The 124612-nt window shown below is 37.1% G+C and overlaps 3 protein-coding genes across 4 annotated transcripts; all 3 read right to left on the minus strand.

Annotated features, from left to right (window-relative positions):
- Window positions 1-7659: 7659 nt before the first annotated feature.
- Window positions 7660-16346, minus strand: EPCAM (epithelial cell adhesion molecule). Its single transcript, XM_026695994.2, has 9 exons — window positions 16173-16346; window positions 13566-13673; window positions 13217-13460; window positions 12945-13010; window positions 11522-11582; window positions 11120-11221; window positions 10828-11004; window positions 9270-9311; window positions 7660-8067 (listed from the first exon to the last, which is right to left on the minus strand). The coding sequence occupies exons 1-9, from the start codon at window positions 16243-16245 to the stop codon at window positions 8026-8028; spliced, it is 915 nt and encodes a 304-aa protein (XP_026551779.1). The 5' UTR covers window positions 16246-16346; the 3' UTR covers window positions 7660-8025.
- A 17456-nt stretch (window positions 16347-33802) lies between these two features.
- Window positions 33803-55803, minus strand: APMAP (adipocyte plasma membrane associated protein). Its single transcript, XM_026695993.2, has 9 exons — window positions 55544-55803; window positions 48403-48519; window positions 46399-46514; window positions 40515-40607; window positions 39346-39462; window positions 38910-39084; window positions 37843-37977; window positions 37254-37446; window positions 33803-35278 (listed from the first exon to the last, which is right to left on the minus strand). Exons 1-9 carry the CDS (start codon window positions 55633-55635, stop codon window positions 35069-35071), a joined length of 1248 nt encoding a protein of 415 aa, XP_026551778.1. The 5' UTR covers window positions 55636-55803; the 3' UTR covers window positions 33803-35068.
- A 2727-nt stretch (window positions 55804-58530) lies between these two features.
- On the minus strand, window positions 58531-98247 carry ACSS1 (acyl-CoA synthetase short chain family member 1). 2 transcript variants are annotated; one of them, XM_026695990.2, is made up of 14 exons: window positions 97756-98247; window positions 81320-81416; window positions 75864-76063; window positions 75342-75517; window positions 74409-74561; window positions 73259-73406; window positions 70267-70404; window positions 69650-69742; window positions 66645-66757; window positions 65262-65388; window positions 64111-64238; window positions 62762-62825; window positions 61791-61909; window positions 58531-59018 (listed from the first exon to the last, which is right to left on the minus strand). In XM_026695990.2, exons 1-14 carry the CDS (start codon window positions 98081-98083, stop codon window positions 58845-58847), a joined length of 2058 nt encoding a protein of 685 aa, XP_026551775.1. In that variant the 5' UTR covers window positions 98084-98247; the 3' UTR covers window positions 58531-58844. The 2 variants fall into 2 exon arrangements, with proteins under 2 accessions (XP_026551775.1, XP_026551776.1); XM_026695991.2 differs by lacking the exons at window positions 81320-81416; window positions 97756-98247 and adding an exon at window positions 76843-76934.
- Window positions 98248-124612: the final 26365 nt, after the last annotated feature.

The following is a 124612-nucleotide window of genomic DNA, read 5'->3' on the forward strand; positions in this document are numbered from 1 at the left end:
CTGTTGGAAGTTACGATTCACCCCTCTCATAGGAAAAGAAATCTTAAAACATTAGAAGGGGAAGGAAAATTACCCTAAAAGAAAAGAGAGGTGAAAACACAAGCAGAGTCAGCTCCATTAGCCCTCACTTTACATGGGATACAGAAAAAGCCTTTAGAGTAGAGTAGAGTAGAGTAGAGTAGAGTAGAGTAGAGTAGAGTAGAATAGAACACTTTATTGGCCAAGTGTGATTGGAGACACAAGGAATTTGTCTTGGTGTAAATACTCTCAGTATACATAAAGAAAAGGTACATTAGTTAAGAATCAAGAATCATAACCTACAACACTTAATGATAGTCATAGGGTACAAACAACAATCAAATCATACTAGGAAACAGTCAATATAAATAGTAAGGATACAAGCAACAAAGTTACAGTCCTACAATCACAAGTGGGAGGGGATGAGTGATAAGGAGTGATGAGATTAATAGTAATAGTAGTGTACACTTTGTAAATAGTTGAAGAGTGTTGAGGGAAATATTTTGTTTAGGAGAGTGATGGCTTTCAGGGGGAAACTGTTCTTGTATCTAGTTGTTCTGATGTGCAGTGCTCTATAGCATCGTTTTGAGGGAAGGAGTTGAAACAATTTATGTCCGGGATGTGAGGGGTCTGTAAATATTTTCACAGCCCTCTTTTTGACTCATGCAGTATACAGGTCCTCAATTGAAGGCAGGTGGGTAATAATTGTTTTTTTCTGCAGTCCTAATTATCCTCTGAAGTCTGTGTCTGTCCTGTTGGGTTGCAGAACCAAACCAGGCAGTTATAGAGGTGCAGATGACAGACTCAATAATTCCTCTGTAGAACTGTATCAGCAGCTCCTTGGGCAGTTTGAGCTTTCTGAGTTGGCGCAGAAAGAACATTCTTTGTTGTGCTTTTTTTGATGATGTTTTTGATGTTAGGTGTCCATTTTAGGTCATATGATATAATAGAACCTAGAAATTTGAAGGTCTCTACTGTTAATACTGTGTTGTCTAGTATTGTAAGAGGTGGTGGTATGGGAGGGTTTCTTCTAAAGTCTACCACCATTTCTACGGTTTTGAGCGTGTTCAGTTCCAGATTGTTCTGGTTACACCATGAGGCAAGTTGTGTAACCTCCTGTCTGTATGCAGATTCATCGTCTCGAATGAGACCAATCACTGTTGTGTCATCAGCAAACTTCAGTATTTTAACAGATGGATCATTTGAGATTCAGTCATTGGTATAAAGGGAGAAGTGGAGATAGCACACAGCCTTGGGGTGGCCCTGTGCTGATTGTACAGGTATCAGATGTGATTCCACCTAGCTTCACCTGCTGCTTCCTGTCTGTTAGGAAGCTTATGATCAACTTACAAGTGTGTTCAGGTACTGCTAGTTGGTTTAATTTACTTAGAAGAGTGTCTGGAATGGTGGTATTGAATGCTGACCTGAAGTCTACAAAGAGGACCCTTGCATAGGTATTTGGAGATTCAAGATGTTGTAGGATGTAATGCAGAGCCATGTTAATAGCATCATCTGTCGATCTATTTGCTCACTATGCAAACTGCATGGGATCTAACAGTGGATCCGTGGTGGTTTTCAGGTGGGACAGCACAAGCCTTTCAAAGATTTTCATAACTACAGATGTTAGAGCAACTGGTCTGTAGTCATTCAGTTTCTTGATGGAGGGCTTCTTTGGCACTGGAATGATGGTAGAACATTTGAAGCAGGAAGGAACATAGCACATCTCTAGTGATCTATTGAAGATTCGGGTGAAGATGTGGGCCAATTGGTCAGCACAGACTTTTAAGCAAGAAGGAGTTCTCTTGTCTGGCCCTAGTGCTTTTCCTGGCTTCTGTCTGTGTAATAGATCTTGCACTTCTTTTTCTGTGATCACCAGAGGTTGTGAGCCCAATGGATTGGGGCCAGTAGTAGGAGGCTTGGCTGTTGTTGGTGTGTTTGAGATGTGGGTTGTGGAGATAGGTGGCTGTAGTTTTTTTTCAAACCTGCAGTAAAACACATTCAGGTCATCTGCTAGCTGTTGATTTCCTTCTGCCTGGGAAAGAGGTTTGCTGAAGCCGGTGATGTTTTTAAGAGTTTTCCATATGTTTGCTGGTTCATTTGTTGAGAATTGATTCTTTAACTTTTCAGAGTAGCTTCTTTTTGCTGCTCTGATCTCTCTTGTTAATATGTTTCTGGCCTGGTTGTATAGCATTCTGTCACCTTTTCTGTAGGCTTCCTCTTTGGAATGGCGTACCTGCTTAAGTTTAGCTGTGAACCAAGGTTTATTGTTACTATATATTTGCAGGTTCCTTGTTGGTACACATAAGTTTTGCAGAAGCTAACATACGATGTTACAGTATCTGAGCTCATCTAGGTCTGCAGAGGCATCTTCAAAAACATTCCAATCAGTGCAATCAAGGCAGGCCTGGAGTTTCAGCTTTGCCTCATCCGGCCAAGTCTTCACTGATTTAATGGTTGGTTTAATGGTTTTAAGTCTTTGTCTGTAGGCAGGTACAAGGTGAATCATACAGTGGTCAGAGTGTCCCACAGCTGCTCGTGGTAAAGACCTATAAGCATCTTTTACTGTTGTGTAGCAGTGGTCTAAAGTATTTTTGCCTGTGGTGGGACAGTTTACATGCTGGAAATATTTTGGAAGCTCTTTCCTTAAATTAGCTAAGATCCTTTCCCATAGAAATCAAATAGCAAGCTATAAAACTTGTGAAAAGCAGACCAAAAGGCATAACAGGAAACTCAGGATATTACAACCTAATGCAACAAGCAGCTACAAAGTGAACAAGCAGATACTATAAAACAATTACTACTACCAAGATCCCAATCTCAAGAGACAGGAACTCATCTCACACACAGACTTCAAGGGTTCACACAAAATCAAAGGACCTGAAAGGAGATTCCCTACTCACAATATTAGATTAATCTCAAGAATGCTGTAGGACTTCTACTTCCTAATAATAAACTGATTCTGACTTCCAATGCCGCTGACCAATCATTTTGCAGTAAAATCTCCCAGCCGGGAAATTTGAATCCACAAAGGAAAGAACTTTGCCTTTCCACATTACTATCAAGGCATTTCAAAGTAAGACCTGGCATATATTTGGGAGAAAGTCCAATGTAATTCAGTTGCTTAAGTACATATATAACCCCCAAGCCATGGTTTGTTTTGACGATTTTAAAAAACAAGCCACCTTGTGTTGCTTCATCCTTTGCATTAAGTAATCATGTAATTTATTGGTTTTGGGTTAATAAAACGAGTGAACCAAGGTACTGTTTATAAACCATGGCTGGTGGCTTATTGGACATACAACAGGCAATTGCATATGCCATAAATTATTATTAAGCAAATACAGTACTGTAATGTTTTAGTATATTCTGTGAAATCACTCAGTAGTTATTAATACATTATGCTGAGACAAGGGAGCTTACTTCTCTGACTTTACTGTTACAAGATGGGATTTTTTGATACAGTACTGTGCCGGTGCTTGGCAAAGATTTGGAGTGAGGGTTTGGCAAACTCTTACAATGAGCTCATTGTAGGAGCTCTTGTCATTACTATTATTCAATCCATATCAAGTGGATTACTGCAACACTTGCTTCAACCAGCTGCTCTTGAAGGCTATCTAGATACTGCAGGTGTTCCAAAATGCAGTGGCACAGACCGGGTACACCTAAGTACACTAATATATGGTATAGGTAGGATCTGTGATCTGCATTAGCTCCCAAAATACCAAGTTGTTGGTTGTCATCTATAAAATTCTCAGTAGCATGATGCTGGGTTATTTGTAGAACCACCTCCCCAGTTTTTACCCATGCCACTAAGTCCTGCAAGAAACTCCAGATTCCCCCATTGAAGAATGTTATCTAATGGGGTTTAGAAAGCATGCTTTTTCTGCCACAGCACTTGGCCTCTGGACTCACATCCTCCAGGACTAAATTAATCCTGACCCTTCTGTTCTGACCCTTTGTAAAGTATTGAAGACTCGGATGTGTTTTATGGTTTGGGATCTAGAAATGTAGATGACCAGCTTTCATTGTTTTTTTCCAGGTTTATTCTTGGTGACCACTGTGTGATTTGTCTCTGTTAGTATTGTTTTATGGGTGTTCAAAGCTGTATTTCCAAGACAGGCAGCTATATAAATTGATTTAATAATTGTCAACAATTTATTAAAATTTATTGGATATTATAGCCAACTTGATTTGAACTCCATATTAGAGTACATGAGGATGTAAATTTGGCAATAGTTTGTCCTATTACTTATGAATCTTTTAGATATTGACAGGATGTATGAGAGATGCATCTGCTATTGGCTCACTAAAACTGCTAAAAGATGGAACTGTCCTGGGAGTTAAGAAAGGTGATCATGATGTGTTCCATTCTATCTGTGTGTGTATATGCATGTGACTTTGAATCAGCTTTTGACTCCTGACATCAGCATGGAATAGTCTCTGCAATTTTCTTGGCAAAATTCTTCAGCAGAGGTTTAACATTCCTTCTTTCCTAGGGTTGAGAAAGAGTGTCTGCCCCAAGGCCACACAGCTAATTTTGTGTCTAAGGCAGGACCAGAACTCACAGTGTCCCAGTTGCAAGCCTAGCCATTACACCAAACTACCTAAAGGTGGAATGTACACTGCTCAAAAAATAAAGGGAACACTTAAACAACACAATGTAACTCCAAGTCAATCACACTTCTGTGAAATCAACCTGTCTACTCAGGTAGCAACACTGACAATCAATTTCACATGCTGTTGTGCAAATGGAATAGACAACAGGTGGAAAGCATAGGCAGTTAGCAAGACATCCCCATTAAAGGAGTGGTTCTGCATGTGGTGACCACAGACCACTTCTCAGTTCCTATGCTTTCTGTCTGATGGTTTGGTCACTTTTGAATGCTAGCGGTGCTGTCACTCTAGTGGTAGCATGAGACGGAGTCTACAACCCACACAAGTGGCGCAGGTAGTGCAGCTCATCCAGGATTGCACATCAATGCGAGCTGTGGCAAGGTTTGCTGTGTCTGTCAGCGCAGTGTCCAGAGATGGAGGCGCTACCAGGAGACAGGCCAGTACATCAGGAGACGTGGAGGAGGCCATAGGAGGGCAACAACCCAGCATCAGGACTGCTACCTCCGCCTTTGTTGCAAGGAGGGACAGGAGGAGCACTGCCAGAGTCCTGCAAAATGACCTCCAGCAGGCCACAAATGTGCATGTGGCTGCTCAAACGGTCAGAAACAGACTCCATGCGGGTGGTATGAGGGCCTGACGTCCACAGGTGGGGGTTGTGCTTACAGCCCAACACTGTTCAGGACATTTGGCATTTGCCAGAGAACACCAAGATTGGCAAATTCGTCACTGGCACCCTGTGCTCTTCACAGATGAAAGCAGGTTCACACTGAGCACGTGACAGACGTGACAGGTCTGGAGACGCCTTGGAGAACATTCTGCTGCCTGCAACATCCTCCAGCATGACCGGTTTGGCAGTGGGTCAGTAATGGTGTGGGGTGGCATTTCTTTAGGGGGCCTCACAGCCCTCCATGTGCTCACCAGAGGTAGCCTAACTGCCATTAGGTATCGAGATGAGATCCTCAGACCCCTTGTGAGACTATATGCTGATACGGTTGGCCCTGGGTTCCTCCTAATGCACAACAATGCTAGACCTCATGTGGCTGGAGTGTGTCAGCAGTTCCTGCAAGACGAAGGCACTGATGCTATGGACTGGCCCTTCTGTTCCCCAGACCTGAATCCATCTGGGACATCATGTCTCGCTCCATCCACCAATGCCATGTTGCACCACACACTCTCCAGGAGTTGGGGATGCTTTAGTCCAGGTGTGAGAGATGATCCCTCAGGAGACCATCTGCCACCTCATCAGGAGCATGCCCAGGTGTTGTAGGGAGGTCATACAGGCACATGGAGGCCACACTACTACTGAGCCTCATTTTGACTTGTTTTAAGGACATTACATCAAAGTTGGATCAGCCTGTAGTGTTTTTTTCCACTTTAATTTTGAGTGTAACTCCAAATCCAGACCTCCATGGGTTGCTAAATTTGATTTCCATTGATAATTTCTGTGTGATTTTGTTGTCAGCACATTCAACTATGTCATGAACAAAGTAATAAGAATATTTCATTCATTCAGATCTAGGATGTCTTATTTTTGTGTTCCCTTTATTTTTTTGAGCAGTGTATATTGATACATTCTTTTGAGATTCTGTATAATTGTAAGCCAGTCTCAAATATTCAATTACTTATAGAGAAATAACTTTGCAGCTCCAAATTCATCTGAATTATATCTTTTTTTTTACCCGTTTCAGTCAGAGGCTCTGTCTTGACCTCTTCCTTGGTACTTTTAGCAAATGGCCTTTGCCAGAAACTGATGAGACACGAGTGTGGCCCTGGTAGTTTTCATGCATTTCTTGGCAGCTTTTAATAAATACCATCAATCATATCTTTTGGACCACTCCCTAAATTGATCCTTAGGAAGAATGTTTTATAATGGTTCCAATGTTTCCTGCCAGGCTATACCCAAAAAGTGATGTTAAGGAACTTTTGTTCCATATAAAGGTTGTTGATCTATGTCCCAAATGCTTCCATTTTGCTTTTTACCATCTACAAAAATTGGTGGGAGAAAGTCATTCAACACTTGAACTAAGAAATTTTCAATGTGCTAATGACATCCCACTCTACTATTCCTTACTACCCAGTGGTAACAATCAGTACCCTAGAGCTTTACCACTACTATGTAAAACAAACTAAATCTCAACTCTATTTCCAGTTTTTTATATATCAGCAGCACTTTCATTTTACCTTTTTGATTTAAACTTGCTCTCTCATCCAGCTCATGTCAAAAAAAAAAACCCTGTTCACTTAGAAGAGCCATATATTAAAAGTAATCTGGGTACTTTGAACTCTGCAGCACAAGCCCCGACATATGGCTTCATAGAATAGAAAGAATAGTATTCTTATTGTTTAATAATTAACAAAGAATGCTATAGTTGCAGCTTTTGCCACCCCTATATAACATGCTGTTGTTAAACTTTATACTTGCCTAGATACTTATCTACTGAGCAGCACAAAGATAAGGGGCAAAACCACTTTCCATGTAGGCTGGCAAATAAAGGAGACTGCCATTTCTCTTTCTGGTGCATCATTAAAGCTTCCTAGGCATGTTGCATTACCTGCAGGGTGGCTGTTTTTTACTCTGTTTTGTGGATGCTTCCTACGTGTTTGGCACTTCATGAGGTAACTGCTTTGCACTAATGCCATTGGCACCTTCCGGGTATTTGGGCAGGAAGGCCAGGTGCAGCTAGCAGCTGCCTCCCAAAAAATGAGGATGACACTTTTGGTTGGTAATAGGAGCAAGAAGACAGGCAAGCTCAGCTAGGTCAAGAAGGGCTGTGGAGTGCAGAGAACCCAAAAGGCAAAGGGAAGGGATAGGTGAGGACCTGCAATGCCACTGCCATAAGTGCAGGTGGATTGCAAAGTGCCAAATTTTGATGATATAGTCATGAAGTTGCTGCAATGTCTGTAACTACGGAAGCAGATCGTAAGTCCTTTTCATTCAAATCTGTCAAACAGTTGTAAATTGAGAACTCCCTACATTTGGAAGTATCCCATGCAAGCAAATCTTCATACCAAGAAAGAACTGATATATACATTTCAAACTTTATTAAAATTCACTGTATGTAAAAAAATGATTACATGTGAATATATACAAACATACACTCTTGTATTCAAAAGTTTCCTGGCAGCCTAGACATAAAAATGATCAGATACTTCAACAAACTTTAAGACATCCAAAATGACATTACTAAGTTACATCAGAAATCGTGACAAAGGAATAGACTAATTATGACTTAATAGAATCTTTATAGCTTCAAAATGCAATGATATGCCAGTTTAGTAGAAAGATTGCTTAAAGATTCAGACAGACACTTTTACAAAATAGCAGTCCATGATATTATCTTCTGTCAAATTTTATTCATTTACCAGTCTTCATTTCATTTCATGTTAAAGATGTTACGAGTTTAGTTCTCTCTGTATTTCATTCATTTCCTTTATCTGAAGACAAAAAAAGTTATTTCTTAATGAGTTGCCTTTTTAATAATTTCTGCCAGTACAAACAATACTAATCTGTCTCTGATGTGGACAGCTTTTTCTATGCCATAATTGTGCAAACAAATATGAATACATACCACCTTCAGTTTTACATTAAGTATATGCAATTTAACTCATGTTTGCAAGCACAGTATGAATAAAAAACATAGATTTTAAGACTGCTACAGTAACTGTTTCACTACAGAATTATCTCACACTATGTTTGCTTTTCACTACAAAAAAGCTTTCACAAGTTAATATTAAGCATTCTCCCAATATTAAAAAAACTGAATAGTTATACACATGACTGTGAACTTATACAGCAATGAAACACTGGATGTTTATTATGTGAACTGAATCATTCTTACTGAAATATTCTTAACTATTAAAGCTAGTTTATATCTTTACAGTAGTCCACAACTTATGACCATTTATTCAGCGACTGTCAGAAATTACAACACTTGAAATGACTGACGTTATGAACATGACTGAGGTTACAGCTGTTGCAGTGCCCCCGTAGTCACATGATTTTGATCTGCGTGCTTGGCAACTTGTCTGCATTTAACAGGTTGCAAAGCACCCTGTAATAGGGTGATTGTCATATGCAATCCCCCAGGAGAATTTTGCAGGGAAAGTTGCAAATTACTGCTATATGCCAAGAAGACTCCCTCTTTGAAACTGGCTAAAAAAGATCCATGCCAAAATCTAAGCAGTATTTTCAGCCTTCAAGTAGAGACGCGAGTCTGTTCACCTGTGGGCTGAAAATCCCTCACCCTGTTAAAATCCAAATGATATTTTCATCCAACAAGTGAAGACAGTCTCTTCTGTCTCTCCACTCAGTGGCTGAAAATCTTGCCTGAATTTCAGCATGAAGTATTTGCATTGCTTGAGCAAAAGGCAAGTTTCTTCACTCAGGGCCAAAATCCAAGCAAGACTCCCCAACTTGCACGCAGCCTGCACTAGGCCCATTAAGGCCTCCTCCACCTTCTTGAGCCACCTTGTGCTCTTTATCTGGCACTCTGTTCACTTAACCGGTAAGATCACTTAACCATGACTGGGAATGCTAGAATGTCAGTCACTGTGTGAACAACTGGGGTTCCAGGGGTCTTAAGTCAAAAACTATTTGTAATTAAATATAACATTTGTATCACAGTTTAAAAAATTACCTCAGCTTTTTCATACTTGCCCCTGTTTCTTCGGGTAAATATCTGCATGAAGAAAACAAAACAGCTCAGGTATTTTTCTATTCCAACACATTCAACAATCCAATTTAACAGAATACAAATACAATAATCCAGAAACTATTGATGCCTATTATCCATATGACCTTTTGCATAGTCACCTATAAAACCATATTACTCGTGAAACGTAGTCTTCAGCTCTCCTATTCGTGCTATTACAGGTTAATATCATGTGCAACAGATTTTCACTTAAAGTCTCTGCTAATTTTGAAGAGTGGGAACAGATCTGAATCTTTGGAGGTTATTGTACTGCTAGTCAGTGTAGCCTAAGGGATGGATCATCTGGTGATTTCTAGATGTTCTGAACTCCCACTGAGGTAGTTTAAATGTTTCATGGATAAACGTTTAATTCTAGCAGTCAGGAATAATTTTACAAAATATTGAGGACAGCAGATTCCCTGAACCTTTTGTGGAAAGTACTGAACCAAAGAGATTGATGGTAATATAAAATCTGTTAAAATAACTAAAAATATACGAAACTAAAATATAACAAGACTAAAATAAAATTACATATTGCATAATATCCACCCCAATGTTATAAAGAATTGTGACATGAAATGAGTGTTTTTTGCTGGCTTTAAATAGCTGTTCAAATTCCCTGGATAGCTCCTATAGTTTTAGCTTCTATGGCAGGAATGTTCTATCACTAACATAAATAGTAATACCGTAACAGACAGAATTGTAGTGAAAACTTTTTTAAACTTATCATAAATTTATCTTACATCTTTATTTGTCCAGACTGGCTTATTAGTTTCAAACATTACTATCCCATAAGAATGCCATACAGGTAGTCCTTGACTTACAACCATTCATTTAGTGACTGTTAAAAGTTACAATAGCACTGAAAAAAGTGACAATCTTTTTCTCACCTATGACCGTTGCAGCATCCCCGTGGTCATGTGATCAAAATTCGGATGCTTGGCAACTGGTTCATATTTATGACTATTGCAATGTTCCAGGGTTATCTGATCATTTTTTATGACTTCTGACAAGCAAAGTCAATGGACAAGCCAGATTCATTTAACAACCATGTTACTAACTTAACTGCAATGATTCACTTTACTGTGGCAAAGAAGATCATAAAATGGGGGAAACTTCACTTAACAACTGTTTTGCTTAGCAACAAAAATTTTGGGTAATTGTGGTCCTTGAGGACTACCTGTATTTATTTTAGATATAATAAATGATGTCTAATAGCCAACATACCTATCAATAGTTTCTTCCACCAATATCTATAGAGGTGAAAAAGTCAATGACATACCTGGGGTTTTGATATTCAGTTTTACAAAGTCCTAAGTAGCTGTTGATAATCTTCAGTTTTAACAATACAGGATTTATGGTTTATCATGGACTGACTGAATGGCCCAGGGGAGAAATAGAAGGTTCAGGAGTTGTCTAAAACAGTAGTATTTATGTTTATCTACCCTAGGATACTTTTTATTTAAGCATCAGAATTAAAATCTTCTAAATAAGAAAAACATACCAGTACAAGAATACCAGCCACTATTGCCAGGATTACAACCACAATTACAGCAATAACTCCAGGAGTCAAACGTTTCATTGTAAACTCGGGTGCTTTGTCATCAACATAATATATTACTGTGTTCTCCAATTTAAGAGGCTTGTCTACAACAGTAGTAATGATTGGGTCCTCTTTGACCTGAAAGACCAGGAACATGAATTATTCATTTTTTTTAAATACAACTACTGAAATAGAGCACAAATTCATGCCAATAATTCCACTTTCCTTTCCTTTAAAAGCTCCACATACTTACATCTTTCTCAAAATAATATGCTACATCAGCTATATCCACATCAGTATTTCCTTTTTCTGAAGCATTTTGTTTGAGATGGACAATAATTAAAGGCTTCTCATACTGAAAAAAAAAAAAAAACTTCCTTCACATAAAATCATGTTATCAAGTTTAAACATAATTTTTCTGTTTTATTTTCAGTAATCAGGCCTTTTTAACCCTTTCATAAATAGTTCAAAATTTCAATTAAATTAACAAAATATTTTAGATGAGGTCTTGATATAGTACAATTACATATTCAGAATGGACATTGCCCCTTTAATCAGGATAGATTCTAAACCTTCAAAGGTAAAATTTATATGCCCCCATGAAAGAACCCAAAGTAATCTTTCCAGGAAAATATCTAATAATTCTTATACGTACCATAACACTTATGTGCTTTTCATCCAAAAGGTAACGATCCTTAAAGTTTTTTCCAATAGTACTGGGAATTAAGGAAAGAAATTAAGAAACTCTGAAAGATTTTTTTGACACAATTTACTACTGAAACCCATATCAATCCCTCCATCACTTTCCCCCTATGAAAACTAGCTGGATAGTAGTTTTGAGCAACTTGCTGGTTATTTTATACTTCAATACATAAGCCAAGCAGAGGTGGTATTCAGCAGATTCTGACTAGTTCTGAAGAATCGGTAGCAGAAATTTTGAGTAGTTCGGAGAACTGGTAGTAATGTTGTCGTTCACCGGTAGCCAGTGTGGATGGCAGAGGTATCGGACAGTGAGGACGAAATGGAACCAGTCAGGGAGTCTGGCGAGGACTTGGACGAGGGTCCTGCATGGGATGGGGCCAGGACCATCTGAGAGTGGGGTGCTGCCTTTGGAGCCTTCAGAGCAGCAGCGAAGCAGAAGACCCCAGGGAGCCTATTCCCAATGAGCGTGCACACAGAGCTGCTAGAAGGCGAGAGCAGCTCAAGTAGCAGGGACGACTCAGGACTAAGGCTGGGAGGTGACTGCCACTCCCATCAGGAATAAAAGTGATGTGCTCTTTGCAGGAAGCAAAGAAGTTCATTAGATTCTGATTCCTCAGTGAAGCCCTGCGAACTCTGGTTTGTTTTTGTTGGAACTCCTGTCAGTTTATATTCTAAGTAATTGGACTTCTGTTTCTTGGCAGCATTCTGCAGCACTGAAAAGCATGCTCTTATCTGGAGGAACCGTGTCTAATGAGTTTTGGCTGGGAATACAAGTAATTCCCAGCATCGCATTAAAAAAGGTTTTACTTTTAAATTCAGTTGATGTTTTATTAAGTTTGACAAAGCCTGGGTCAGAACAGGTAACCTTCCCCCAGGAGTGGGGAAGGAATGGAGATTTTATAGTATCCTTCCCCTGGAGTGGGGTGGGAATGGAGATTTTGCAATATCCTTCCCTTGCCATGCCCACCAAGCCACACCCACAGAACTGGTAGTAAAAGATGTTGAATCCCACCACTGGAGCTATGGTTTAATAAATCAGAATGTTAACAAAATTAGCATAAGAAGTTATTTGCTCATGTTTTGTCTATTTCTTTGCAAGGTTAGATAAGTGAGCCAGGAAAAAGATAGCCTCCAGGGCTGACATATATAGTATCTGAACCCAGTTTATTCTATGCTTTATTAGGCACAAAAGGTTTGAATAATGACAGATGCCAACTAATTTTATATCTTTTATGATCTCTTGGTTTGGTGTAAGACATCATAATCTTGTATCATGCACAGCACATTGTGTCAAACATTTTATTTTTACCTACATTGTGAAAATCATCTATTAAATTGCTACACTTAAGTAGACATTGATAATTACCAAGACATACCTTTCAATAGCAGCTTTGTCTAACTCTGTATTACTGTCAGGATATTTTGCTTCAATAATAATCCAGCTAAAAATAAAATATAAAACATTAATCACAAGGTTAAGAAATAGGGCACTCAACTTGTGCATTTCTAATTTTTGGTCTTAATTTGTTAATGGTCAACTTGTCAGTATAAACTATTAAAATGTTACTAATAGATGTTTTAACCTTAAAGTAGAATGGTACAACATATAGATCTCAAAATAAAATCAATTTTAAATCAGGTGGTTTACCTTGTCCTTACTACTTCTTGGCATGTAATGTTTTGATCACTCTTGTCAGTTCTTCGCACTCCAGCACTGTTTACACACCAACAGGTCTTTGTTCCATTGCATTGTTTAGGTTTGAAGAAGCCATTTGCATCACATTCTGGATCATAAATGCCATCATTGTCTACATATGCATGTTCTGGTCTTTCTCTTCTACCTGATTTTAAGCCAGTCACTTCTGCTTTCATCAATAGGCATTTTGAAGTCACTAAAAGATAATAAAAACAGTCAAGAGTAACTGGATCATGTTAACCTAAATATTTTTGTCAGAAAGCAGCAGAAATAGTGAAATATGTTCAGTTCTTATACTTACATGTCTGACAGTTCACTGTGATATCAAATCCAATTGATTTACACTGGCATACACCATTAAGAATAGAACAATTTGTTGTCCGTTTGTTCTTCTCACATTTACATCCTTCTGTAATATTCAAACCAAATAATTACAAAATAGCCCTTTGAATTCTGCACCAAATAGATAACTATCCCTATTTTTTGTAGTAGATACCTACAAAATCATCCTACTTCAGGGAAAAATGCCAAAAGAAAATTCAAATTAATTACACTTTGGAATTCTGACTCTGTAATAGCTAATACCATATACCATATCTGAAATTTTCTCTTTATTGCAACTCCATAAAGATTCTTGAGTTGGCTTTAAAGCAGAGCATATATCCGCTATTCTAGATACCATTTTTATGTATCATGTTCATCATTATAGATATCTTTAAATAATAAACTCAGAGGAAAAATCTCAAAAATATTAATTTTGATATTGTTTCGGTTAAAAATATAATTCCAATTCAAATCAAAGGTCTCAGGGATTGCCAAAGCTGCTACTTTTAACATTTATTCTGTAGACCTCTTCTGAAGAGTAACTGTTATCTCTACACACTTTAGATTCGTAGTTCAGAGCCCATAATATCTGGTTCTGCAAAAACTAGCAGTAGGTAACTAGTAGTATATAGGTAAGCCTCTTTCTCAAATGTAGCATACCTTTCTCCCATTAAAGTAGTATTTTAAAAAAATCAGCTGAAAACTCCCAACTCCTAAAAAAATCAGCTTAAAACTCTCCACCCACTTCAGTGAAAAAAAATTACCTGGGAAGGAACAGCAAAGTGTATTTTAGTGTTTAACAGGCATTAGCAGTTTTACTTCCTTTTAAAACCAGAGTTTCATTTTCTGATAATCTGCTCTAGAAAAGTATATTCTTTCTGAACATATACAAAACCAAAACTATCTGTTACAATTTGGTAAGAACATGTGTATGCTTGAATGAAAATGAAAGAAAAAAAATCCCAAGATGTGGGGGGGAGAGAGAAAGCAATGGTGGTTTCTACAGGTTAGCTTCCAATCATTAAAAAAAAAGACTCCATGTTGTACTTGACTGTAACGATGTAGTCACAACCATGCTTTCTCAACTATGCAAAAATGCTTTCTTCTGGGAGATTTTGTGACTTCACAATTGATCCTATAACCCTAATATTCTCTGGTTATCCAAGCATTAACCAGACAATCCCAAGTTGTGACAAGGTTAAGCAGGAACCATCTACTTTTCAGTTATTTATATACTTAAAGATAGCAATAGCACTTAAACTTATATACCACTTTGCAGTGCTTTACAGCCAGCCCTTTCTAAGCGGTTTATAGAATCAGCATATTGCCCCCAACAATCTGGGTTCTCATTTTACGACCCTGGAAGGATGGAAGGCTGAGTCAACCTTGAGCCTGGTGAGATTCGAACTGTCAAACTGCAGGTAGTCAGCAGAAGTAGCCTGCAGCGCTGCACTCTAACCACTGCACCACCACAAGCCCATGGATGTTTTTCACTCTCATTTAAGCATGACACAAGCATGCCCTTCTGAAAACATCCTTATTCTGCTTTGGACTCTGCCTTTATATTCTCCCCAAACCATGAATGAAACAGTGTTGTCTGCTGCACCAGTATTAAAACAATATTTCACCCCTTATTCTGAAACCAAGTTGTATAAAAGCTTCTAGGCTTGTCATCTATTACCTTGGAGAAAAGTCAGATGACTCCAGCAGCTTAAAACAAACACAAACCATGAAAAATGGGGACAGCAAACTACACCAGTATAGCCTTGAACCAACTTAAGATGAATAGCTAGAATTTCAACACAAAAGTAGGGAAACACCTTAAGAAAACTTTAAAAGAGCTCAGATAATGCAAAGCTACTATATTCGAGGCTTTGCAAACCAGTAAACGACAAAGAACCTTCCATTTTAGCTGGGAGTTAAGATGGAGTTGCCACTGATCTACATCTAATACTATTATTGGTACATGGGGCACTTTGTCTATTTACATTGATTTTTAAAAAATCTACCTGGATTTAGTTCAATAAAAATTAAGCATGTTAAGAGTTCTACCAATCTTTTTTTTTTTTTTGGCGAATAAATCCATGAAGGAAGTTTATGGCTAAGTTTATCAAGTTAATTTCTTAAGATGATTCTAAAACGAATCTAATTTTTAAATTATTTAAGATAGAAAGTTTCCATCCCTCGGAGAAAAGTGATACGGAAAGTCTCGTGCCGAAGGAAAGTTTGGGGACTCCAAATGAGCCTCCCCCGCTCCAGGGACGACTGGAATTGCCCGAGCGCCATGGCTCTACGGGGCGTTGGCTCCACGCGTCTGCCTCCGACTCTCCGGGAGTCTCCAGGGACAACCTGTTTCGAACTGGCTCCAACCCGCCCCAGAAGTCGCGGCCAAGAAAGCCCGGCCACCGCTATTCCTGTCCACCGACATGAAAGCAACCTGCCCCTTCCTCCACGTGAAGGACGGGAATCTCGACGAGGTGCCATTTTGTGCGGGGTTCCACTTCCCTAAGGCGTTGCCCTCGCACGCAAGAAAATTAGGAGCTGAAAGAGAAAAGTCAGGAAAACCCGCCAAAGGAAGACAAACCTTGGCTCCACACGGTAGCGGCGAGCGCCAAAAGCGTTCCCAGGAGGAAAGCAGCCCTAGAAGGAAATCCCATCGTCCGCGATGTCAGAAACCAGGTAGACGGCAACACTAATAGGTGCTGGCGACGCTCCGGTCTCTGTGTCTTCTCTTCACCCTTTCCTCCCCTTTTCTCTCAAGCTGCTCAGCAAGTTCCGCAGGAAAACTGAGCTCCTTTCAGCCGGCCGCGCCCGCCTCCTCAGGTTACACCTGGTTTCCCACACACACACACTTCGCCTCAGAACCTGCGCCGCTCGTACCCACACTACTTCCGCTTCTCCGAAGGTGAACCTGCGAATCTCGTTGGCTCCGAGCTCTTATAGCTCACAACGCCACCTGCACGAAACTGGGAGCGGCCGACGGGCGGGCTTTGTGCAACAGAGCGACGAGGACTCACCTGCGTGCCCGACTAGCCATATATAGACTTTTCCGGGTGAAATACATTGCGGGAAGGAGGTGATACAATGTTGGAGTGTTTCGAGGGCAGTATGTGAGGTAACAATAGGCGAGGCGGTTTGAATATTCTAAAACGCCTTATCAACCGTCGGGGAGATTTGTTCCATTGTGGTTTCCTTGGTTTTAAAAAAAAAAAATTTTTTACCAATCTTGAGAGGACCAATTTGTTTAGAATATAAATTTACAGTAGAGATCATAGAAAACAAATTGAAACAGGTGAATCCATTTAGTGAAGAATTGTGTCGTTTTAGATGTGAGAAAGGCTCGGTTGTATACACTTTAGATTTTCACAATGCTGAGTTTAACATTTTGCTCAAATAGTTCATCATACAAATTAATAATAATAAAAGACACAAAACCATCAGTGACCTATCAAGGATTTGTGATGAGCATCCTTGACCAACGAGCTCCCCCATAGCAAGGCTGGCTCTTGGTATTAAAGCATTATTTTTTATCTAAAGTGTTAAATATATCTAGAATTCAAAAATATAAAAATGATGCAAAGTCAAATTAATAATAGGGTAAAGATACTTGAAAACTGCAGGTATTAAGTGCCTTTAAATGTAAGGGTGATTTTTTTTTTTTCTTAAAAATATTTTCTTAAAATTTTTATCCACAAAGATGTTTTTCTTCCTTTCTGTACTTTCACCTGAATAAATTAGGGCTCTTGTTTGTATTTACATGCTGGTTTTTATTATCTTGTACTAGATTTATGAGGACAAACTGAGAAATGTACTCACTTTTCAAAATGTTTGATATTTAATGCTCCATATTTAAGGATGTGACAGAATGATTTGAGACATTTGTATTCAGAGGTAGATATAAATATTTATTGCTTAACATGTAGTTCTTTGTTAAGATGACTCATTTCTTAATAAACATATAATTCAAACATTCAGAGAAATCAGGACTATCTTTATTTGCCTGTTCTGCATTGCACAGCTTTGTGAACTGGAAAGTCAGAATAAATATCTATTAGAATTTTCCCAACTTCCAGATTCCCATAGCATCACAATAATTTAGCATTCCAATAATTTATTTATTTACTGTGTTTCTATTTCACTTTCCTAACAAAAAATTTTTTTTAGATAACTTGCATCCGAAAAAAATGAAAATATAGCACAGGTAATCGATTTAACAACAGTTCATTTAGTGTCTCTTCAAAGTTACGGCATTGAAAAAAATTGTTTATGATTGTTTTTCACACTTATGACTATTGTAGCATTCCCATGGTCACAACGATCAAGATGATTTATGACAGTTGCAGTGTCCTGGGATTAAGAGATCATCTTTTGTAACCTGACAAGCAGAGTCAGTGGGGAAGACAGATTCACTTAACAACCATGTTACTAACTGAACAACTGCAGTAATTCACTTAACTGGCAAGCAAGGTTGTAAAATGGGACAAACTCAACAAAATGTCTCACTTAGCAACAGAAAATTTGTGTTCAATTGTGGGCATAAGTTGACTTTGAAGAGACATTAAATGAACTGTTGTTAAATCGATTACCTGTGCTATATTTTCATTTTTTTCGGATGCAAGTTATCTAAAAAAAATTTTTTGTTAGGAAAGTGAAATAGAAACACAGTAAATAAATAAATTATTGGAATGCTAATGAATGCTATTCATCATCCAATTTACAAACTAAAAAGACCATTTTTAAAAAGTTGACTGAGAGTAAAATGTACATCAAACAAGAAAGTGAAGTTGCAAGAGTTAAACGTAGTATGTGTGTGTGTGTGTGTGTGTGTGTGTGTGTGTGTGTGTATAGTATAGTGTATAGTGTATAGTATAGTGTATAGTGGGTACTAGGTATAGTGCAAATTTTCAGTGACTTATGGTATTCTACTAGATGAGGGCAAATTCTTAAAATCTCATCCTTTCATTTGTACAACCATTATTTTTCCTTCTTAAATTCAGTTTTAATCACCTCAATGATAAAAATAAAATGCTTATATGTGAAAGTTTTACAAATAAATGGCCTTAGTACCACCAAAACGCTGGAATGAGGAATACTAAACTAATCATTCTCCATGAAATAATTTTTCCAATTAAATGCATCTAATACTTCCTATAGCTGTGGAATCACTAATGGTTATGCCAATTGCTTCTCCACTCACAAGTACATAATATGTGGTAGCAGAAAGTTTACCCTATTTCAACATACATTCTCGTTTTACAAAATGTGTGGAAGAATTGGAATGAGAAACAAATATAAATTGGCAAGTAATTTCTGCTTGTCGTCTTTCTTCCTTTTTCTTTCTTTCTTCTCCATTCCTTTCTATTTTTATCTTAATCATATTGTTTCCTATATATAGAAAAATTATAAATGTTTAAACTTGAATGTTTTTTTTAAAGTTTTGACAGTATGCCAAAATTTTTGATTGTTGGCAAGAAAAACCTTTCAAAATTAGTTATACTTTAAAAATGCATTTTTAAAAATACTTTTATAAAACTTTTAAATTATATAATTATGACAACATAAGTATGGTTATGTGGTAGTGAAACTGCATTAAGTAAATTTATTTATAGATTTAAAGATACAAGTTTCTCATTTACAATAAAATACATTGCAGGATCTGATCTTGAGTCGGTCACTGGGACCAAAGTTTATTCTTCCAAACTTTCAGGCTTGTGCTGTGGAGCCCATCATCAGAGAACCTCTCTCTCCAGAATATATTCTCTCTTCTGGAGAGAAAGAAGTTCCCTGATGATGGGCTTCAGCATGAGCCTAAAAGTTTAAAACAATAAACCTTTGGTGACCAATTCAGATCGGATCAGAGATGGTATTCAGCAGGTTCTGACCAATTCTGGAGAACCGGTAGCAGAAATTTTGAGTAGTTTGGAGAACCAGCAAATACCATCTCTGACTGGAGATTTTACAGTATTCTTCCCCTGCCATGCCCACCAAGCCACACCCACAGAACCAGTAGTAAAAAAAATTGAATCCCACCACTGGATCGGATCCTGCAACATTATGCCTGGGATACATGTTTGCCTTCATTCGTAATAAGACATGTTTCATACAATACAACTAAGACAGTCCAAGCAGAGCTGACAGAGATCCCAGGTGTGCCTTAGGACATTTGAACAGGAACAAGAGAGGAGGAGGAACAGGCAAAGATCAGGATGATAATGCGTAATAGAAAAGAAAGCAAAGGGCAAGGGGTGGATACTAGACAGGTAATTCAACATCACTGAAATCCTTTTTCTGCTAGATGGAGGAAACTAATGTGTTTTTTGTTTGTTGTTAATAGAAACAGCCAGTTTTCATAACATGTTTTGTCAAATAGCTTGCAAATCTCTCGCTTACTCATCACACATTGATTATTTTTTAATGATCAAATAGAATTTCAGAAGATTAGTATCATTATCCAAATGATGTAGAAATTGTTTCACACAGTCTGAAGTAAAAATAATTGTATGAAATTTTAAAACACACTTGAACGTTTAAAGTTACAAATCAGATGTCTATTCTAATTTTGGAGAATTCTACTTATTCAATCATGTGACTTGTATAGCTGCCCAATGCATAAAATGAATGGATTTTAAAATGATAAAAAATACTTCCCAAAACCAAACAGAATTGATTGGCATCTAGGAATACCTATACATATAATACAACAACACCCTTTAGAGATGGACTCAACACTCTGGCTTCATACCTATAGGAACAGCCAGGTCTTCAGTACTTTGCAAAAGGATAGGCCTATTCAGGGAAGGTGCTGCAACAAAGAATGCACATTTCCCGGGTCACATCACATAGCAATACTTGATGGACAAGAACCGCCAACTCTGATTGGATGGGACAAGCAAAATTAATGGGAGTTGGGTGGCACCACTAGGAACTCAGCTATTAACCATACATACTTTCTCAATTTAAAATGACATCACACTGGTCTATGCTTACCTGAATGCTGTGCTATCCTGTAATAAGAATTACAAATTATTTAAAAGGTATCTTAGTCAAACACACCCTTGTGTTAAAGGTGAGAACCAGCTGGCTATATTGCATGCTGGGGCTTGGAGACATTGAAATTTCAAGTTGGCAGGTATCAAGAAGTTCTGTTCTTAGGGTCAAAGGTTTACCATATAGCCTATTCCCTCCCCCATATTAGCTTTAGGCAAAGCTATGTCAGTGCAGTCTGTCATCTCAATTGGTGCCTTTATCTAATGCTCAAGTGTGACACATAGTCATTTCCTTCCCTATTCGTCTTCAGTAATATTAGTAACACAGAATAGAAGAATCCTTTTTACCTGACATGTTTTCACCTGATGCCTATTCATCAAGTATCCAGGAAAATTTTCATGTTTAAATCCTTCTAAGATTCTACTTAGGGAAACTTTAATTAAAAAAGACCTGCTTCTTTATCAAAGTGTTTAGGGTGCAGTCCTATAATGAGGATCTAGCTGGTAAGGGAAATATAGTATTTAACTACACTCTGACTACATTAATGGAACTAGAAAGGTGTGGTACAATACAATAGCTAAACTGTTATTGCAAAAAGGTGCCAGTGCAATAGCCAGAAAGAAAAGTGCCATGTAAATCACTTAGTCCATAACCAAGCTTAATGTAAAGAGAAAGCAACATATGATAGAACTGGCTTAAATGAAGAGACAAAAATAGGGGAAAAATCCATCTGGTATCAAACTTTTCAATACATGTTTCAAAAACATAATCCAAGATACGGTATAAATCTATATCCAAATTTGTGGCATGGGATTATATCACTCTGGTGTTGCATTACATATATCTAAAGCTTAACTAAGGGGATGCAGTGACTCTAGCTAAGATGCTGAGCTTGTCGATCAGAAAGGTTGGCAGTTTGGTGGTTCAAATCCCTAGCGCCGCATAATGGAGTGAGCTTCCGTTACCTGTCCCAGCTTCTGCCAACCTAGCAGTTCGAAAGCATGTAAAAATGCAAGTAGAAAAATAGGAACCATCATTGGTGGGAAGGTAATAGCGTCCATGCACCTTCAACATTTTGTCATGCCAGCCATATGACCACGGAGATGTCCTCAGACAGCACTGGCTCTTTGGCTTTGTAACGGAGATGAGCACAGCCCCTTAGAGCTGGAAACGACTAGTATGTATTTTATTTATTTATTTTATTTTATTTATTTGTCAATTGTTTACGAGATAAGTAAAAGTGTATACATAATTATGAATACATGAAATGAGTACATATAAGAAAAATAAAAGAAAAATAAAAGAAACAATAGGACAGGGACGGTAGGCACGTTGGTGCGCTTATGCACGCCCCCTACAGACCTCTTAGGAAAGGGGTGAGGTCAATAGTAGACAGTCTAAGGTTAAAGTTTTTGGGGTTTGGGGAAGAAACTACAGAGTCGGGTAGAGTATTCCAGACATTGACCACTCTGTTGCTGAAGTCGTATTTCCTGCAATCAAGCTTGGTGCGGTTAACCTTGAGTTTGTATCTGTTGTGTGCTCTTGTGTTGTTATGGTTGAAGCTGAAGTATTCATTGACAGGTAGGACATTGCAATGTATGATTTTATATACCATGCTTAAATCAGACCGAAGACGGCGTAATTCAAGGTTTTCTAGTTCTAGAATTTCAAGTCTGGTGGCATAAGGTATTCTACAACGAGTAGAGGAGTGGAGAACTCTTCTTGTGAAATATTTCTGGACTTTCTCAATTGTGCTAATATCAGATACGTAATGTGGGTTCCAGACTGATGAGCTGTATTCGAGTATTGGTCTAGCAAATGTTTTGTATGCTCTAGTTAGTAGTGTGATATTACCAGAGAAAAAGCTACGTAAGATTAGGTTAACAACTCTTAATGCCTTTTTGGCTATGTAGTTGCAGTGGGCACTAGCACTTAGATCATTAGAGGTGAGTATTCCAAGGTCCTTTACAGAGCTTGGATCATCAACAAGATCTTGACTATTCAGCTTGTATTTTATTTTCGGATTTTTTTTGCCAATATGTAAGACAGAGCATTTGCGAGGAAAAAATTTACTAAAGCTTAACTAGATACAAAGATAAGCTAAATATACCAAAATGGCGCTATACTATTAGCTGATCATAAACACACAAGAACATGAATAAATTGTTAATATCTCTATGTTGATATCTCTATAAACACAGAACCTTCTTGATAATTTTTTTTGTGTGTTTTCCCCTCCATACTCTTTATAAGCTTTTCCCACAAAGTTAATAGGATCCATCCATTATCCCATTCTGTCCTAATTTCCTCAATAGGAGAGTTCTCTGCTCAGTCATTTATGTCCTGGTCATCTCCTGTTTGGACTATTGCAATGTGTTCTACACGAGACTACCCTTGAAAAACATCTGAAAGCTTCAGCTGGTACAATATATTATCGTGAGCAATTTTGGATGCATAAAGAAGGATGCATGTAACACTTTTGCTCCATGAACTGCATTGAGTGCTCGTTTGCTTCCAGATACAATTCAAGGTGTTGGTTGTGACTTACAAAGCCCTACATGGTATGGGCCCAGTCTACTTATAGAACCATCTTCATGAAATTATATTGACCTGTCTCACCTCGTCAAGCAGGGAAGGTATGTTGCAGACCCCATCATTTATTTAATATTTAATATTAATATATTAATATTTATATCAATATTTAAGAGCCAGGATGGCCAAGTGGCTAGAATGAAGTATTGCAGGCTAATTCTGTTGATTATGGAGTTCAATCCTGACCAGAGGTGGTATTCAGCAGATTCTGACTAGTTCTGAAGAACCGGTAGAAATTTTGAGTAGTTCGGAGAACCAGTGGTAATGTTGTGGTTCGCTGGCAACCAGTGTGGATGGCAGGGGTATTGGACAGTGAGGACGAAATGGAACCAGTCAGGGAGTCTGGCGAGGACTTGGACAAGGGTCTTGCATGGGATGGGCCAGGACCATCTGAGAGTGGGGTGCTGCCTTCAGAGCAGCAGCGAAGCAGAAGACCCCAGGAAGCCTGTTCCCAGTGCGTGTGCACGCAGAGCTGCAAGAAGGCGAGAGCAGCTGAAGTAGCAGGGGCAACTCAGGACTAAGGCTGGGAGGTGATTGCCACTCCCATCAGGAATAAAAGTCAGCCCTCGGTGATGTGCTCTTTGCAGGAAGCAAAGAAGTTCATTAGATTCTGATTCCTCAGTGAAGCCCTGCGAACTCTGGTTTGTTTTTGTTGGAACTCCTGTCAGTTTATATTCTAAGTAATTGGACTTCTGTTTCTTGGCAGCATTCTGCAGCACTGAAAAGCATGCTCTTATCTGGAGGAACCGTGTCTAATGAGTTTTGGCTGGGAATGCAAGTAATTCCCAGCGTCGCATTAAAAAAGGTTTTACTTTTAAATTCAGTTGATGTTTTATTAAGTTTGACAAAGCCCGGGTCAGAACAGGTAACCTTCCCCCAGGAGTGGGGAAGGAATGGAGATTTTATAGTATCCTTCCCCTGGAGTGGAGTGGGAATGGAGATTTTGCAATATCCTTCCCTTGCCATGCCCACCAAGCCACACCCACAGAACCGGTAATAAAAAATGTTGAATCCCACCACTGATTCTGACTCACTCAAGGTTGACTCAGCCTTCCATCCTTCCGAGGTCAGTAAAATGAGGACTCAGATTATTGGGGACAATATGCGAACTATAAACCACTTAGAGAGGACTGTAAAGCATATGAAGTGGTATATAAGTCTAAGTGCTATATTGCTATTTAAAATTCTCCAACCAGTAGGGTGCAGAAAGAGACTCCTCTGCCCTTACTCTGTTCCAAGGAATATTATCCTCCTGAAGATGAGACATTCTCCTGGCCTTCCTGAAAGGAGTCAGAACATGGTTCTGCAGCCTTGTGTGGGGAACAGAGAGGATCACACAGTTGTGAGGCTGGCCAGAGCCCTGAAAGCCCTCCTTTCACTTTTAAATTTTATCAGCATTTAATCATCCTTGCTTTTTTCTAAATGTTTAACTTTTATATGTGTTTATATTTAATGTTTTCTTGAATACTGCCCAGATTCCTTTTCTGAAGGAGATTGGCAGTTCAAAAATGTGGAAAATAAATAATTGTGAGGGCATCTTATTGAAAGACTACCATATTCTCTGCTTCTATATGTTGGGCTCAGTTCCATTACTTCCAAACTCCCCATTCTGCGTGCAGGTTGCTTGTCTAGAACAGGGGTCCCCAAACTTGGCAACTTTAAGACTTGTGGACTTCAACTCCCAGGATTCTCCAGCCGGAGAATCCACAAGTCTTAAAGTTGCCAAGTTTAGAGACCTCTGGCCATGTTATTTTTATGAAAGTAGTGATATGTCTGACAGGCAATAGATACAGGTCCAATTGGCTTGCTTCATTCTTTAACTTTACATTCCAGTTTTCACAACTTATTTAACTGGCATTAATAAGCTATGAAAAGAATATATAAGCTGTAATGTAGAATAAATGTAGAACCAATTACAAATATAGGCCCTATTCCACTTTGTGACTCCTTTTCTTAGTAGCCCTTACAGATTTGGATTAAAATTTATATATATTAAAAATAATCTGTTTAATTTATTGCTTCAACTGTTCTGGAAAGATTTTTTGATTTGTGACACAACCAGATTCTTATTAGAAGTAAATGGAAGAGAAAGGTTTAAATTGTGGGCTGTGGTCTAGAGAACTGTGACCACAGCGTGAATACCAAAAAAAAAGGGGGTGGGAGTGGTTTCTTTCTGCTCCTAAACATGTAGGGCAGTCTGTATAAATGTAAAGTTTAAACATACAACACAAAATATTTAAACAAAGGAATTTTAAATGTGAATTATCCTCATCAAAGAATTGTTGATTAAAACTGTTCGGATGAAATGCTCTTTGTAGCCTTCATTACCTAATACATCAAGCAAGTTAAGACTTGACTTGGTAAATAATTTCTGTTTCAAAGAGAAAGTAGTTGCAGAGGAAGCGAAGAAAAGCTGAAATACATCGTATCTTTTTATATCAAAAGACAATAAACTCTGTTTCCTGAAACCAGAAGTTCATTAGGGTCAAAGTCTAATTTGTTCCTCAAAGTGTACTAACTCACAGGTTACTGTAAAGCAGTTTGTGTGTGTGTCACATCTTTAGCTTTCTACTACTAACAAGAAAACTAGACTTAAAGAATGGGCAATGGGGCTTATTTCTTCACATAAAGTAGTGTATGAGTGGGTTGCTGAACAAATCAAAATCATAAATAAACATGTTATTCTGTGACCAATCAATCAACCATTTAGTTTGTAATAATTAGTAGCTTCCCAACTTTTTTTAAGTCTTAAAGCAAAATATTAATCTTGAAAATATGGGTGCATATATGGCATAAACATTGTGAGTGCTGTTGTGCTTCAGCCAGATATATCTAGATTCAGATTATGGTTCAGTGATTAAGATAACTCTGAGTCAGACAGTAACTCTACTGATATTGTAAGAAAAATATATAAACGTATGCCACCCTGAGTTTCCCCCAATAGAAAAACAGAATTAATTAAAATGAAAATAAATGGAGCTATTTACTATGGATTGTGTTCAAAAATTTCTCCACGTCATTCATAAATGATTGGAGTGAATAAATTAGAAAATTCCCCCCTTTTGTGATTGTGAAGAAGAGTGCTATATCTAACAATTTACATTTTATTACACCCAAAGTCCCAAGTTCCATTTCTGGCCCAGGGCTATTGAAAAGACATTTGGGGGGAAAAATGAGCATGGGGACATAAGCTTAAACTTACCAGAGGGAAGTTCAAGAGGAATGTTATAAAATGTTACTTCACGTAAATAGTATAAGTTTGGAACCAACTTCCAGCAGAGCTGGCAGGTCAATCATCAGTAACTGAGTTTAAATGTAGTTGGGATAAACTCATGGCCACCACCCAATAAAAAATAAATAAAAATAACAATAAACACCCACCCACTCAAGGGCAGACTCAATGGACCACTAGGTCTTTTTCTGCCATCAGTTTTCTAGGTTTCTATAAAACCATGGATATCAACAATGTTTCAGTGTAGTATAGTCTTTTCAACTTGACACTTTCTAAATATGTTAAATGTCTGGGATGTTGGAATTATAACTCTACTGAGTTGGAAAACATTTGATTGGGAAAGGATTATATAGAAAATGTCAAGCTAAGATATAAAACAGTTTATGATGCTTCCAGTAGTTAGAAGGGTTTACTTTCTGCTCCATTGTCTCTTCAATGTCCTTCAAAAGAGAAGTTTGAACATCTATTGAAAATTGCTTAGTGCTATTTACTCCCATTTATACTTCTGTTCATCCTAGTCATTCTCCCAACTGTGGGATATCTTATGGCCTTTAAGAAATTTATATGCAGTAGAATTAGTTTTCTACAATACAATAGATGTATCCTTGGAATTTCTGATACCCCCAGTACAATAGATGAATCCTTGGAATTTTTGATACCACCGGTATCAAAGAACTTGCCTGTTGAAATGGTTCTTTTAAGCAGTATATGAAACAAATTCTGTAGATCGTGATATATATTTACCAAGAACTGAGTCACCCCTTCTGTGGCTCAAACTGGGGATAGCCTGTAAGATAAGTATGTTTGCTTTCTAAACAGCAAGGCAAATAAAAGGACTGATCTGTTTATACTAGATGACTGATATATTTTATGTAAAATATTAGGCCTTATTAGACAGCAGCATTTAAGCTTTCATTTAAATAGCATTTGAGGTAGAAGAAGAGGGATGAGATCAGGAAAACAATAACAAGAGCAGGTGTTGCCAAAATCAATTCCCATCTCGCTTATGGATATGTTAACAACCACAGCAACAGGAATTCCCTCAAGAAGACAGCAAAAGAAAAAAAAATATGGGAATACAATTCACAGCTCAGTACTTGAAACATGGTACTGAATTATACATTGCTTATAGACTAATAGCAGATTAAAAATTAAAAATCAATTAACCAAAGGAATTCTCATTGAGTTCCAGAATGTTATATAATCTGAAGAATGAGGAATGGGGTTAGAGAAATGCACGCAATATAGAATATTTACCTGTACTTGTATATAGTTAGAAAAGATTCATATAATTCTAAAGAAAAGGAAATATATTTCTTTCTTTTTGATAATATGTACAGGTATTGTCCAATAAAACAAGATAAATTATTTTGCTCTGTGTGGATGGGGTGCTATTTCTTACATGATTCAAGCCTATGTTTGTTTTAGAAACTTGTATTTAAAATGTTTAATATTTAAAATAATGTAGACTTTTGATTGTAAGTTGATTATGCGCCATCGTCAGTGTCAACTCATAGCAACTATATAGATTTTCTCCATTTTCTTTTATCTTCTCCAGAAATTTTGTCTTTTATCTCATCCAAAATAAGTTCTTTTGACCAGTGGTGGGATTCAAATTTTTGTACCACTGGTTCTGTGAGCATGGCTTGGTGGGCGTGGCAGGGGAAGGATACTGTAAAATCTCCAGTTAGAGGTGGTATTTGTCAATTTTCTGAACTACTCAAAATTTCCGCTACCAGTTCTCCGGAACTGGTCAGAACCTGCTGAATATCACCTCTGCTTTTGACTCTTCTTTTCATGTTCACTATTATGTTGAATATATAACCTCTAATAAAAGCTTTACTTGCATTCCAAACTATTTTTAAATTGGTGCCTTTACTAAATTATACTCAAAACATTATTTTAATTTCTTTTTACAATCCATCACTATTGCTTCCTTCCGTAACAAGTTTGTCTTCATTTAAAAGAAATAGATTTTCTTTTATAAATCAAACTCATCAGATTATGATCTGAAAAAGTATTTGGTTATCTCTACTTTAGAAATCTTAGTAGTCATGTTTTTTTTAAATCCAAATCATGTCTATTTTTGAAAAGTACCAATGTATCAATTTAAAAGTATCAAGAGTATCAACAAATATCAATCAAAAGGATCAAAAGAATAAGTCTTTTTAAAAAATAGGTATACTCTCTTCAATTAGCAATTTCTGTGTTGATATATCAGTCAACCCTAAACTGTCCACCAAATCAAAAAATAGAATATGGAATAACAGAACTTGGAAGGGACCTTGGAGATTTTCTAGTCCAACTTCCTGCTCAAGCAGGAAATCCTGACATTTTGAACAAATGGCTATTTAATCTCTTAAGAACTTTCAGTGATGGAGCACCCACAACTTCTGGAGTCAAGTTGTTCCACTGGTTAATTGTTCTGTCACAATGTTTTTTTTTTAGTTCTAGGTTGGATCTCTATGATAAGTTTTCATCTATTACTTCTTGTCTGTTCTCAGGTGCTTTGGACTGAAGAATAGGTTGACTTCCTCTTTTCTGTGACAGTCCCTCAAATAGTGGAAGACTTGTATCATGTCACCCTGTAGTCCTAGACTAGACATACCTAGTTCCTGCAACCATTCATGTTTTAGCCTCCAGCCCCCTAATCATCTGTTGCTCTTCTCCCCACTCTAAAATTTCAACATCTTTTTATTGTATTGTGGTAACTAAAACTGAACACAATATTCCAAATGTGGTCTTATCAAAGCAATGCAAAATGGTACTAACATTTGATACTACACCTCTGTTGATGCAGCCTAGGACTGCATTGGCTTTTTTGGCAGTTGTAGCACACTGCTGGCTCATAATTTAAGTGGTTGTTCACTAGGACTCCCAAGTTCCCTCTCAGTTAACTGCTGTTGAACCATGTACCACCTACTGTAATAATTGTGCATTTCCATGTGGTCTTTATTGCCTGAATGTAAAACCATACTTTTCTCACTACTGAGTTGTGTTTTATTGGGTAGAGCTTGGTGCTTAAATCTTCTAAAGTGTTGACTATTCCCCTACAGCTTGGTGTCACCTGTAAATTTGATGAGTTCTATCCCTTTATCCTCTGGCAATTTACCTTGAGTCACATTAAGGTTTTTCTCAGAAATTCTATCTTGTTATCACTCCATTCCAATCCTCCAACAAATGCAAGTTTTCATAGGGGAAACCTATTAGTCTTTCCACAAGTCCTTGTAAAACAATACTTTATCCTAATTTGAGGCACGAATTCCCAATGTCAAAGTTTTAATGCAAATCAACTTCCATCCTAACAAATCTACTATGTTCATCCGTTAGTATAAGTTCTGGTTTTAACTGGAGATTTATATAAAAAATAACTCATTTTATTTCTGCTGACATTAATTCTGTTTATTTTGTGACTGAATTTTCATATTTTGTCCTCTTCCAAAATGAAAAGAAGTACTTTTACAGACATGTAGAAAGCCAGCTAAGAACCTGGGTGAAAATGTCTGCTGTTTGAAATTAGTTCATTGAGGCTTTTTCCTTTCAGAAAACTGAAATCATATAGAACTATCAGTCTGGTGAAGTGTTAGAAGTAAATCCAACTGGGTTACCTTGAGCCAGTCACATACACTCATCCCTAGAAAGCAGGCAATGGTAAACCACTTCTAAAATTTTGCAAAGGAAACTATAGGGACTAGTCAGCAATGACTCACACCAGCTCATAGAAACTATTTGTAGACTGGTTCATTCTTGCACAACCATTTTCTTTCCTCTATTCATCATTTACAGCACAATTATGTGTTTTGTCAGATTCATCTCTCACTTTTATAAAGGAGCTACCTGCATACATAATACAGGTAGCCAACTTACAGCCACAATTGAGTCCAAAATTTGTTGCTAAGCAAGACATTTGTTAAGTAAGTTTTGCCCTATTTTACAGCCTTTCCTGACAGTTAAGTGAACGACTGCAGTTGATATGTTTGTGACATGGTTACGTAAATCTAGTTTCCCCATTGATTTTACTTGTCAGAAGGTTGCAAAAGGTGATCACATGATCCCGGGACTATGCAACTGTCATAAATATGAATCAGTTGCCAAATGTCTGAATTTTGATGGGATCATGGGGAAGCTGCAATGGTCATTTGAAAAATGGTCATAACTTTTTTCAGTGATGATGTAACTTTGAACAGTCACTAAATGAACTGTTGTAAGTTAAGGACTACTTGTACTTTCTCCACTTTTTTCTCTAGTCAGAAGTATGTCGAGTTAATGGGCAATTCAGATATCTGCACATCAAGTATATTTTTGTAAATTACTGGGTAGCTTGCATAATTGTTTTGGTAGTACAATACTGTCTTTTTCAAACCAATGATCTTTCAATATAATAATTTATGTTATCTGCTACTGGCATTTAGAAGGCATCATGTTGAGGACTGCTGAAATAGATACACCTGAGAAATATATCTACAGGATGCAGACTTTACAGTAACAGATTTTTCAAAGGAGTCACTATGTACTGCTACAATAAATATCTGCTCAACATTTGTTTTGTTTTGGAGTTTGTGTTAAAGTACTATGAAAATGTGTTAAACATCACAAGAGAGAAAAGGCAATGTGCCAAGTCACTTAAGATGCTTCATGCTGTTCAGCAGCTCCAAGATGGATGCTTCTTGCATCCATTGCATTTTCTTTTATTCACGTAGCACTGAATAGTTAAATGCATTAGTTTTGATAACGTAAGTGTTTATGGATATTTTGCACATATACCCACTGCCCAGCAATAAAACGTTCTGTTCTCAGAATTAGCACAGAATATTAAACAGCTTCATCTCACATTTTTGTTTTTGCTACAACTAGATGCAAATCATACACATGTAAAGAAAAATACTGCAGATCCAGATGTAATGGTTAAGGTGATGGTCTAGAAACCAAGAGATTCAATTTTAGGCCTCTCTTAGGTATGAAAGCCAGATGGTGGTTTGGGGACTTCTCATTCTCCTTCAGATCATTCACAGAGTGGTGGTTGTGAGGAAAATAGATGGGAGCATTGTTGTATCTTTGCCCTTGAGTTAACATATAAATGCCCAGTCACCTTATTGGGAGATAGGCAGCACATATAATAAATAAATAATACCTGAAACAACTTTCATGGACTCTCAAAAGTTGATACTAAAAGCCAAGCTCATTTCCTTTCATTAGTGCAACCCATGCTTTTCAGTTTTTCAAAACTGTATTGAAATGGGAATCCCTCTTACCAATTTAAGCATGAGTTAAATCCAAGTAATTGAACTTTTGTTTTTAAATTCTCCATTGGGGAGCACTGTTAATACTTCTTAAAATAGATCATATTTTAAGAAAGTATACATTCTTTTGTGGAGCTTGTTTACACTTTAGTGCCTGATAGTTTAAGATTGCTGTGTGCAAAAACTCTTTAACTTTTCAAACGGTAATGTTTGGTTTTGGGGTGGAGATCTACCATGAGTCACCGAGTCCAGCTGGATTTTCCAAGGACATGAAACAGATAGCTAACTCCTTAGTGCCACACACTGAGTTACTGCTGTTATAACCAGGTAAGATAAACCATTTATTAATTTCAAAAGATACATATACTCAGAAATACTATTTGGGTTTTGATATAAACTAATCAAGATATTTTCATACATTTGATTTCTCCGTCTGTCAATGGGGGAGTCTTTAAATTTTATTCAAATTCTGCTAACATGCCCATCAATTGAAATAGCGGTTTTGGGATTTGCTTCGTAATTTCCCAGGTAAGCTTTTGAAGCCAAATTCTACATTTAAAAAAATCGTAACACATAAGAAAAACCTAAAGAAGAGTACATGTGAATTTCTAAATTAATAAAGCAAAAATGTACAGCGCTTCCTCCAAATATTCCTTAGAGAACATCTTTTGTATCTTGCTTCTGAACAATAACAAATTTATTTCACAATCTTTCTATCACAGTCAAAAATAGATTATGTAGCAATGTGAAAGTGGATATGTGCATTTAGTCCTGGCACCTTTAATAGTTACTTAACTTACTAAAGAAAAATTATCTAGACCAAATCAGATATGTAAACTCTAAATAGGCAGTTTAATGAATAAATTCTGACTAACATTTGCATGTTAGTCAACATGATTCTCAAGCCTGCAGGGTGCATTTGCTAGAAAAAGGTTTTCCCCTGAATTATGGTGTATTAAAACAAAAAAATAACCTTTATAGGGAAAAGAACTAGAAATTGATTTTTTTCCCTTTTTTGCATGAAAACATTATAAATTCAGTTCTGAAACTGGAATACATTCTGTTAGGCTATGTTCTCAGAATTATCCTGTTCCCAAAGAGTGAATTTATAGGTTAAAGCATGAACTGGTTTAAGTTTTGTTTATTGAATGAACAACAGTTGGCTACATTCATACAACATACTAAGTCAAAACTAAATAAACTATATTATGGCTTAGCGTATCTTGTCAACTGATCCTAATTCCACTACCGTAGTTCCAGGAAATAATCAATTAAAGCTCTCTCAAGATTGATGAACTAAAACTCAATAATTATATTAGTTGGGACTATTCAGTATTATAGTCAACATTTGGCAGGGCACACCCTTCCCCAATGGTAGATTTCAGGAACTTTTCGCTTGCTCATCATTACTATAAATAGTGATTTACAAAAGGTGGGACTTAAAAGTCGATCAAGGGGTAGTAGCAAGTGGCTGATCTTGAAATGCTGTAGTTAAGCAAGAATGTCTTGATTAGTATTGGATGAAGACAGAGAGATTATTTTGTCAGGCACTGACATTTTCCCTTAGTGAGATCAAAATTTGTATCTCCTGCTTCCAAATTCCATATTTGTTGAGTTATTGGACATTGCATTTGTTACAATTCCTACTCTTTTCTCTCTTTGTTGCTAGGCAAAACACTGTTTTCTGGAGAATTCTGGAACTCTCACTCCACAAAAACTATATACTGTAGGTGTCTACTAGCTTTCTACCAAGAGAGTGAAATGGATGTTTTGAAACAATTCTTCCTTCCTCTCCCTTGTGTGTTAAGCTCAAATGCAGGACTTTTGATGTGTGTGTGTGTGTGGGGGGGTGTTTGTTCATGTAAGACAGTGATATGGCCTGATGCAGATATTTTCTGCAGATGATACTCCCTCTTTGAAAAGCAGCAGCAGAAAAATATGCATTCTGCCTATGCAGTTTAATTCAACATGCAATTTATTTTTGTTATCTTTGGATTTTGAGTTCCACTTGGGCTGTTTGGAGGATAGGAGGGATGCGTGAGATGGAACTGGTCAAATGAAACAACACAATATACGCATGGCTTTTTTATATTGATTTTTAAATTCTTTATGTCAACATTTTTTGGGGGGAAAAACTGTTCACACACAATGAAAGCACTTAACTTTATAATGCCAAATCTATTTAATAAAATAGGCTTTGGGTAGCCAAGATTAGTTTCTTATGCATCTGAAAAAGAAGTTTCAGTCATAATTAACAAACTTTTGATTAAACCACATATTTAATATTAAATTAATGAAGTTTTGATTAGCTGATAGAGGTATAAAGGCTTCTTTGGAAATTAGTACCAACATGTATCAGTGAAATAGTATGAGAATTTAATGCAAGATGGAGAAATGACAGAATTCTACATGTTACTGGACTGTAATTTTAAATAACATTCACCACATCTGTTAGATTGAGTTATATTCAGCAGCACTAGGAGCAATTACTCATTTAAAAGCTAAGGCTATTAAATGGATTTATGCAATAGACAGGTAAAAAAAAATGTTCCCACATTCATCTGACCAAAGCCCCATCAATTTTTAATATACAAGTGACAAATGTTTAAAAAGCAGTAGAGCTTTTGACTGCATGGTTATGGCTGCCATCCTGACTATTTTTTAACACACACACACACACACACACCATATTAAAACATTCTTCTGCCTTAAGGACTTATGTTGATGATTAAATAGAGGAACAATAAGCAGTCAAACCAGCTTTTCCTAAATTAATTATATTAGCCTTAGATTTAGAGACTCCCATACAAATAATTCCATGTGTTTAAAACTATCCATGCAGAAAATAGCATTGACTAGAAATGGAATTATAGCTGTAGTATGTTCAATTTATTAATACAACTATAAATTGCATTGCTATTATAAAGTGCATGCATTAAAACATGCTTATAAAGAGCGATCCCTATTGGAAATAAGTTCACTGTATTATATCATCTAAGCAACTTCAGAGCAATGATGTATTTACAGGACAAAATTTTGAACTTTGAAAAGCTGACCACATACATATAATGGATTTGAATAGCATCATTTCTAAAATATTAAATGCAACAAATATTGTTTCATGAGGTAATTTTGTATTTTATTTACCTTCTGGAAAGGTAATAAAAGGTGCTATAAAGAGGGTACAGTGCACCAAAAACATCTACACAGCCCACCATTTTGAAAGAGAATTTAAACAAAGTAATTCACAGGTTTTAAGGTATGGCATGCCTAAGTAAGAACTAATTCTGCATCCTGCTAGCTAAACAGTGTTACAGTGCTTATGACTGACTGTGCTTCCATTCTTCTTTTTTGTCCAAAATGTGTCTCATCTTTCTATGTCTTTCTAGAGTAATTCAAGGTGACAGCAGTAATGCTTTCAACTCAGAATTAGACATCCTTGAGGTCCAGCTTACAAATAAAAGGAGATCGGAAAGACCCCAAATAGAGATGTCCATTATATTCATGTGCTTCGCTTACATATGTTGCCACCATTCCATCTGGATCATGGAAGCTTCTTCTGTAGGATCCAGTATTACTTAATTCTATCACAAGGCTGTACTTGGGCACAAATTTTATCACGGTTTCTTGACTGAGCAGCTGCAACACAAACAATAATGTTATAGACAATTTTCTTTTAACCATCAACATTACAACATTTGAGTTGATTGAATCAATTACTATCATCTGTTTCATTATTAGATGTTTTAAATATCCAACTATGCATAATGCAAAACAAAGTTAAGCACTCTGGAATATAAGTGGTAATAATTGTTACTGTTAATCAATGGGCAAAAAACTTCAATACTAGTTGGAATTTTTTTACATTGGGTTTATATTCATACCATTTTCAAACTGGAGAATACCCTAACACAACGTTAATTAGAACTTATATAACTATCAATTGTCTAACTTTTTAAAATTATGGTAGAAATATGAAAAATAGCAAATGATAACATCTCACATATCAAATTATTGACTGTAACTATGATACATAAAAAGAATGTTAGCTATATCACATTAAGTAGGATATTCTTTTTCCTCCATTTCAACATACATGACTCTTACAGTGATTCTTCATATAGTTCAGTTTATGATCAAAATTGAGCTGGAATCTCGATCACTGAGGAATGTGACTGTTAAATGTGATGCCACATGACTGCTCATGTGGACTTTTTGCTCAACAACTGCAATCCCAGCACTAGTCATTAAGCAACTGTGTGGGTTCAGTGATCATATGAGTTTTTAAGTGGATAGAAATCCATGTAGGGAGCACAACTGCTTGGGGTCTAGGTAGGAGAGACCTTGGAACACTTTCAGAAGCTGAAAATCCTCCTGGCTGAAATCTAAGCAGGATTTTCAGCCTCTGAGGGACAGATACTTCTGTGTGGCCTGCCCCAGGCCTCTCCCACCCACTTGAGGGACCTCACACTGTTAACCTTATTGTGCTGGCCCTATGCTTGGGTTTGGCTTCCACTCATCTCCAGGGGATGGCTGAAAAAGCTACTTGCCAAAGGATGTCATCTCTCTGAATGTAGAAAGGAATGCCTTCCACAGGTTAATGGGAAGATGTCATCTCTCCTCTGCACGCAGAAAAGAACTCCTTCTGTAGGTGCATAAACAGAGCTCAAATCATCAGGATCCGACTTCCGTTTCTGCACCCTGTGGGAAGGTGTCATTTCTCCATGCAGAAGAGAATGCCTTCTGCACAGTGCAAAAGTCTCCAATCATCTCCACAACATTGAAGGAGTTCAGTTCCCCTTAGCAGGCAGCTTTTTCAGTCAGCCCACAGAGATGACAGGGAATCCTCTTGGTAAGCAGCAGCAGTTTGCAATCTTCTCTGCCAACTTCTCCACTGCCTTTCTGCTGAAGCAGGCAGAGAGGATTGCAAATAGCAATCACATGGTGGGGGTGGGGGTTTACTTAGGAAGCTGTTTGCATTTGCAATCGATTGCTAAGTACTCAGATCGAGATGTGCAACTGTGCATGTGTAATGGAGGGGGAGGGGGAAGGGCAGCACGATGTTTTCCAACAGCCAGAAGTTGACATTATACATGCAAAATGTCAGTAAAAGCAACAGAACCATTTACTGAACTACAGACTGAAAATATTTATTTGCCAAACTTTCTTTTAACTGCCATATTTAAGGATGGCCAAACAAGGAGCCAAACAATCATTGCTGCTACCAAAATAAACTGGTAGTATGGTTTTCATTTGTTATTCATCCTGAAATTCAGAATTAAAAATACAAAGTCCTACAAGCCCTTTTTTGAGTGCATATGAATCCATACTTTTCAGTGTGCTGACATTGACTCAACTTTAACAACTATTACAATGGTTGTTGCATTCTTTTTATTTCCTCTCTACTTTTTAAAATATTTTATCCTTTTTTTGTTCTAAGTTATTAAACAAATAGAGTACTTTTTTAAAAGTTGCAATGGCTAGAATCTGGAACAGGAGAGGAAGAAGAAATAAATTCTTTCCAACGGGAACCTATTCAAAAACATTTCATTTAGAGAATGCTGAGCTCAGTCTAGTATGTGAATACGTAAGATTTGTTACTGTTGTTTCTTACCTTAAGTATGATTCTTTTAATCCATGGTTTTTCAGATAAGAAATCCATCATAGAAAATCCAGGATTTGCTCTAACAGCTGACGTAGCTACCCAATAACCTCCAGAGCTGCTTAAACGGATGTTGTCTGGAAAACCAGGCATGTTGTCAACAAACAGGTCCTCTCCACCTTGCATTAGACCAGATACATAATACCTAAAAACGCATAACATTTTAAGAGCTATATGAAACAAAGAATGTATTAATATTTTATATTTCTAATTTACTACCCTAATGATCGGAACACTATAAACCATGTATGAAGAACACAGAATACTTTAAAACGATAGCAATACAGAACAAATACAAAGGACAGAATAAAGTTTACTGCTTACTAAAAAATAAAGAACACAAAACCTACATAGCATCTCAGTTAGCCAGTATCGTTGTTTAGAAATTACAGAACACAGTGACCTAGTAAAAAATCCTCCTTGCTTAGCAAGGATAATACATAAATAGGAAACATCTATGAGTATAAACTAAACTAGCATTTAGTTAATTCTTAACAAAATAGCTGGATCTATACAGCACCCTTACAAGTATCTCTTCTACCTTCGTATTCTTGCCATAGTTGTTTCAGCCACCAACACAAAGTCTTCAGCAGGAGACAGCTGAACTCCATTTGGAAATCTGAGTCCTTCCATTAAGACTTTGACTTCCTTTGTGACTGTGTCATATTCAAGTAAACTAAAAACATAACAATTACAGGGTATTACTAATTATTATTAAACCCCTCTCAATTTTAATATGATCTTTGAGAACCATATGTCTATATATCTGTGCTGTTTTTTTAATAGATTCAGCTATAGGCTGTTCTTATACACATACACATATAGGCTGTTCTTATACAAAAACCCCAATATGTATAAGAACAGCCTATAGCTGAATCTATTTAAAAAAAACCCAGCACAGATGGAACAACTGGCCTCTCAGGTTAGGGCGTTTCAGAGCTTATAACTATTAAGAAGGCCTTTTAATTTGCCCAAATCAAAAAAACCTCACCAATCATTAGATTTTAAGGCACCCACAGGTTAATATGGAATATAGTGGTCTCTGAGGTATCTTGAAAATTATATTTATCTTCAATGCTTGAATTGTATAAAGAAACAAAGTGGTATTTAGGTTTATAACAGGACCAGTAGCACCAAACTACCAACTATTAAGCCCCTGCATATACCATGTTATTCTCTTTGGGCAAGGGACCCCAACCCTGGATCCATGAACTGGCACCGGTCTGCAGCATGCCACAAACTGGGCCTCGCAAATAAGCAAAGCCCCTTCTGTGGCAGGCAGGCAGCACACAAAACTATACCCCTCTCTCCACGGAACTGGTCCCTGTTGCCCAAAACGTTGGGGGCTACTGTCCCTGGGGATAAGCAACTATATAGAAAAGAATACAGATTTCATATGCCAGGGAAGAAAGGATAGGGAAAGATATCTCAATTAAAAATGTCAACAGATGAAGTTTAAATGTTACTTCACTATTTTAAGTAAATATTTTAATAATAACCATCAAAAAAGAATATTTGTTTTTAGAAATGCCATCCCCAGAAAATTCTCCATGTGATGCTTGATCACAATTTTATTATATAATTTATAAGCCAGGCTAGTACATTTACCGTCCATCATCTGCAGCCTCCATGATCAATAAGGGATAATCTTTTCTCTGCCATTTACTGCTAGAGTCTGTAAAATAGATTTTCCTTCCATCCCGAGTCATTGTAAGATCGTTCACAAAGGATAAGTTCTTCCCTTCAATAGGAATCTTTGAAGACACCAGTGGCCTGACTGCACCTGGTCACAGAAAAACATTTTTTTAAAACTCTTTTGTACTTGTATGTGTATGGGTTGTAATCATGGGCATATCATTTCTACTTATACCTTTGCTGAATTTATTTAACATTAAAGATTCAAAAAAAAAATTAGCAGATTCTTAAGCAGAATTCAAAATAGGTGTCACTTGTATATCATGGTTTACAGCTTACCATTCAAACCATAATTAAAACAGTTACGGTTTGGCACAATGTGTATGTGGGGAGAAAGAGGTAAACTTGCCTGAGATAGGATTTATTTCAAACAGCCCATAATAAGCATCTACAACAAAAAGAGTATTGTTTGGTCCAATACGGATTCCTAGTGGTCTCCCACATGTAGGCTCATCTTCTCTTGTACCTTTTAGAAAATAAAATAGGTATAAAGTATGCAGCTTCTAAACAAAAGTTTCTATTATGCTTCTAAAATATCAATATTCTTGAATCTGACTAATAAAAGATATAAATTTGATACATTCAAAAATATCTGTTTAGATTCCTATACTTTTTCTTCATATAATTAAATATTGACAAAACCCCTATTATTTTGATGTAGTTCAAACAGAGCATCTTGCAAGACTTGAAGGGATGGACAATACATCAGTTTCCAAATACTGGAATGCAACTCTTATTACCTCTTTTTCCTGATCAAGCTGGTTAAGTCTGAAGGAACTGAGTTCAGTAACACCTGGAGAATCATTTATTGCCCATCTCCCAATAAATAAATATTGTTTTTTTCTTCTGCTCAATTGTGTCCAATTCTCAGAGACTGCCTGGACAAGTCCCTGCAGTTTTCTTGGCAAGGATTTTCTGAAGTGGTTCGCCCTTGCCTCCTTTCTAGAGCTAAGAGTATGTGACTGGCCCAAAATTAATTTAGCTTGACTTTGTGCCAAAGAACAACTAGACCTCACAGTCTCCTGGTTTTTATCCTGATGCTTTAACCACTACACGAACTGGCTCTTGTAAATAAAAACAAATAAATGTCCTCTAAACATAAGGCAAGATAGGCTTTTATAGTCAATACATCTGATTTCATTTTGTCCTAAATTCTGGTGCTCATTTATAATCTGATCCTTTTAAAATAGTTTTTCACTTGCTAAATAAAACTAAGCACATAATGAAGAATATTGTATCATAGTACTTAATGAATGTTAACCAGAAATATCAAGATTTTATTGCAGAGGACCATTCCTATGTGCTTTCACTTTAAAAGAGTTTGTTAATCAAATGTCCATGTTTTTCACAACCACACAACCAAAAATACCACTACAAAATGCACAAGCTACATATGATTAAATAAATTTTCATATATTTAAAAATATTCAGTGGAAGATATGTAACAAGTCTGAAATGCTAGACAAATCAATCAAATCACAATATAAAAGGAATAATAAATAAGTAGTGTTTGTTTACCACAAGGACCATGGCCAAGACGCGCTAAAGTGGAAATTTTCCCATTTTCAATCCTTAGAATTTTTCCATCAGCAGTACCAGTAAACAACACATCTATGAGAGACGAGCAATGACATGAGCTATGCATGTTATTTAACACACAAGACTTATATAAGACTTCAGAACACCAAAAATGCTTTCTAGAGTGATATCACAAAACCCTGAAAGAGCAAAATTTGCCTAAAAATATTGACATATTTTTACAAAAATAGAATATAAGATTATCACTGAAATGCATTTGCCTCCATTAGTAATAAACTTTATTGATTACTTATAGACCACCTTGTTTATAGACCAAAGCGGCAGCAACAATTCAAAATATATTACAATTAAAACAGTAATGTAAGTAACAAATAATATATCATGGTTGCCTGAATACTCAAAAACTCGCTGAAACAGTTTTAACACAACTTGCTTCCAGAAAACAAAGAACATAATCATAGTGTGGGAGGCTGCTACTAAGAAGGCCTATTACCTGGTCCATATCCTATATACCTTCCCAGAAGGGTGGATCGTCAACAGAACCTCCCAAAATGTTTACAATGAATAGAAAATATAACTTGGTGCTGCATTATTAAGGGCTTTATGACCTTAAGCACTATGAATTGGGTTGGAAACCTACCGCAATTACTTCAGATCAATGGAAGTCGACACTGATGGAATTTATTGATATAGTTCTTTTATTTATATATTACAGTCATGGCTGTTTACAATAACAATTAACAGTAAAATCCACATTATATAAAATCATGATTTTATACCAGCTGCAACTTCTGAATTGCTTCTAAAGACTGCCTCACATAGAGGTGATAATGAAAGAATGCGGTCACATATTGTATAAAGTTCTAATACATGAAACAGCAAGTTCCATATATGGAATAGCAGGTCTCAAATGGTTGTTTGGACCAAATTGTGAGCATCTTTAATTTTATCAGATGATTATACGTTGTCACTATGATGGCTATTATCTATCTTAGATTTCTAAAAATAACTTTCTTGGCTCTACTGAAATTGCTGAGAAAACTATTCAGAAACAGCTAGCTTCTCATAAAACACATTAAAAGTATTGTTATAAAAGACAACTACAATTACTTTTTGTTAATTTCATTTTCTCTTACTCCGCCTTATCTAACAATCTTTTTTCAGCAAACCATCAAAAGTGGCATGGGTGAGCCTAGAGGATAGCATGATGAAAGTTTCAAACGTCCTCTTCTGAGAACCCACGTTTTTTCCTGGCACTATTTGCTCTCTTAGAATAGTAACTTGGTAGGTCTTACTACTGCTGCTTATTGTTCAAGGAACGCCTTGTCTAGTATTCCTCTCACCACCATAAGACAAGTGCAATTGTTTAGCAATGGACCAGGTTACTGCTCAATTTGGACTATGATCACTGGGGACCCTTGTTCTGCTTCTTGCCCCTTTCATTCACGCACAGAGGGTAAGCCTCAGCGAGAGGACAAGTCTATAAATGCCTGCCTTTTTAAAAGAACAGTTCCCTTTTCACTAGTCCTTCTCCTTTTTCTTGGCTTTCCCAAGTTTGCAGGCAGGGATGTCTTCACACTTCCTTCTCATATTCTCCCCTTTGACACCAATGCAAATTCTTTCTGCTATCTTTATTGCATAGTCATTACATTGATGCCACAATGATCAAAAGAAAGGGAATAAGGTTTCGTTTGTTTTTCTGTGTTCTACTGTGGCTCTAAAGAAACTTTGTGGCAATGAAGAACTAATGGCTCAGCTTCACAGAAACAAAGGAAAATAGCTTCAAACATTCTAGTACAAGATGCACAGGTTGAAAAACAGTACAGTACCCAGCTTGGGGAAAAATCAAAAAGACAGCCCCCACCGACTTCCGGTTTGAAGGGCTTCGGCGACAGACAGAAATCCGCAATTGTGCACAGTTTCTGTCTGGGCTCGCTGCTGGAGCGCCCCGAGTCGGCTGGTTTCGAGGCTAAGCCACCCCGTAGAGGTGGTGAAGAGGGGGAAGACTGCCAGCAGGGTCGAGGAGAGCCGTATCTCTCCTCCTCAGCTGGCTATTACTCCCTTTCCCAAAGGCGGTTGCAGCGGTGGTCAGAAATGGCCACCACAAAGGAGAACTCGACCAGAAAAGAATGCGCAAGAGGAAGATTAGAAATGAAAGTTTTGGCTGACTGGGTTAAATTGGAAAAGGAACAACCAAGGTACCCTGGAATTTAAACTTACAAAAAATAACATCGCTCCCAAAGAAGAGTCGGAAGCAGCGAAAGAAAGTGAAAAGGGAAAGGTTTGGCTTTTTTTTTTCTTCTCTCTCCTTCCCTATACTGACAACTAAGAGACTTAAATAAGAAATCGGAAAAATCCGCTTTGACATCAATAGGCAATTAAGCTGAAAACAAAACAAAATGCCAAAGGGATAATAAAGATTTGTGGACATTAAAAACTTTCTTTTTCATAAGCAAGAAGGGAGAGAAAAAGAATAAGGGCAGGATCTGGAAGAGGGAGGAGACTGCCTGGAATTAAAAAGAACCTACAGTAAAACTTCAACAAGACTTCTAAAAGATACATTTTAACTGAAACTTTGCAACTAAATAGTAACCCCAGGAAGAGAAAGTGAAAAAAATAGAGCAAAAAAGAAACAGCTTGCGTGTATTTGGATTATTTGGTGATCTTTGGATTTTTGGTTATTATATTTGAATAACTAAAATCAATTGGGTGGTTGTTTAAAAATTTATACAATGGCACCACTTCTGGATGAATTGAAAATGGAACTTAAAAAGTATAAAGAAAATGCACAAGAAGGGAAGGGTTCTTTTGGCTTCGTTTTTCAATTCTTAGAAATGGAGATTTGGAACTATGAGAAACAATAAGAAAAGACTGCAAAACAAGAAGACTGGGACAAAGAAGAAGCCATCTTTAATGAACAAGTAATTTTATGTAGGGAAGAAAAAGGAAAGGGGGGAAAGAGAATGGAGAATTTAAGACTTAAAAAAACAACCAAAGAAAAGAAAAATAATTCGAAAAATAAGTATAATACTGGAAAGCAACAGAAAAGGGGAATACAGAAGAGAGAAATAGAGGTAGAGAGACAAGAGGGTAAAAAGGGGAGGGAGAAGAAGAGAGGGAAGAAGGAAAGGAAAAGAAGTTACAAAGGACCGGAGCAAGATATAGAGAAACAGGACCTATTTAGAGATAATGGGTGAAAATCTAACTGAAAAAGGGATTCTGTAAAGGTACATAAGATTGTATTGTTATATTAGTAATAGAAATAACTTTTAGAAAATTAGAAACAACGTATGATTAAAATGAGGGATAAAATAGTTAGTGTAATTTAGTGAAATGTTTGTGAATAAAATAAGTGAAATAAAATAAATGAGAAAATTGAATTAGGAAGGAACGGGAACATTTTAATTAGTTAATGTTTTATAAAATATAAGTGAAGAGGGGGGTAATTAACTATGGAAAGCTTATAATTGTTCCCATAGAAGTATGATATTTAGTTGAAAAGTAATGTTAAAGTTGTTAAGACTTTAATGAATATTAATATTAATGATAGAATTGAATTGGAATGGAATGTTGTTTTAATTATATACATTTATTTATTTATTTTAAAGAATACAGTGTGTATTTTAAGAATGTACCAAGCAGAATCCGAATGGAAGTTATGTATTATATTGAATGTTACAACTTTAGGGAAAAGATATAAAGGCGTCATACTCCAATCAGTAACTACAGGAGAAATTTTGTTTAATGAGAAAAGATAATAGATAATTGAAACAGGACAGACAAAAAATATAAATACAATGATTTGAATTGAGATGAGATAATTAAAATAAAATTGAGAAAATTAAAAGAGGGGAGAAGCTATACAGAAAATGTAAAATAGTAATAAGATATGGAATAGAATATAAAAATGAGCATGATCCTGAATTTGTGCCTGTACGAAGAAATGTAACCCGGAATTATGCTGCTTTCAAAAAAAAGATGTTTTATTTGTATTTTTTTTTCTCTTTGTAAAAACTCAAATAAAATTTACAAAAAAAAAAAAAAAAAAAGGACAGCCCCCTACCCAACTGGAAGATGAAAGAATGTGATGCAAATGCGTTGTCAAAACAAATAAAGAAAGCTTGGTGACTAAAACACTGTACTGGATTTCATGAGCTTTCCTGAAATCAAATGGAAAGAAAAAAAGTGCTGCTGGCCAGATGAGAACACAGCAGCCCAGGATGAAGTGGGCTTATAGGCAGTGACCAACCACTGGAAAAGAAGGGATATATTGATATTGTGGCCAACTGGATCTCAAGATTTCTCTAGACTGGAATGAAATAAGATAGACTAATTGCTCACAAGCACTTAAGATAACTTATGATAGCAAATACTATTTTTGAATCAGAATTTCAAAACATGAGCAAGGAGTGCATTTGCAATGCTTGGGAATGGATGGAGGATGGTATTGGCCAATCCTGCACTCCAGAAAAGGTGAGCAAAAAACAGAAACTGAGAATCAACTCTTAAGTAAAGTTGAAATTTAATCCCTGTTAATAAACATAATATTTTTTCTATTTGTTCAATTAAAATGTTACGATTTACAAGCAATACAATCAGGAATTCTTTACAAGATGTATTTATATTACTCTCTTGTAAGGTTATAACTTACAATGCATAAATAAGGAGAGAGGAGATATTAATGATAGAAAATTTAAAATATGCTGAATAATCACTGGATTAAATTGGTACATATATACTTGCAAAATATTGTATATTTGAAAGCATAATTTGCATACAAAGATGTTACAATTTGGAAAAGGATCCAAGGATCTGTTTATTTCTCTAATTATCAATTACATTATTATTATATTTATTAATAATTATATCTAATCATTACATACCAATGCTCAAAGTAATTATCAGGAGTGTAAATGTTAAATCATACAGATTCAATAATGCTAAATGTTCTGTAATCTAACTATTTAAAGCTTTTGCCAAATATCTCTCTCACCCAAGCATTCGGCAAGAACTCTTTAAATTATGGGTAAATATTAGCGTCTTGTAAAAGAGCAACCTCAGTTCCTCTTTTGAAATTATAAGTAAGATTTGTCTATGTAAGCCCCTTAACATTCCATGTTATAAGAAAAAGTGATATGAAAATAATTAACATTCATTTTATAATCTAATGAATTAATATGATTTTTAAAACACTTTGGAATAAAGAGCTTGAAGGTTCTATTACAACAAATCAGTGTAAGATACTTTAAAAATGAAATTAAGTCTCTTTTGATCAATAGTTTGTTGATACAAGAGAAACTTGTTCCATATATATTGGTTCATTCAATTGTGTCCTTTAGTAAAAGAAAAAGCTGTTACGATAGTTTTCAGATCTGGTTAATATAAAAATGTAAATACAGAAATATTATTTAATTGTATTTTCCATATTTGATTGATAGAAATGCCATTCTAGAGGTCAAATATTAATTCACATAATTTATGCTTATCCTACTATTACCAGATTTTGGACTGAAATTCAAATTTAACAAATTAACATGATTTTAAATAAAAATGCATACATTCTTGACTGTACCTCAGTATTTAGAATTCATTAAAATTGGTAAAGTCTTTGCATATGAACAATGAAAGGACTTGATTTTGTTTTTGTTAATATCGCATTTATTCACAAACATGTATATGAGTTTTGCTAATTTGTGTGATACAGTAATATTATATCAGCATAAAACTTTATTGGTTAGAAATTATCTTATGTTATTTAGAATTCAGAATTTTTATAGTTTAGAATCTAGAAATTATTTCTGGGGGGAAAAATGTAAGCTTATTAAGCAGATATTAAAAATCTCTATCAAATATTTGTGCTTACCACCAATATTTGCAATAGATTCTGGTCCAACAAGCTGGTTTTCAAATAATTTTTCTGCTTGTCGAAGCTTAACATTTTGCTCTAAAGGACCAGTAAGAAGAGGAGGTTCTTTAAAGCTGTCAAGAAAGAAGATTTTCATAAGCGTAAGGAAGATATTAATACAAAAATACGACATACCAAGTAACTTAGATATATCAGATATTTTTCAAAACAGTATAGTTCAATTTATCTAAAGCAATTTATGCAATTATTCAGTTCATATTTGGCAACAGTTTCCATGAACCTAACAATCAAGCCAATTAAGTGGGTAACAATTTTAACAACATTGAACATTTCAATTAAAAAGATAAAAAGTAAAAATTAAGGAGTTAAAAAAAATAGAAAAGAATTGAAAGAAAAATAAAAAAGGAAAATAAAGAAAAATATGTTAAATATGTTAAGAAATCACTTCTGCCTTCATCACAAGTATAAACAATTTTAGTAACTTATCCATATCTGTTAAAATACAACAAATGATTTCTTTCTTCTTTCTATATTCCATCTCTTATCTATAAACAAATCCTTAAAGCCTCACATTCAGCTCTGGTCAGCAAAAGTCCATTAAGAGTTACTAGAAATAGCAACATATCTAGTTTAATCTTTTCCAAATCATTCTTATCACCTAACTTTTTAAAATACATATTTAAATCCATTCTTGTGTTACTTAACCTCTTAGTGGGTTTTGGTACCATCAACCATGGTATTCTTCTGGATTGATTCAGGGGACTGAGGTTGACAGCATGACATTGTGTTGGCTCACCTCCTTTCTTTGCAGTCAATTCCAACTGTGGTGATTGGGGTCTCACCTATGACCCCTCCTGTGTGGGGCCCAATTTGATGAGTTTCAAAGCAGTTGAATATTGAGGTACCATTGTAAATCTAATTTAAATTTCCACTCGTTACACAGGTATTATATATTTTTTAATCTTTGCAAACAAACTCTGTTTCTAATGTATCTATACAGGTAGTCCTTGACTTATAATAGGTCATTAGTGACTGTTTGAAGTTATAACAGCAATACAAAAGTGACTTATGACAATTTTACACATGATCATCGCAGCATTCCCATTGTCAAGTGATCAAAATTCAGATGCTTGGCAACTGACTCATATTTATGACGGTTGCAGTGTCCTGGAGTCATATGATCACCTTTTGCAACCTTCTGACAAGCAAAGTCAATGGGCAAGCTTGTTACTAACAACTGCAGTGACTCACTTAACTACCGTGGCAAGAAAAGTCATAAAATGGGGCTCACTTAGCAACAGAATTTTTGGCCTCAATTGTGGTCGTAAGTTGAGGACTATCTGTATAGTGCTTCATATATTGCCATTTGTTCTTTAGATTTTTCATTTCTCTTTTTTTCAGCTCTTTTTCTCTTCGTCTAGAAAAATAGGAAGACTAAGAAAATTTATTTGGACACAATTAAACTTTCTTAGTCTTCCTATTTCTCTGGACCAATTCATTCTTTCTTCACATATTTACTTTGTAATTAACTGTTCATTTTTTACAAATGAGCCTTCCATTCTTTCTGTAGGTACAGTTACCACATACTAATTTTAATACAGAAGTAGTAAAATATTATAACCAAGAAAATTCATCTGCACATAGCACACATTAAGACAAAGACTTGAAAGAACATGGTTATGAAAAATGACATTAAATATATTATATATATTTAACTAAATATATTGTACCTATTAAATAAAATGTTTCGGAATCCAGAAGGAGCAAGTAAAAGTAGTATATAATAAGGCACATAAGTTCACAGTTATTTGGAAGATAACTGTTGTTTTTCATTTCTGTACAACTGTAAGTAATGGCACAACAGTTTTTCTACACGGTTGACTACAGCACTGTTCCATTCATTAAAAAGCCCTAATAACTAAAAAGCCCTCATAATAATGTCTCCAATGAAAGTTTAAGTCACATGCAAAATTCTAATATTAAACATGCTTATATACTCACCTAATAGGTTGAGGGTCTATTGGACAATCCAGAAAAATGAGTGCTCCAAATAATGGAATAATTAATGACACAGCTAAAGTCATGAAAGTTACACGAAATATCCTGTTGCTGTAAGTACTGTAAAAATAAACAAAACCATAAATTAGAACATGATTTTACAAGAGCAGCTAACAATGTAGGAGTTCACTATATTAGGCCAGTAACTATTCCAGTATTGTAGTTTGTGTCTTCTAGTAGCTAACAAGATCCACTCTGGATTCTCAAAAAGATGGATAATAGATAGTGTTGCTCATCAATAAAGTATTTAAATTATGCTATATGTAATTCCAAAACCAGGGATCAGCCATCAAGAAAAGTAGCCATTAATAGTTAAAGCTCCCCATCTTTTTCTTAACACTATCACATATATTTCAGTAAATCTCTTTACCAATTTTTGAACAAGATTACTTTGTCGGGAAGTAAATTTCTACTAGGCAAACATGCAATAGAATTTGCAGCTGTGTATGTTTACTTTTCCAGATGACCACAAGAATTATCTCAAAATATGCTAGGAGGGAATATGGGAGATGAAATGTAATCAATTTGGAGAGGTTGGGAAAGGTTGCTTTATAAATTATATGATTTGTGGTTAGACTTCAAACCTCATTAGACACACTGAACAAGAGCTTAAGTGGGAGAAACAGACATCCTGTGGATGAAATCAGTTTAAATCTCACTCTTCTAAACTAAACGTTCCTTCAATAATTTCAAGAAAGATTTTTTTAAATACCAGGCATGGTTAGTAAAAGGAAAAAAGAAGTAAACAAAATATCCTAATCCTACTTGATATGTTATTTTCTGTGCCTCTAAATCAGGGGTGTCAAACTGGCGGTCCATGGGCCGGATGCATCATGCACAGGCCATGCCCACCCCAGCTCCACGAAGGGACAAATACATTGCAAAATGTCATGTGACGGCAACAATGCCATGAGTTTGACACCCATGCTCTAGATACTGTGTGGTCACAAAACTTCCCTCCTTAATTCATACTCCAGTAGTATGTTGTCTTTGCTCAAGCAAAACAAATTTACCCAATATATAACTTCAGTTCTAAGGCATGGAGGTACTAAAAGGATACACTGGGTGCTAGTTTTGTAGCTTATAGACAAAAATGCAGGTCTACTCTGCTTAACAGATAGTAAAACTGTAATGATTTGAAGTACAATTAAACAGTATTGTTGAAATATGTGTAGAATACAAGGTGGAGAATCTGAGGTCTCAGAACCACACCAGTCTCTTTTTGCAGCTGTTGAAGATCACTCTTATCATCGTGATGTCAAACCTATGGCACACGTGTCGAAGTGGCACGCAGAGCCATTACTGTTGGTATGTGAGCCCTCGCCTAGAGCAGGTCTACTGTGCCTGCACGTGTCGACCGCCCAACAGCTGATTGTATCTGTCACACATGTGCAGGGGCACGTGAGAGACGTGTGTGCATGCGCAGAGACGTGAGGTCAGGTGGGGGTTGCTTGCACATGTGCAGAGACACGTGGCATGCATGGGGGTTGCGCACGCATGCGCAGGGGGCATGGCGGGGCTGTGCGCATTGCCTTCTGGGTGCTGGCACGCATGCACAAGTGCACACACAATTATCAGCACAGGAGCCCAAAAAGGTTGGCCATCACTGCTCTATCAAGACTGCTGAAAACTGATAGCTGCCATTTTCAGGTACAAATGTGTGAAAATTTCTTGCAATCCTCGAAGAGGCATCCGTGTTCTAGGACCAACTCTCTTCATACTCAACATAAAAGACCTCTATGATCATATTAACAGCGACTACGTTCTCTTCGCTGATGATGTAAAGCTGTTCAATACCACAGACAGTACTGCTACCCTTCAAAAAGACGCTGACTATGTATCAGAATGGTCAAAAAAATGGCAACTTCAAATCTCAACAATTAAATGCTCTGCCTAACATATTGGCAAAAAAAATCAGAAAATAAAATACAAGCTGAATAGTCAAGACCTTGTTGATGATCCAAACTCTGTAAAGGACCTTGGAATAATCTCTAATGATCTAAGTGCTAGAGCCCGCTGTAACTACATAACCAAAAAGGCATTAAGAGTTGTTAACCTAATTCTACGTAGCTTTTTCTCTGGTAATATCACATTACTAACTAGAGCATACAAAACATTTGCCAGACCAATACTCGAATATAGCTCATCAGTCAGGAACCCACATTACGTATCTGATATTAGCACAGTTGAGAAAGTCCAGAAATATTTCATAAGAAGAGTTCTCCACTTCTCTACTGATTGTACAATACCTTACACTACCAGACTTGAAATTCTAGACCTATAAAACATTGAATTACGCCATGTTCGGTCTGATCTAAGTATGGTATATAAAATCATACATTGCAATGACTTACCTGTCAATGAATACTTCAGCTTCAACCATAACAACACAAGAGAACACAATAGATACAAACTCAAGGTTAACCGCACCAAACTTGATTGCAGGAAATACGACTTCAGCAACAGAGTGGTCAATGTCTGGAAAACTCTACCCGACTCTGTGGTTTCTTCCCCAAACCCCAAAAACTTTAACCTTAGACTGTCTACTATTGACCTCACCCCTTTCCTAAGAGGGCTGTAGGGGGTGTGCATAAGCGCACCAATGTGCCTACCGTCCCTGTCCTATTGTTTCTTTTATTTTTCTTATATGTACCCATTTCATGTATTCATAACTATGTATATACTTATACCTATTATCATGTAAGTGATTGACAAATCAAAATAAAAAAATAAAAATAGATTTACAAATCCTGTTACCATTTTTCCAAATTAATAGGATGTCTTGTTTCACAAACACTTCCAGTTATAGAAAGTTCGGGGTTTTTAAATAGAGGTATACACCTGGACCAGGCACCAAATTTTCATTTTTTTTTAATGTAAAAGATGAAAAAAGTTATATGATACAACAGCTTTAGTATTAGCTAAATACTACAGAAAAAATATGAGGATTTCAGCTCTTAGAGAAGCATGTCTATATATGGTTCTGGGTTGGCTTTGACCAAACTACTGGGCTTTGAATAAAAGCTCAGAAAAGCAAACAACTTAAGCTTTGAACAAAATTGCTTTTAGCTTTTCTCAAGTTTTGTGGCTTGATCAAAATAGTTATAATACAGTATACTGAATCCATTAGATATGACATGTAAATTATTGCTTTCACAATATGGAATCCACAAACAGAATGAAGTGAAAATTGTCTTCATCAAAACAAGCCAAATATAAAATTTCATTCACAAAAAATATGGCTGAAGTTCTATAAACCCTGAATTGGAAATAATCACTTATTTCCACATAAATAATGCAAGATTAGCGTACAACATTATCATGTGGTGCCTGCATTAGTACCCAAGAATAATAGAGAAAAGGGTTTTTTTTAATGTAACACTCATAATGATTATGCTTTTTGAGGATTATGGGAAACTCATACAGGTAGTCCTCAAGTTACAACCACAATTCAGCCCAAAATTTCTGTTGCTAAGCAAGGCAGTTATTAAATGAGACATATCCCATTTTATTAGTTTTGCCATGATTGTAAAACAAATCACTACAGTTAAGTGAATCATGTGGCCATGTAGTGAATGTAGCTTCTCCCATTGCCTTTACTTATCAGAAGCTCCCTAGGAATGTTGCAAGTGATATGTAAATACTTGCCAACTGCCAAGCACCCAAAGTTTGATCATATGACTGTGGGAGAACTGGTCATAAGTCACCTTTTTCAGTGCCATGGTAACTTTGAACGTTCATTAAATGAATGGCTATAAATTGAGGATTACCTGTATATAGCAACAACCTGGAGAATGCTTCCCTAATTCACTTCTCCTCTCTCAAGTTTACAACATAAAAAGGTAGTAATTAGTAAGCTATTTCTTGCAGATCACCAAAAGGCAATGATAATGCAAAACACAAGATCAACAATTTTGCAAGAACATGTTTACTCTTAGAAAAAGAGAATATTCCCTACTATTACTTTCTCATAGTAAATCTTGAAACATGCATTGGGCTGCAAGTGAATGATAGGTTACCCAACCAGCACCTGTGTGTAAAACAGGATTAGGATTTACAACCTCCCACTTTCTAATCCAGCACCTTTACCACTACAACAAAGTGGCTCCTGAAATATATATATATAACTTCTTCCATATATTATTTTAAGTAGAAAAGCCACACATTTCCTCAATTAAACCAGCTGTAATTATATATTAAGGAGCTATCTGTTGTAATATATCCTCTAGACTGACAAAGGAATTAACTAAAAGTAATTTAACTTTAACTTTACTGTAGCACTTATTTATGCACTAAAATACATAGGATATTACGTTCTTTTCTTGAAAACATAGAAACCTGCAAATATCTAATACTGCAATTTTAAACACTGAAATACCCAGAGGTTTTTAATAATGTAGTTGTGTCCTGCATCTTGATGAGTTTGCACCTTTTCCAAAGGTTATTTTTTAATATTGCATAGAAGTATTAAATGTTAACATTCAAGTTATATACTTCTCCAAAGAAAACATTTGCTAGCTTCAGACAATATTCATAGTTCTGCAGGAAGAAGTTAGTTATATTTACTCATGTTTTAGATATAAATTTCCAAATGCTTTTTTAAAAAATCAACTTTTGATCAATGCTGTAGCAAAATAGTTCCAGATATCTGCATATTAAGCTTCCTAAACTTTTCACTCTACCTGGTTAATCGTTCTTTCTATAGTATTTCCTTTTCAGAAGAGTTTATTAGATGATTACTCAACCCACCTCTAACTCCAAAATCTTAAAAAGAGAGCCAGTTTGGTCTAGTGCAGTGGTTCCCAATGTGGGGCCCATGCCCCACAGGGGGGCAATTTCATTTTTAATGGGGGCAATTAGAAAATGAACTATTAACTGAATTTTTGAAAGCCCACTAATTGTTTTTATATATTTGTGATGAAACATCTGTGTTTTATTTACCTATTGTTGTCTTTGTTAAAGTGCATTTCCTAGGGCCTGGTCTGAAAAGGATATCCCAACTGGGGGAAGGAGGGAGCAACTGCCAGCCAATCAGATGGGCTCCCACTAAGGATCATGGAACTGGCAGTCTTTCTGCCTCCTGTCTCTCTCTTTCCTGTGGGCTTTGCTGCTGGGTGATTGCAGAGAGAACTGTTCTGTGGGGAGACAGAGTGGATGGCTGCTAGGGGAAGGATAAAAAACCAGGATGCAAGTTTAAGTAAGAAACCAAATACCCAAATTCAACCTACTTTGCAAAAAAACTGCTGTTACCATTTCCATCTTCATATTTAGCTGAATGATTTAGTGCTGTAAATGATTTGCTACTGAAGAAATCAACTGGATATCACTGCACAAGGAGACTTGAGAATGAAGCTGACGAAATTGGAGCCTAATATAAACTCTCTCTGCAGCAGGCATCAAGCACCTTCACTAACTTAAAGCTGCAATCTTACATTTTCCTGGGAGAAAGCTCCACTGAAGACAATGGCACTTACTTCTGAGTAGACATGCATAGGATTGCATTGTAAATATTAGGTGAGCTCAAATTGTATTTTGAATTTGTTAGGTATCTTTATTTTAATATGTATAGTAATTAATATGATCAAAGTACTGCAGAAAAAGCTTTCATTAAAATTATTTTATTCTTTGGAATCTTGTTTAAATCAAGTTAATGGCCTATTAGGCTTCTTCCACGTGAGTAGGAGTTCACTTTTTAAATAGTAAGATTTATATGTGGGGGGGAATCATGATTTTAGAGATGCTTAGGTGGGGCATGGCCATAAAAAGGTTGGGAACCACTGGTCTAGTGGTTAAGGCAACAAGCTAGAAAGCAAGAGACCTGCTTTAGCCATGGATGGCCTCGGGCCAGTCACTCTCCTTCAGTGCACCTCACCGGGTTGTAGTTGTGGGGAAGGGGGGATATAAATAAATGAATATAGAATTTCTTAGTAAATGAGAGTTTTTAAGTTATTCATTCACAGCGAATTACTGTACATTTTAGAAGGAAAATTATGGATTTTGTAAGTGTTTTTAATTGCTGTGGTTTTATTGCCTCCATCATAGAAATTTTCTTTGCACAGCATCAGCCTTTACACTTTCTAGAGCAGGGATGTCAAACTCATGGGCCGGATGCATCACGTGCTGGTCCTGCCCAGTTTAACAAAGGGGGGGGGGGCGAAGTCCTGATACTGTGATGACACAAATTTGACACCTCTGTTCTAGAGGAAAGAGAAGGGAAGGGGGGGGGATTACAAAACAAATTATGAACACATTGGTTATAAATTAAAATTGCTTAATTCTGCCACCTATCAGAAGGACAATCCTTTTCATCAGTTGTACCTGTAATATGAATATATAAAATTGCTGCTATAAAAAAAATGACATCTCACATATTACCCTCCTCCCTACATTTAAAAAAAAATTATAGAGGTCGTTTTAAAACAACTGCCAAAAATAATAATAAACAGTGGGTATTTACTATATTTTGCAAAGTCAGAGAGAACGAGATGATTATTTTCATTCCATGACCCATTCCACTCCTCAATAAAAAACAAACAAACCAGACCTTCCCTTCTGGACCTCCGAGTTGTTAATTCTCATCGATTTCAATCGAGCCCAGTCACGTCAAAAGCCATTTCTAGGAGCTACCACCGTTATTTACCCTGGATCTTCAGAGACCACTTATTTTTGTTGGTATTTCTGTCCTTGACCTCAGCATGCGTTTTTTTTTATCCCCAGAGCATACTTAGCAGCAAAGGCCGTGGAATATTTATTATTCCTAAACACCAAGAGGCCTAAATCCCTGAGTATCTGGCGCTCATCTTCCTTCTCTCCCCACCCCAACCTTCCTCCAGCTCCGTCCGGCAGCACCGAGCTCTCCACGTGAGGGACTGAAGAAGCAGCAGCGCTGGCGCCGCTCCAGCCTGGCCCTCCCACCGGTTCAGGAAGCCGGCGCCCACCTCCCGTATTACTGTCGGTGAGCAGGGCAGGGGCAAGAGAGGACGCCGCCCTCTAAATCTTCGCCCTTTCCGAAAGCAGCGGTGCCTCCTATCCTCCCCGGGGAAGAGGGAACGCCGAGGGGCCAGGAGAAAAGCGAAGACCGCACCTGCTCTCCTTCCCGGCCTGTGCCGCGTTGTCTTCGGTAAGCACTTGCGGCCGGGCCGGCCGACGCTGCCGCAGGCCATCAGCCTCATTCATGTTGCAATGAACGGCCCGCCGAGATACAGAGATCAACAGCAGTGGTTCAACTCCGCAGCCGAGGCTTGCTGGAGAAAGCCGAGGAGCAGCCCCGCTTCCCGGCCCACACCGCGAAGCCCCGCCTCTTGCTCCAGACTGCTTCAACGGTTACCACACAGAAGCCACGCCCTCACCCCTTGCGTCCCAAAGGCCGCCATAACACTCCACCCCCCTCGGCTGAATTGCCCAATAACTGTGGCGCCAGACACCCGCCCCTGCTATCAGAAACGCCCAACCACCATCTTGTCCCCGAGTGACAGCTCCTCGCTGGCCTCCGAGGCTGTTCACGGGGTGCTGCGCAGGTCTGGGCCTGCTTCAGAGGCGGCCCCAACTTCTGCCTTATGCATCCCCCATGATAACCCTCCATAGAGCCGTGCCCCATCGCTCTTTTGGCGATGACTCCCTGCTGCCTGTACATAAACCTCCCCGGTGTTTTCCTCTTAGATATACTTTATTGCCCCCTTCAGACACCTGCCTCCATCCTAACGGATTAAGTTCAACTAATCAGCCTAAGCCCACGCCCCGCTTCATTGGAGCGAGGAAGCGGGGTCAGTAGAACATCCACTTAGTTTCCACGTGAAAAGAACGTAGGAAATGCTTGTTTCGAAAGGCTGGTTGCATTTAGAGAGAATCTTGTGGGGAGCGGAACTTGAAGGAGTGTTCCAGGAGGAACAGAGATTAGCGTGAATTTGAAAGAGAGCCAACTATCTGTAGGGAAGACTATGTATTTTATTGACGAGATTGAAGTGAGATGGAATGTAAAGTAATAGGGTAATCTTGCTGTGATTTGTAAGATTTTGAACTGCATAGAAGGGTGTTGGAAGTTATAACCCACCCCTCTTAGGAAAATGAAATATTTTAGGATATACTAAAAAGGCAGAATATTTCTCCTAAAAAAGAGTAGAAATTCAGATGCAAAAACTCACCTCAGAAGCTCGCCCCCACCTTTGTTAGTGGGTAGGCCATTAATGTCTGGGCCAGAGTATTCTACATAACAAAGCCCTCTATCCATCTCACCAAATGGCCTGGGAAGATTGCATCAGCCAGCACTCAGGTGAAACCATGTGATCCAGGCAAAGCCTACAAAGTTAGCTAAGATCCTCGCCCCTGAGAGTCTGATAATCAATGGGAAACGTTTTTTACACAGGAACAGGAAACACTAAGGTGGGACCCAACGGAGGGCATAAAACTAAGGGTCTCTCAGCATCTTTCTCCTTCTTTTCCTTCACCCAACATCTTGAAACTTGTGATTGTCCTTTTCACTTTGGAGCTCCAAGGCATGTGTTCCTGTCCACCATTAAATCATCTTTCCAAACAGCCTCCATGTTTCCAGTGTGTTTTCTTCCCCACTTGGAACTGAACCCAGAAGGATATTTCTTCCAACAAGGAAATAGCTAGAACATTGTATTGAAAAGACCATTGGAGACACATAAATTAAATGAGCCTAATTGATGCAACATTATTGCACTTCTAAACACTAAAGATGAAGCCGAAGCTACTAATACTGGGTAAGGTGAAAAAATGTCAATTTCCATCATTTACAATGTAAAAAGTTGATTCTTATCGAGGATCAATCATTTGCCATAAGATCCAGTAAGAGACATATGCACACGTAATGTTATCACTGCGTTGGTGCTTTTTGAGTCAGAGTTGGATTGTTCTTGCCTGCTTCCTAGGGCTAAAAGAGTCAGTTGGGCCAACTGACTTCATGCCTAAAACGGGACTAGAGTTCAGTCTCCTAGTTTCTAGTCTAGCCTTTGGTAGTTTAATTCTTGTCTTAATGACTTCAAAATAGAAACCAGCCTGTGTTATTTTTGCAAATATTGTTTTATTGCTAATCCTCTGTTACACTCTGTGAAATGGCTGGCTATATACATTATTTAAATAAATAAAATAAGCTTATTCTTAGTTTTGAAATGAACTGGACTGCTAATCCAAATGCTTTTTGTATATGGAATAGGAACATATCCCTTTGCCCTTCCCAACAATTAGAAAGTTCACTAGTGACGATAAGTTGTGGTCTAATTATCTGGTATCCTATAATTTAACCAACAATCATGGCAAACAATTGTTCTAATTTACTGGTTTGCAAATCAGAACAAATGTATTGTTGCAATGCTCACGCACGAATATCAAAATAAACTGTCCAATCTCAGTTTTTCAGAAGCCAACCCAATAGTAACTGAGTATCTTTCTTCTACTAGATCTTCCTTTTTCTTCAATTCCATCACATAATTCAATATGAAAGTATGTAATAGAGTTGGTTTGGTGTCTGAATTTGCAGCCCTAAATCAGATGTTTTGTACTGAATTCAGAAGTTGTTTCGTCATTATTGGGTGTACATGCTCAGGCTCATTCATATCAGCAATATCTAGGTGTAGTGGTTAAGTGCTGCCCTAGAAAGTAGGAGACTGCACCCCGCCTTAGGCATGAAAAACCAGCTGGCTGACTTTGGGCCACTCACTCTCAGCCCAACTCACAAGGTTACTTTTGTTTTTGTTGAGTAATATATGAAAAAAGGATAAAAATCTAAAAATATACATGTTTAATAAAGAATAATGTATGCCTGTTCATAATTATATGTCAATGCAACATTATAACAATTCAATTTGTCCAACTCCAGTAAAACAGATAACCTCCCATGTTATTCATAAGTATAAGTATTGATACAGTTTTGAGTTAATTTGGCTTTCAGTTATGTAAATTGAAATTTGTATAGTATTAAAAAAATTGTGATTTTTAAAAGTATATATATATATATTATATAATATATAAAATATTATATAAAAATAACTTAAAAGTATGGAGAGTTTCAATTTATCTGATGAAATTAGGAAAAGTGTATAGCAAGACTGATATTAAAAGACAGTTTTATATATTGGTGGCAAAAATATTAAGGCTAAATGCAAAGTTACTCCTTAAGTTTCTATACTCTGTTTAACAAAGGAAGAACATGTCTTAAACAGCAGTTTGAAAATTATTTTTCTGTGCTTTCAAAGAAAAAGTATAAATTCAAGAGGTAAACTATTACAATACACATTCTTTTCAGGAAAAAAAATTTACATGAATAATTTTACATGAATAAGTTATAACTCTTTAATCAGGAATAAATCTAATAGTTTATTTTGTTCCTTCAGCTTCTTAACATAACTCATCTTTACAATAGTCCGTCATAGAGTAGGATGCTTAAGTTTGTATTTCTTACACGTTTCAAGTATTTCCTCTATGACACTGGGATCATCGAGTGTGGTAATATCTCCCATATCACTATTATCAGTCACTATTCTCTGTAGCAATCGTCTCATGATTTTTCCCGATCGAGTTTTGGGAAGACGTTTCACTACCTGTTTGAGAAATAAAAAGTCATTATAAGTAGCATTACTATAAATAAAGATATCTAAATAACTACTTCCTTGAGTTTTTCTTCTGTGCATTTACTTATATGAATAAATGTGTCTACGCAGAATATTGTGGAACCTTTCAAAGTTATCAAGGTAAACAGCCCCTACCCCAATGGCTCATTCCTCTGTTCAGCCATCCTAAGATCTTCACATTAGCCTTGGAAAAAAGGAATACTCATTAACAGACTTAGGTGAAGTCAGGATGGATGAGTGAATTTACAGATGACCAACTGAAGAATCTCTGTTAAAAGTAAGTAAAGAAGGCTACCAAAGCTTCAAATAGGGCCCCCTACTAAACAAGTTACACTGTTTATTTTATTTTATTTATTTGATTTGTCAATCGCTTACAAGATAATAGGTATAAGTATATACATAGTTATGAATACATGAAATGGGTACATATAAGAAAAATAAAAGAAACAATAGGACAGGGACGGTAGGCACGATGGTGCGCTTATGCACGCCCCCTACAGACCTCTTAGGAAAGGGGTGAGGTCAATAGTAGAAAGTCTAAGGTTAAAGTTTTTGGGGTTGGGGAAGAAACCACAGAGTCAGGTAGAGTATTCCAGACATTGACCACTCTGTTGCTGAAGTCGTATTTCCTGCAATCAAGTTTGGTGTGGTTAACCTTGAGTTTGTATCTATTGTGTGCTCTTGTGTTGTTATGGTTGAAGCTGAAGTATTCATTGACAGGTAAGTCATTGCAATGTATGATTTTATATACCATACTTAGATCAGACCGAAGACGGCGTAATTCAAGGTTTTCTACTTTTTGTTGTTGTTATTGTCACAAATCCATAAAACCAATCATAAAGTCCTAACACAAAATTAAGTTTATTGAAAAAAAAGTATCTTGAAAAAGTATACAAACTGTCAAATCAAGAGGCAAAGCAAATAGGGTGTTTTTGTAGCAGGGATTCTATTGAATCAGCATTACCATGGGCAGATTTCTTCCTAAATACCAGAAGTCTATAGCCTAGTTGAACACTGCTGGGGTTGAGATCAAGTTTGGCATTTTAAACACCAGTTATGGCTCTCTTGTTTTCTCATTTTTACTCTCAGACCTCAGCATTCTTAAAGACTAAGTAGAGGAAGCTGCTGGTCTCAGTCATAGTCCCCTGGGTCCAAGCTAGGAATATAGGCCATTGTTTTAGCATAGTTATTACAAAATGAAATACTAGTTACTACTAGTTACCTTTTCCCAGTCTTTCTCTTGATAATTCTCCAAGTTAGTGAGGTACAATGCCCTAAGGCAGGGGTGTCAAACTCAATGTCCACGGGCCAATTCCGGCCTATGGGGTGTTTAGAACTGGACCGCAGGGCTGACCTGGAAACAGTTGAAGGACCAGCCCGCGGTGCCTTTGCAGCCCTCCCGAGCTCTGTTTTTGCTGGCAGAGGGTTGCAGGTGGCCGTCACAGCCGAAAACAGAGCTCGAGAACACGTTTTCGCTGGCAGAGTGCTCAGGCCACCACAGGCATCCCCGACACAAGTGACATTGAGCTGGCCACGCCCACCCTGGCCAAGTCTGATGCAGCTGTCAATTAAATCAAGCTTGAAACCCCTGCCCTAAGATGAAATGTTGGCAATGTGCAAGCATCTACAATACATCCTTCACAACAGAAATGATTCAGAGACAGGAAGAGATGAGAAGCTTCATGTAATTTAAGCAAAGAAAAGAAAAAACCCCACAAGAATTCTAGAAGTCAAACTGTTTACCACCATTTTCACAGTCCCCATCCTCAACCTAGATCCCTCATAGTAAGGCATCTGTGCAATAGAAACCATAATTTCTTCATAGTATCCTTATATGTGGTGCACTTTTTAAAATTGTTTTATAGCTTAAGACACTGTCATGGTTCAAATACACTGGGAAAACATAGTTTTCCATTTCAAAAATGTTCAAAGGAAGGACATTTAAATGCTTTTCTCTGCAGTTTGGAATAAAGATCACATATTAACTAAAATCTGCATTGGAGTAGAGATTCTGCAGTCACTCTCTCAGCACAGCCCTCTCCCAAGCTATAAAATCAACTACAACTACAGAATTCTATGCTATCCCTCAAGTCATCTCCCTCTCTCTTGTGTATAGTTGCTATTACTTTAATAATATACATAAAGGCACTTCATCAGTATTTCCATGCCTCATATTTAAATATACCCAGAAGAGAGAGGAGGCTATCTATTACCCCTACTCAACATTGATAATAGCAGATTTTCATTACAAGAAAACCCTGGCTTTCTAAAATTTAGAAAAAAAAATTCTATCTGAACTGGCAATGTTTATATAAACCAATCATTGTTTTAATATTAAATATTTTTATTACATTTATTTGCCAGCCATCTCCCTATCCAAAGTGATTTTGGTGGCTTACAATGGCATGAAAGCATAACTATAAGCACATTAAAACAATAAAATTAACTATTAAATAAACTATTAAATACCATGGAAGGTATGGGGGTGGGCTTTTGTTTCACTCAACCAACCCACCTCCAGGATAGCAGACCTCTACTGGGGCCCCAAGCAACTGGCCGAGTCAGGTTTTAAGACCCTTCTGGAAAACCAGAAGGGAGGAGGCAAATCTCACTTCCACAGCAGAAAAGGTTCTTCTCCTGGACCCCGCTAGCTGAAATTCCTTGGCCATATCCCATAAACAATGAGAGATTATTTTCTAATATATGTCCTTATAAAAACATATACAATAATTAAATACTTACCATAATATGTTCAGGAACAGCGTATTTTGCTATCTTGGTGGCAACTATTGTCTTCACCTCTTTGATAATCGTATCTTTATCTGCCATGTCATCTTTTAAAACTATGAATGCTAATGCAACTGGAAAAAAGGAATACATTTATTATTTAATATTTTTACTCCATTTTTATTTCTTTATAAAATAATTTATAAGGCCATTGGCTTTCATGCCTAAGGCAGGACTAGAATTCAGTCTCGTGGTTTCTAAGTCAACATGTTAACCATGACACCAAATTGGCTCTTCATTAGCTTTCTAAACTCACATTTACTATATATTGATACTGGTTAATGTCTTTTAATGTATATACTGTAGCTAGAGATAACTTTATCATTATACTGTACTAGAAGATAAATATTTTTCATCTTGCACCAAGAATAGCCCTATAGATAGATATGATCTGAGAGCTTTTAGGTCCAACAACCTTTTCACAGTGTTTGAAAAGTAACGCTACTATGGGTTCAATGTTACTTCTTATTCAAAGGGAGTTGGAAGTCAGTGTCTTTTCTGTCTTTTCCCCTTCTTCTGTATTTTTTTCTCTTCCCTTTTCCCTCCCCTATTTTTTCCTATTTGCTTTTCTGTTTTTGTATTTTATATTATAAAAAGGATTGACATGGGGAAAAAATAAAGAAAAAAATAAAAAGAAAGTAATGCTACTATAGTACTACAATTATTTTGATCAGAGTAGCTGTTTCAAAATTTTAAACTTAAATTACATTCCTTTGCAATAGTTTCCATGTGTGTAAATACATTATAATACTGCTGTGTATATGCTTTGAAAAAAACCTATTATTCAAGTATCAGTTTCTGCCAAACATCCCTGTTCATCTTCTCCACTTCAATTGTATCAGTAAAAGTCCTGACATCAACAAAGCAATTATTAAATATACAGTTAAACATTTTCCTATTTATTTTAAAACATTTTAGTCACTTACCTTCCCCTTTGATATCATGGGGATAGCTAATCACAGCTGTTTCTGGAATTTCAGGATGTTCATCCTTTTGAAAAAGATGATTTGGAAAGCAATAGTAAACTGATAAATACAGTAATGGTTATGCAAAAAATATTTAACATGCAAATATTAATGAAACCTGAAAACTTTCTTCTAGGTATTATGGATAAACTGAGAGAAAAACAATTTGGGACATTTTTTTGTATGTAGTGACTGCTGCAAAGATCGTCAGATAAATATATGCTAAATCCTGAGATTTGAAGAATGGCTCCTGAAATTGACCGCACTGGCAAAGATGGCAAAATTAACTCTGGTAATTAGAGACGATGGTTTGGACAAGTTTATAAAAGATTGGAGACCATTTGTGGAGTTTCTGTGTGTTAAATACAACAAGGGACTGTTAATACAGGGTTTTGGACATTAGTGTAACTTTTGGGTTACTAGTTAATAGCTTTTTTTTACAGTGAACAGAGACTGGGTCAATTTGATTGTTGTCTGTACATTTGGGATATTTGTAAAGAGACTTGATTTAAAATAGTAATTTAGTTAGTATAAATGGGAAAATTTATAACCATTGTATATCCCTCGAGCAAGAGGGGAAATCTATTAGACTTGTTTCAGTTATATTAATCGACATTCAGTTAGGATGGATGGCATATGTTTAGTGTATAACACTTACTATATGTATATTCTTTTTTACCCAGTGTTGTTACTATTTTTCCTGTCTTGTTTGTAATTTTTGTTATTCTTCTTCTTTTGTATTTGTATTTTATCCTATCTTTTGAAATCAATGAAAATTAAAAAAATAGTAAACAAACTAAGCATTGTTCCTGGCATAACATCAAAGTTTTTGAAAAGTGTCTGAACTGAGCCAAATTCATATACATGCATGGAATACAAGCTCACAAATAAGGTGATAAATCTGTGATCATAGACCTATGATGTCACTATAAGTGAAATTCATATATCAGAAACTCCTGTAGAAACATGTCCTGCCATTCAGTCTGCCATAGTTTTGGTAGATACAGGCCTCCCATACAGTTTGTTTTGAAAACTAGGCTTTCATCTTCTTAATCTAAAGAAACCTGACTAAGTTGACGAACCGTTTCCACTACCTATACTGTATTTGAGTTAATATCAGATGAAAGAACCCATCTGTGGTGACTTATCCAGAATGGTTTAAATATGCAAAAGGTCAGTAAATGCTACAATCAAAGCTAAATTAACTATGGGAGCCAGCCATTCAAATCATTGTTCTAAATATCTATGTTTCAATTAGTTTACAAGAATAAATTATTGGAGCCTACACTTTTATTTGACCCAATAATTACCATCGCATCTTCAATTTCTGCAGTTCCAAGTCTGTGTCCACTGATGTTTAGGACATCATCCATTCTCCCTGTTAGCTGATAATAACCTTCCTTAGTTCTATAAGCAGCATCTCCTGTGAAATAATATCCTGTGGCAATAACAGGTTTAGCATCAGTAAATGTGGATGTTCACTTTTTGTGAAGAAAAAAATACACTCAATATAGTTCGTTATCTCTGTGGGAAAGTAATGTATGTATGTTGCATATCACCACTCGTTGATATGCAATTATAACAGGAGAACATACCAAACTGCATTTATAATACACCTCTATTAATTTGTCAGAGTGTGAAACAAACATTTAATAAGATATGCATTATATGAAAATGTATGTAATGAATCAGGGAATTGTGCAAGTAGAATTCAGGTGCTTTGCATACATTGATTCTGCTGAGTCTTTGAGTCTTTGCTCAGTGTTATCACTTTAAGATTCTTGAAAATAAAAGACAGTATTGTATGCCAGATTTTATTCTGCAGAATGCTGGCTTTCTGTTTTTCTTAAATTGAAGTATTTTTTAAATATAAAATATAATTGAGGCAGAAATCTGTGGGCAATGATGGATCAGTCCATTGGGAACAATGTTGAGAACCCAGGATGTCTGTCAACTTCCATGGAGACTCATTGCCATTAGTCTTAGCTTAACAACAGTAACTGAGATTGGAATTTCTACCACTAAGCAGTGCAGTGCAAAAACATATCATGTGACTGCACCGCTTAGCAATAGAAGTTCCTGCAGTCTCCAGTACTGTTAAGCGAAACTTCATGGTTCATTAAGCAAAGACCTCATGTGACTTAATAACACACCTGTGTTCTTAATCTACTGCAACTATTTTAGAATTCAATTCATTTTATACTTTAGCATTCAGGCCCATATGAATGATGAAGTAAGAAAATTAGCAACAATGTTTCTGAATGTTCATGTCAATCAACATCTGTTATGAATGTAGAAGTGTGCATGAATACTTCTCTGGTGTACAGACTGCTGCTGCACTATTTTTAAATGATGCAAAGAAAATATAACATAACAATATAGCTATTGTCACTGGAACTGCACTTCATGTAAAGTGTTAACTTCAGTGCATTACTTCAACCAACATTGTCATCATTCTCACCCGGGTAAGCTTTGAAATAAGCTTCTACAAAACGCTGATGGTCTTCATAGATAGTCCGTGCTATACCAGGCCAGGGTTGTGCAATGCAGAGAGCACCCGAGGTATCATTGCCTTCTAAAACTTTTCCCTAGGAAATCAAGTAAAAAAAAAAAAGTTCTCTCAATCCATCAGTAAAAGAGAATTTTCCTAGAAGTTGAATTTAATTTCATATTTATTCTTTCCATTAACACTTTGATCAAACACTTGATAAAGACAATGAACTCAAAATGCCTGCAAGCACAGGTAGTCCTTGTTGAGTGACTGTATTGTTTTAGCAATTATTTGCAGTCGCACCAGTGATAATAAAGTAACATGACCAATCCTTGCATTTATGATCTTTGCAGATCTGTAAAGCAAAGGAAAGGTGAAATAAGATAGAAGTAAGAAAGTTGAAGTAAGCACAGTCAAGGTTTCAATTAGAAACCATTTCACTTAACAACCGAGTTGCCAGTCCTGATTGTGGTCGCTAAACAAGGACTCTTCGTATGAATAAAAAATATTTTTGTGGTGGATAGAAGGGAAAGGATGGGCATTTAGCACTGACAAGCACAAAGCTTCCTTTCTGATGAGCCTCTTTCCTTACCACGCGCCTCTTAAAAACTTATTTTATATCATGCCATGTCATGGTGATTTCCACTAGCATCCCAGCTGTTCTGATATAAGGCTGGCTCATGCTTGTGATTAATTAAAATGTTAACTATATAAATCAATAAAAAGCAAGTCTAACAATTAAGTAGGAGCTAATAATGCTATGTTATCCATTATCCCTAACAGTTACATTACTCACAGGTTAACATTTACATTTTTAAATTTTAGGGAACATTTTGAGACAAATATACATTCTGATTGCACAGAAGTCAGTGATTTTTCTACCATGGCTTGATTTTAGAAAACCAGTTTAGTTTTAGTAGACAGCAGGACACATATTCCATAATGGTTCTCTTGAAATGTGTACCTATTTATTTCTTGATGTTTTTATCCATATGGCAAAAATTCCAGCTTTTTCCTTTTCTGACTTTTTCCTGCCTCAGACTTTATTCAGAATAATGCAGGTCCTTCAAGCTAATCTCTAAAAGTTACCCATTGATTCTTATAAGACCCTCCTTACCAAAAGAAGGTATGATTAGATGGTCTAACTCTTCATAATTTTTTCAAAGCTGTTCTGGGCTTTAGCCTATACAACTATCAACAGTCTAATAATGACATTTTTGAATGTTATTAATTTTTTTAAAATATCCTTTAGAATGTTTAGCACTTAAGGAACAATTAAGATCATTCTCCTCTCCCCTTAATTTCAATTAAATGTATTTTCAAAATCCAGAATTTTCCAGTATTTTAGCTTACATTCTCATCCATTAGCACTGGGGTGATTCCATAGAAAGGCCGCATTGCTATAGCTGGAATGATCTCAGCTCCTTCTTCTGAAGGCCGAGGAGCAATGCAAATGCCACCCGTTTCTGGAATGATAAATGAAGAAGAAACATCACTAAAAAAGGAAAGCAGTCTCTGTTTTCTGGAATTAAATGAACGTAAGCAACATTTTTTGACTGAGGGAGCTTCATTTTCCATTTAAAAAAAAAATACCCAGAACTCCTTATTTTACCCTCACAAAGCCCTAAGCTGATTATGTTCAACACAATTAGATGCACTCAGCAAGTAATTTCAGCAGCAAATGAAAGAAATGCAGGGAAATCATGGAATATATTTCCTGTGTTGTTTTGATCTTCAAACTGTTTGCTTAAAAGCAGTTTATGAGACTATCCACTTATGAGATATAAGTAGTTCGAATTTATAGTTACATCCTAGATTAATATAGGTAATAAAGAATAAGTAGGAAATAAATGCAAACACAAAATTAGGATTAAGACTAAAAGTATAAAGCATTAAGACTTTAATTTTGTATAATAAAGCAACCCCACAGGCACACAAATCCAACGTTCTATGCCTGTGGTTCTAACAGACCACAATTCAGAGGTCTATCATGAAGCTTTTCACACAGAAGGTCACCAGTCTTGATTTCTAAAATGTGATCAAGCTTTATAGGGATACTGGATTTGAGAATGCTATTGCACTAAGCCTGATCACACTTTTAAAATATATTTATACACAAGAACCTGCATAGTGAATTTCCTCCACCTCTCCCATAATCTCTCTTTCTCTTATCCACTCAAATGTTTTCAAATATATTTGCAAAGCCTGATCTCCTAATCTTTATGCATATCTGAGTTGATTATTTGTGGCATATCACTGCTTCCAAGAACTATGTTTAAGAAAGATAAGCTGCAATAATTATGCTATTTTAAAACCAAATATAAGATCTATATAAGATCAACTGGCCTAACACTAGGGAATAAATCAATATACTTTGCAAATTCTCTGAAGAATTATTGTTATTGTTATTCATATCCCCAGAAAATAATAACTCTCACAAGTAGTTGCCTTTGTTTTTGTATCAAGTGATCAGCTTTTGAGAAAACATTATATTAACTGATTTAGCTAGGATAACCAACATTATGATGTTATATGGGGAACTTGAATTGAAGTCTTCCCAGAAAATAACATCATTATTTCTGGAAAAGCAGCCTTGTAATATTACAAGAAGTCCAAGTTGAACATCCACTTGTTCAGCAACCATTTGAAGTTACAATGACAGCGAACAAGAGGGATATCACTCATAGTTGCAGCTGATGCAGTACCATCCTTGTGGTCATGTGATCAGAATTCAAGTGCTCAGCAACCACATCACAATTACAGCTTTGCAGCAACTTACAATCACATGATTACAACTTGCAACCTTTACTGCCAGCTTCCAACAAGCAAAGTCAAAGAGGAAGCTGGCAGGAGATCACAAATTGTGATTACATAAGAAGCTGTGACCATATGAGCTTCACTTAATAATCCAAACTTGGATTGTTGCAACTGCCATTTTAAGTTAGTGCGGTTATGTGATATCACATTTTATAATCATTTTATATCTTATTCATAATGGGCTAAACAACTGTACATATACAGGGAAGGGTTAATTGTAGCAGCTAATACCATATTAATATGTGCAAGTTAGGTGATCCCTTGGGGAATTTGAGGTTTTGGAAAATTCTATTAACTTTACTCTGTTAACCCTGTTACTATTCCTTTATTTTCTTTTATAGTATGTGACACACAGACTGTTTTTCTCCTATTGTTTGAACTGTAAGTAAATGTTTACTTATATGAAGATGGTGTAATTTTTGAAGAAATTTTGTTGGCTCAAGGAGGGGAAAAGAGAAGGAAAGAAATGAAAATAAGTAGAGCTGAAACCAGTTAAAAGTAATAACCACAAAACTGTCCAATAATTTTGATTCTTTGGCATACCTTTTGCTGCATAGAATAATTTATACCATACAAACACACTAATCAAAAGCAGAAAAGAGACAGACTGTGTGGCTCAATAAGGAATGGAGGGGAAAAGTCAAGAATGACATAAAGCAAAAAAGGGGAAGTTGGGAGAAAGAAAAGGAAATTTTTTCTGAATAGTAAGGCTTAAAGAAATACAGTAGTAGCTCTTGAGGTGAAATTTTAAGGAGAAAAAGCAAATTATATATAAATATACTCAGAAAGGATGCTCAAATACAGAAATCATCAGAAAAAAAATGAACATAGGATTTTTCAGAAACTAAATCTTATTACAGATAGTACAGTTACAGGAAACAAGATCCGATAGGGCAATGTTTCCTGGCCTATTTTTATGTTAAAGCTAAATTTAGCATCATATTTTAATTATTTTGAGTTACACATTGCATTTCTTTTTGCAGTGTTATAAACTTACCTAGAACCCAAGGCTGAGAAATTCCTATTTGTAAAGTTTTTGTGTTTTTAAAAAAACATATTTTATATAATTCCTTTAATGAAGATCTCAAACCAAAATGAAATAAATGCACAGTAAATATACATTTGCATGAGTATAACTGAATGCAATTCAGAACTTGTTAAGAAGATACACATGTAATTATTTTATTTTAGAAAAAATGCCACAAATTATCAATGTGCAAAATCTTTAGCAACCTTAATGTCTGAAAACAGGTTATACTGTTACTTTTCTTTATTTATCAAACAAAAATTACAAATTCAAACAAAATTAAAAAACTAACATGCAGGGACGATAGATACATTAGTGTGCTTTCAAACACACACCCTTAGGAACCTCTTAAATATGGGATAAAGTCCACAGAAGTTAAGTTAGAATTAAAACTGTAAAAGTTAGTAACTGAAACAGCTGAATCAGGTAAGACATTGCAGATTTTGACAACTGTTACAAAAATATTTTTTATAATCAATTTTAAAGTGATTTTCTATTTGCTACATAGATTTACCTGTTTGCCACCATGTATCCACAAGGGTACACTTTTTCTCTCCTACCACACTGTAGTACCAGTGCCAAGCTTCATGATTTATTGGTTCCCCCACTGCAATTCAAAACAGCAAAATAAATAATTATGATATGTAATTCATATGTAAAATATGTAAAATATTAAAGATATTTTATGACTGGTGATAAAGCAACTTAACTTGAAGACTGATTAAAAAAATGGGCATGACCTATCTTGTAAGAAAAAAACTGAGAGAACAGAGTTGGAAGGGACCTTGGAGGTAGTCTAGTCCAATCCCCCTGCTCCAGCAGGAGAGTCTATTCCAAATATTAGCCTCTACGTAGGATCGAACTCATAGCTTACTGATTGTGAGACGAGAGCTCCATCTCTAGGCCACCACACTGAATATGAAGGCTGACTAGCTGACACTATTCAACTCTATTAATTCTTTTCATTAAAAATATAACATAAAGAAATAACACAGTGACCTCAATGGTCTTTCCAAGAATTACTGAAAAGAAAAATAAATTTCCTGCAAAAAAGCTCAGTTCTCCTTCCACAGAAAACTAGCAAACTCTTTGATTTTAAATAGACATAAAATTTAGCTTGTCCATTCTCACCTGATCCAAGAGTAGTAAGAGAAGATCTATCATATTTCTTCACATATTCCTCACCATACTTCAGCAACAAACGTAATGCAGTTGGAGCACAGTAAAATTGGTTAATTTTTAATCTCTCCACCGTTTCCCAATAGCGACCTTAAAATGACCATATATTTTAAGAAGTAAGTTCCCAAAGTCTTATAAGCTCAGAATATTTCATATTAAATGAGAATGAATATCTTGGACACATACACATTTTGAAATACATAGCTGCTCCTTATTTTAAACCTTCAGAGTCAAATAGTGAAGAAAAATAAAACTATCACAATTAAATACAGTTGAAAAAATACTGTGTATGTATGTGTGTTTCACATTATTTTTTGAAGTATCAGGAGGTGGCAGCATGTGGCTGATTTTTTTTCGGGGCTCAGAAACTAAAGAAGCTTAAACTTAAAATACTTGGGTGGCAGATCCTGAGGGAGGGAGGTTGAAGAGACATCCTGGGAGAAAACAGTGGCAAGAAATGCGAAAGCTTAATTTTTATTCATCAAAATCGCTTTAAAAAGCTATTGAATAAAAAACTCATTCAAACTAAGCTCAGATCTCAAAGTCAGAGTGAATTTTAATTTGTGAATTCCCCCAAAAAATCTAATTAAAATTCAAATTGAACTTTGGCTGTAAGTATTTTTATAATTTGTTTATCTTAGTGGTTTAACATGTGTATTTTTTGAGTTGCTGAAGCAAATCAATGTATCTTAAACATTCTGTATAATTCTGACTTTGGGCCTGAATAATTCATCTACTAATTTATACAAGGATGACACAGCTCTTTAATCAGACCCATATAAGAACTTTTGGCACTTTATTTATATTTTTAAAAAGTGTAGCAATAAGGTGTTTAGTTGGTTGTATACAATCCAACTCTTAAGACTAAAATGTATTCTTTGGGCCTTGCATGTTATCTTTCCATTACAGCTTCAATTGAAAACATTTTGTGCTGTTTTCTACTTGCTGCATTATCCATAACAATTTGCTGTATCCTGGCCCTATCTCTGACCATCCATACTTTCCATCTTTAGTCATGAAAAATAACTGGTCCACTGCTGCATAGTGAAAAGAAAGCTTTGGGAAGCCAAAAATGGTACTGCCATCTAATGCAGTTGAAAACATCAGAGAAGGCAAAAACAAAAGAAAACAAAACACAAAAAGTAGTCAGCGTAGTAGCAAAACCCTCTTCACCTTACTAAATAAAGATGGCCAAAAGCAGCCCATCTTCACGACAACAAAAATCCCTTTGTGCTGAGAAAAAGGGGGGGGGAGAAAACCCACAAGGGACTTTTTTGTGCACTGCAGATCTGGAGCTGTTTATCCTGTGTGTGTGTGTGTGTGTGTGTGTGTGTGTGTGTGTGTGTGTGTGTGTGTTTGTGCAGCGGAAAGTGATTTATTTTGGCATCACAGCTCTGAGGCTGCTTTTGTTTTTTTTGTTTTTTTCTTCTGCAGCAGAAGCACAGCGTACCCAGCAGCCAGGCCAGGCAGCAGCAACAGCAACAGCAACAGCAACAAGATGGCAAAGGTTAGCAGCTAGGACAGCAGAAAGCAGGGAGCCGAAAGAGCATAGATTTGGGGGAGGGGAGGGGAGACAGGTAGGTGCAGCAGTTGAAGCATCCCTGCTTCACCTCTGCCAGGTAACCACGGGGACATTGCAACAGCCATAACTTTAGGCATCTGTTGGAAATCTTTTTTTAGCACTGCTGAACACTTAGAACAGTCATTGAAAGAATGGTTGTAAGTCAAGGACGACCTGTATTATTTGACACAGCAAAGTCTTCTATTAGCACATTAGGGAGGGATGCAATTTTTTGTAATTCCCCAGCCAGCCAGCAGTCTCTTTCCCTTGACCTGCCTAAGAGGTTTTAAGGAACTCTAATGTAGAGGGTAGAGGGAATGGCTTTGAAATGAGGAACAGCTACTACCGAACCAACAGTCAGATAAAATAACCTAAACCTGGTCAAGAAAGTAATCAATACATACATATGCAGTTTTGTTCCCAATAATCTAAGGTTGCAGGCAGGATTTTTTTTTTTACACTTTTAAATCCCACCTTTATTATTTGTATAAATAATTCAAGATACCTAATACACCTTCCTATTATTTTCTCCACAACAACTTTGTGAGTTGGCTGAGAAAGAGTGACTGTCCCAAAATCACCCAACTGGCTTTCATGCCTAAAGTGAGACTAGAATTCATAGTGTCCTGAATTTTAGTCTGATGTGTTAATCACTAGACCAGTGGTTCCCAAAGTGGGCGGTACCGCCCCCTGGGGGGGTGGGATGCCTTAGGGGGGTGCTAAGAGGCAAGGGGGCTGGCAGGGGGGCGCTAAGAGGTGGCAGGGGAGCGTTTGAGGTGCTGGCCCTGCAGGTCCACCCATTGACTAGCATTGCTCCAGAGCTGGCGCCTCCAATGCGGAAGCGGTGGCATGTTATGTGCCACCACAGCTGCGTTTGATGCGCCGCCCCCCTGCTGCCTCTTAGCACCCCTCTGCTGTCCCCCTTGGAGATGCTAAGAGGCGGCAGGGGGGTATTCGAGGCACCGTTCCTGCAGGTTCACCCATTGACTGTAGCACCGCTCTGGAGCCGGCGCCTCCAAGGCGGAAGCGGTGGCATATTATATGCCGCCATGGTTTGCCAGTCACCTGGCCATGCCCATCCAACATGACCAGCAAGCCATGCCCACCCAGTCATGTGACCAGCAAACCACACCCTCAAATTAGGCCACACCGACAGAAATTTGAATCCCACCCCTGGGTGGGGGGCACCGAGGATGAGTTTGTAGCACCAAGGGGGCAGTGGACTGAAAAAGTTTGGGAACCACTGCACTAGACCAAACTGGCCCTATATAGAGAAGCAAGTGGTTAACCTTTAGCATCACAATAAAGAAATGATTGTATCATAACTAATTGCTCTTCCCTATGTCTACTGCTGTTTTTATATATTATATTTAAATTTTCTACCTGGATCTGGATAAACAGGAGTACTTTCGAACAAAACTGTGGTGCTTCCGTTGCAAAGTGGTCCATAGACAACATAGCTGTGTCCTGTGATCCAACCAATATCTGCTACACAACCAAAAATGTCATCTTGTTTGAAGTCAAAAACATGCTATAAAGACAATATAGTTGGTTAGAATCAGTGTATACTAATGAAAAATTATTACAATCAATAAATACTTGTCAGTAGTTAATCCTCACGATCATCTTGTGTGAAGAAATAAGTCAAACACAAATTCATGCAAATAACTTTTTAAGGGGCTTTCAATTATGGTTTCAGAATTTAAACCTTGTATGAGAAAATTTACTCCAGCATTAATTACAGAATAAACAGAGGTTTTGCTGCCTGCCATTTCATAAGATGAGAACAATTTCAAGTAACAGTTTTCCCACAATTTATGTATCATTCTTTCTTTCTTTGAATAGTAAAGTATATATTTAAAAAAAAATCTATTATGAGACATACTGAGGGTATAATTAACCAACCTTGTTAACTGGTACATTTGCCTTGAAATAGGCCAAATAGCCCTATTTTTTAAAATATAGCATTCCAAAATTAAAACTCTGCTTGAGTAGACTGTTTTGGATCAGATCTGCATATATATAATTTTTAGGGCTCTGCAGCAATCCAAATTCAAAGGAGGAAAAGTGACTTAGACCATGTGATTAAAGAAAATATATCATTTCCAGAAATTTTAAAGAAATTGCCCATAGATCTTTGTGAACACCTTTGTATATTCTGCATCAGAGTTGTGGTGGCGCAGTGATTAGAATGCAGTACTGCAAGCTACTTCTGCTGACTGCCGCTTGCCTGCAATTTGGCAGTTCAAATCTTACTCAAAGTTGACTCAGCCTTCTATCCTTCCAAGGTCGGTAAAATGAGGTCCCAGATTGTTGGGGCCATATTCTGATTCTGTAAACTGCTTAAAGATGACTGTAAAGCACTGTGGAGTGATATACTGCATAAGTCATAATACGGTAGTTGAAAAATATTTTTTTCTCCTCACATCATGTTGAAAATGTCCAACTATACCGAAATTCATTGTCAACATGATTTTCACACTATTAACAGTACTAAAGTAAAACAATAAAACTCTAAGGATTCTACTGATACCTTATGTGTTATTGCAGCATAAAGCAGATAGCCAGCCTGGGTATGAACAATTCCTTTAGGTTTTCCTGTGCTTCCTGAAGTGTAAAGCATAAAAAGCATATCCTCACTCTCCATAATTTCAGAGGGACAAACCAATGCTTCCTTAGCCATCTCCTAAAAAAAGCATGTTTAAATTAACAAAAGTGGAGCAATAGTATATTAAATATTCTGAAATACATAACAGAGGTATGTTTTTCTTTCTTCATTTTTTTCACATTTCACAAAGAAATAACAAGTGTGCAATGCAGTTTTGGCATTTAAAGCACCAAAGGCTATTATTATTATTATTTGAAAACTCAAGTTTAAAATTCAGGTTCCATGCCTTGAATGGTATAAATTAGATGTTTAGGAATACTGAATTCAATGCTTCTCCTGGAATCATGGCTATGAATGGCTTTTATAGATATCATCCATGTCCTCTTCCATTTCTGATGGAAGTACACACAAAAAGACATATTTTCAATTTTGCTGACAATATCTAATTATAATTTCAGACAACAAATACCATTTTGCTGCAGAATGTTTTCAACTGCGTTCTCTGCTTTTTATAGTATTTTAAATTTCTGGTTATTATTTCTTCATGGAGAATTTTTGGGAAATAAGCTTGCAACTGTTGTTGGTGGAAGATTTCTATCTGCACAGGAACATTCCTGTGAATAGGAATTCAATCTATATTTACTTTCCTAAAGTTGTATTATTTATGACTAAAACAAAAATAAGATTTATTTAATAAAAGCACACAACAGAGGTAATCTGGATAATCTAATGCTAACTGTTTACTTTAGCCTTTAATTTTTCCTAAGCTAGGCTTCAATATAGCATGCATTATACAGTATCATGCAATGTAAAAACATCTGATTAGAAGGAGTATTATGAACACCATGAACAACATACTTCTTCAAGGAGAATATCATGACTGCATGTATGGATTTTGTTGTCAGTTCTCTGGGCTACAAAGACGCACTTGACACTTGGACAGTTCTTTACAGCTTCATCCACGGTGCTTTTCAGTTCTAGGATCCGTCCTCCTCTGATTCCCTGGTTACAGGTGATCACTGCTTTACATTTAGCTAGCAAGAAAATAATTTGTAGAGACAGCATTTTTAATCTATTCCTCAGTTTTACAACATAATCTAATAAATAAAAATCAATAGCACATAATATATTGTAAGGCAACAAATCCTATATAGTAATGAAATGCTCAAGATTGTTTTTCTGCTAAATGGACTCTGAGAATTTATTGTAAGCAAGGAGTCTTCATAAGCTTTTACATGCCATTCTACTTTCATAACTAGAGTCCAACAATGCTATATTGTTGATATGTTGCTTATCTAATGAAAATGTTGCATTTCCCCTGCAATAACAAATCCATTAATTATTATCTGAAAAGGTTTTTTTCCCCTAAAACTTACTCACCATCATTTATTCTCCCTGCTAAAGATTCTGCACTGAATCCAGCAAACACAACTGTATGAACAGCACCAATTCTGGCACAAGCCAACATGGCAGCCACAGCCATTGGAGATACAGACATATAGATAGCAACTCGGTCTCCCTTTTTTATGCCATTTCTCTTTAAGGTATTAGCAAGGCGACAAGTCATGTCCAAAAGTTCCCTGCAATGTAGAAATGCCATGTCATTTTGGTTTACTTTATAAATATGGTATTTCAATCTACAAAAAAAATCATAATAAATATTTATCAAGCAATTTTAAATATAAATCTAATGCACTTAAGTTTAACTTTTGTAGACTTAATTTCTGCTCTTTACCAAGATAATCATAAATTAAACAGGCACTGTCACAATAGCAACAATTTTAGAAACAATTTAAAATGCAGAGATATTACAAAAATAACTCTTAGATATAATAATCATTTAGATAACTAAATTTGAGGACTTAAAAATAGTTGAATTTTTAAAATTACTGATATCATGAGAAATACCTGGTATTCTTCAGCATTCCTAACATTAAAACTACTTTAAAGAATACTTTATAGGAAGCTTGTTTCCTTGCTAAGTCTCAAGATCTGTTGTTTGTCTATTTAAATTATTCTTGTGACAGTAATAATAGCCTAATACCAAATCAAGAATACTATCATTTTAAGAAAAATACTTTCTCTTCCTTTTCTTGTTCTCTTTGTTGTTTTTAACTATTTACAGTTCAAATGGATTACCAACAGAATGAAAGAAAAGCATATTATTTGCCAAGTACTATATAGTACCTTTATGGCAAAATTACATTATTACCTGGAAATCTCACTCCATTTTTATTGCAACTCTCAATATATCAACATTATTCAGGAGTATGTTTAAAGTCTGCAGGCTTCCACATAGTAAAAGGTCATTTTCATAAATAATTTGTGTGAGGTCAGAATTATATTTCAGAATTCTGACCTGTGTTTGTCTCACAATACTAATGTGGATATCAGAAGGCATTTCCAGGGGAAGAGATAGAGAGAAGGTGTTTAACTCTTGTAATGTCCATGGATTTTCATCTGTAATTGTGCTGTGGCCATGCCTGGTCATCCTACTGTGCTTTGAGATCAGAAGAGACTCAGCTGCAGGGGAAAGAAAAACAGCCTAGAAAGGATTCCAGGGATGGCCTGGCAAATGCAGGAGACATTATATATTTTTCCTCCTAAATACTATTTCTTTGAGCAGATTTATATTGATTAGGAAATACCAGCAATTCCTGCTTCCATGAGGATTTCCATAAATGGAATGTAGGTCTTAGTCATCTCTCCCAGACTAAGATGTGAGACAGACTGAACTATCTTGCTTTCATTAGATAATATACTTTATATTGCTTGATAGTTCCACTGATCTTCCAAGAGTGAGCTAAATAATATGAAAACAAGATAAACTACTTTGTATACAAAATTTGTAGTTTGTAAATAAATTCTTCATCTTTATTGTAAAATATTCTCATTACAAACGCCATTGTTATTCGTGATAATATGTTCATATTGCTGTTTCCAATACCAAGGGGGGAGAATTTGTTATTTTATTTATTGTACACAATTTTTATACTTATATTTATGAAGAAAGCAAGCTGCCCCTCCCTAATCCAATAATGCACAGATAAGAAAAGTGTGTTGTAGTAGTGTCCATTATGTGCACACAAATTAAAATTACATCTAAAGGTAACATTTTGCATTACTTTATTGTAAAAATACCTGTGGCTTTCAGTTCAAGGCACATGCAGTTAGGCTAAAGATGGAATGCAACCCACTCGCTTGCTGTTATCTAGAAATCCTTGAGACTGAATAGAGGAGCCAATTTGTGAGCAGCCAGAGGCCTACTAATTTAAAAAAAATATTATTTTATCTCTCCTCATGTCTACATTGCATAACATTTTCCATTTGCCCTCCAAGAGGAGAGAGGAATATTAATGCTCTAAAAATGTTAACAGCCCTCTTATGCTGATAGTTCCTAAACAGAATAGTGTTAACCTTCACACAGTATTTATTCACCTGCCAATTTTATAATATGAATGTCACACTTCACAAGAGTACATTTTACTCTGCAAATCAAATATTCTTTTCAAATAATGTATTATATTCACATGCAATGTACTTAAGTTCAGTATAACAAGAATGTTGTTAGAATGCTAATCCTTTTTAATTAAAATTGCACATAATGTACATGGGCTTAAATGCTAATCAATGGATAACTAGATCAATTAAATTTCATAGGTTCATACACACTGAACTCTAAACCAGACAACAATATTTTAGTCTATCCTGTTGTGCAAAGTCAGGCAGTAAATTGAGAACATTATTTAAGATAAAGAAAGCTGATTCTTATTTTTAAGGAAATAATTTTTCAGTAGCTGTTTGATTACAGAAATAAAATAACAGATACTGGTTTGATCAATAGTATTTGATTCTTTGTGAACCTTTGTTGATCATACCAGTTTCTAGCCTTTTCTGGAGGCTACTGTTATGGTTCACTGGCAGCCTGTGCAGATGGCAGCAGAATTGGGCAGTGGGGAAGACAGGGACCAGTCCAGGAGTCTGGAGAGGATTCGGACGAGGGTCCTGCGTCCTATGCAGAGATGGGAGTGGGGTGCTGATTCCGGAGCCTCTGGAGTCTAGCAGCAGTGAGGCCAAGGAACAAGGGGAGCCTGTTCCCAGTGTGCATGTGCACAGAACTGCTAAAAGGCAACAACAGCTGAGATAAAAGGGGCAACTTGGGAATAAGGCTTGGAGGTAATTGCCACTCCCATAAGGGATAAAGGACAGGCAAAGGTGAAGAAACCTTCGTGGGAAGCAAAGTCGTTCATTCTTTTGGATTAATCCTTGAAGCTCTGTGTGGACTTTGTACTTCAGTTGGTTTTTTATAATTCATTTGGCACTCTAGCTGTTGGCAGCAATTCAAAGGAAAGAAAATGGGTGCTAATCTCGAAGGGACGGTTTGGGACTCATTACCAGCTGGGAATGAAAATAATTTCCAGCGTTGAAATAAAACAAGAGTTGTTTCAACTAAGCCTGTGCTTAATTACGGTCTTGGGAAGCTTTGGTCAGAACAGCTATTTCAAAAAATTCACTTTAATTGTAATGGTCACTAATCCATCAACGCTGCTTTTAGGTTAAAATATATATATTGTATTAAACTTCAGAATCCAAATTGTGCCTTTCAGCAGCAACCATGTTAATTCCTGCATGGATGAATGGACAAGATCATTCATGAAGGGTGCCTTCACAAATTATATTATCCTTACATGGAAAATACTTCTATACACAAAGCCAAGACAATTGTATATCCACATCAATTTGTTACTGCAAGTCTAACCAAGTAAGGTACGGTGCTATAATATAACAAAACAATCTTCATGCTGTTGGTGAACTGTGTATACCAGCTAAACAACATAAATAACCTTTTTCGCAACCTTGTGTCTCCAGCAGAATTCGATTCATAACTCTCAGAATTACCAGCCAACATAAGAGTTGGAAATTTGAATTGCACTCCAATACATTCAAAGTAAACCAGTTTGAACAGGCTCAGATGGCTATATAGTCTTCAGTTTTGGTCAATCAATTCAGAATAATCTGGTAGCAATCAAATGAAACATCAAAATGAGGAGAGAGCTCTGTATAGAATAGATGGAATTCACTCAACATGCTAAACTATAATGTGGTTTGTTTCATTCTGGTTTACATATGTAGCAACACTTGACTTAGCATGTTGAATGAACCCATCCCACTGTAGTTTATTTTATAAGCCTAGTTAAGCAAATCATAGCTTAGTGTAATGTGTAATGTGATAACCAGAAGAATGTGATTCTCAACTAAGAATGTTATTAAAAAAGAAACACAGATCAGAACATACAAATAAACAGCAAGAAATGAAGGTTCCATGCTTTAGCTTCCAGTAAATTCATAACATTTGGCTTCTTGAAACTCAGTAAACTATAATTTGGTTAACTTATTTTAGTTCAGCTAAGTAGGTGGCATTGTGCATCACAGGTTTGGAAAAAAAAAATCTCAGAAGAAAGCTATAGCAAAATATGCACTATTGTGAAGGAAATTATGTGAACGCCTAAGGATTAAATTCAAGAAAGACTTGACATTAACTGTGGGTCAATATCTTATGTGAATACAGCAAAAATAGTAATCTTATGGTTTAGACCTATGTGTAAAGTCACAAAATTATGATATTTTAGTAACCACAGTTAAATTAAGTATACATCAGTATGCAGTACAAACATGCTCAGTACATATGTCTATATGTGTACAGTATGTATATATGTATACACACACAAACACACACACAGTGCCTGTTGACAACCTGAAGTAGTAGAAGCCGAATACAAACTTACCATTTCATCAGATGCTTGTGAAAGAGACAAAATATTAGCAATGGATGAAAAAGAAATAAAACCATCTTGCTGATGTATTTTTGCTGCATATTCTTATTTTTCTTTCTCACTTTGTAGGGGGCATGCATAAGCGCACCAACGTGCCTACCATCCCTGTCCTATTGTTTCTTTTATATATTTTTATTTTTCTTATATGTATCCATGTATTCATAACTATGTTCTTACTTATACCTATTATCTTGTAAGCAATTGACAAATAAAAAAAATAAAAATAAATAAAATAAAATTTTGACACCCAAACTTGCTTAGGTGAGATGGGAGGCCATATAAATTGAAGGTAGAATGCTATTCTTACACATACCAAACCTGCTTTGTTGTTAATGTTCAAATAACTGTGCAATATAAATATAATTCTCACCGTGAACGCCTTACAGTAAAAACAATTTAATTTCAATCAGAATCACTACTTCGTTAAAAAGATTTTGTGATTCTCACAGTGACCTGTCATAACAATTGTGATTCTCTAAAAAAGGGTTTAGTAAAATACTGCAAGATAAGCAAACTGAAACTGACTACCAAATCTATTCACTAAAATATCACAACAAGAACTGGGACTAATGCAATGAAGTCACATTATATTGCACTTTACAACCCCATTGTTTATAGGTGGTAATTTTGGTCCCAATTGCTATCATAACCTGAGGTCTTCCCATATTAATGGATGTGAGCTCATTTTCAAACCAATTCATGCCTAGTTCTCAATTCTAGTTGCTGAGGGATGTTGTCACAGGGACATCATACTTGTGGGCTTTCCAGAATTTTTAGTTTGCCACTATGAATCCAGAAAGGCCTTTGGTACATCCAGTGAGTTCTTTTATTTTTAATCGTCTAAAACTATTCTGATGAAGTAAATATTTTCTCTTGTGTGACAAGATGTCTTTTCTAAGAATAGCGTCATCACAGATTTCATACAAAAGCAAGCAATACTGTATGACTTTTCCAAATTCTGCACAGATAATTTTGAAACCAAGGAGGAGGAACATATCATACCTGTAAGTTATTTTTTCTTCAGTACCAGGCTCATCTTTTTCCCAAATCAAAGCTACCTTGTCCGGTGTACGTTGCACATGTCGATCCAAACAGTTAACTGCATAGAAACAAATTGTGAAAACAACGGAGTATGTACTTGATTAATTGAAAGTGCTTACCATCTTGAGCTATTTGCAAAAACAAAATCCTTAGAAGACAGAATAGCAAAGAACAGCTATTACTGTATAAGCAACTCAAGACAGATAGTGGCAACAGTGGATATTACTCTAGAACTATTAAGAGGCACAGGGTATAATTGTGTGTTTTGATCATCACTACAACATAGAGAAGAATGTGCATTTTAATCTATTTTGTATGAAGTGGAGTAGTTTTGCATCTGAATGTGCATTTGGACTAAGAAGCCCTTTTGATAACAACCTACACATCCATCATCATGTAGTTATACAACTACACACTTATGTTAGGTTGCTTTCAAGGACAGCTTAGAAAACCTTATGGGTCCAAAATCTAGCTAACTAGGTCTAGCAGCATAACACCTATACTTCAGTTGCAGCATTGGCTACTGAGAGATTAAAGTACTGCTGTTTTTGAGACGATGGTTGTAAAAGAAAAAAAAAGTACTACTGTTTCCTGGTATTTTCCTAAAAAATCAAAAGAAAAAGAGAGACATTCCCTCTAAAGCAGGGGTCGCCAACCTTTTGGACCTCGGGGATGACCAAATTCATAATTTTAAATCCCAGGGAAAATTGGCCATTGGACGTGGCCTAATTTGTGAGTGTGGCTTAGTAGCCATCTGCCTGGCTGGACACGGCTTATATGTAAATATTATAAATATTTAAATAAATATTGATTTTTTTTATAAAAAAAAGAGCAACTTTTACCCAAAATCAGGCAAAGCAGGCAGGCAGATTGAGTTGCTCACAGAATCACAGATTCATTCAGAAATCTTTCCATCTGCCATCGGCTAGCTCAGTCTGTCACATAAAATTTGCTAGCATGAAAACTCACAAAATTAACTCACAACACACCATGTATGTAAATATTGAATTTTTTATTTTAAAAAAAGAGCAATTTTTACAAAGCAGGAAAAGCAGGCAGGCAGATAGAGTTGCTCACAGAATCAGTCAGTGATCTATCTATCTGCCATCGGCTAGCTCAATCTGTCACATAAAATTTGCTTGCCAAGAGTCTGCAGTGAATAATAGAAACTTCAGTCCTAAGGGAGGTTCGGCTGTACTTAAAAGCAGAGTCAAAGATCTAAAGACTAGCTAGAAAGCAAGACATCCAACCATTTCCTGCTTCCTAGCTTATCTAAATCTCCCGGCACAGAAGAACAGCTGATGGTCAGAAAAATAGCAATTTAGCAGGCAAGTTTGCCAGGTAAGGAGTAAGTGAGCAGGGAGGGTTCCCGTGGGACAAGTGGGTGGCGCAGATCTGTGTTTCTGTGCAGCCTGGATTAATTGCTTTGGGGGGGTGCTCTGGGGGTGAGATTTCTCTGCGCCCACCAAAATTTTATCGCGGCCCACCAGTGGGCCGTGGCCTACCTGTTGGCGACCGCTGCTCTAAAGGGGGACTTCCTTGATGGCTTGGTTGCTTCACAATGAAGGGGTGATGTGGGATTTCAAAATGCCAGAAAACAAGAACAAAAATTGGAAAGAAGAATGCCAAAGGACTAAGGTTAGAAGAAGAAAAAAGAAGAAGCCAAAGATGCTGGGTGAGAGATAAATCTGCAGCTGAAAGTGTATAAATATATTTTGTACTCTGTGCAGGGCTATTGAAGAACTACGGTACTTGTTGCAGAACAGGGAAGGAGTTGCTTTTGAGTTGGAGAAGCAATTCCAGAAGAATGTAATTACAGCAGATTCAGACAAAGCCGGAAAAGTAGAGGTCACAGCCCAGGTGGCTAGTAAGCCTCAACGGGAAAAGTTCTCTACTAGAAAGTTTAGTAGTGACAGGCTATAAGAGAAATTCAAACCAGAAGAAAGAAGGTAGAGAAGTGGAAATGGTTAGTCTTCCTGCCTGTAAATTGCAAGTAATCAATGTCTGACTCTAAAAGACCCTGGAGGCTTAGCAGTTGTCTGGAAAGGCTGAAAGGTGATGCCAGTGCAGAGGTGGTATTCAACAGGTTCTGACCAGTTCCAGAGAACCAGTAGTGGAAAATTTGAGTAATTCAGAGAACCAGCAAATACCACCTCTGACTGGCCCCACCCCATCTATTCTCTGCCTCCCGAGTCCCAGCTGATTGGCTGGGTCTTCTTTTGTTGCCCTGCACAGGAGAATGGAGCTGGAAAGCAGGTTAGTGGGGTGGGGAGGATTTTGCAATAACCTTTCCTCAGGAATGGAGTGGGGTGGGTTGGGAATGGAGATTTTATAGTATCCTTCTCCTGCTACGCCCACCAAGCCAGCCAGCCCACCAAGCCATGCCATGCCCACCAAGCCACACCCATAGAACCGGTGGTAAAAAAAAAAAATTGAATTGTACAACCATAGCCTAAGGCTAAAGGCAGTGATACCAGGAACTATCTTACTAAAAATAGAAGTAATAGAGATCAACAGAGTATAATGGGAAAAGGAAAGAAAGTTACATCCTGCCAAACTTGGATGGTAGTAGCAATAGAAAACCAGGGAATATGGCCATAGTAGCAGCCAGTACTGCCAGCCACGTTAGTAACAGGTGCAGAGAAAATGTCAAACCAAAGCACCCAATGAACAGCTCAAGCCAAAAAGGACCAAGTACACCAAATGGTCAAGAAAAGCAAAGACAAGGGAGGAGACAGTGCTGAAGGATTATTACCACAGAGCTAAAGTCAAAATAGTCAAAGTCAGGCAGAGCAAGAACCAACATTATAAGATGTGACACTGATGGTCATGCCAAACAAGAGTGGAACAGTCCCAGTATCATGATGGTCAAGCACAGGTGAATCAATTAGCAGCCCAATAATAAAGAAAGCCAAGGCAGAAGTAATTGGCAGAGTGTAAGTTTAAATGTTAACATAGAACTGAAGCTAGCACAACAATAAAGTACAGAGCTCATGTAGTCAGAAATAATAGTGTAGGATAGCAGGTTGTAGCCCGATACACACTTTAAAATATCACAAGATCAATAATGTTAGATAAAGTATTCATCACTACCTTACATTAATCTTTCTATAATGCTTTGTTGCCAACATTTATTATACCCCATGAGTCCACATAAGCCTATATAAATATCTTTTCCATTCACTCTATCTCATTACTCATTTCAATATTTCAGACGTAATCGGTGTAAAATAAACAGTCTTGCATTGTATTTCAGTTTAATTCACAACCATGCAATTTAACTCAGCTAATAAATAGGATAGTTTTACCTGATACAGTTACTATATGTTTTTGCTGATCAAATATTCCTTTCTTCTCCATGTAGTCTTTCTTGGCAATAATGCTGAAGGGATTATTACTGCCTTCTTCAAGGATATTTTCCTACTTCCTCAATCTAGCCTACACTATCCAATTTCATTACGGTATTCCATTTAAATATTAGATATGACTCTACCACTATCTATGAAATAGAATACAAGGGAGAAAAACAGAAGCAAACAGAGGAATAATTTACATACACCTGGATTCAGTTTATTGCTGTATAAGATGCTTAAGTCAAGAATCCTCATAAGAAAAAAGAATCAAAAATCTTGACCAGTGGTGGGATTCTAAATTTTTTACTACCAATTCTATGGGTGTGGCTTGGTGGGCATGGCATGGCATCATGGGCATGGCTTGGACATGGCAGGGGAAGGTTACTGCTTAATCTCCATTCCTTCCCCACTCCTGGGGGAATGTTACTGCAAATTCCCATTCCCTTCCACTCCTGGGGGAAGGTTACTGCAAAATCCCATTCCTTCTCCACCCCACTAACCTGCTTTCCAGCTCCATTCTTCTGTGCAGGGCAACGAAAGAAGACCCAGCCCTTCCAGTTTGAGCTTCTTCGGCGACAGACCAAAACTTCGTCTCTGCAAGGCTTTGATCGTGCTCACTGCTGGAGTGCCCCGAGCCGGCTGACTTCGGGGCTAAGCCACCCCGTAGAGGTGGCGAAGAGGGGGAAGACTGCCTGCAAGGTTGAGGAGAGCCGCATCTCTCCTCCCCAGCTGGCCGTTACTCCCTTTCCCGAAGGCGGTTGTAGTGGTGGTCAGAAATGGCCACCATAAAGAAGAACTCGACTGGAAAAGAATGTGCAGGAGGAAGATAAGAGGAGAAAGTTTTGGTTGACCAGGTCAAACAGCAAAAGCAACAAATAAGGTACCCTGGAATTGAAATTATTAAAAAAAATATAATATTGCTCCCTAAGAAGATTTTTAAGCTGCGAAGGAGAGAGAAAAGGGAAAAGATTTGGTTTTTTTTCCCCACCTTTTCCTATACTGACAGCTAAGCGACTTAAGTAAGAAATTGGAAAAAACTCCACTTTGACATCAATAGGCATTTAATGCTGAAAATAAAAAGTCAAAGGGATAATAAAGATTTCTGGATAATTAAAAGCTTTTGAAAACAGGAAAGGAGAGAAAAAGAATAAAAGGGCAAGATCTGGAAGGGAGGAGACTGCCTGGAATTAAAAAAGAACTTATAGCAAAATCTCAACAAGACTTCCAAAAGATACATTCTAACTGAAATATCACAACAAAAACCCCAGGAAGAGAAAGTCAAAAAAGAAATAAGAAGATATAACTTTGGCCCCTCTGGATTACTTGATGATTTCTGGATTCTTGGTTAATGTTTTGAATGACTAAAATCAATCGGGTGGTTGTTTAAAACTGTTTAAAATGGCTCCACTTTTAGAAGAACTGAAAATGGAACTTAAAAAGTACAAAGAAGATGCACAAGAAGGGAGAGTTTCTTTTGGCTTCGTATTTCAGTTTTTAGAAATGGAGATTTGGAATTATGAGAAACAACAAGAAATGCCTGCAGAACAAGAAGATTGCAACAAAGAAGAAGCCATCTTTAATGAACAAGTAATCTTAGATGGGAGAAAAAAAGGAAAGGGGGGAAAGAGAATGGAAAGTTTAATATTGGGAAAAACAACTCAAAAAAAAATAGAGTGAAAAATAAGTATAAAATCAGAAAGCAACAGAAGAGGGAAATGCAGAAGAGAGAATTAGAAATAGAGAGACAAGGGGGTAAAAAGGGGAGGGAGAAGATGAGAAAGAAGAAAGGAAAAGAAGTCATAAAGGACAGAAACAAAATACAGAGAAACAGGGCCTATTTAGAGACAATGGTTGAAAATTTAATGGAAAAAGGGATTCTGCAAAGGTACATAAGATAGTATGGTTATATTAGAAACAGAAATAATTTTAGAACATATGAAACAATGTATTATTAAAATGTCTGATAAAATAGTTATCGTAATTCAGTGGAATGCTTGTCAATAAATGAATGTAATAAAAGGTATATTTAATGATTTATAAAACATATGTGAAGAGAAATAAGGGAAAAATTAATTATGGAGATTATATGTGTTTTTAAGGAAGTATGATATTTAATTGAAAAGAAATGTTAATGATGTTAAGATTTTAATGATTATTAATGATAGAACTGAACTGGAACGGAATGAGGGTTTATAATTACATATATTTATAATCTTTTTTTTAAGAATATAGGGTATATTATAAGAATGTACCAAGCAGAATTCGATTGGAAGTTATGCATTATGTATTATATTGAAGGTCATAACCTTAAGGTATATATTGAAGTTTAAATAAGAGTTGAATTGATGTAATTAAAAGATATAAAGGTGTCATTCTCCAATTAGTAACTACAGGAAAAAACTTTTTTAATGAGAAAAGATAATATGAAATTGAAACAGAACAAACAAAAGTATAAATATAATGATTTGAATTGAGATGAGATAATCAAATTAAAATTGAGAAAATCAAGAGAGGGGAAAAACTATATAGAAAATGTAAAGTAGTATAAGATACGAAATAGAATACAAAAAGGAGCATGAAATTGAGTTTTGTGTCTGTATAAAGAAGTTCAACCCGGGACCATGCTATTTTCAAAAAAGATGTTTTACTTGTATTTTGTATGTGTGAAACCCAAATAAAACTTTATTTTTAAAAAAAGAAGACCCAGCCAATCAGCTGGGACTCAGGAGGCAGAGAATAGATGGGGAGGGGCCAGTCAGTATTTGCCGGTTCTCCAAACTACTCAAAATTTCTGCTACCGGTTCTCCAGAACTGGTCAGAACCTGCTGAATACCACCTCTGATCTTGACAAAATAGATCGGGAGTGTACTGCTTCAGTCTGTTGCACTTGCCTACCACTGATTATTCTAGTACACAATTTCTTGCATTATTTTATGGAATACCAATATATTCTGAACAACGTGAAGACATTCTAAGATTTGTACGTATGTATTGAACCCCTTTAATTACATTAGCCAAACAAATTTACTATTTATTAATGGATAATTCTTCTTAGACATCACAATAATACAACTGGGGAAAAATGCATCACTAGATTTTGGATGAAAACTCATGGTGAATGTTTTATTAATGTCCTACCACCTTTTATTTACATATATCTTTGTGAAAGTAAATTTTAGCACTCATTACAATCAACATCAAATGTTAAATTAAGGTGAATTTTAGACTGATTCTAAAGCTTTTTAAAGTAAAGAAACATAGATATATTACAACTTTGACAGCTCCTTGGACCTAGAAAGACTGAAATGTAAGTCAACTTTTTTCAGAAGGAGCTTCATGTCAGATTGTAATAGCCTGTACCGGAGCTGAAAGCATAAAAGGAACAAAAAAAATGGTAACATACTTATTAAGGATTTGCCATTGGGTAAGAATTTTGGCAGAATGATAGGAAAAATCATCTCTTCAGGAAACAATGAGATAAAAGCCATAAACAGACAAAAGAGGAAGTCCGTATTCACCACCACCCCTTTTTTTAAGTGGCCATATTATGCATCTTTATCAGCTCTCAGAGCCCCAAGCTTATCTGCTAATGGAAGCTAAGTGTTTTGAACAGAGATAAAGAGGTGGAGAGAAGCAACTTTCACCCTGTAGTGGGTAGTGGAATCAAGTTAATTGTTATACAGGAGTGCATGTTTGTTGCTTCCAAATCAAAGAACCTGAGATACTTTTCAACACTCCTTTTGAGGGAAGGCCTGCTGATGAATCAATCAGTGACAGGGAAGACAATTACTTCAATCAGAATAAACAGCCACTTCTGACTCACATATTAAGATTTGGTAGAACTGCACTTCAATTCCTGCCCAACATAAGGCAATTAACAGAAAGGTGATAAGATAAAATTGAAGTTATCTATCATAGATCAACTTCCCTGAATAAGTACTTGATCCCACTTGCAGGCTGGGTTCACACAATCAATCAATCAGAATAGAGCTGGAAGGGACCTTGGGGGTCTTCTAGTCCAACAGGCTGTCCAGTCTCTTCTTAAAATCCTCCAGTGATGAAGTATCCACAACTTCCACTGGTTAATTGTCCTCACTGTTAGGAAGTTTATCCTTAATTCCAAGTTGCTTCTTTTCTTGATTAGTTTCCATTCATTGTTTCTTGTCCTGCACTCTGGATCATATATACTGCTATCAGTCCATGGCCTGGAGGTTGGGGACGCCCCGTTAAGACGGTTAGACTACGATAGCCTCCAAATTTGATGGTTATTCTTGACTCTACTTTCATAATCTTTTCTGTCTTTTGCAATTATATTGATGCTCTTACCTTTGTTTTCCAGAATTGCTTATATTACAGGTGGCCATAATAGATGAATTAAATAAATACATCCCATAAATAAATTAAGGTTAAACCAATGGGCAAAGGCACTGATTTTCTGTTTTATTTAGAGTATTTATATTTCAGTTTTAATATTTTTAATATTTTAAGTACAATTTTATTCTATTCATTTTCTAGTTAGTGATCTTAAACACTATTTAATGTAAAAGTGAGTTGTGTATTTAATAAAATCATAAATAAGATAAAACTCAGATAATAAATGCACATATTAAATACAACCTGCATTATCTAAAAATTATCTATTTTTTATTTTTTAAAATGAATAACATCGTTGAATGTAAAATAACATTTCTGTATCCCTGTATCTAGTGTGTGATTCCATTTTAACAAGATCTGGCAATGAGTTGGAAAATAGGAGTACTATAAAAAGGGTAGTACAGAATCAAGGGGGATAGTTACATTTAGATATTATAATAATCACACTCTCACACACAGAATCTAGGGCCCTGCACACTTTTTGAAAAAGATCTGCAATATGTTTTAGAAGTATTATAAACAGTCCCTGCTCATTAAAACAATGTATTTAAAAACTCATAAAAGCAGAAATGTGTTTTTGTGCAAGAACAGAAGCTTGAAAATGGAAAGTTACTTTAATATATAGTAGTAGAGAGGAATTGTAAGGTCTTCTGGATCATTTCCAAAATCTATACAGCTGTACTCTTATAAACTATATTCTACAGTATTCTTAATACTATACTAATACAGAATTGATGTGTTTATAATCTCTGTCTTATTATGAATATTTATTACCAATTAAATTATTATCCTGATTCAGTTTTAAAGTGCTGTGACTTATATCTTGTAAGACATGTGAAATTTTATGTGATAAATTGTGGATTTTAAAGTTTAACCTTACGCTGAGAGAACCCTACTCTTTAAATGTAATAAAATCTGTAAAGGTTTGTGCTGAGTTGGCTGACATTGTTCTTAAAATTTCAAATTTTTCCCTTTAAAAAACTTCTGTTCCAATTTTGCCCCAGTATTTCTCAGATAAACTGCAATTATCATAATCCATAAATGTGAATTGTGATTCAATAAATCTGGAGGGCACAAGTCAGGGATCATATCCAGCTGTTAACAATAAAGATGGGTGGCTATCAAATTCTGCAATAATGCAGTGAATCATTACAGATCCATGGCAATTCTGTGCCACCATTCCATAGCATACCAATGCACATTTTTCATTACAATTAAATTAATGTTTTCATTATCTACAGAAAACCAAATAATGGCATACTATGGCTCTTCAACCAACCCCTTCATTAATGATTTTTCTGCCTTAATGAAATTATTTACAAGAATTTTACAGTTAGCAAGATTCTAAAACATAAGACAACATCTTGAAAATTAGTAACTACCATTAATAAATTCCACTGTATGGATATATAGCTTTTGGAGTAACTTAATTCTTGGAACAAAAGACTAAATGTTAGTCAATGATCAAACTGAAATGGTTTTAATGCAGTGTCTTAATTATGTATAAGCTATCCATTTGTAGCAATTAAAGATGCCTGTCTTGTTGAATATTAACTTATAAAATGCAGCAGATGAAGATTATATAGTATGTCTGGAAATATAAATGACAGTTTTTCTCCATTTTTTAAGCTTATGCCAATTGCAATAACAAAATCTGAACTCAGCCATGTCATAGGTAATTGAAAAATCAATTCTGCTTTCTTGAAGAACTGGATGCACCAGCTTTTGATCTGTTATTTGTTTAATAACAGTTTTACTAATCTACATTAGAAAAATCAAATCAAATCATTATTAGGGAGTAGGTTTTATTGAGCTCTATGAAATTTAACTTCTGAGTAAATACAAGTTTTGCAGTGTATGAGAAAGAGCCCTAGTAGATTTTTTTAAAAATAAACTGAACCTAAGCAAAGGTATAAATCAGTTCACTGTGCAGTACCTAAACAGGATCTGATCTTTCTAATAGAATTTCTATATAGAAAAAACTTTTGTTTTTAGTGGAGAGTACAAATATTTTAAAAAACCACAATCTCTAAATATTTATTATTACATTTATACGTAGACTAAATAATTGCAGTATACACTTTTGTTAAATATCTTTGATGTCACAGATATTTTATTTGTCAGGGTTAGCTTCTATTTTAGTTGTGGTTGTAAAACACCTAGACCTAAGGGTACCTGTTCCTTTATATCTATCCGTCCCATCAAGTCTGGCAGGAAAAGCATGGGGGGGGGCGTCTGCTAGGGAATGCTGCTAGGAAATGTCATCATGCAGGAAATACTGTAGGAAGAAAGCTTTTCTGTTGTGGCCCCCAACTCTATGGAACCTCACTCCCCCCCAAAGTTGAGGTTGACCCCTACCCTGTTGCTCTTCAGAAAAGCCTTTAAAACATGATTTTATCAACTAGTTTGCGGATGTCATATAAGCTGGAAGTTGTTATGTGACAGTTAGTGGAATGCACCCTCTGTCTATATTCCTACTGTTTTTATTTGTTTTTATTTACATTTAAATTGATTACTTTAATGGTTTCCATATGTTTTTGATTGTTACTATGTATGCCACTCGAAGTCACTATGTGAGATGGCTGGCTATACAAATGTGATTAAATAAATTCTTATTACTGATATAATATTCCACTATGAATTTAAAATTTTATAACTGATAACAGATAATCAGAGTTGGAAGGGACCTTGTAGGTCATCTAGTCCAATCCCCTGCCCAAGAGGGAGACCCTACACCATTTCTGACAAATGGCAGTCCAATGTCTTCTTGAAAGTCTCAAATGATGATGCTCCCACTACTTCTGAGGGCAAGCTGTTCCATTGGTTGATTGTTCTCACTGTCAGAAAGTTTCTTATTTCCAGGTTAAATGGCCTACAAGTGCTTTAGAAAATAGCTTAACCCCTTCCTCTCTGTGGCAGCCCCTCAAATACTAGAACACTGCTATGATGTCCCCCCTGGTCCTTCTCTCTTCACTAGACTAGCCATGCCCAGTTCCTATAACTATTCTTCATATGTTTGTTTCCCCTAATCATCCTGGTTGCTCTTCTCTGTACTTTTTCTAGAGTCTCAACATCTTTTTTATAGTGTGGTGACCAAAACTGGATGCAGTACTCTAAGTGCAGTCTTACTAAGGCTTTATAGAGTGGTATTAGTACCTCTTGATTGTATCCCTCTGTTAATACAACTTAGGATTGCATTAGCTTTTTTGGCTGCTGCTGCACACTGCTGACTCATATTTAGCTGGTTATCCACTAAGACTCCAAGATCCCTCTCACAGTTACTGCTTATTTTATCTTTACTATTGCTGATGAAACCTTAATTGATTAATTATATCTACAAATAATCTGGGGCTAAGACATGATGAAAGCTAAGTGAGGATCTTACTCCCCAAATTTTAGAAGTGTATACAGCATCAAAATACACATGCAAATTTATCTGCTAAGAAACAGTTTAATATATTATTACTATTTGTATTAATGTTAATCATCAATGCTATCAGATGCCTTTGGGCTATAGAAATTGTGAAAAAAATGCTCTGAAAACAGGAGCATAAATAGGCTACTTCAAGTTGAATACCATAGAAACCAATTCTATTATCACAATCACTGAGTTTATTTAGATTTGCCACCTCTGTACCTTTGAATAAAACTATGTGAATATTGAAGGGAGATTCAACAAGTGTTCTTTTTTCATATTTTGTGTTTGTTTTGAATTTGGGCTGGTTATCATTAGTCTTCAAATATTGCCATACAAACTATGTTAACAACAGAATACATTCTTTTTATCATCTGGGCAATTTTTTATCACTGTACCAGGTGATCTGAACTACAGCATTATTTGTTGTCAATCTTCTGTATGTTTATATATTTGCTGAACAACATAAAGCCACAATTTAACTAACAATAGTTGTTCTTTATTAAGCACATTTGTAGGGCACTCATTCAAAGCAATTCTGGTGGAGTATTTTAAAAGGACTGTGTTCCTAAGCTTTGTTTTTATCAAGTCTAAATAGGCTGATTCAACTAATCTATTAATATACATAATTATTACAGAATATGATATTCTGCATTCAATTCTTTGTTTTTATTTACTTTAAAAAAATCTATTTGAAGACTCATTTTTATTAATGACTAAATTTTTAGCAACAGTTTTGTAACTATTCCAATTTTCTTTTAATTTGTACTGGGCCTAGAAAAAGGCATAGAATATTTTTTTAATACTATGGTTGGTCACGCAGTCAGACAGATGTTTAGGCTGAATTTGGCATTTTTAATCCACCCACCAAGTTCTTCCCAAAGACCTGGGATAGGCAGATGTTGTTGTTTGATGGTGCTAAGAGTATGATTGCAGGATGTAAACTGTTCCAAATAAAGCTGACTTTTGTTGTTTTTTGTCCATCATTATTATTTTTGTTGGTCATACTATTATTACTATTATTTGAAAATTACCAGAGTGTAACTGTGTCATTGGTATGAGTCTAACATAGTGCCGGAAAAAAGGAGAGTAATATTATAGCTTCATATAAGGGAAATATTCTGCATGATCTAAAATATTAAATGGCCAAAAACTCACTGTGAAACAGTATTGCCATGATATAAAACCTGTATGATCACACCTTGCTGCCATGACCCTTAAAAAGACCATGTTGATTACTGCTAGGTTCTGTATGAGAAACGAAGTGGGTAAGAAAACTATTCTGGAAGCACCATGAGTTAACAGTACAACTATATTTCCTATGTTAGGAACAACCTATAAGGTCAACTTAAATATACAATATTTACATATATTACAATCTTGAGGGCATTTATGAAGACCTAAAATATGGGAATTTTTTACCAAATACTTGTAGAATACCCTTCAACAAATAAGTGTGTCGGGGGGGGGGGCATGAATATACATGTGTGTATACCTCTATACTTTTAAAACGGGCCTCAAAATCTGAATATTTCAGTGCACTTTTAAATTAAAGGTTGCCAATTTTTATTATCAATCAGACTTTTTGCTATCGCATTTAATTATTAATGCTGCTGTTTTAGTCAATGATATTTTGTACTATATCACTCTATACTTTCAATTTATAAAGTATGTTGAGGAGGCTTTGCCACAAGGCAAGAGATATCAAACACCTACATTAAATAAAAAATAAATCCATAAAAGCTGTACTAAATTCCATTTGTTATTTGTTCTATTAAGTTAAGCAATAGTCATTGTGATGTCACAATTCCCTTCTGCCAAAATAGCAATTCATCATGTAAGCTCATTCTGTTCCTCACAAGGGCCTGCTTTCTTTCACTTCCTATTTTCTCAATACTGTACAGTACACAAGTTCAAACCAGAGATATACAAAATGACTTTCTAAATGTATATATAGATATATTTAACAAACATTCAACTGTAAATTACTTTGTGTGCACATTAAATACGGGCAAGGGGAACCTTTCTAAGTTCTTTTTTTAATCACAGGGCACCATTACAACTGTCATCACATTTCGCTATCTAAATAAATATCTGTTAGAATAGCTAGAAAAAAATATAGAATTTGGGGGGATATTTGGACCTTCCAGAGACACGGTTCTTCCATTTCTAGCTCTGGGATGGGGTGACACTACCCCACACTAACTCGGTCTGCAATCTGGAGGTCCTCTGAGATTTAACTCCTTGTTAAAGAGTAGATGGGAGCTGTGGCCACTACCGGGCCCTGAGCCTTTCAGAACCAAGCTGCAGAAGTGGTGAGTGAATGCACATGTGTGCACTCCATTTGTGTGAGTGGTGGGTGTACGTGCCCACCATTCTCACAAATGGATCTGTACATGCATGCTTACCTACCACACACACAAAACCATCCCCTCTACCCCCTCCAACAGTCCGCAAAACCAAAAAGGTTGGGGAACTCTGAGCTAGGAGACCCTTTGCACATCTTCAGGCAGTGCACCAGTTGAACCATTCCTGACTGGGAGGCCCTGCTCATCATCACTCATGCCCTTGTAACTTCTCACTTAGCTTACTGAAAATTCTTTACATAGAGCTGCCTTGAAGAGCATTCAGAAAATTCAACTGGTACAAAATGTGGCTGCATGGATAGTGAATTGTATCAGCTACGTGGCACATGTAACACCAACAGTGGTGGATTAAGGCTCACTGGTGCCCTAAGCACTGACAAATCTTGGTGCTCCCCTCCTTTGTACATATTGTACAAACGAAGCCATATTCTCAACTTTGTGGTGCCCCCTTTGGGCCTGGTGCCCTTAGCACATGCTTAGCCTACTTAACAGTTAATACACCACTGAACACCATTATTAATAATGTGAGTTGTACTGGTTGCTTGTGTGTTTCCAAGTGGAGTTCAAGGTATTGGTTGTCACCTTTAAAGTTCTATATGACTTGGGACCTGAAGAATTTCGTTTTCCAAGAGTCTGTGCTTATTCAGTTTGATCCAACTGATTGGGCATGCTGCAGCTCCTGTCAGCAAAAGAGTGTTGACTATTGAGAACTAGAAGACAGGTCTTCTGTGCTGTAGCTCCTGCCTTGCGGAATATTATTCCCTGGGAGTGTAAAATGGCCCCAACCCTGTTAGCTTTTTGCAATGCTTTAAAACTTGACTACATGCTCGAGCTTGGAGCTCAGAATGTGTTAAGGGCCCTGTTTCTTGGCTATATTGTTAGTTGATTAATTATCTTACTGCTGTCTGAATTTATTTTCCAGATATTTTTACTTTTTAAAATGTTTTACAATTTTAGAATTGTAAGCCACCCAGAGTAACTTGGTTGAGTTGTACAGATACAGAAATCAACAGATAACTAAATAAAGAAAATAAAGAAAACATAGGCGAATGTGCTCTATATAGGGCTATCCTTGAAGAGTATTTGGAAGCTACAGCTAGAGCAGAATGCCACCATGCCTACAGTTCTAATGGCTCCTAGGATGGCCCATGTAATACCACTGTTATGTGAGCTACACTGGTTACCAGTCTGCTTCCAGATACAATTCAAGTTGTTAATTATCATTAAAGCCCTTTTGTCCACGAGTCCATGATGAAAAATTTTCTCACCCCAATGGGATTGGCTCACCCCACTCGTTTCAAGGGGCATGCTGAAGACCTCATTGGTCAAGGAATTCTGGCTAGTGGGTCCAACAAAAGGGCCTTTTGCTGTGACTTCCACCCTCTGGAAGATCGCATCCCTACCTTCTTAGCCTTTCATAAGAACCTCAAAACCTGGTTCTACTGATTGGCTTGGAGCCCCAGTAGGGGTGTTCCATGTTGGAGGTGGTTACTGGACTAAGAAAAAAATCCAACCTCCACCCAACAGTATTCTAGTTATTTTACTTATTTAATCTCTGTTCATTTTAATACCATAAAGTCTAAATATTTTGTATCTTTGTTTTTATTTTTGTAAGTTACCCAGTTGCCTTGACAGTGAAATAGGCACTAGATAAATTTAATAAATAAAATAAAATAAATACTTATTGTAAGTAGTGCCACAAGCCTTATCCAGCAAAAGAGACTGAAATTAAAATCTAAGAAATCTAAGAGGCGTTGAAAGTTGCTATATTACATTGTAATACATTTCAGAAGACAACAATTGAAATTGAAGTTAAAATGCCTAGCCAGGCACACTGATCCCATGGAAAAAGTGAAAAACAGTGTTAATAAATTTAAACTGATGAAATTTCTTAAATATTTTGATGTTTCAAAATTTCACATTTAAAATGTTAGCAACATATTAAAATAGTAGGTTAGTGCTTTAGTACTTAAACACTAAAGACTTTAAAGTCCTTTATCACACAAGACAAGCTGCTTTTTCAGGTCTTAATACTATCTAATTATTTTGGTTTCCATTTACTCCTGTTTCATTTTCTGATTCAGTAATAGCACTTTAGTTTTCCTTAATAAAAGTTCCTTTTGGGAGTCTATAATTTTAGCTGTAGAGCCATATAATTAAACAGAGAAGATGCTCTCTATGCTAGAATTTCAATTTCATACAGGGTTTTTGAATGTTGGCTTAATTCATAACCTTTTACCGACTGATTGATATTCCATCCCTCCTCTAGGAATCTCTTACTGTACTTGCGAACGTAAGTATCTACAGTAAGCAAAACATTTTGAAGTTTTGTCTTATATTAAACCCAGTGAATCCTATCGGCTCTAGCACCCATCAAGCAATAGGGAAGCTAGTATTTAAATTAGCCGAATTCAACCTATTGTAAACGAGATCGGGTTTTCAAGCCGCCGTCTTCCTCTCTTTCTCTGTGCAAGGGTGGAGTGTTTTGAGGGAAAATTATTGCGCATAAAGTACAGCCTCGGTCGCAAAACGCTGCGATTCCAAGTCAGGCCTTCTTCGAATGCGTTCGTACCGCGGATCGCTTTGGGAAGGAGAGCCTGATGCTGTCACTGCGTTCCCCCCATTTTCCAACCGCACTATCGCTACGCCAATATTCCGGATAGAGGGTGCGAGATTCCAGATAATTCGGGTGTGACTTGCCTGCCCACAATTTGGGAGTGGCTTCCAAATGCCGGAGTGCAGAGCTTCCACCGTGCCTTTCTCTTTCGAAACCTGGAGCCTAAATATAATCATCGACCCGCCCGGAGAAGGAAAGGACCGAGGGACCCGAGGCAGTTTCGGGGCCGTCGCCGCCGTCCCTTCCCCCTGTCAAGGAAAGGCGCCTCTTACCCGCCACATTTAACCGACCGCCTAAGAACCAGCGGATCCGGCCCTGCGCGAAATCCCACTCGCAGTCGGTGTGGTGCGGGGTGTCCCATTGCAGCGTCTCCCGTGCCAGAGCCCCCCAGAAAGGGCCGGGCTCCCGGTTTGCCCGCTCGCATAGCTGCCGGTAGTTTCCCTTCAGGGAGGGAGCGCGCGGTTCACCTCGCCCCCCGCGATCGCTGCTGTTACGGCGGGCAAAAGAGAGGGGAGCCCATGGGGTGCTTAGGTAGCTGTGCCTCCAGAGCTGCTGCCTGCCTATGGCGATCCGCAGGTGGCTCAAGGCGGCGATTGCCATGGGCGCTTGGGTCCACCGCCAAAGACCGGAGAGGGAGGGAGCCGAGGGCGGGTAAAACGCCGCCAGCGAAGAGTCACGGGGAAACGGCCCGAACCTCACGGAGGCACCAGGCGGCTCTGCCAAGGGGGCCCTTGCGCGCCGCCTCTGCTTCGCAATACGCCTTTTCCTCCCCTTCTCTCCTCCCCCGGTGTCCGCCCGCGTTTGGAGGAGTTCCTCGCAGAAATCTCCAGCTTTGATAACGAGGAAGAAACTTTCTAAGAAGCTGACCAAAGAAACGTTGGTGCCGCTGAGGCTCAGGGCAGCATGAAGCTTCATAACCCCGTAGGAGGACGATCCCCATCCCTCCCAGATAACTTGGAAATGTCAATTAACGTGATTCGAGGCTAACATATCCATTGAGGAAGTCCAAGCGTAGTAAATGGTGCCAAACGCGTGCACGTGGTTGTGGTTTATAGAGGACATAACAGCCACGCGGTGGGAATCGTGAGTTGGGGGAGCTACCTCCGAAAAGCCCCCTTCCTCTTACCCAGAATATTAGAAAATTACTGTGGACAATTTTCCAGTTTTAACGAGCTAAAATATAACTAATTTAAAACACAACTGGCAAAAACAAGATCAAAAGCTTGGGGGGGATGAAGAGAGAGAACCATGAAGATACAAGAATTTATATTATCCATCTATATATCAAAAGAACACAGAACTTCCTAGAATAGCTAGAAACAATGCTGAGGGTAATTAGCACTCCCAAAGGGAGTAATATTTAGTTACTCTCTTTTATACACATAAAGGCAGAATAAAATACAAAGCAGGCCACCGGGTGATTCTTCTGTTCTGCCTCACAAAGGAAACAATCTGATGGATCCAAAAAAGTGTTCAGTTTTCCCTTCTCATCAGTACCCCAAACTATCAGAATGGATTATACCACTGTTATTCACAATTCTAGTCCCTGTGCTTTTTTAGTCCGAGGAAGCAATCCTTGGGCAGTGACTTTACAAGGTCACTCATCACTCATCATCAGTTAAACCAGTGGCCCGCAATCTTTTGGGCACCAGGGACTGGTTCTGTGGAGAGAGGTCTTTCATAGACCAGAGGGGTGTGTGGTTTCATGTGCTACCTGCATCCTGCCAATGGGGCTTTACTCATTTGCGCCAACCGGTTTCTGACATGCCACAGCCAGTCCATGGGTCAGTAGTTGGGGACTTTTGAGTTAGACAATACTTCTGTTTTCTTTTCCCCTTTTCTTGAATGTCCGTCCCCTAGTATAAGTTAATATCAATGTATTTCAAATTTGGCCTGCATTGCTTTGTGTTTACAATTCTAATCACCTGATGTTATTCTCACATACTCTGGGTCAGGTTAGTTGTTCCACATGTACTTGTTCCGCAGTAGAGTACAGATAGTCTTTATTGACTGACTGCTTCGTTCAGTGACTGACTGAAGTTAGAACAGTTGTATGAAGTAGATCTACAACCTGTACTCAAAATTGCATCCATCATAGCATCCAGGGGTGGGATTCAAATTTTGTAACAACCGGTTTGTAGGCATGGCTAGGTGGGCATGGCCATATGACTGGGTGGGTGTGCCTTTTTTTTGGCAGCACCCCCCCTCCCCGTTTTTTGGGCCTCCTGGGCCTCAGGGAAGCCTCCTGGGGGCGTGTTTTTGCTCCCAGAAGGCTTCCCTGGGGCTCAGGGAGGAAGAAAATGGAGCATAAGGGGGGCATGCAGCACCCCTCTGTGCTCCATTTTGGGGCCTTCTGGGCCTCGGGAGCCTCCTGGGCGAAGCAGTAAATAAGCAAGGGGAATCCCTGCACAGTTGATCATAGAAACAGCTGATCGTTGGGAGGGGAAAAATACCTTAAAGAGTGACTGGGCGGGGAAGAACGCAGTCAGCGATGTCGGGCATGCACTCAATGTTGCGCATGTGCGATAAGGACTGACTGGGAGGGGAAAGGAGGGGGGTGGGGCTAGGCAGAGGCATGATTTGCCAGTTCTCCAAACTCTGCAGAATCTTAACAACTGGTTCTATAGAACCAGTCCGAACCGGTAGAATACCACCCCGATAGCATCCATATGGTCATGTGATCACGATTTAGGCACTTCAAAATGGGGCACATTTATGATGGTTATGGCATCCCATGGTCATCTGAGAGCTATATGCAATCTTTGCAGACAGGTTCCAATAAGCAAAGTCAATAGCAATAGCAGTAGCACTTAGAGTTATATATTACTCCACAGTGCTTTACAGCCCTCTCTGTACAGTTTACAAAGTCATCATATTGCCCCCAACAATCTGGATCCTTTTTTTACTGACTTCAGAAGGATGGAAGGCTAAGTGAACCTTGAGCCCATCAGGATCAAACTCCAGAATATGGGCAGAATTAGCATGCAATACTGCATTTAACCACTGCACCACCAGTGGTTAGATGTCAATGAGGAAGCTGTCATGTGTTATTGTATTTAGCAATCTGCAGTGATTCACTTTACAAGTGCAATTAATGCCCTAAGTCCAATGTGATGATGTCATATTTACATAGGCTAACTGAACAACCATGTTGCTTAGCAACAATTGCTAGTCCCAATTGTGGTCAGTAAGTAAAGATCACCTGTATTCCACCTTTGTAAATGACAGGATTACCATGCTTTGTTTCTTGCTGCACTAGGCAAAGGGTATGTTCTCATTAAAGAATATATATCCAGTGATAGATTTCCTGTCAGATTTATCTCCAGCCCAATCAGAATTTGTACACTAAATACATTTTAATTATTAGTTATAGGTTGTTTTAAATTAAAGTCCATAGCATAGTTTCTTTTAAGTATGTTTAATCTTTTTACTGCTATCCAGTCAGCCTATGTTGGCTCCCTGATTTTCTGGCTAGCAGTCCTATTTCATTGAATCTTTATGCTTGCATAATTAATACTGGCCCAAAAACTTCATTATAATCCTCACTGCATTTTTAATGCAGACCTTTGCTGCTAACTTAGCTTTCTGAAATTCCATACAATGCATCCTTGAACATTGTGCTTCGTTTTGAAAAACACTTCCAGGTTCTCTCCCCACCCTTTGGTAATTTCACTATAATCCATGTTTTATTTTTATGTAAGGATTCAATTTCTTCCTATGCAGTTTCTATCCCCTTCTGTGCCTCAGTTGTTACTGGTCCTTGTACTTATTTCCATGAATTAGAATCAGGCACATCCTATAATATACTGGTGCAAACTAGCCTATTATAATATATATCAGGCATATCTTTGAGATATTCTTATTCTTATTCTTATTCTGATTCTCTGTGTTAGCAGATTTCTGAATTTGATGTTTTTCCTCCTTTCACAAGGATCTGGAATTGTCAGAAATTGTTGTTTAATCATTTCTCCGACCCATTTTCAGTAAGTTGCAATGTCATTATTATTGTTGTAAAACTAGGCCGGTTTGCATAAGTATGTAAATATTGCAGCTTGTTTTGCATTATCCTTTCTTGTCATAAAAATGAGTAGCGTTGCATATGTTTACTTTTCCAGTTTTTGTCTAAATCTTTAGCCTCTTGAGCCTATTTAATAACCCAGCATTATTCCTACTTGAGATCGACAATTTAGTTTTTCCTTCTTTTTCTTTAGGGAGATATACTGTATCAGTTTTGCATCCAAATAACTTTTCCATTTTCTCCCATTCCATAACTTAGATGGGGCTTTATCTGTATCTTTTTGTTTATGAACAGTCTTGCAAATAAGTATGTGTTGCTTCTCCTCAAAGATTGTTTGGCAGTCTTGCATCAAGCAAGAGATATCTTATCATAATTAGCAAACTTTGATTTATTTATTTATTTTGCAATCTCATTTTGCTCAAGGCTGAATCCTATTTTTTATGTTTTATGTCATTATTGTTCGAGTATTTTTCAAATTCCTGGTTGCAATATTCTTCCATATTATCAGACTGTACTGTAATTATTTATTTTTGTTCAACTTATTTTCTACATGACACCAAACAATTTGAATTTCTCAAATACTTCACTCTTACTGATTAAGAGATAAGTGCAAATATACTTTGAATGACAGTCTAGGAAAATTATAAAGTAGTTTTTCCTGTCCTTTGTTTTTTGTATCAAGGGACCACAATATTTTCACTATGAATGTGAAAACACCAGTTCAAATGCCTGGTTTGAATTCTAGTAAAAAAACATTATTTTTTTGTGTTTTTGCCTTTAAATAACAACATATTTTAATTCTCTTTGTTTCTTGCAAGGTCTTAACATTAACTCCATTTGTTAAGTCATTGTCTTTTATTTTCTTAATTACAGAGTAATCTCTGTGACCAAATCTTCAAATCTTGGATGGGGAGGAACTATCTCCCACTCAATCCTACCAAGAATGAATGGCTATGGTGATTGGGCCAGTCAGATCTGAGGAAATTCCATTTTTTGACCTTGGATGAGGTAGCTTTATACCCTTCAAGGTAGGTAGATACATCAAGGTAGGTAAGATAGGTAAGATTACTGTACACAGTTTACATAGGTGTGCCTTTGCAGATCTCCTGGAAACTTCATGTGGTCCTGAATACAGCAATGTGAACAGCAGTGGACATGACTTGTTATGCCCATGTAACATTTCTCTTCCAAGAACTGTACTGGTTGGTTGCTGGTTCATCATATTTGCCATCTTTTATCTTTATACTTGTATGATTTATTAATTTTAGTGTAATATTTTTGTTGTGAACCATTCAGAATCATTCAATTATGGTTGGTCACACACAGCTAGATATTTAGACTGGATCTGGCATTTCTGTTTTCTTACTAAGTCCTTCCTAATGACCTGGGATTGTCGGAAGGTTTAATAATATTTAGGTTATTGTTACAGGATATGAACTGTTCCAAGTAAAGCTGCGTTTTGCAATTGACTGATGGTGATGTTGTCAATGCCAATGATGTTCAAGTGGTGTTCCAAAAGTTTTGGAATTGCACTCAAGGTGCTTATTACTTTTGCTTCATTTTGCCATAGTTGTTCTACTTCTATTTGCAGGTCTTTATATTTTCTTGTTTTCTCCAATTAACAATCGGATAGTAATTGTTAATTGGGTGTATTGTGTGGCAGACACTTGTCTGTCTTCTCATTCTGGCTTTGTATGCATTTGTCTTAAGACATGGTATTGTGCAGCCAGAATGTGCCCCTCTGTTTCTTTCTTCAACTTTCCTGTTCTTAGTCATTGCAAGGTCTTGTTATTATCTGCTTGGCCTGCTTTAAAAAAATGTATGGGCTTATCTTTTGTATTGCCAAGTCTTATTTTGTCTTTCTTGGAGGCCTGTTAGATCTCTCCTGTACTCAGTAAGCCTTCATGGTGTACTTCAGTGCATTTTTTCACAGTCCTTGAGATAGTCTTCCAAAGCCCCTTTTTCTTCTTCAACCGTCTGGTGTACTTACAACCTTCCATACCCATCTATTTTCCTTGGTAAATATTGTCTGTCAACATTGCTGCACATGTAAACTGTATGATTCATTGTCATTGTTTTTCTGATCTTCCTATCCAAGGCTTTTAATTCTCTGAGTCCACTCCACTGTTGCTAAGATGGAAATTTTGTCAGTGCAAAGATTTTCTAAGTGCTGTTTAAGATTTTTTTAGTATGACACTCAGGGTTGTTATTGTAGTGCATTTCTCTAGATCAAATGCCATTGCTATACTGTGCTAAAATTCTTACAATGTTTGTCAGTCAAAATTTGTTTTGTTTGATGGCCAACAGAGGTGGTATTCAGCAGGTTCTGACCAGTTCTGGAGAACTGGTAGCAGAAAATTTTGAGTAGTTCAGAGATCTGGTAAATACCACCTCTGACTGGAGATTTTACAGTATCCTTTCCCTGCCATGCTCACCAAGGCATGCCCACAGAACCAGTAGTAAAAAAAATTGAATCCTACCACTGATAGCCAAGGTTTGTTTTCTTAAATCACTGAAATTGCAATCAGATTATTATTACAAGGCCTAGCTTATTAAATTTGGCTCAGAAATGCATTCCTTATCACAAAATGGGTATTAAATGATTTTGTCTACCAAGAAAAATAAGTAGGTTATATTTGAAAACAATTGAAATTTGGAAATCTCTTTGAAAGTACCCCATGGATACTATCATCTTCTTCCCTTAGCAATGAAAATGAAAACTAGTAGCGATCAAAAATAACTGGATAGTGCCCTCGTCTGTTTTCATTACATGTGTAACATGTTTTAGAAGCACTACCGTGTTTCTCATATAATAAGGCTGGGTCTTATTTTTTTTTGAGCCCCCCAAAAATGGCTAGGCCGTCTTTTCGGGGGTGAATTAATTCCCCCCCCCTTACATCTTCGGGTGGGCAGGCAGCGATGGCTTGGACATTGACCTTAGCATTGGTGGGGCACTTTATATCGGGGTCAACGCAGGCAGCACCATATCCGGGTGTGCAACAAAAGTACTTCCTAACGGCAAGCCCCCCTACCATTCCCCCCCATTTTGCATGTTTTAATAAAGGCCTTAATTTGGGGCAGGGGCTTAATTTCATTTCACGCCTATAAAACATGCTGGGACTTCCTATTGGGGGAGGCCATATTATTGGAGAAACAGGTTTTTTTTTTTATTAAATTTTTATTGGTTTTTAAAACAAACATAAACAAACAAAACAAAAACATCAAGCCATCTTCCATATATATACATGCAGTGTGCTGGTTGGTTTACAAATTGTTTTGTGCTTCCATTTTGTAGTCTTCAATTACAATTACATTGTACATACTCTCGTATTTTCAATCAAATATTAAATACATTAATATCATTATTAATCATTTGACTATACTTTTATTCATTCATGTTTTACAAAATAATCATATTTTACTTAATTTGTTTTATGACGGTTCATATTATCATCCCAAATCTATCCTAAAATCATTTTGTAGATATAATAAGAAAATAATACATCTTTATATATTTATTATTTTCTAAGAATCTACACATTTCATTACTATATTGTATTGTCTAACCATTGGTAGAATAGATCCCAAATTTTATAAAATTGTTTATCATCTTGTTCTCTTATTTCTAATGTCAATCTACTCATTTCAGCACATTTCAATATTTTCTTAATGATTTCCTCCTGTGATGGTGTTTTCTCATTTTTCCCGTTTTTAGCAAATACAATCCTAGCTGCTGTTAATACATTTACAATCAGGTATTTCAAGTCTTTACTATATATTTCAGGTAAAATTCCCAATAAGAATATCTCTGGTTTCAAATCTATATGCTTTTTTGTCATTTTTTCCAAACACGTGTGGATTTTAGTCCAATATTTTTTAGCATCCGCACATGTCTACCACATATGGTAATATGAGCCAGGTGTCTGATGACATTTCCAACATTTTTGGATTTATTCTTGAACGTTCTTGCTCTTCTTGTTGGGGAAAATGCCACCTGTAAAACATCTTATACAAATTTTCTTTATATGCTGTTGACATTGTCATTTTATAATTTTGAGACCACAGTTTTTGCCATTTCTCTAGATCAATCCCATATCCAAAATTCTTCCTCCAAGCAATCATAGTTTCTTTAACTTGTTCTTCTTCTAGTTTAATTTCTAATAAATATCCATACAATTTTTAATCACCTTTTCATCAGTACCTGTCAAAATCTTATCTAAGTCAGTCAGTTTATCATAGAAACCTTCTGTTTTAGAATCTTTATCATACCTTGAATGTATTTGCGTATATGAAAACCAATTCATCTTTATACCTTGTTCCTCTAGTTTTTGCATAGATTTAAGTTCTCCCTTTTTGTTGTAATGTACTGTTACAGACTGGTACGGTAAACGTGGCAACCTTGTAAGAGTGATGGATGGACAATGGAATGTAGCCATGTGATAAGGTGCCGTGTGGAAAAAGTACTAGCTAGAGAAACGGAGAAATGAGAGTAATATGGGAGAAACAAAAGTTATGGAGATAAGAGTACTTGGGGAGGAGCTAAGAAGTAGGGGCATAAGATACCAGCTATGGCATAGGTGTGCATTAGCATAATTATGTAGAAAGCTTCTTGTCCTGCTATGACGTATGCATGTAGCCTATAAAAGGAGTACCCACCATTATTAAAGGGTCTTTCATCCCAAGTAAACACTGTGTGCCGTGTGTTTATTTATCTACCATGAGAGGCCCAGGGCTCTGAGTCCAGACCCTGTCGTCGCCAGGAAGCAGGCGGAGAAAAGCCACAACTGGTGACCCCGACGTGATCCAGCAGGAAGCGTGACAGCGTGACTTCAGGAAGGAGTGCGTTGCCCTGACCCTCATCCTGTGCACTGGGAATCAGCTAGCGCATCACAGGTATGGGCTCCCCAATTTCGAAGGCTCTGTCCAAGCATGTGGAAGAGCTTCATTTTTTGGTCAGGAAGGCGAACAAATCGCAGAAACTTAGCGGCACAACTATCTATCCTATACAAAAAAAAGCCATCATAAAGTTCCTTGTGTTCCTTGAAAAAAATTGCCCCGCTTATCCAGTAGGTGGCACTCTTAAACAATCTATTTGGGAAGAAATAGGAAAGTACATCCACCAGCCTCCGCGAGCCCCCCCTGAAATCCTTTACGCCTGGAGAGCTCTTATGAATGCTATTAATATTCTTTATCCTCCCTCTGACTTAACTCCTGATCCAGTTCTTACTCAGAATTCGGATCAGCCTCTTCATCAGCCTCTTCAATCTTCTAAAAATCCCACGAAACCATCCGGAGAAAATCTCCTGTCTTCTCCGGAAAAAACTTTTGCTGTGCATCCCCCACTCCCTCCTCCTCCTTCCTGTCCTCCCTATAATCCTTCTCTTGTCTCTGATGTTAACCCTATCCACTCCGATAATCTTCCTGCTTCCTTGCCTGTTCGAAATACCTTTCAGGAAGCCTTGATTCAAGGGAAAATAGATCCAGAGGATCTCTCTTGTTTTCCTAAGGTCCTCCAAGCCCCGGCAGGTGGTGGAAATGCAATTCCTGCTCCTCAATCTCTGCTTCTAACATCTTCCCAACTTGCCGCTTGGCACAATGATGAGATTCAGATGGGAGCAGAGGGCTATTCCATCATGAGAAATGCTGCTTTAAATGCTTTTCGCAGGATCCCTGATCCTTCTCAACCTTCTTTGTCTTTTGGCAAAATTCTTCAAGGACCTCGTTCCAATCTTTCCCCTTTGTCTCAACCCGAACTAATTTCGGGGCCTGCAGCTAGCCCCACCCCCAAGGCTGCTCCCCCCTCCACACAAACAGCTTTCTCTGGTCTGCTCTCAACTGCTCTTATCTATGAGGATCCTGGATCTCTCCCTCTGGCAGTTACGCTCCCCCGCCCACTCTCACCTCACACGCTCATCTTACTCATTCCAAACTCTTCTTTGAATTGCCTCTCTTTTGCAGCCGGAGGTGAAAGATCTTTTGCATTGCCTGTTAACACTATAGTAGCCACTCTTGTTATTGCAACCCTTTCCCCTCTATTCCATGCCCTCACGGGCTTGATCGCATCATCCCTAACTGTCTGCTCTCTTTGGCTGTCTTGCCCACACCAGCCCTTTTCACAGCCATTCTTTTCCAAATTGATCCCAAGACAAAAAAGCTATACATCATCGAATGGCTTCACCTCCCTCACACTCCTAGAGCAACTGTCACCTCTAGAGCCCTTCAGCTCGCTCTGCTTTGTATCAAGGGACGTCATCGAGCAAAGGCTTTGCTCGCTCACGATCTTCAAGCTATACACATTCCTTTCAAACTCTCTCAATGGGAACCACTTTTTCAGACGTCAGATGTATTACAGGACGCTCTGGAAAATTGGATTGGTCCCATCTCTTGCCATCTCCCTTCTGACCCCCGTTTGCAGTTAATTAAAACGATACCTATTACCTTTTCCTCTCCAGTAGTTGCTTTTCCATTAATTCAAGCCATCACAATTTTCACTGATGGCTCTAAAACTCATGGCGCTTGTGTCTGGTATGATCAAGGTAACTGGCACAAGCAATTGACAAAGCCCCAATCTTCAGCACAGCAAGCTGAACTAGCTGCTTTTAACTTGGCTTTGAAAACATTTCCTAAACAACCAATTAACATCATAACGGATAGTCTATATGTCTCCCAATTGGTCTTACATATTTTTGAGGCATATCTATCTCCTTCTATACAACCATCATTAATGACACTGTTGCTTCAGCTGCAAATGCTCATTCAATCTAGGACCCATTCTCTATTTGTAGCCCACATACGAAGTCATCAACATCTTCCAGGTTTCCTTTCTGAAGGGAACCAGGTAGCTGATACTGGTTGTAAAGTACTTCCCATCAGTATTAAGATGCCTCAACCTTCCCCTCTATCAGCAGGGGAAAGTCATAGTTATTTTCATCAAAACAAAAAGGCTTTGGTTAAACAATTTGGCATTTCTCTGGAAGAAGCAACGGCAATCATCCAACAATGCCCCACTTGCAGTTTGCAAGCAAAAACTTTTCCTCAAGGGATTAATCCCAGGGGCATAGAGGCTTGTGAGACATGGCAAATGGATGTCACTCAATTCTCACCTTTTGCCCCTTGGAAATACCTTCACGTGTCTATTGACACCTATTCAGGGTTTATCATGGCAACCCCTCAAAGGGGAGAAACGTCAAAGCACGTTATCAATCATTGTATTCGGACCTTCGTAGTACTGGGACCGCCAAAAAATCTAAAAACAGATAATGCACCAGCCTATGTCAGTTCTCAATTCTCTGAGTTCTGCCATCACTGGTCCATTATCCACAAGTTTGGGATTGCCTACAATAGCCAGGGGCAAGCTATTGTTGAAAGGGCTCATCAAACCTTAAAATTGGCATTACAACGATACATGGGGTCAAATGGCCTTAAGGGCCCCCCTAGCCTCCCAGTATTACAAAATGTGTTAAATGTTTGTCTGTATACGCTTAACTTCCTCAATCTCACTGGCACCCCTCCCCTGTCTGCTGCGTCTCGACACTTTACTAAACCATCTGTTCCCCCTTCGAGACCACTTGTCTATTATAGACAGTTACCTGATCCTGCGTGGAAAGGACCTGCCGAATTGATCACCTGGGGTCGAGGCTACGCAGCAGTCCAGCTTCCTGACAGAACTCTCTGGGTTCCTGCAAGGTGTGTCCGCCCATATCACCGCCCACAACCAGCGGAGCCATCATCCGAAAAAGATGACAGCACTTCTCTTCTTCCTGCTTGGCTGTTCGCTTCGCTGGACTGATGGGGCATCCACCAGCCTTAATGCCCACAAACCATACAACATCACATGGGTCATCAAGGACATATATGGGCAGGTATTGAGTTCTGCACACAGCTATGCCAAAATTGACACTTATTTCCCACGCTTACAATTTGATTTCGCTGAAATGATCGTGAGAAAAACAGCATATAAAAAGACAGGATCTGAGACTCCACAACCAAGCCCAGGCCTAGTGAAAAAACTCCACCTTTATGTCTGCCCAGGTCATGACACCTCTCCAGACCATCTATACACTTGCGGTGGCCTACCAGACTACTTTTGCAAATCCTGGGACTGTGTATCCACCGGTCACATCTGGTGGGACCCTCCTTACAAAAATGACTTAATCACCCTTTCCCGTTCAAAGGGGGGTAGATCTTGTGATGAGCCAAAAAAGATCCGCTGTAACATGGTCACTGTGGAATTCACTGCAAGGGGGAAAGCATCTACATTGTGGGACACTGGAGCAAAGTGGGGGGGAAGAGTGTATGACACCATGGGGTACATACAACGACACGTACACGTACCCACCTCTGATCCCGTGGGACCGAATGCCAAGGAAATTAAATCTTCCTTTCTACAACCTTTACCAACAACAACTAATCCCCTGCTGCCACTTCTCCAGTCTTCCTATAATGTCCTGAATGCTTCTAACACTTTCATATCTAAACATTGTTGGTTATGCTTGTCTCCCACTCCGCCATTTTATGAAGCAGTTGGATCCGCGCAGGCCATAAGAAATGACACCTCGGACTCCCAATGTAGATGGCACGATAGTACCACCATCACTATCACTTCCATAATAGGACAAGGCTGCTGTTTGGGCCACATACCTAAGAATTACTCACAATTCTGTTTAAATGCCACCACGGGAAAGCACTTATGTGACATGTACATACCGGCTCACCGACTCGACCTTAATACAGGAGGATGGGCCCAGGTATTTACCACCTCCGGAGGCGACATCAGCAAACGCCTCCAGGGTCAATACTTCATTCCTGGAGATGCTTCAATGTGGGCATGCTCTACGGGACTGACAGCCTGTGTCAGTGGGGATACTTTGATCAAGCAAAAATCATTTTGTATTCAGGTACAATTGCTTCCCAAAATTGATGTATATAACTCTGAAGATTTTGTATCTTTACTAGAACCTAGACCATATAACCTTAGGGCAAAAAGAGAAGTAGTAACTGCCTTGACCCTAGCTGTACTGCTGGGGTTGGGGGCTTCTGGAGCGGACACAGGTATAGCTGGCCTTGTTACTTCTGATCAGCATTTTCGCCATTTAAGCGCCACCATAGATGCAGACTTACGCCGCATTGAACAATCTATAGTTGCTTTGCAAAACTCCCTCACTTCCCTATCTGAAGTTGTTTTACAGAATAGAAGAGGTTTAGATTTGTTGTTCCTCAAGCAGGGTGGGTTATGTGCAGCACTGAAAGAAGAATGTTGTTTTTATGCAGATAGTTCAGGAGTGGTTTTGGATTCTATGAAGGAATTGGATAAGAGATTGACAGAAAGGCAGAAAGAACGAGAGGCTCAACACACATGGTATCAGGGTCTGTTCAACTTCTCCCCATGGTTAACCACCTTAGTATCTGCCATTGCTGGTCCTCTTATTATCCTACTTGTGCTCTGTACTATTGGCCCTTGTGTTTTGGGCAAAGTTTTGGCCTTCTTAAAACGCAGATTAAGCCAGTTGGATTCCAACCTGTCACGAACTCAAAAACAGGTAAATACTCTCATATCCCATACACAAGAAAAGCAACCTTTGTTATCATTCTCCTCGGACTCAGACAACGATGAAATCATCAAAAGTGTTGGTAAGGATAAAACATGCATCCTAATGCATTTGCAAACCTCAGACTCAGAAGAGGAGGGGGCGAGCAAAAATTAGGTAGTGTTAATATCACTTTCCAAAAAAATAAAAACAGAGGAGATGTTGTAATGTACTGTTACAGACTGGTACGGTAAACGTGGCAACCTTGTAAGAGTGTTGGATGGACAATGGAATGTAGCCATGTGATAAGGTGCCGTGTGGAAAAAGTACTAGCCAGAGAAACGGAGAAATGAGAGTAATATGGGAGAAACGAAAGTTATGGAGATAAGAGTACTTGGGGAGGAGCTAAGAAGTAGGGGCATAAGATACCAGCTATGGCATAGGTGTGCATTAGCATAATTATGTAGAAAGCTTCTTGTCCTGCTATGACGTATGCATGTAGCCTATAAAAGGAGTACCCACCATTATTAAAGGGTCTTTCATCCCAAGTAAACACTGTGTGCCGTGTGTTTATTTATCTACCATGAGAGGCCCAGGGCTCTGAGTCCAGACCCTGTCGTCGCCAGGAAGCAGGCGGAGAAAAGCCACACCTTTTCATTCAATATTTCACCATATCTAACTGTTTGTTCCTTTTTGTATATTATAGGATAAGAAAATGCTTCAATAGTCGATAGCCAGACTGGAATTTTCAAAAAACATTGTCTTTTAATCTTCTCCCAGTTTAACCACAGAGACTCCCGTATATAATGTCTTCTAAAATACTCCTGTGTTTTAGTTCCTTTATACCATAAAAAAGCATGCCAATCCAACAACAGATCATGTCCTTCTAATGTCAACAATCTAGTGTTTCTTAATGTTATCCCTTCCTTAACCCACATCAAATTTGTAGCTTGGTAATACAACTCCCAATTAGGCAAACCAAATCCTCCTCTTATTCTGGCATCTTGCAAAAGTTTTAACTTTATTCTCGCTTTCTTACCTTGCCATATATATTTCAACACAATTTTATTTAAATCTTCAAAGTAATCTTTTCCAAGCCTAATTGGAATTGTTTGGAACATATATAAAATTCTGGGTAATATATTCATCTTGATTGTTGATATTTTCCCTATTATCTTATCAAATAGCAATGTCCTTGAAAAGAAGTCTCAGTTCTTTCTCAGCTTTGTCTGGTCAAAAGAGAAATAGAATATTTCCAAGCCTCTAGTTGGCTGTGTTACAAAGTTTCTTTTGCTTTCACTTTCCCCTTCCTTTTCCAAGCAAAATATGATAAGAATTAATTAAAAAAAGAAAAAGATATTTTAAAAAAAAAACTAAAAGAGAGTCTCTAGCCTAGAATATTATAAAATCAAAAAGGAGAAAAAGAATAGATAAAAGAAGAGAAAAAACCAGTCCAGTTTCAAACTATAAGATCGTGTGTAGAAAATCCAGTAATGAGAAAAAAAAAATTACTTTGACATTCCTGTTTAAAATCACCATTTAGTCACTTCTGTCAAAACTTTTACAGATTCTTTCTTTTCCTTAGGGTGTCCTTTCAAATTTTAGAATAAAGAAAAAATTCTCACGAAACCGGCACACTCTCTCTTTCCGTTCTCTTTCGTTTTGGAGCTGTCCCAACTTCAGCAGCTTTAATGGCCTGCCTCTGCCGCTGGCAAAAAGAGCTTCTCCTGGATCTACCAGGGACTTTGCGGTATCCCTGGGAACGACAGGATGCGCTCTTTACTTTCGCCATCTCTTCAGGACAGTTTAGATCCGATTGGACCATCCAGGAGCAAAGATATCGGCAGCGATCTCAGACCTCCAAGATTGCATGCCGTATCATCGCGATGCCAGCTCCGCCCTCAGAAGCACTATTATCTTTTGAATTTCATGCAAAACACTAGGCTTAAATGTTGTTAGCTAGTTTATGGCTCAATATGTTAAATGATCCCAGCTACCTTCTGGTTTTGTGTGAATTCAAGCAATGTTAAATTTTTTGTCTGTCAAACAGACAACAAATGGTCAAAATTGGGTGTGTCCTATCAAATTTTGTACCTGTCAATAGTGGTGTCCCCCAAGGCAGTGTTCTAGGACCAACTCTCTTCATACTCTACTTAACTGACCTCTGTGATCATATTAAGAGCAACTGCGTTCTCTTTGCTGATTATGTAAAGCTGTTCAGTACCATAGACAATACTGCTACCCTTATATTTCTTACTTTATACTGTATTTCTTACTTCAAATGATGATGTTACCTAGTCTGGTAATGAAATGTTTGCAAGTAAACAACTTCAGAGAGCACCAAGGACTCTACATGAGTCTTATTTAGTTACATTGGTGGATAACTTATGGCAAGAATGAATGGAAGGAGTATAGCCATATATGTTTTCTTAGGCCACTTAATGGTGTTTAATTCATAGGTTCAAAACCTGTTGGATCAATTCTGGAACTCCTAAGTGGCTAAGTATAGATCTTGAGAATATTGTTCAGGAGTCATGGTGCCAGTCTTGTTGAGTCATGTCCAGAAGGTGGTGCTGGGGTACTACTGTTCTTCAATGAATTCTTTGGCTGTGGTAAGACATAGATTACTATCTTATCCTTCTGCTTTTTCGTAACTTTGGGTGTCAAGTCTAAGTCTGCTGCTGAAATCTTCTAGTCATACATCAAGAACACAGAACTATCCAGGACAAAAAGACTGGATGATCATATAAACAAAGCAAGAAAAATACAGGAATCAAGATAAAACTATTAGTAGCCCAGGGTTGAACTGTGGGGTTTCTTGGTGCTCTCTGAGCTTGATGGTTTTCTTGCAAATGTTTCATTACCAAACTAGGTAAGATCATCAGTGCTAGTGATGATGATGTTACTTAGTTTAGTAAGAAAAAGCCTGCAAGAAAACCACCAAGCTCAGAGAGCACCAAGGACCCCAAAGATTGTTGACCTGACATTTGGTCAAAATATGAACACAAGATGGCACTAAAGAGTTATAGTTTTGTGGATTTTGTAGCCAAGAAGCAGCCAGATAACATTTTTAAAGTTTGTACTTCAAGATAGGGGTGGCACTGAATGTAGGATAGCAGGTTGAGTTACCCTCAAATGCAGCAAATAAAACTGCTGCAAAAGCCAAGGTTTGCAGCCAGAGCAACGGTAAATGTAGAAAGCTTCCTGTGCATTCTCCATCCCAATGTATAGAGAAAAACTCCCAGATCACTCATTCCACTGTACCACTCCAAATGCCAACTGGTTTTGTAGCATTGGAATGGTTGTGTGTAGCATTCACCTATTGGGTACTTTGAATAGTATGGTTTCTTGGCAGAAGTATAACTCATTTTAGTTGACCCAACCATAACAAAGACAAAAAAAATGAGACCCACAAAGAAATGTCTGCAAAAATAACAGTTCACTCTCTTATATCTGAATTGTTATTGTAGAAAGCTTATTTCTTTAATTTTTTTTATTTGTCAATTGCTTACAAGATAATAGGTATAAGTAAAAACATAGTTATGAATACATGGATACATATAAGAAAAATAAAAAAAATATAAATGAAACAATAGGACAGGGATGGTAGGAATGTTGGTGCGCTTATGCACGCTCTCTACAGACCTCTTAGGAAAGGGGTGAGGTCAATAGTTGACAGTCTAAGAATAAAGTTTTTGCGGTTTGGGGAAAAAACCACAGAGTCAGGTAGAGTATTCCAGACATTGACCACTCTGTTGCTGAAGTCATATTTCCTGAAATCAAGTTTGGTGCAATTAACCTTGAGTTTGTATCTATTGTTTGCTCTAGTGTTGTTATGGTTGAAGCTGAAGTATTCATTGACAGGTAGGACATTGCAATGTATGATTTTATATACTATACTTAGATCGGACCGAATACGGCGTAGTTCTAGGTTTTCTAGGTCTAGAATTTCGAGTCTGGTGGCATAAGGTATTCTGCAACAAGTAGAGGCATGGAGAACTCTTGTGAAATATTTGTGGACTTTCTCAACTGTGTTAATATCAGATACATAATGTGGGTTCCAGACTGATGAGCTGTATTCAAGTATTGGTCTAGCAAATGTTTCATATGCTCTAGTTATTAGTGTAATATTACCAGAGAAAAAGCTACGTAAGATTAGGTTAACAACTCTTAATGCCTTTTTGGCTGTGTAGTTACAGTGGGCTCTAGCACTTAGGTCTTTTGAGATGAGTACTCCAAGATCCTTGACTGAGTTTGGATCATCAACAAAGTCTTGACTATTTAGCCTGCATTTTATTTTCTGATTTTAGTTTTAGGAGTAGTTTGTTGTGTACCACTGAATCAAAGGCTTTACAGAAGTCTATGTAGATTGCATCTATTGCTTTGCCCTGATCGAGTTGTGTAGTCCATATATTTTTGCAGTGTAAGAGTTGCAGATTACAGGATAGTTTTTTTCCTAAAACCAAATTGTTTAATAGAGAGTAGGTTGTTTGTTTCTAAGTGGAGGATGATGGATTGGTTAATAATTGATTCCATGACTTTACAGCTGATGCAGCATAAAGAGATTGGTCTGTAATTTTCAACTAGGCTGGGGTCTCCCTTTTTGAAGATGGGGATGACCGTGGCTTGTGACCATAGTTTTGGCAAGGAGCTGGTCCTGAAAGATTTTTCAAAGATTATGCTTAGAGGTTTTGCTATGGCAGTGGATAGCTTTTTAAAGAAGTAGGCACATATTCCATCCGGTCCAATAGATAGAGATAGTTTTAGATTGCGTAGTGCTTTTTCAACAATGTCTTCTGTAAAATCAATATGTATTAGATCATTGTAGTTGTCTTTGTTTCACTAGGAAATACTGGGCATGATCCATTGCTGTTTACAAATACTGAGCCAAAAAATGTGTTAAAGAGGTTGGCTTTAATGGTGTCGTTGTTGCAGTCTTTACCATTAGGTCCTTTCAGGGGTGGGATGGACCTTGAGTCTTTTCGTTTGTTGTTTACAAAATTGTAAAAAGCGCGGGTGGAATTGGTGCGTAGAAGGTTTTCTTCTTGTTTAATGTGATAATTGGTGCATTCAGTTTTTATCTGGTAGCATAAATTTTTGTATCAGCTTTTGAAGTTGGCAACGTGACCAGATTTGTTTTTCCGCCAAAATGATTTCTTTTTGGATTGAAGCTTCCTTATTGTTTTGGGTAATTTGTTTTTTCTGGTTTTGGGAGTTGTTATTGGTACATATAGTTTGATGACTTTTTTGACTTCAAGTAAAAATATGTTGTAATGGTCTTCTACAGTATTGCATCCAGAGAATAGAAATTGCCAATCAAGGGATGAGAGATCATTGATTCCATCATTGTGATGATTTTTGTGTGGACATATGTTGAGACAAAAGTCTATCATGTTGTGGTCACTGTTGGAAAAGGGTTCTTTAATTTGTATTCCATAAATTGAATTCAAACTATTGCAGAAGATGAGATCGAGGCAGTTGATAAGTCTATTGTTGTTGGTTACTAGTTGTTCTAGTCCCAGATTTGTTACTGCATTGTAGAAGGTTGCATGTGTGGGTTCAGTTGTACATTCGTTAAGGGTCCAGTTAATATGAGGTAGATTGAAGTCACCAAGAAAGATAAAAGTGTGTGGGCAGGATGTTGCCCATATTAGTAGTTTGTTTAGCTTGTTTGCATGTTCAATGTCATAATTGGGGCTCTGTAACATAGTAAGAACCGAAATGTGATATTTAAGGACAGTTCACAGACGATGGTCTCAGGAAGAGCAAGCTCCTGGGTAACTTGGATGTTTTTTAGATGTAGGGACTTTTTATAGAAGATAGCAACCTCACCTCTTTTACGAATTTCACGATCTGATTGGTAAACATGATAGTCTCTTACTGTGGTAATGGAGTCAGGGAGAGATGCGTTGAGCCATGTTTCACAGGCAAATATGATGTCAAATTTAGCCATATTTAGTAAGAGGAGAAATTCAGGTATTTTATTCACAAGGCTTCTTGCATTGAATAGCTTGCATTTAAGGCCAGTTGTGGTTGGAATAGAGGTAGTTAGGAGCGTGCATGCCTAGTTTTGAGTGATGTTGGATTGGATGGGGTGGGGTTGGATGCGGAGTTGTGGGTTGTGTGACTTTCTTTTGATGCAATCAGCTCTGTAGTCAATGTATAGGTCCTTTTCTCCATTGTCTAGACGGTTTTTGAGTTCTGCCTGGAGTTCACGGGAGCGGATTCTTTGCAGTATGGATAAGTCTGGTCTTGAGCGAAGTTAGAAGATAGAAGCATAGAGGCAAATGACTGAACAGAATTGTCACAAAACAACCACACCAAGAACTGAGTGGATCACTAACTCCAACATCTCAAACCTCCCCTTCACCACCCTCCTAGATTATTTGCATACAATGCCTTGTGTTGTTGTTGTGTGGAAAATATTGTTTCCATACAAAAACATCTCTAGCCCTTTTTAGGCTGTCTTAGCAGTGGGTTGAAAATAAGTAGGCTGTCTGAATGGCTGAAATGCCAGTAGGGCAGCTGCTTAGCTACATTTTGTGCTCCAGCTGTGATCATTCCTAAGCAGACCAGAACTGGCTACAGTTATAAATACCTTACCTTCGTCACAGTTATTCTACCTGTATTACCTGTAATTCATGCCCTGCTTCCTTGGAGAATGGTCAAAATCTTCAGTTGAGGCAAAATGCAATATCTAGGCTGCCAACTAATATGCAGTACTAAGATCATATTCTATGTGCTAATCCTGCACTAATTGTCAATTATTTTCTTCCTTGGTTGAATATGTGGTTTTTAACTTGAAATCAAACAGCTTTAGTTCTATCTAAGGCAGGGGAGGACCGGGTACATCACATCATGCGCTGGCCATGCCCGTGTCTGGTTTAGCAAAGGAAAAAAGTCACCATATGTCACATGATGCCACCTTGACACTGCACGTTTGACATGCCTGATCTAAGGAATCCCTTATTTCAATAGAAAACTTGTCTGGGTATTGAGACTGGCAGGAGACACTCTCTTAAAAAATAGCCTCATTTTTGCCTGTTTTGCCAAGCTTGCCTGAAGAACAGATGGGAGAGGATCAGTGATGGCATTCATATTTTTTTTATTACCAGTTCTGTGGGCATGGCTTGGTGGGCTTGGCAGGGGAAGGAGACTGTAAAATCTCCAGTCAGAGTTGGTATTTGAAGGTTCTCTGAACTACTCAAAATTTCCGCTACCAGTTCTCCAGAACTGGTCAGAACCTGCTGAATACCACCTCTGGAGAGGATGTTCCCAATGTTACTTCCAATCTACGGAAAAGTCTTCCCTAGGAATTGCATTTACCCTCAATATTTCCACTTGTTAAGGTCTTCTTTTTCAGACAAGTCCTTTAAATTAATTTTTAACTGTGTTTATATTTTCTCATATTTTTTAAATCATTTTTCTTATTTTAAATGGTTATACACTGTAAGTACACCATGGGCAGATATACATCTTTTATAAATAAAACAAAATTAAACATACTAAGAGAAATAACTATTTTTTGTCAAGAGATGGAACCAAGTCTGACCCTTACATTTCCCCTTATCTGGCTCAGTTTTCTGTCATATTTTTAAAATTGTTTCAGTATTGTTATTCCAAAATGTTAAATATTAGTAAAATGCAATGGTATTTTAAAAATATGCATTATATAATACATGCAACCTTCAGCAGCAAATAATCAACTGATCACATCATACATGCACATTTCATTGCACCTCTCCAGTTTTTCATTTTTCTTATCAGTAAACATTGCAGAGAATTGAGAAGTCTTTTTCTGTTGCTTTTCCAGACAGAAGATAATTTAGGATAAATATGTTCATCAGCAACACAAACCAAGATTGCATAAAAGGGGCTTCCAATCAGAGCCTGTAATTCACATTAAGATGGAACAGGAAAGAATCTAGCATGTTTTTATATCATTTTACATAATTTTTTTAAAAAAATAGCCCTTCTGTTATCCTTCTGAGGCAATTTTGTAAAGCATCACCTTTGCTTAATCTTCCAATCCAAAACAACCCCAGACAGCTAGGTAGGATAAATCTAGATAAAATGCCGGTCACAATTTAATACTGTTAAACTATTCAGTAATGACAACATACAGATGTTTCTGAAATGAACACACACAGCTTTCCCCTTTAGAAAATGTGTCCTCAGATGTTAGAGCCATTTATTATTAAAACATGGGAAAGGTGTCCCTTTATGAAAGCCAATATATTATCCAGATGTTGTAACATCCTCCCCCCAATTCAGATCTAGATAATTTAAATTGTCACATTTTTAAATGTCCTCCCTTACACTCCCTGCTACCATTAATTCAGTAAATACTTCTAAATCCCGGGATCTAACTGTCCATATGGCAAAGTGAAAAGATGTGCATATGATAGAAAATGTTGCTGTAACCCAGATAAATTAAAAGGAATGTGGAATTACTTACAGCATTATGCATGTTTCTATTTTAAACATTCCAGATTGGGGTGGGGTGGGGTGGGGGAGAGTGGATGTTTCTAGCCAAGGATTTATAATCTTTATTCTTGCAGTTTATATAAATGCCTTTCTGGTTGTACCAACCAGCCAATACTTAGTAGCAGTACAATAATAATTAGTGGAGGTTATCAGTTGGATAATATGAATCTGTGTCTAATCACTGAATGCTATTTCATAAGCTTTTAGTCCCACTGCAAAGGTAAAGAACCTTTTCAGGCCCTGATAGCCATACAGATTATCCAGTAGCAACTCATATAAGCTGCAGTGTTGTGAAGGAGGTCCATGGCTGCCCTGCCTGAAATTGTTCCTCTGCCATTTGGGTCTGCCATCAGCATCTTATATATTATTTCAAGTCAGAAAGGAATTCATCATTTTGACTTGCATATCATAATTAATTGTTTCTGCCTGGCCCACTCGATCCAGGAGGATTGGCATGTTCTGGGTCCTATCCATGAAGTAGTGCCATCTGGTAGAACCTCAGAAAAGGTCTTCTCTGTTCTAGTGCCTGCCCTTCAAATCATCATCATTATCATCACCACCACCACCACCACACACAGACAATTTATTTGGCTCTGATCTTGTTGGCATTTCATAAATCCTCGCAAACCTGATTGTTCCCTTTGGCATTGGATCTATAGGTTGAATAACCGCATCATTGTAGTTTCCTCTGACTTTACTGAGATCATGAAGTTTCAGCTTGATTGCCCTCAGTTGCCATTCTCTATTATTGTGTCATTGTTTATTGGGTGTTTGGTTATTTTAGTCCTGTGTTCACCAGCCAGGGTTGTGATTGCAGGTATATGTGATTGCATGGCAGGTATATTAATACATTAAATAAAAAAGCAAGCAAATAAATGCAATCTATCTATTTTACTATATACATATAAATATGTATAGTAATATAAGGAAGAAAATGAAAAATAAAAATCAAAGATAAATCTAAAAGTGCAGGGAAAAAAGTAAATGAATCATATTTGACATAGTAAGGGTCGGATATTTTATTTTCTTCTCAGTCGTAAAACCTATTTTATTCCTCAGTTCAGTTTGTCTTCTGTTTTCATGTTTTTTAACAACCTCATCCTCATGTTTGTTAATCTCAAAACCTGCTAATGCACTAAATTATTTTAGTTTTCCAATTTATGTTTCAATTCCCTCTAAAAGGATCTTCCAAAACCAACATCAAATCATTTACACAAGCCCTTAAATGTTAGGTTTCTGTTTTAATCTTTACTCACACTATCCTCTCATCTTAAGTATCTAGACAGTATTTCAAGAACCAACATAAACAAAAAAGGAAACAGTGGGCATCCCTACCTTGTCCTTTTTGTATCTCATAAAGCTTTGTTAGATCTTCATTAACAATTATTTGCGATTTCTATGAAATATAAATTGATCTTACCCATTTTATAAACTTCATATCTCCAAAACTTTGAAATAGCAAGCACAGTTCAAATTGTCAATGGCATTCTCTTCTACAAAAATCAATGCAGCTTGTTTTTCATTATGTTGCTAATATTCCAAAATGCTCAACGCATTTCTAATATTGTCCTTTAACTATCCTTTAGGTAAAAATCCACATGGATCCTCATGAATAAATGCTTACAAAATTACTTTCAGTCTATCAGCTAGAATCCTGGTAAACAATTTGTAGCCATTATTCAATAATCATTACTATGTTAATGATACCCATCTTGTACATCTACTTCTGGTTAATTAAACAGTGCTATGGACATCCTATTCCAGTGTCTGGAGGCAATGAAGGTCTGGAAACAGGCTTCAACTGAATCATGGCAAAACTGAGTAACTTTGGGTCTTGTTTTAGTTCTTGATCTACATCATTTTTGGTGATGGGAGAAGTTGCACTGCCCCAAAGAAGATCCTGTGAGCGATTGTGTGTGTGTGTGGGGGGGGGGTTCTTTCTGGATTCACAATTCCTGCTTGAGGAACATGTGGCAGTTGTAGCTAGGAGAGCTTTGCACAACTTCATATTGTAAGTTAGTTACACCTGTTTCTGGATCAAGAGGCTCTAATCACAATCACCCATGCCCTTACTTGAGGCTGCCCCTGAATAATATCTAGGAACTTCCTGTTGCAGAATGCAGCAGTGCAAGCAATTATGTGTGTTTTGCATAACTGGTAGAGGCACAAATCACGTCTCTGCCACACAAACTACATTAGTTACCAGTTTGTTTCCAGGTCCAATTCAAGATGCTGCTGTTGACCTGTGAAATCGTGCAAGGCATTAGGTTATCTGAGGGACTGCCTCTTCCCTATTTCATCTGCCTATCCCACCAAATCCAACGGAATAGGTATAGTACAGATTCCGTTGTCTAGAGAACTACATGTAGTAGAGCCTAGATGGCAGGCATTTTCTGCTATGATGCCCGCCCTATAGAATCTTCTCCTTCCCCTCAGAGATGAGGTCAGCTTCATCACTCCTGAGCTTTCAAAGGTTCCTCAAAACCTGGTTATGCCAGCAGGTCTGGGGACTCCCGGAGACAGGCAAACTCGTGAGGTGGCTTTATCATTAGTAATTTGTGTACAATGTTGTTTTCTTGTTTTGGTTCTGCTGTTACAGTTTTTATGCTTTTTAAAAATCTTTATTGTATAATGGTTTTAAGTAAATTATTGTTTTATATATTTACTGTTGTATTGAATTATTGTATGCCACCAGAGTCACTTCCCATGAGGTTGGCAGCCATATAAATTTGATTAATGAACAGTGATATTTTTTACTACTGGTTCTGTGGACGTGGCTTGGTGGGCGTGGCGTGGTATGGCTTGGTGGGTGTGGCAGGGGAAGGTTACTGCAAAATCTCATTCCCTCCCCATCCCACTAACCTACCTTCCAGCTCCGTTCTTCTGTGCAGGGCAACCAAAGAAGACCCAGCTGATCAGCTGGGAATCATGAGGCAGAGAATAGATGGGGGCGGGGCCAGTCAGAGGTGGTATTTTCCGGTTCTCTGAACTACTCAAAATTTTTGCTACTAGTTCTCCAGAACTGGTCAGAATCTGCTGAATACCACCTCTAGCCTAGAGATTCTTTGTTAAAGTCAAATCTTGTCCCTCATTAGATGCCAACTCTCTGGCATCTTTCCTTCCTGTAAGATAGACTTCATTATATTTTGCAAAGATTGTAAAAGTTCATCCTCAAAACTTTTATAATAAGAATATGTATAAAAATCTATAATAGAAATAATGATCCATCTTGTTCCAGGTACCTTTTCCTGGTTAAAACTTTTTTTATAGCTTCACAAATGTCCCTTATTTTTATTGGTCCATTCATAATCTGTTTCTGCTCTGTAATCCTCAGTAAAATTTTGTTTCTTTAGATATTCATGTGTTTTCTCCAGAGAGATCACAAATAAAAGCTATTACAGATAGTACAATTCTATTGTTTACTGTGTTGTCCAATAGCAAAAGTACTTGCAAGTTAAACTGCCTGATTTTTATTTTGTGTTTTATCACCCTTTATATTTTTACTGAGAGTTGGTAGCTGTTTTCCAATGTAATAAGCAAAAAGAGATATGCCATCTGCATCATTACAGAGGTTTGGTCATACGTGCAAACTATTGCTGGTGCCAGCATTACACAGCCCAGATCAATTTGTCTGCAGATGCTGTTGAATCAGGATTAGGTTTTAAGTGTGCCAAACTTCTGCTTTAGTAAAGCCTAATTTCTGATTAAATAAGCCTTTGCTAATCATTATTTTATCATATGTCCTGCAGTTTCACTTAGAAAATTAACATTTCAGTTTATCACAAATAATTGTAAGCTTCTACTTCTTGCTCTCATATCCAGTACATCTGTGTTTTGAGAGCAATCCAAACCATTCATTGATCCTATTATTTTTTACCCTATGAATGTTCTAAAAATGATTCACAGAACTACAGTATTATGGCTAACATTTTTCTGAAAAATCTGTCTACACATGCTCATCTTTATACACAACCAGAATTTATGTTTATACACAACTGAAAAGTAACATAATCATTGCTTTTTGGTGTTCTAATTTTTAATCTTTTCAAACAAAATTTCCCACAAGATTGCAGTGTTTAATAGAGGAGACCTGGAGCATACAGAGTGGGCAGAAACAAGTGGAGACAAGCAACCCCTTGTTAACCCGTAGTTAGAAACAATCTCTTTTTGTTTTTTTCCACCTTTATTACATTCTTGCCAGTACGCCTAGACTTCCGGTTTCCAGAGCTTCTGGGGCTTGACTTTCTTAAAGGGGAAGGGTTGTTTTAAGAGTTTTACACTGCTGTTGGGAGGAAATACTTCTCTGGACAATCAGCACTTTGAAGAAATGATTGAATAATGAAGCAGAGCTGTCAGAAAGAAGCTTTTAATGACAGGGAACCAAGATGACATTCAGCAAGGTTTCTTGGCTAGCTAGAAAGATTGACATTCAAACGTGAATTTACATACCCTTTCTGAGTTTTGGTCTAAAACTTGTTTTTGGTGAAGTTTAATCCTGTGCTTGGTGAGCTTTAATCCTGTGTTTATTGATGGGATAATTTTCCCTATTCAGCGTCAACAAGCAACAGCTAATGTTGTGATTTAATTATTTGTATTGTGTTTGAATTTTTTCCTGCCTCGTGGTTTCTTTTTCTATCTGGGGAGGGGGTCTTCCTTCACTGCTTTAGTGGTATCTGGCACTGTCCTTTTGGGGTGTACTTCCAAGAGGCAGGATACAAGCTTGGCACTGATTTTTCACTGCCTTTCTGTGGGGCATGTGATTTTTCCTTAAATCTGGATGATTTCCTTAGGATATCTTGTGAAGTGAGTGAGACCAGATGCTATCTTTTAAGTGGTGCAAATGGATTTAAGGATTGCTTTTCCTGTGTGTGCTTTTTCTTGAGAGCTTAAATGACCTCTTTGCTAAAGGGTTTCACTCTATGAGCAAGAGTTGGCTGCTGATAGTTATCACTGCATTTTAACTATTTTAATTTCTCAAGGTGCTCTGGCACCCTGCCTGATTTATAACTCCGGCTTTCAGGTATTTTTAATCTAATGATTGGTATTTAGGGCAGCTTTTTGAAAGCAAAAAAGCTTTTTATATTTTTGTACAGGTAA

This window comes from Pseudonaja textilis, chromosome 1 (genome assembly GCF_049901715.1).
Source record: "Pseudonaja textilis isolate UNSWEBS1 chromosome 1, rPseTex1.2, whole genome shotgun sequence".
Taxonomy (NCBI): domain Eukaryota; kingdom Metazoa; phylum Chordata; class Lepidosauria; order Squamata; family Elapidae; genus Pseudonaja; species Pseudonaja textilis.

Excerpts from the sequence above, each read along its gene's own strand:
- EPCAM (XM_026695994.2), bottom strand. The coding sequence starts at position 16,245 with ATGGGATTTCCTTCTAGGGCTGCTTTCCTCCTGGGAACGCTTTTGGCG. Across the intron at positions 13,011-13,216 it reads CAAGAAGTAGTAAGGACAAG|CTGGATTATTATTGAAGCAA; the intron begins GTAAACCACCTG and ends TTTTATTTTTAG. Across the intron at positions 11,005-11,119 it reads CATATTATTTTGAGAAAGAT|GTCAAAGAGGACCCAATCAT; the intron begins GTAAGTATGTGG and ends CTGGTCTTTCAG.
- APMAP (XM_026695993.2), bottom strand. The coding sequence starts at position 55,635 with ATGAATGAGGCTGATGGCCTGCGGCAGCGTCGGCCGGCCCGGCCGCAA. Across the intron at positions 46,515-48,402 it reads ATAGACCCTCAACCTATTAG|CTTTAAAGAACCTCCTCTTC; the intron begins GTGAGTATATAA and ends CTTTCTTGACAG. Across the intron at positions 39,463-40,514 it reads TCTTGGCCATGGTCCTTGTG|GTACAAGAGAAGATGAGCCT; the intron begins GTAAACAAACAC and ends ATTTTCTAAAAG.
- ACSS1 (XM_026695990.2), bottom strand. The coding sequence starts at position 98,083 with ATGGCAATCGCCGCCTTGAGCCACCTGCGGATCGCCATAGGCAGGCAG. Across the intron at positions 69,743-70,266 it reads TCTTACTACTCTTGGATCAG|TGGGGGAACCAATAAATCAT; the intron begins GTGAGAATGGAC and ends TTTGAATTGCAG. Across the intron at positions 61,910-62,761 it reads CCATGATATCAAAGGGGAAG|TTGCATTAGCATTCATAGTT; the intron begins GTAAGTGACTAA and ends CCTTTTTTCCAG.